Genomic DNA, 121,896 nt, shown 5'->3' on the forward strand with positions numbered 1-121,896 from the left:
ATGAATGTATACTCTTTATAAGTGACACCAGATTCTCATAAGGACGCAAAAAAAGTGAAATTAACATTTGACTGGAAAATCTATGTTAGACAAATAGTTTCTTATTAATTGCACATACAATATTTCTAAAAATTGACGACTCGTATACTGCAGAGCAAATCTTAACAAGTATCAAAAGAATTGATATCATAGAACCGTGTTCTCTGACCATAGTGAAAGTATTTTTTTAGTATTTAAAACATACTCCTGAGTACTTCACGTGTCAAAGAAAAAACAAAGATTGAAATTATAAAATAATTAAAACTAAATCATAAGGAAAATAGGATAAGAACTTACAGGATGCTGATAAAGCAGTAGTTACAGGAAAACTCATAGCCTAACATGTATGTATGATAGTGAAAGATATTCTAAATGTTAATAAGGTAAATAGACAAATAAATAAACAAAATAAAAGCTTGGCCAAAATTGACAATTTTCCAGGAAAATAGGATTTTTAAAAAACTGATTCAAGAAAAAAAGAACATGAATCAACCCGTAGTCATTAAAATTGATTCAGTAGGAAGAAAGAAGGGAGATCGGAAAGGATAAAACAAAACTGCCATTGTTTTCCAGGAGATATAATTGTTTATTTGGAATAGTTGAGCCTACAATCCCAATGTTAGTACTAATGAAAGAATTTTAGAAACATTGTATATAAAATCAATATGTAAAAATCATTACTGTTCTTACTGACCAAAAATTATCAAATGGGAAGTATAATCCTGTAAAGAGATTCCATTTGCAACATCAGCAAAAACTGTCAAGTACCTAGGAATAATTCTAACAATGATGCAAAAGACATTTGTAGAGAAAAGTATATTTAAAATTATTAAAAGGAACTTAAAGAAATTTAAAGAACTTTAACATAACTTTAAATAGACTATATATCTTCCAAATTAAACTTCAATGCAAAAAATAAAATTACCAGTAAGTTTTTTTTTCCCACATGATTTGTCAGGTCATCTAATTCTAAATTTAATATTTAAAAATATCCAAAGCAATTGTATAGATGAAGAGACGATGGAGAAGAATTAATCTTACCAGATAGACTCACTTAGAAAGTAAAGTAATTAAATGAGCACGGGACTGTAACATGGATATGCAAAGAGAAACACAGAGAACAGAGAACCCAGACAGAGATCCAGGTATGTGTATCCCTCAGCTTGGTGTCATGACAAGTCAGTGGAAAATGGCTGCTTAAGGAACGATGCCTATCTGAATGGGAGGAAGGCTGGATCCCTATTCTAAATAATACATAAAAAAGGTATAATCCAGAGGTATTAATTTTTTGAAAAGAAACATGCAAAACTTAGAAGAAAATATAGAGAACATTAGAAACACAAAGTGAAGAGAAAAGCTATTCAGTGGGAAAAGACTTTTGTTAACACATTATAACTAAAAAAGGATTAATATCTATCATACATAAACAACTATGCAAATTAGTAAGAAAAATGAACGAAGGATATTTACAAGCAGTTCACAGAGAAATGAATCTGAACAATAAATATGTGGAACTATGCCCCACCTCACTAATAAATAGAAAAATGCAAATTAAAATGATAATTAAGTATCATTCACAACAATTAGATTGCAAAACAGCAAGTGATTACGCTCCCACTCACTGCTGTCCGTGGGTACACACAGGAGAGCGGTGTGGCAATATCTGCTAATCCGGTGAAGTGCAGTCTAGCAGACTCCGGCAGTTCTAGGTGTCTGTTCTAGAGACACTCGCAAACATGCTCCGGGAAACATACGCAAGCACCTTTCCTGTGTTTTCAACGTTCCAGGCTTTCATGACCGTTGTCTTGATGTGGGTCTTTTTTTCATTCACGTGCTGAGCGTTCGGTAGTCTTTCTTCATCTAGAAATTAATGTACTTAAATTCTTGGAAATATGCCCACATTTATTTCTTTGATAGATTCTTTCACTCCCAACAACATACAAACATAGCTTCCCCCCAGAAGAGTTCAAGTCCATGCCTGGAAACCCCACAGTAAATAAAGCCGACCGGCGACCGGCTGATAACCCTATCCGCAGTTTCCATCAACTACATGATACATTGTTTCCACGGTCAGGCAGGGATTACGGATGCGGATGGTCTCCAACATGAAAGACAGAGACGAAGCAAACGAAGAAAAGAAGGCAGAAGAAAACAGACAATGCAGGGCAGGCAAACGAGCTCTTCCCCTGCAGCGTGTGAACCAGGAGCTGTACTGGGACTTGGCATCAGTGTTGCACGGGGTTCTCCAGATAAACAGAACCAATAGAAGATACAGATGATCCGTGGGTAGCAATGATAGAGAGATGAACTGGTTCGTACAGTCGTGGGGCTGGCAGGTCCTAAATCTGTCAGGCAGGCTGCTGGGCTGGAAGTTCCAGCAGGAGCTGATGCAGTTTGGCGTCTGGAGGAATTTCTTCCCTTTTGGGGGCCTCAGTGTATTTACTTAAAGCCTTCAACTAATTGGATGGAGCCCACCCACATGATGGAGGATAATCCACTTTACTCAAAGTTGGCTACTGATTGAAAATGGGTTTTTTTCCTGTAGTTTTCCTACTTAAGATTTCTTCTTATTGAGATAGAATTGACACGTGACGTTATGTTAGTTTCAGGTGTGCAGCATAATGATCGGATACTTGTATATACTGCAAAATGATCACAGCAGTAAATCTTATTAACCACCATCACCATACATAGGCACAAAATTTTTTTCTTGTGATGGGAACTTTTAAGACTATTTCAGCAACTTTCGAATATGCAATACAGTATTATTAACTGCAGTTACCGTGCTGTACGTCACATCCCCAGGACTTATTTTATAACTGGAAGTTTGTACCTTTTGGCCACCTGCACCCATTTTTACCACTCTTACCCTCCACCTCCAACAACCACCAGTCTGTTCTTTGTAACCATAAGCTGGCTGTTTTTTGTTTTTTGGGGTGGTTATTTTAAATTCCACATATAAGTGAGATCATATGATCTTTGTTCTCCTGTCTGACTTATTTCACTTGGTGGCTGAATTATATTTTAAAATATTTCACATTTTCTTTATTCATCTACCCGTCAGTGGGCACTTAGGTTGCTTCCGTATCTTGGCTAATGTGAATAATCCTGCAGTGACTGTGGGGGTGCAGGTATCTTTTATGAGTTAGTGTTCTTGTTTTCTTCAGATAAATACCCAGAAGTGGAATTTCTGGACCCTTTGGTAGTTCTGTTTTATTTCTTTAAGGAAACTTCATACAGTTTTCCAATGATTGTTAAATGTTAATCACACCTAAATATATTCACAGCAGCAATGACCAACCAACCGAACACCGTAGCTTAGCTAAGTTGACACGTGAAGTACATCATTACAGGGTCTCACTGCTGTTCGTGCTCCACGTATCAGTCACATAGCCCTTACTCTGCACTGCGCACTCGTCCGAGCCCTTTCCACATCCTCATAACAGTCAGCAAGGTATTTACTGTCATTATCCCACTTTTCAGATGTAGAAACTGATGTGCAGAGCGTTAGGTTGTACAGCTGGGTGTGCCAAAGATCCGTCTCCTCCTCCTCCTCTCTTCTTCTCAACCCCTTTAAAACAATAAAGCCATTCTTAGCTTGTGATCTGTACAAAAAAGCAGATGTCCAGGCCTCACCCTCCAAAGATGTTAGTCTTCAGATGTGGGTACCCGACTGTGACATGCGCTTTGCACTTGCTCCCTGGTGACTCTGGACCATGCCGAAAGGTGCGTGGCAGCAGGCTGTCGTTCCTTCCTTCCTTCAGTCATTCAGCATGTGTTTATTGAGCTCCTATTTGGGAGACACAAACGTGGGCAAGGCAGACATGGCCTCTGCCTGGCAGACCGTATAGCCCAGCCGGAGAGACAGACCGACCTGTGCTTTAAGTTCATGGAGGCCTGGAGGGCCTCGGTCAGGGACTAGGCCTGGAGCTTCCGGGGAAGGGAGTCTTGGCCCAAGCAGGCTGCACCTCTAAGGTGTGAAGGTCATCTCTGGGCCAAAGGGATATTCTGTCTTCTTGTTCTCACGTGGACCCTTCCGGCTTTATGCTTGTCTCCCACTGGCTTCACGGCGATTTGAGTCTACTATTTTAATACATTTTCCCTTTTCAGCTCTGCTGTTTAGCCTAATCTCAATTTCAAACCTGCCTTAAGCCTGGAAGTATCATGGCATAATTTTAAAAGAATTCACTAGGGAGGAAAAGTAGTGGAATGGCTGACCTGGGAAAATCATAGAACGTGTAGAACTTAGACTGGGAAAGGGCTCGTGGCTCCTCCTGCCACTGTGTGCACCTCTGCGCCTCTTCGAAAGTCCTTATATTCTCATCCCTTTCCTTTTAGTTCTGAACAAACCAGGTGAAAAGACACACCGTGGAGCTTGGGGCAGATCTCACAGACGGGTGTCCAAGCAGGGTAAAGCAGTTCCCAGGTCTCTGGTTATGAGTTTCCGAAGCTCTGCTTCAGCCAGTCTGATGCTGGGGTCTCTGGAGGCCAGCTCTGAAAATGCCCCGCTCCTCTTTTGTGACGTGTGTGTTAATTACAGTCACGTCTCAGTCTCACAGCTTCTTTCATTTTACTTCTTCACGTTAACACATGTGGAAGGTGAGGCCCCAGAGGGATGAAGGATGCCCTTATGTGGCTGGGTACATTTCCTCAAGGGCTGTGTGCAAATCAGGTTTTTCTCAACGAGGAGTTATTTTTCCCTTGAGTGTTGGGCTTACCTCATCCCTTTACGTTAGTGTAAAATCCGTAAGTGGCAATGACTCAGGACGGCCCAGCGGGTCGTGGTCACCTGGCTCTGTTTGGTTATCTCTGTAACCTGACCCTGTGTGCTTTCATCTGCCGCGTTCTTCTGGCCATTAGTCAGAAAGGACAACCCCGGGGAAGGTAGCCAGCGGCGAACGGGTGACACGCTACACCTCTAGCCTGCCGCTCACCGGACACGCTCTGCCGCCGGCCGTCTGGGCGTGGAAGGAGGAGCCTGGGTTTCCTTCCCCGCAGCCTTGCTGTTTCCACAACAAACAGCAGCAGGCAACTCTGTCCGCCTTTGCTCTCTGCCACCAGTTAGTCTTCCAAGAACTGTTGGCTCTTCTTCCACACGATCTGCTCATTTTAATGTTTTCTCCATCTTTTACCGTGACTGCCATCACCTCCCTTTCTCAGATTCCTTTATAGGTCTCCTCCTGAAGCCACCTTCTCTAGGTTCAAGCAGCGTCTTTCTCTTGCCTTAGCCATCCTCTTACCTTCTGCAGAAAAACATGAAACTTTTATCCATGCATGAGTATCTCCTCTCCTTCTTTATTCTTCTGATTCCCTCGACTTTCTAAGCTGTTCATACCTGAGCCTCATTTATTCCTTCTATGTTTCCGACTCCTCACTACAGAAACACCAACTACGGGAGCTTGAAGAGAGTTAAGGGAATGCCTGTTTCAACCCTTTTCTTTTACAAATGAGGAATCTGAGGCCCCGAAATAGTTCACGACAAGTGTGGTGGTTCGGGGCAGGCGATCGGGGGAAGCAGGACAAAAATTTGATTTGTGCCTGATGGCTCCTCGGCCCCCTGAGGGACTGGGTCTGGAAGGGCAGGATGCACTGAGTAAGAGCAGGACGCTCTCTCCGCACGCTCTTCCCACGCCTCTGCCCAAAATAATTGACCATCTCTCGTTTTACATCAGCACCACTTTTCTCTTTACTGAAAGATGCCACTGTCACCCTGTCGCATTCATTCACTCAACAGACATTTCCAGGTACCAGGATAGGCTCCCGGGAAACAAAGACGAATGTGGAACGTGGCTCCTACCCGTCTCAAGGCTTCATAGTCTTGGTGGGGATGTGGGGTGGGGTGGGCACAGACATGTAAATGAGTAATTAGAAAACATAGTGGAGCCCAGCAGGTGGGCAGGGCAAGCCAGGTATCTTAAGAATCAGAAACCGAGAAGCAACTTAGACCTGAAACTCCAGAGAGGGTTCCGGGAACTGCAGGCATTTTCATGTGGCTGAAGAGTGGGGTTCTTGACGGGTGGGCGAGGTTGGAGAAGAATGTGAACCTGGGACCTGGAAGGAGGGCTCGTGGAGGCCTGGTGGGGCAAGCTAGACATTATCTCTCAGGATATCAGGGGCCTTACAGGCATTTAAGCTCTGGAGTTACATGTCCAGATACGTGTTTTAGAAAGATTACTTTTAGGGCAGAGTAAAGAATGAGTAGGAAGGAAGGAAGACAGGAGGCCAGGAGATAGATTAACAAGCTGCTGCAGCAGTGAAAGATGATAAGGGCCTGGGCCAGGTGGATGTGACAATCAGCAACTGAAGATACATTTAAGAGCGACTGACAGAACTTGGTGGCTATTTGGACGTGGGAGAATAAAGCAGAGAGAGGAGCTGAGGGGAGCTCCCAGGGTTTTGATATGAGTGGTTGTGGTCTGTTTATCAGAAAGCACAGAAAAAAGAACAAGTTCAAATTAGGAGAGAGGAAGGGGAAAAAATTGATGTCAAGTCTGAAATACCGATAGGGCATCTAGCTGATGGCATCCTAATGGCAAGTGGAGGTAGAGGCTCTCAAGAAAATGACCCTGACTGAAGGTGGCGGTTTGAGAAACCCGTAATATAGGTCATAACTGAAGCCATGGAGCAGGATGAGCTTGCCCGGTGCAGACAGGACTGAGGCCAGTCCTGGAGAACGTCAACGTGAGTGCACTGATGGAGGGAGAGAGTGTGAGGAGGAGATGGAGAAGTTGCTCAGGAGTGCAGGGGAGAAGCAGGACGTGGAGACCACAGAGGAGGAGCCTCAGGGGAGAGAGGGTGGCTGATGATGTGGGGCCCGCGGAGAGGCCATCAGAGAGTCACGAGTAGCCAGCAAGAACGGAGGAGTGCCAGCAGAAGCCCACATGTGGTAGGTTTGGGAGTGGATGGGAAGAGACGATGTGGGGACAGTGAGTCTAGACAGCTCAAGAAACCCAACCATGAGAAGAAGAAATGAGAACAGTGGCTGAAGGAGCATCCAGGCTGGGTCAGCAACTGCTTCTTGAGGCAAAACCCATACTCAGTGGCCCAGAGAAATTGCCCTGAGATCTGCAGTCCTCCAGATCACAACTAATGGTAAAGACAACTGTGGTCTCCCAGCACCAGCTGTAATGGGGCATCACAGATCTCTGAAAAGCACTAGTAGTCTCGAAAAGCCTCACAAACGTCCAATGCTTGAAATTCCCCTTTAAAATTTTATCTTTGTCTTCTTTAAAAAAAAAAACTTATTCCAACTTGATTTATAGATTCAATGCAATCCCAATCAAAATCCCAGCAAGTCATTTTCTAACTATCAACAAACTGATTCTGAAGTGTATATGGGAGAGGTGGAAAACCCAGGGTAGCCAAGGCAATGTTGAAAGAGAAGAAAAAAGTCAGAGGACTAATACTGCGTGATTTCAAGACTTATTATGAAGCTTACAGTAATTAAGACAGTATGGTATTGGCAAAAGCACTGACAAATAGATAAATGGAGCAGAATAGGGAGAAACAGTTCCATACAGATATAAGCAACTGATTTTTGGCAAAGGAGCTAAGGCTGTGCAATAGAGAAAAGAAAGTCTTTCTGTCAAGTGGAGCAACTGGGTATCCATGTGCTGGAAAAAAAAAAAAGGCATCTAGAGACAGAACCTTAGCCTTTATAGAAATTAACTCAAAATGGGGCAGAGACCTAAATGTAAAATGCAAAACGGTTAAACTCCTAGAAGGTAACAGGAGAACATCTCGATGACCTTGGGTTTGGTGGTGAATTTTTAGATACAACACTGACGTCATGATCCATGAAAGAAATAATCGATAAGCTGGACTTCATTAAGATCAAAACGTCTTGTTTACAAAAGGCCTGACCAAGAGAATGTGAATACAAGCCACAGGCTATGAGAAAATATTTGTAAAACACGTATCTGATAAGGGATTGCTGTCCAAGATATATAAGAAACGTAGACTGGGGTTTCAAAATTGTAGAATAGATAAACAAGATTACACTGTATAGCACAGGGAAATATACACAAAATGTTATGATAAATCACAGAGAAAAAAATGTGACAATGAGTGTGTATATGTCCATGAATGACTGAAAAATTGTGCTGAACACTGGAATTTGACACAACACTGTAAAATGATTATGAATCAATAAAAAATGTTAAAAAAAAAAACAATAAGAAAACAAACAACTTGATTAAAAATGGGACAGAGGCCTTAACAGACACCTCACCAAAAAAGATACACAGATAGCCAGTTATTACTCTGACCAATACTCGCATTGTCCCACTTTTAGTCAGTGGACACCTCTTCCAGTTGGCTCCTATGTCCCTTACATCCTTTTAACATGGCCTGGTGGTGTTTAATATTTTCACTACCTTCCAATGCAAGCAGACATCCCAAGACAACCTTATGGAATTCCTTCCCCAGACCCGGAATGAGCCATTTCCAAGAGTCCTGGTTTTCTTTTAGTGGGGGAAAAGAAAACGTGGAAGCCATCATCTAGGTGTCCAGAGTTTCCACTGCCACTGGGTTAATCCTTGTTTCTTGGTCTTTTCTGAAGGCAGAGCTAGGAACACTTTTTTTAAAAGATAAAATATGTCATGGGTTCATACTGATGTCAATCTCTTTAATGTGTAGAAACAAAACATCCAATTGGCAAGTGGGAAAAAAGATGAAAGAGAGACCATTTTATAGATATAAAAAGACTTAAGGGACATACCAGCCCTTAAACCTGGACTCAGAGCCTTGGCTCTGGTCAAAAAACAGCTACACTTCCCTAACCCCATCTTCCAGAATTGAGACAGCTGCTTCTTGAAGTCTGGAATGGCAGTAAAAGAAATTAAAAAATCCTTACCAAATCTACTAAATTTCACCCCTTAATTTTATTGACACAAATATGATTCATAAAATATTGAGAATCCTTAATCTGATTGGTTTGAGGAACGTCTGAGGGGTTTAACTGGACAGTGGGTGCAGTGCTAACTCTGGCAAATGGAATTTCTCGTCCAAGACTGAAGAGAGATGTAGACATATTAAGTGTGGCTTGGGAAATATACACACCCAAAACTCCACTTCGGAAGTGAAAAGAAAAGATTTTTACCTTCCTCTAGAATAAAAGAATAGAATGTGGAAAGGAGACTCGGCTTTCACTTTGGGTCAGTCTAGATGGCTGTAAGATAATCAGAGAGGATGGAACGCTTCCGGGCTCTGTCTGTGTGTGCAGCGGCAGGAACCTCGCTTCTGCTGTGAACCTGCTCCGTGTTGTTTCCGCAGCTCTGGTTTGGTGCTGGCTTACTCTGGACAAACGTTTCCATTGATAAGCCTTCCCTGTACTCTTGGAGCTACATTGTTTTCTCTGGGGTTTTGCATTTGACTTGCTGAAAGTAATTGACCTGTGCCAGGGTAATGAGGGGCTGGAAACTACCCCAGACCCAGGCTAATTACTAAATCTTGCTTATGAGCCAAGAAGGTTACAAGCTGGGCATTTCCCTTTACACATTTCGATTCCCCAGAAGAGAGTCAGATTCTTCCAGCTACAAAAATATGGCCCCAAATAACTTTAAATTAGTACTTTTTATTTCAGCATGTGTAAAATAATACATAAAAATTTAAAAGGTCCATTGAGCATTTTTTGTAAATCTTGAAAGAAGTGAAAAATGAGATAAATTCAACATTAGACATTCACCTGAATTGAGCTCACAAAAATTCTCTTATGCTATTTTTGGAAATACTTTTTTTCACCTGTATGCATAAAACTAGCTTTGGAGCACAGTGTGTGTCAGCCAGTGTTTTAAACAGAACTTGACACTCAGTCTAAAACAGGCTTGATTCTGCAAAGTAAGTCTTGTACGGTTGCCGCTGTGTTTACCTTTTTTTTAAAGAAATAGGTTCTCCTCGAATACTTTGATTGCCATGACTGAACACTGTTCCAGGGTCCAGACAGGCACAGTAGCCTTGGTAACAAAAGCAAATATTTGCCATCCTTAGAAAGCGGTACAAAAAATACAGTCAGCTTCAGCACAGCTCAAGCTTTTGGGTGTGTAAGTGAATCCTCCTTCTTGCTCCATATTTGCTTGTTGAACATCTGCTTTGATTTTATGTTGTATCTGTGAACTGTGCTTTGGTTCATAGTGACTTTCTCATATTACAGAATTTACTTGCGCTGAACATATACTGCAAATAAAAAGAAAGAAAGGCTGCAGAAGCAGCCCGGAGTGGAGGACAGGGAGGAGCAGGTAAAGGAAGGCTGGCTCTGGGGGTGGGGGGCTGAGGGGTGATGATCTGGGTCCAGAACTGGAGCTCCCGGGCTGGCCTGGACCTCAGCGGTCACCCAGGACGGCTGAGACGGGGCAGCGCCCGTGTCGGAGCTAGAACGGAGGACTCGGCACTCCAGGCAGCCCTGCCGAGGGTCCGCCAGCTCCTGCCGCGACCCTCCCGCGTTGGGGTGGAGCCGGCGTCCCCAGCACTGCTGCTAGTTCTGTGGTGAGGACGCTGGCTGTTACTCTGCTTCAGACACGACCCCTCCCACCGAGCTTCCTCCAGACACGAGACCCCCTTTCCAGGGCACTGCAGGTGACCACACAGCCCAGCACGAGGACTATTCCCAGCCTCTGGGGGCGCAGTAGAGGGGGTGGGGCAGGACTGCTGCCGGTCCGGGCGGGCGGGTGGAGGGCTTGATGGCTCACACTCGAGGCGCCGACCGAGATCTGCTCTCTGCACCCCACACTGTGAGGGCAGGTGTGAAAGGTGCCCCAGTTACAGCTGCGTGGGAGCAGGGGCCTAGGCCCTGCCGGGGATGCTGAGGGACACAGGGGTCTGCCAGCCTCAGATCAGGCTGTCACCTCCGCTTCCTTAGACGGGAACACAGGCCGGTTTGGGGTCATTAGGGAGCAGCGCCAGTCACTTCGCCGTTGTCTCAGCTTCACCCCCGCTGCGCGGAGATGGTAACAGCGCGGCCGTGTTCGTGGGCTGCCCAGGTGGTTAGATGGGATGATGTAAATGGTCCTGGCATAGGGTCAGGGACGGAGACCCGGGACCAGGGTCTGCTCTCTTGGCAGAGCTACGTGTGGGTGTGGGTAAGGGGCCCCCAGGTGTCTGGGAAGAAATGCCACCTGGAGGAGGGGAGCCCTGGCCGAACCGGGAGGGTTCGGATCACAGCACGTGGACTGAGGACTCGCCTGACAGGCCTTGGGGTTCTGGGCCACCACCTACAGCAGGTGCACACAGCCAGGACAAAGGAGTGAACTCTAGACCCCGCCGTCCTGCAGGTGGGATGACACGTGTCTTGACAGACAGGGTGAACTCAAGGCGGCGCCGAGGCCGTGATGACATTCTTGAGCGGCAGGAGAGGCGGCCCTTGAGTTTCGGTTGTTCCTGGCCCCCTCACTGCCCTGGGCGCTCTTTCCCCGTCCTCTCCTTCCCCCGTCCCTCCCCACCTTCTTCTTAAAAAATGTTTGAAGGGTTTTGTCAGTGAATGATCTTATTCATGAAGCAGGCGTGATGACAGTTTGCAGAGCTAAATGGGCACTTAACTGTGTGTCTAATAAATCTGTAACCAAAATAAACAGAAGGGAAGAGGGTTTGGGAAGGAAAGGAGGTCAGGTATGAAAGGAGCCTGTCACAGAGACTTGCCAGCGCTCTCAGCAGGCAGGGTGGGCCCCGCTCCCTGCTGGCCCCTGCTGACCTGGAGGAAGGACGCACACCCGGCGGCTGCTGCGCGCTGGCCAGGCGAGTGCGGGACGCAGGGAGGCCAAAATAGGCTGCTGCCGAGCCCCATCCTTCCTGGGATCCGCACCTGGATTTCGGGGGCTGTTACCGGGACCTTTCTGCTGCTCTAAATCACCCTCTGCCCAGGATTTGGGCGACGGTCTCGGATTAGAGGTGTACGTGTGTGGAGATGTGTCTTCCACGAGTCACCTTCCCTGCCTTGGAAGAACGCCATCTCACAGGCTAGGGGCAGGTGTACCCACCACGACAGTCGCGCTCGAATCCCTGCCCTTGCTCTGAAACTCACTGAAGTGTAAGTTCAGCAAGATGTCTTATTTGAGGGCAGAGACGTGTCCCCTGCGCCCCGCCCCCAGCCTCCGTGCCCTGAGCACTAGCACGGGGTGGGCACCGGGGAAATGCCTGCCGACTTGAATCTGGGAGGACGCCACTTGGGCCCCTCAAGGCCCTGGGCACCCTGCTTTCTGAGGGCAGAGGACTGCGCTGGCTTCTGACCTGGCTGGGCCCTCTCTTGAGGGGCTGCCGTCTTTCCCAGATGCCCCCTCTGCAGGGGGAAAGGATGTGTCTGGTGCTACCCATCCCAAGATGCTCAGAGCTGGGCCCCAGGGGCAGCTGTCACCTTCCCACCATTGCTGCCCCTCGTCCCCCTCATCCTCCAGAACGCCTCATCCCCCTTCAGCCATCTTTGAACTTTGCCTCGTGAGCCACGTCACACTGTCTCCCAACCCACCACCAGCTACAGATAGGAATTGGGTCTAGACAGGACTTTAATTTTGTTTAAAACAAACATCTTGGTAAGCGTCTTCCTCCCAGGCTGCTGGCTGCAACCCCACCTGTGATCTCCTTGGGGAAAATCTTCCAAGGGCATCCTCCCCAGAGCCCCGTCAACACCTTTTCCCCAGAAGAGTTGGCAAGATGGGGTGTGAACTGACCTCTGGCCTTGCAGGCCGCCAAGTGTGGGCCCCCTGTCGCCCCCCACTCTCTGCCCCTGTGGAAGCAGCCTGGCACTGCTTCCCGTGGGTGGTGGGAATGTTTCTGCAAACGACAGAGATGCTTTGCTGTGCTTTTCCTCTCGTCTCCCAGCCCTGCAGCCAGTGAGCTGGTACCAACAGTGGTCAGTGACAGGAGAGTTGCTTTGTGGCCGGGAGCTGGACCCGCCCTTCTGCTGAGAACTCAAAAGCTCTGGGCCAGGAACCATGTCAGCAGGAGGCCACAAGTCTCCGTGCAGAAAGAGAGACTCAGAACATAGAAACTGAAAAACAGCCTCAAGGAATTTACGCTCTATCAGGGAGACAAAACAAATCCGTGTTCTCTCTGGAACTATGGCAGGACCACAGTGATGATGACAAAGGATGCATTAACAGGAAGCAGCGAGAGAGGAATGAACAGGTTAGGCTGGGGCAGAGGTGAGGTTAATGAAGGGACAGGAAGAGGTAGCTTCAGACTCTTATGCTGAGAAGGGAGAGGGAGAGGGACCGGGGCAGGAAGGGAGAGGACGTTGTCTCCGGGGCACAGGCAAGGCCGGGGAGCAGCCTCCCAGAGCCGGACGGGAAGGTTCAGAAGAGGAGGAAGAAGCCTGGACGAGGCAGCGCTCGGCAAGGGCGGCGGAGGGGAGTTTGTGTGTGCGCGCGTGCGCGCGCGCGCGTGTGTGTGTGTGTGTGTGTGGCAGGCAGGGGTAGGGGGCTATTTAGACACAGCACAGCAGCAGCTCCTTGGTGCTTTAGGCATACAAGCAATTCAGTGCATGGAGATCCTGAGAAACAGGTGTGTGTGTGCGTGTGTGTGCACGTGCGTGTGTGTCCGCACGCAGAGCAGTGCTTCCTGCCCTTCAGCGGATCCGTCACACGTGACATGTGATGGGGGCAAGATTGAGGCGGTGTCTGTGGAAAACGGCCAGGGATCAGGCAGTCGCCCCGCGGCCGACCAGGCAGGAGGGCTGCTGGGGGAACCCGGGGACAGTCTGGCTTGCTCCTGCGAAGTCCCTGGTCATTTGCTGCCGAGTGGACGGCACGTGCCCAGGCTGACGAGCGCGGCTTGTTGAGGAGAGCGCTTCGTGCCCGGCAGTCCAGCGCCAGCCCGGGCCCGGCCCAGGCGTGGGGCGAGGCCGGGTGGATGGGGTGGAAAGGCTCTGAGAAGGGCAGGGGAACCCTCAGGGCAAGTCACCGACGTCCCCAGAGCCCCCTCTCTAAGATGATTCTAGAACTGACCAGTCTCTGAGACAGACTTCCGGTTGGTTCTGAGAGATCTGTTCAGACTAGTTCAGGGCTGGAAGCTCGCAGTGTGACACCCCCCTGGGGACTGAGTCCAGCCAGGTGAGTGTTGTCTCAGCAAACCTTGTTCATGATGGAGACGTAAGTCAGGGGGAGCTGTGCCCCAGATACGCACGCATTGTTGCACCAACACCGAGGACCCAGGACCTGCCCCAGGAATCCAGGCAGTGGGAGCAGAAGCAGCTGTCCCCGGCTGCCGCCCCGTGTCACTGGCAAGGGCCCCCTCTGAACCTGGCATCAGGGCAAAGCTGAGGGCAGGGAGACTGCTGCTAGAAGCCTCCCCCGTCCCCCTGTCCCCCCGTCCCCAGAAAAGGTGCAGACTGGTTTCCAAGGCTAGAGGGAGGCTCCCGGGCTTGGCTCTCAGCCCCGAGGGGGCAGCATCAGCTAGAAGTGCTGGTAAAGAGCCCGCCAGTCCTCACAGGGAGAGACGGTGCAAAAGTCAGGAGGCTGAAGCCTCGTGTGGTCACTTCCTCACATGGTCAGTTTGCCTCGGTGTCTCCCTTCTTCTGGGAAACAGAAAGCAGCAGGTGACCAGACTGCAAAATAAGACTGACCCCTCAGGGATCACCATCCCAGATGCTGGAGAAGGGAGGGAACGTGTTTGCTCAGCAGGGTCCTCAGAGGTAGATGACTTGGGGGGGACTTGGCCCTCAAGAAGGAGGCAGAGAAAGTGAGGAAATGGAGCCCCATAAGAAATCTGTGGGGCTGGTTCTGGGTGCCGGGCACAAGGCTCGGGAACTAGAGGGAGAAGGGAAGGATGGAGGTGGAGGTAGAGCACGGCTCAGCCCCAAATCAGTACCCAGTTGCGTTGGGAAGGCCCAGCCCCGGCCCACTTTTGAGCCCCAGGGCTGAGCTGTGCTGAGCTGAGGCCAGAGGACAATCCCTGGGCCTGTCAGTGGAGGTCACCTTGGGCTCGGGGCTTCCAAAACAGGAGGGGAGATAATCCAAGCTCTTAAGTTCCCCACTGATCCCTTGAACCCTTAGGACCCAGAAACAATACCAGAGATGGCAGGCCAGGAGCTCAGGGCTGGGGTTCAGAAACAGTGCCCAGCACCCAGGCTTGGGAAGGCCAGGTGTGTGTACCTGTGCGATGCCAGTCACGGTACACACGCAGGAGGCGGCCAGTACGAGAGCCCAGGGCCAGAGACCGAGAACCATCATAGGAGAACAGCGTCCGAATGAAGGCCTTCCTGGGGTGGGGAACAGGGCAGAACAGTTCCTCAGGAGGGACCACGCTGGCACAGACTCATCTGCTTACATTGGCCGCTGGGACGCCGCCTGGCAGGCAGACCATAAAGCTGCGTGGGGTGGGCTGGAGCTGAGGGAGGCAGCTTCCCGCGGGCCCAGAGCAAGACACTCTGCAAACGGCTGGGTGCGGTCTGCACAGACTGGTTCTCAGAGGCCAGATCCTTACCTCCTTTGTCTATTCAGAGAGTTTAAGAAAGAGACTTTTCTCTCTGTTGATCCCAACGGCCAAGGGAAGGCAGGCACTGCTTTGGCCAAGTCCAAACTGTCTGCGTTAATGGAGGGAAGCCAGCAGCCAGATTACTGAAAACAAGTAGCTTGTTCCTGCTTAACTGTGAAGAGGGTATGATTTGTTCTGCAGAACAAGGGACAGGTGTGACTTCCCAGGTGAGGCCATTATTAAAGTCAGTTTCTATTTCCCAAGCCCACATTGGGGAGTTCCTGTGTAATTGCTAGTTGGCAGCCCACGAGATGGGCACCTGCCCCGTGGACGTCACAAATGCACATGGCAGGGGAGCCGTGACAAAGAGCCCCCTGTGGGATGGAGCCTCTGGGCCGGTCTGTGGGACAGTGGAACAAGAACAGAGTCAGAGTTCTCACTTTAGAAGTCTGGAAGCTACCTCTTTCCTGGCCTTATTAAAAGTGGGGCATCATTTTAAGTTCAGAATCCTAGAGCACGTGTAGCCAAGTAGTTCTCAAATTCTCCTTTGTTAAGAGTTGCAGCCATCATCCTAATGGCTACTTAATACAGAAAAATCCACAAAACCCAATAAAGGTGGTTCCCTGCAGGGGATGAGGGGATTGGGTACAGGGGGCAGGAGGGAAGCAAGACTTTTTATATAGCCTGATTTTTGAAGCCTATGAATTTATCACCTCTTTGAAGAAGCTTTTAAAGCTGGACGCTCCAGCAGGGCCCCAGCTCCCCTGCCTCTTGGGGCTGCTTTGGTTGCTCTGTATTTGGACGCCAGTGGCCTGGCCCAGTCGTAAGTGTTCTTGCTCGGGAAATTAAAGCCCAGGGGGCTAGGCCATCTCTGGGTCTCTCTTCCCTTAGGACATATTCAAGAAGGGCTAAATACTCTCCCCAGAAGAAACAACACACCCAGTCCTTTTGAAAGATTTATTTTTAATTAAAAAATAAAAGTCATCTTAACATTGCAGGTATCTGCATTGCAGCTTCAGGGATGGCAACTTAATGAAGCAAGAAAAACAAGGTTTATCAAGTTCTTGGGTCACCTGACCATCTTATAATGGGTACAAAGGCACGCGTGTCTTCAAACAAACAAACTTTATTCTATTAACTCAGAACTCCCTTCCCCCAAATCCTATTTCCCCACCCTCACCAACCCCACCCTCCCACTGCCAAAAAAAAGCCAACAACAACCAAAAACATTAAATTCTGTTTGAAAACGACAGAAGTAAGTGCTGAGTCAGCAAGGAACCCGGGCGTGCTGCCCAGGCCTCCGTCTCTTTCCGCTTTGACGACCGGCTGCCCAGAGGCTGGAGGGGGAGAGCAGACAGCACCCTCCACCGCGCCGGGGGGCTTGGACCCCTGCGGCCCCGCGGCGTCCCCCCAACCGGGGCCGGCAGTTCCAAGGCACTGTCTCCCTTAGTCGGGGGCATCCGAGGCTAAAGCGCCTTTCAGGCGAGCAAGTCTTCCCCAGATGCTCATGGAGAGACCTGTGGGGAGGAAGCCGGGAGCCGGCGGTGTCGTCTCCCCCAGGCCACCCAGCTCCCGGAAGCTTTCCTCCCCCCGTTCTCCCTGCCTTCTCTCTTTCCCTTCTTCCCAGTCCCCCTCCCCAAAAGGAGCTTTATCTTAGCTTGATGGTGGGGGTTCTGAAGAGGCTACCAGCAACTCCTGGGGCTGGCTGGGGGGCTCGGCCACTTCTAAGGGGCCACCGCGTGCTTTCGGTTCCTGCGTGTCACAGATGCCCTCCTGGCCCTGGGAGGGCTCCCTGGGCTCCTGGCTCTGGGCCTGGCTGTTCAGCTTCTCCTCAGCTTCGATCTCTTCTGATGTGGGGATGGAGTTCTTTTTGGGACGACCTTTGGGTTTTGTGGGTGCTTCCTGTCCACCTTTAAGAACCTACATGGAGAAAAACAGTCATCAGATCTAAGAAATAACTCCTTCCTGCCACTTTCCCACTCACGGGGCACCTAAACCATCCCTCCCCAGCAGTGAAGTCACAAGGTTTGGCAAAAAGTATTCTCCACAGGTCACCTCCAGTCTGCAAAGTCAGCTTCATCCTTTAAAGGCTCAGTGCACTTTCTAAATCAATACCACATCCATTGGCATTAAATACAGTGATCATAAACACACTGAAAAATCCAACTTCAACAAGAGGGAAAGACATGGAAACTAAAGTAGGAATGTGATAGCAAGTTGACAAGTTTAAAGACAATATTTGTAACAAACAGGAAAACACTCACACGCAAGTGTGAAAGTATAATTAGTTACAGCTTTTCCAAAGACAATCTGAGAATTTAAATCAGGTCTTAAAATGTGCATACTCTTTGGCACAGAAATTGCACTTTTAACAGCTTAGCCTACAGAAGTCATCAAAGATTGAGACAATGATTGACGTACAAAAATGTTCATCACAAAATTGGTTATAATAACACAAATTTGGAGAAACACACATAAGCTCCACCATGTGATTGGGCACATAATTGTAAGGCGGAGAGAGGACACGATAACCACTAGTCATCACATAGGAGAGTGTGAAGTGACACGGGAAATACTAATGTATTTTTGTGCAAAACAGGTTCTGAACCAGCACAATTCAATTTGGAGGCTAGGCAGCTACATACCACCCTGTCTGCAGTCTCAGATCGTGAATAATTAAACAATTTTTAAAATATTTTTTCTAATTTTTCAACAACGATCACGTGTAAGTGTTTCTGTACTCAGAAAAAAGATGGTATAAAACATGGTTTTGTATCGTTCGAAGGAGCAGCGGCGCTTGGGAGAAAGTGTTCTTGCTCTGAAAGTTACTTGTCCTTTAAACGCTGAGCCTCAGTTTCCTAGTCTGTAAAATGGAGATGATCATACTTTATTGCACAGGGCGACGGTGAAGGAGACCAACAAGTAAGGTGCAGGAAAGGGCCAGGGGTGTCTCTGGCAGACTGCCTCTCCTGAGCGTGCCTCCCACCCTGCTCGCCGGGTTCACTCGGCTTAGACGGTGCTTCTCCTGGGGACCTTCCCTGGCCTCCCACGTCTAAGGTAAGTGCCCTCCGCAGTATGCCCTGTGAGCGCCCCGTACCCCCGCCAGCGGAGCATTTTCATCAGCGCCTGTCACTCGTGTTTCCTTGCCTGGCGCTCCCACTCAGTCCCTGCACACAGCAGGCATTCAACAACTGTCACTGAACGAACTAACCTCTCTCAACATGCCTTTCCACAGACTTGAGGAAAGATATAAAGTAAGCAAAATAATAGTAACCCGATGGCTTTCTCTGACTTCAAAGGACTTGCACACTTGCTGTTCCAATGTGTGATGTACACAAGCGCCCCATGAGGTAGGCAGGGGCAGTATTTTAAACATGTACATGTTACTCTGGGTATAACAGACACTCTGTCCTCCACTGGCTCTGAGCTCTAGCCGGCGTCGCTGCTGGTTTTCTGAGCAGCTGGTGAGAAGGGCCTCAGGGGCACGATGAGGGGCACAGGTGGTTACGAGTGGGCTCTGTTTTTGCTACTTACGCACCTGTTGTGATCCTCACTTCTTCATTTGAACAGACGCTCCTTGAAGGTAAATCCTGCATCTGCGCCTTGCTTTGTGCTCCAAGCATCTGACTTCCAACTCACTCTATGCGGCCACGAAGTACTTACTGACTGCAGCTCTCTCCTCTGAGCGGCAGAGGACGGCCAAGTGCTGACTTACAAGAATGAATGTAGTAACTCGATAAACCATAAATTCTCTTTTCAAATAGCCTTATTGAGATACAGTTCACAGACCACGCATCTCACTCATTTATAGTGCACAACTTAGTGGTTTTTAGTAAGTCACAGAATTGTGCAGCTGTCATCAGGATCCAGTTTTAGAACATTTTCATCATTCCCAAAAGAAACCCCGTACTCATTAGTGGCCCCTGCCCACTTCTCCTCTGCCCCTCAACCCGAGGCAACCACAAATCTGCTTTCTCTTTTAACAGATTTGTGTGTCCTGGACATTTCACAGGAAGGGAATCAGACAATATGTCGTCCTTTGGGACTGGCTGCTTTCATTTTTGCATCCAAGGTTCATCTGTGTTGTAGCACATGTAGGTTTTTCATTCCTTTTAAGGCCAAGTGACCTCTATTGTATGCATAAACCGCATTCTGCTTACCCGCTCATTCTCTGATGGCCACCTGGGTTGCTTCTATCTTCGGGTTACGGTATGGTGAGTAATGCTACTGTGAACTTGGGTGTGCAAATATCTTTTTGCTTTCACTCCTTTTGGGTGTATGACCAGAAGGGGAAGTTCGGGGTCATACGGTGACTCTGTGTTGAACATTTTGAGGAATTTCCAGACTGTTTTCCAAAGCAGCTGCACCATGTTCCATTCCACTCAGCAGTATCTAAGGGCCCTTCCAACTCACTCTATGCGGCCTCGCCACACTTGGTATTTCTTTCTCATTCTGGCCATCCTGGTGGGTGTGAAGTGGCATCTCATTGTGTTTCTCACTTGTACGTCCCCGACAACTAATGAAGTTGAGTGTCTCTTCATGTACCTACGGGCCAGCTGTACATCTTCTTTGGCGGTAAGTTTGTTCAAATCACTGGCCAATTTAAAAAGTGGTTGTCTTTTTTAGTATTGAGTTATAAGAGTTCTCTACCTACTTTGGATAAAAGTCCCTTTTCAGGTATAAGACTTGCAAGTATGTTCTCCCATTCTGTGTGTTGCCTCTTCACTCTCTTGATGGTGTCCTTCATAGCACAGAAATTTTTAATTTTGATGAAGTCCAATTTTTTCGTTGTTATGGTTGCTTGTGATTTTGGCGTCATATCTAAGAAGGTTTTGCCTAACCCCAGGTCATAAACATTTACTCTTAGAGTAAATATTTTCTTCTATGAGTTCTATAGTTTCAATGTTTACATTTAGGTGTATGATTCATTTTGAGTTAACTTTTGTAAGTGGTGTAAGAAAAACCATAAGTTCTCAATGAACACCTCCTTTTAGCTGGGAATCTGCTCAGCCACTGTACTTTCAACCCAAACAGCCAACACACAGATGTGAAGGGGACCTCTAACAAGGTATGGATGCTGACAGAATCCACCACCGGGGAGAAGACATCCCTATGTTCCTTTTCATTTAAGTCAGGATCTGATTTTGATTTCAGTCTGAGCACAGGCTGTTGAAAGCACCCATATGTGCCAAGTTGGAACTGACATGTTGAAAGCAACTCTGCTCGGTATGAAAGAGGTTATACAAAACCGAGTTGCCCCATGTAGTAATCAGGTTATAAAAGGGCAGGTCTAAAGAGGCCATCTAATTGGCAAAAGAAAGTCCAGCCCAGCAATTAGAGAACACCACCCACACGGCTTGGACAGACCCCACCTGGCTGTTTTTCTACCCCGTGAAAAAAAATCAAAACAATCAGACCATTTTCTAAATGGAATAAAACATTCCAGCACAAGCAGCAATTAGGAGATAACTACCCTCTTGGATGCTCTCCGCACTCGGCCCCTGGCCCCCTGCCTGCCAGCACACCTGAGACATGCAATTATCTCACGATCACCCCACACCGGGAGCTGTACCCTGTGACCCTTCTCCCGGCACCCCTCCTCCCCAGTTATCCCCAGAGCCAGCGCAGTCCCCTTGGTCCAGAGAGGCCAGACAACCCGTGAAGTCACGTACTTCTTGGAAAGAACACCAAGCACACCGCCTAGTTTTACCAGCCGGGCCCGCTGGCCGCCCTCCTCTGAGCTCCAGAACTAGGAACTCCAGTGTCCTGCAGCTGGGGAGTCAGGGCCAGGCCTCTGCGTCCTTCCCGGGGTGCACAGGTGGGTGGGGGACAGGCAGCCTGACTGGAGAGCCTGGACGTCAGCAGACAGACAAGCCTTCTACCTCCCCGTTTCTCGGGCAGGAAACAGCAGGCAGAAGTGGTCGGTGACGGGGGAAGAGCCAGCCAAGGCAGAGCTGGGATCTGAGCACAGCGCCCCGACCATTCGAATCTAACACTCTCACCGGTGGGTGTTTCATTGTGCGGAACGGGCAGGGGTTACACAAACCCTGCACTGTTACCTCTGACGCTGGTATTTATCTAGTTACCTGACCTCCCAGCAGAGCCTAGACCACAGGCTCATTAACTCAGTGCTTTTTCTGCTCACTTCTTCTCTCTCTGTGCAGCTCCGTGGAAGTGAGAGCCACGCCAATGACAATCTTCCCACGAAGCTGAGAAGCCCGCCGTCCCTAGCACGGGCCTCTCCCCAGCACGCTGTTGAGCAGATTTTCCACCTGAAGGGGGATGTTCCACTCAGCTCATGCCCAAACGCTAAGGTACTGACCCGGGGAGGCTGGCGGGTGGGGAACGAGGAAGCAGAGACACCCAGGGCGGCCTTCTCCCGCCTCCCTGAAACCTGCAGAATTCATTTTTGGGTTCTTTCTCCTGGCCTCCAGAAGTTGAGACTTTTCTGGAGACATCAATTTTGTGGAGAGGTAAATAATGTTAAAATAAAATAATAATGAGAAGAGTAACAGCTAACCTTTCTTGGCCCTGAGTCCTGCAGGGACTGGCTCAGTTACCGCATCCACATCCCTAATCAGGTGTCCATTAGGCACGTACTGACAAGGAAACAGGCACCCAGAGGTTAGGTAACCTGCCCACGATGACACAGAGCAACCGGTAGCAGTTTCACAGAAGCGGGACGAGCGGGAGACTTTCTGTGCAAAGGATGCCGGCGTGCGAGGTGAGTGGCCCACCCAGCTCTGTGACTGGGAGGGGAGGGTGTGGTCCATCTGGACCCTGGTACTTCAGAGCTGAAAAGTAACCCCAAGTGATGGGGAACTTCGGTCCACTGCAAAGCCCTGTGGACCCTACTGGAACCCCAGGCAAGCAGAAACTGAAGGAGGGTTCAAGTCCCATCGAACGCATGCGGTCCCATTTACCCAGCCTGCTGTGGGTCACAGGTGCTGACCGGAAAAGCCCAGTCCGAGGTGCTCTCTAGGTCTGCAGCGCTGTCCCTGGCAGCCGGGTGAATAGCTCCGCGACTCAAGTGCTAATCTTTTTCCAGTTCCAGTGAGGTTACTTGCCTGGAGACCTCTTTATTACCCAATTATCGTCTTCTTTTCCTCCCTACTTCCCCAAAGAGATGGCCCTGAAGGAGCTTTACCAGGGAAAACGTGCAGCAAGCGGGACCCCAACAGGGCCGTGCGGCTCTGGGGAGGTCAGAATGGGACCCCAACCCGAGGCACTTCGCTCTTATTTTCGCTGCAGCCATTCTGAGGTCCTCCCAGAGCCCCACATACTTCTGTACCTTCCTCCTGCCTGTGACACCCTTGCCACCTTCACCTGGCACATGTCTGTTCACCTGCTAAACCCAATTTACATGGCACCTCTTCTGGGAAGCCCTCCCTTCTCTACACTGATCCAGAGCCTCATAAGTCCTTCCACAGTTGCCCTGATCACTGTAGAATTACTGGTTCACAGGTCTGTCTCCACACTGGACTGAGTACTTTGATTTTTATTTTTTAACAGATGGGTTTGTGTCTTATTGTATTGCCATTGCTTGGTGAGAGTGAGTGCTCACCAGACAAGGTGAGGCGGACTCTTGTTTCCCAAAGGGGCCCGCGTGCGGCTGGCCGGTGGAACGCTCTCAGAGTGAAGCCTGCAACGTTACCTCCATTTTGTCTCCCATGACACTGAGAGCCGTGGGTCCCGGCCCTCGGCTGCGCCCGCGGCGCCGAGGCTGGTGGAAAACAAGTGGCGTCAGCGGCAGAGGCGCACGTGCCCCCCGGGGCCCTGGGCGGTGCTGGCAGAGACTGCAGGCTGTCGGCTCGCTCATCACCTGACTCATGAAAAGATCGCTGATAACCAATTTAAACAATGCCTCTGCCGCTCGGGAGACATCGATTTCCACGACGATGAGTGACGAGGAAGGAGGTGGGTGGTGAAAGATGCACAGAAAGCGGTGAAGAGACTTGCCCAAAACCAGCTGGGAGGGGCAGGCCTGGGAACGCTGCCCAGTGCTTCCAGCTCCCGAAGCTGGTTCTTTTCGACATCAGCCCCCCGAAAGGCCCACGGGCGTCTTAGCATTCTAGGCATTTGGGAGCGACGATGCATTGAACTGAATCTTATTTACACTTCAGCTTCTCCCTGCAGCCTTTCCTGATACCTCTCCTCCGAGCTCTCACAGGGTTCCGTCTATAAGCAGAGAACCAGCGCTCAACTACAGTGTGCTCCCCAGCTGCCTCCTGGACCTCGGTTCTCCAACCAGATCCATGGAGACAGGGTTATATGTTGTTCCGTTACTTCCTACGGTGCCCAGGACCATGCATGGTTCTCAGAGACACTGAGTACGTATCTGCTGATGTGTGCGCCGTTTGTGTGTCTGTACATGTGCCGGCACCGCCACCTCACCGGGAGCATGTTCACGGGCCAGGCCGCCTCTCTCCCAAAACCCTTCCATCTCAGGGGCAGGTACCTGCCCCCTCCACCGAGGGAATTAGCAGATTTGCCCAGGAACTTTTTTCTGGGAATGTAATCATTGCCGCCTTGATAGCTTTCTTCTAATCTCCCCATTACTATGCATTTGTAATCTGTTTATTTTTCTCATTCCTAGGAGGCAATATAGCAAGAACTAAAGTTTTCAGGAAAAATTATTGGCCAAAAACACAAAATTGAGAAAACGCCTCAAAATCTGTTATCAAAAAATACTTTTTTTTCCCTGAAAACTAGGTGGTGGAGGGACCTTAGTTTTTTGGTAATTGTGAAAAAAAAAAAAGCCATATTCCAGCCCTTGAGACACTGGGGAACATGGCTTGTGACCAGATGGCTTAGCAGATCAGAAGTCACCCAGGTAGGCCCGCACCGCCCGGTCCTCGTGAGGGGAGGGCGGGCCTGTGGGGCTCCGCGGGGAGGCGGAGAGGCCTGGGTGCCAGCCCACGGTGCACTTGGTCTCCAAAGAATAAGAGCAAGGCTTCTTCCCAGCCTCCTCCCAACCCTCCTTTTTCCTCTGGGCTTTGACCTTATCCCCTGGGGTTTACAAAACTGGAGGTGAAACTCAATTACTTCGAAAAATTTGGATTTAACTGTACTTTTCAAAAAAAGAGGGGTGGTAAACCATTATGAACTAGAGTTCCTCAAAACCTAGAGATGCTTATTTTTTTAGAGCCGTTTACTCTAAAAAGTTCATTAAAAAAGCAAATGTGGAACAATTAATCAACGAGGCACGTGAACAGTATTAGGGAAACCCGTCATTGTACCACGTGCGTCAGAGGAACCTGGGGGCTGGTTAACACGTCCTGTCCTGTGACAGGGAACCAGAATCCTGGGAGAGGCCCGGAGTTCTGCCTTTGTACCTGCTACCCAGGTTACTCTGATGCCCCCTAGTTTGAGAATCACTGCATTAGGGGACACACAGCTGTGCCCGGTATGTCCCACAAACAAAGAGTACTGACTTCTATTCTTAGCTGTGTGTGGGAAGTGGAAGGAAGTTCTTTGAAAGGGCGAGCAGGTGGGGTTAAAACCAGCCACTGAGGAGCCTGGGGGCTCTTTTTCTTTTATTTCTGATGGAACTGTGGAAAAGAACATCCCTCTGGCCAGGAGGAATGGCTTATCCTTTTGTTCAGACAGCTTCTCTCTCAGCATCTTAAAAGGCCCTCCAGTCTCTGGAGCTCAAACCACCAGAGGGTCCTCCCTGCCTTCCCACCAGCTCTGCTGTAAGAATTCTTCCCGTCACACTGGGCCCCTGGGAAGACTTCCTCTCTTTCTTACCATTTTCTTCCACTTCATCCTGCGGTTCTGATACCAGGTCTTCACCTGCAGTTGAGTGAGTCCCAGAGACTGGGCCAAGTCCAACCTGGAAGGCACGAGACGTAGAGGGAGGATGAGGCAGATGGGAAGGGCGGTGGAGACGGGGTCCCGCTGACGAGCCCCAGGCTCCGCTCCAGAGCGAGGGCCTCCCCTTTAAACCCGTTCCTCCCCGGGGAGCTCTGCTTTCCTTCCGAGAATCCTGTGGATGAAACTCTGGGAGGCTAAGAAGCAGGTGCCCACGCCCAAGGGCTGGCCACACTGGACCTGAAAAGGATTTGAGCCTTCACTGCCGAGTCCTCTTCCTGATCCCCAGCCTCTTTACTCTGATCCTATGCATACTGTGACCCAAGATCCAAACTGAGGAGGAAAGGTAAAGCCTTATTTTCCTCATCAGGATCCCACTCATCACTTAGATCTGACTCAAGCACCTGCTTCCTGTGGGCGACCCCCCAATGCAGGTTGCCTCCACCACGCGGGTCAGCGGCTCCATGTTCTCAGGAGCGAGGTCTCTGCTTCACCCCAGTTACTTCTGCCTCCCAGCTCAGCGGCCAGAGCGGGGGGTGCCTTCTGCTTCTGCTGCAATCACGAGAGCGCCTAGCTCAGTCTAAATCCAGAACAAGGGCCCCAAAATACCTCCCGGCAGAGTGATGCGGCCACTGTGGCTGCCCGCACCTGCCATAATGCCAGATTCCGGAAGAAACACTGCATCGTAGCAGCCCCTGCTGCTTCCCAGTGCTGCGTTTCTCCGTAGCCTCCCAACAAGCCCCGAGTGTCGGAGCCGTCCCGGGAAGCGTGCAGCTGGAGCACGGTCCAGCAACGCTGTTTCCCGAGCCCCGCCGCATCCCGGGCTGTGTGCTCTGCCCCTGGCACGCGCCCCCTCACGTGTCCCTTTCTTAGCCATTCCTTCCGGCTGTGAAGGAGGTGCCATCACTCCCGTCTTACAGACGAGAGTCTGGGGCTCAGGCTCCCATCTCCTGGCAACCGTGGCCAAACCCTGTCCACTACCTGCTTCTGTAAATAAAGCTTTACTGGCACACAGACCCGCTCCCGCGTTTCCACACTGTCTCTGGCCGCTTTCACGCTACGGCCTCAGAGTTGAGCGGCGGTGACAGGCCATTTGGCCCCAGACCCTGCGCAGTGACCCTCTGGCCCTGCACAGGAGACTGGCAGGTCGTCCTAGAGGAAGAGGCAGAGGCGGGATTCAGGTCTGCCCGAGCCCCTCCTCCCGCACAGGGGCTCATGCCTCTCACGGTATTTTGTACAAGTTGGAGCTATCGAAGGGACGCCCTTGCTCAGGCTCTTGCGGAGAAAATTTGGGGATGCCACCTCCCGGGGAGCAGCAGACAGCCTGAGCGGAGCACGTGGAGTGGGAGGGGAACCAGGCTTCCCACCTCAGGCCCCGGGGCTGTTGCTCCAGGTGCTGACCTGTGTTCATGGGTAAGCGCTCCAGGTCTACCGAGCGCCAGCTGCACGGACCCCCCCACCCCCGTCGCTGGAAGGAGCCCACACCAGCTGCCTCCTCGCGTCCCAGCCCTGGGCCCTGCAGCAGCGTGGACCTGCCACACAGCAGCTTGGGATGAGCACCCCTGACGCAGCCTGAGCGGCGACTACCACTTCTGGAGGCCCCCAGGCCATCCGAGGAGCAGTGAGCAACCTGTCACGGCCAGGAAGGCCAGCCGGTGCAGGCAGCGAAGGTTCCAGGTGCTGTAACTCTCCGCCCTCCAGCTGCAGCTGCCCAGCCCCCCACCCCCACCCCGCTTTGACTGGAGTGCCCAATTAAAGTCTCCAATAAGAGAAACCGAGTTTTCCTTCAAGGAACTTCGGAACCTGGCTTAAATCTGCATTCACACACACGTGGTCGTCCCAGCAAGAGGGCTACTGGAAGCTGACAGTTTTACTGAAAGTGATGAGCAGGTTGAAGCTAATAAATCCCCAGTGCACGGCCGCTTACTCTCCCCACGAACAGGGGCGCCCACTGCATGGGGGCGGGGAGGGGGCATCCCACGGACTCCTGGTCTCCCAGGCCTCCCTGGACTCGGGCACTCCGCAGGCTCTCCTGTGCCCTCCCGCCCAGTTCACCTGAGGCCATCAGGTGCATTAGTCAGTGGAAGGTTCGGTGCACAACTCTGCACACAGGGTGAGCTCACTTGGGAAAAATGCGCCCCTGACTCACTCTGGCTACAGAAACAGGCCTCCCTGTCATCAGTTTTCTCTCATTACCTGCCACCGTTACAAATTCTCACTTCCCTGCATATTCGCTTAAACAGGGTCACCTAGGAGACCGGGAAACAAACAGAAGGGAAGAGGGAAGGAGCTGTGGGAGGAGGGAGTGCTCATGGCCCCGGTCACGTACAGGGTGAGGAGCAGCTGAGCGCGCCCATGCCAGCCAGATGGTGTCCTCCTCCCCAGGCGAGTGAATCAAGCCTGCGTGGGTCACCTGAGAGGTGCCCGGGCAGGTATTCGGAAGCCCCACGGGGGGTTACTTGGAACGCACGTTTCTGTGAAAGTCTCCGACTCCTAAAGTGAGCCTGCAGTGCCCCCTGAGCATGCCGAAGCCCTCTCCGCACCGCCACCACGCGACTCGTGAACCAGGGTGCCCACTCCACCTGGGCGCCCAGCACGTGGGGCTCTCCGGTACAGGCCGGGCCTTCAGAAGAGCCATCTGATTCCTAAGAGCTCATCAATTGGTCCCCAGTTCACAGACCTGTCTCCACAGGAGGGGCGGAGGGGGCACCCGAGAGCCTGAAGGCACCCCAGATGGCTCACTTCCAAACAGAAGGCACTGTTGCCCCACCAAACCTGCTCTATCCTCAGCCTCTGTTAGTGCTTGTCCCCATTTACCTGGTGGCTCATCCAAGAACCAGAATCCTCAACTCTCGTCTCTTCCTCACGCCGACGTCAGCTCTATTCCGTTTTCAAAACTGTTCTCCCATCTCCTCTCTCCTCTCTGCTCCCATGTCACCATCTTCACTCCGGTCTCCAGAGACGCTGCCTGGACTCTCTCCTACCTGGACTCCCTGCTCCACCTCTCCCCTCTGTGATCAGTCATTTATGGTGCCACCAATGCGAGGATTCTCAAATGTAAATCACGTTGCTTCTGGCTCTTAATGGCTGCTGACCATTTGCTAAACTTCACCTCGCTTGTCGTTAACTTAAAATATGGAGACACAGGAGTACAAATTCAGCAGCGGGCGTGTCCCCGGGGCTAGGCGTGCTGCATTCCCGCAGGTGGGCGGCAAGGCTGAGATGACCTGAGCCAAGGGCGGAGCCAAGGGGTGTTCGCATCTCTAAACCCCTGAAACCCTCCTCGTGGCTCTCTGTCCCACTCCGAGAGCAAAAGGAGCCCCCACCGCACCTGTGGACAGTCCCCTCCCCGCGTCCGCACCTGTCTGGGGTGGACAAGTACTTCTGCTTCTGGAACTTCTTCTCCAGGCCCATGAGCTGCAGCTCGGTGAAGATGGTGCGGCTCCGGCGAGGCTTCTTCTGCCGGGGCGTGGGCTGCTCTGCCTCCGACTCGCTGCTGCCCACATTCTCGCCGGGGGCCTCCGCGGAGGCGGCCTCAGCGGCCGGGTGGCGGGACAGAGCCTGGGCGATTCCGGGGGCGGCGGGGACCAGGTGGGAGATGACTGTGGGCTGCCGGGTGATCACTGACAGCAGAGGGTATGCCCGAAGGGAAGCAGGGCCTGGAAGACAACAAACAGGGAGCAGGTCACCCGGGAGCAGGCGGGCAAGGAGGCCAGGGTGCTAGAGGCCCCGTGCTGAGACCTGCCAGACTGGCGGGGCCTCCTGTTCACAAGGTGTACGTAGAGGAACGGGAAGAAGGAACCCCAGACCCATGACGGCCAGGTGGGCAAGACATGTGCAGATCTGCTCAGCTTGGGGTGCGAGAACATTCAAAATCCCACGGCCAAGAAGAGAGTCCCGCAGTTCTTCTGTTGTTTTGGTTTTTTAAAATTTTTTTAAACACTTTTTTATTGAGTTATAGTCATTTTACAATGTTGTGTCAAATTCCAGTGTAGAGCACAATTTTTCAGTTATACATGAACATACATGTATTCACTGTCACATCTTTAATTTAATTTAATTTAATTTAATTTTTTTCACTGTGCAGTTCCTCTGGTTTTAAGTGAATCTTTCCCCATCTCTCTCTTCCGAATCCCTAAATTCTGGTTTCAGTCAATAGGACTGAGCAGATGGAAAGAAGTAGTCAGATAAAGCTAGAAACACATACTTAAGAAATCCAAAACAGATGTGTAATAGACAAAGTGCCTGCGAACCACCTCGGGTCTTTATCAAAATACGTGGTTGTGACTAAATTCTTCTGAGAAGTCTCTGTACCTTGAATCATCGCATTTTTCATAGCTGGAAGGATGCGCAAGAATCACTTAATTCAACTCCCTCACTTCAGAGACGAGTAAACAATCCCAGAAGGGCTCGGGGACTCAATCATGTCACAGACCCAACAGCAGGTTCTGGAGTCAAACCAAGTTCTTCTGGCTTGAAGTCCACGGCTGTCACCCCATCATGAATCCTATGGATGCATCATTTAGAAGAGGGGGCCCAGAAGATTTTAATTCACATGAAGACCCAGATCCAGTACACCCTGCTGCCCCCAGCACTAAGATCAGGAGGATTCCGAGCCCCGCTGCAGAGAGTGAGCAGCAATTGATTAGCAATGTCTGCCAGGGGCAGGCAGGGGTGGTGGGGTCTGCACTAGGTCTGTGCCTCTTCTGCTTTAGGAATTTCAAGGCAAGAATCTGTTACATTTCTAAAGTTCAAGTGAAAAAGCTCTTCCCCTTCACTGTTCCACAGTATCAGGTTTATTTTTTTGTTTGTATTGCAGTAGAGTTGGTTTACAGTGCCGTGTTAATTTCTGGTGTACAGCACAGTGCTTCAGCTATACATAAACATACTCCTTTTCATAGTCTTTTTAATTACAGGCCATTACAAGATAGTGAATACAGTTCCCTGTGCTCTACAGTAGTACAGTAGGGGGCTTAAAATGCCATGACTGTTACCTTTATAAATCATTGTATCCCTCTGGGCCTCAGTTTTGTCCTTCAGTACAGTGAGTAAGAGGAGGTAATTCTGAAGAAAGTTTCAAACCCCAATATGCTGATGTCATAAAAGCACCTTTCACCCCAAGCCCACCTTGAAGCCTGATGAGCACAGAGAAGATACCGAGTCCTGCCCTCCGGGACCCGGCCCAGCCCTGACAACTCACTGCAGGGCATGGTGAGCGTCTGAGCCAAATAGCACTAGCCTCGTCCTGGGCTAAACCCATCACCATCACAGAAGCGCCCAGGTGACGTGTGTTCTCTCTCTCCTCTGTGTTGGCATTTCTCTTCTTACTCATTTCCATGCTTCTGCCGTGGACCCCAGTCACAGTTATTAAAGCAGAAAACGTCTCTTGTTCTTTGACCACACATCCAGTGAGGCCCAGCAGAAACCACAGATTTGTTAAACAATAAATCACCAAGGGCTTCGACTTCCATTAACTCTCCAGCCAACGCTAACACTTGAGGCTTTGTGCTGTGGATTCTTTCAACAAAGAAAAAACGAATCTGGGAGGGATATTTTAAAGGAAGAAAGTCAGGACGCCTGGGACAGGGGTCTCTGATCTGCGCACGTGACGAAATGCTGCTGCTTCAAAGACGTCTCTAAAAGCTGCTTTTACGGGCATAAGATGCTGCTCATCTCAGATCACTGTACTCCCTTCGTTCTGCCGTTCCTTTCAGAAGGAGTCTGTCTTTACTAAACAGGCTTACGATCTAGACACCTAGGAGCTCATCAGGATAGGAAGTGGCCGGTCGCCTCCCCCTCAGTAAGGCTTTGAATCACCAAAGTTGCAGCTTTCTCTCTTCTGTAAGAGAGTTAACTGTTTTTGTGCCTGACATTAAAAAACACCTCAGAAGGGTGGTAACACCTGGTGTGGGCCAGGATGCAGAGGAGGGGTGCTCATGTGTTGTTGCTGAGAGCATAAAACAGTATGATCTTTTAGAAGCACAAACCAAGCAGCATCAATCAAATTACTGACCAGGCCCTTCCATTATTTGAGTCCTGTCTGCCTGCCGCACCGAGGTCTGTGTGCGGGCGTGTTCAGGGCAGCAGTGTGGATGATGGTGACGCAGGGAAAACACCCCAAGTATCTACGAACAAGAAAATGGCTAAAGAAATTGTGGTACCTCCGATCCACAGTAGGGACTACACTGTGACTGCTAAAAAAGTGTCTATTTTAAAAATATCTAAAAATATATAAACTGACAGGTGAACTACATATAAACTAACATGGGAGAATATCGAAAATATATGTCGATAGTAAATAATCTTATGGTTACCAGGGAAGGGGGGGTGGGAAGGGATAATTTTGGGAGTTTGAAATTTACAAATGTTAGCCACTATATATATAAAAATGGATTTTTAAAAAAAGTTTCTTCTGTAGATAAACAAGATTGTACCGTGTAGCACAGGGAAATATATACAGGCTATTGTGGTGGCTCACAGCGAAAGAGAATGTGACAATGAATGTATGTATGTTCATGTATAACTGAAAAATTGTGCTCTACAATGGAATTTGACACAACATTGTAAAATGACTATAACTCAATAAAATGTTTAAAATAAAATAAAATGCAAAAAAAAGTTTCTTCTGTATAGCACAGGGAACTATGTTCAGTATCTTGTAATAAATTTTAATGAAAAAATATGAAAATGAATATATGTATGTATATGCATGACCAGGACACTGTGCTGTGCACCAGAAATGGACACACTGTAATTGTATTTCAATTAAAAAGAAAAAAGAAAACACGTCGAGAGGAAATTAAGGTATAGACCCATTTGCATTATCATTGAAAAAATCTGTGCATGTGTCTGCATTTACAACTGCATTTTTAAAAGAAGTCCAGGTAGTTAGTCACCAAACTATTAACATTGATGACGTGTGGAGAAGGCGTGGGCCGGGGAGAGGGTGAGATGGAAGGCCCCCGTGTTAGTCCAGCCCTGCGTTCCATCCTGCCATCAGTGTGTACGGAGCACCTACTGTGGGCTGCACTCTGGTCTTGAAGCTGAGGTCAGAGCTTACATTCCTGTCGGGGAGACAGACGGTGAACAAATAAATAAACAAATAATGCCAGGTAGTGATAAAGTCTCTGAAGAAAACGGCAGATTGTGAAGGCGGGGCCGTAAGGAGGAGGGCAGGAATTTTACACAGGGGAGTCAAGGGAAGGCCTCTGTGCCAGAGGTGACATTTCAGCAGGTTAAGTGACTCAAGGGAGAGGAGTGCGCCCGCCGAGAACCAGCTCCTGCAAATCCCAGAAGTGGGAAGGAGCTGCGTTCAAAGAGAGAAGAGGCAGAGCAAACAAGGAGGGAGGCCACAGGAAATAAAACCTTGGAAAATCTGCTGCAGCCAGATCACGCAGGAGCTCGTCAGCCAGAGCAAATAATTTGGATTTTATTCAGAATGTGATACAACCATTGACGAGAGGTGAGCTGGGGAAGGACCTGCTCTGATTTAGGATTCCCCCAGCTGCTGTGGGGGGGACCGACTGCATGAACGGGTGAGCGTGGGAGCAGAGAAGTAGGTTTTGTTCTGCAAAGGATACTGTTAAAACGAAAAGATAAGCTACAGACTGAAAGACAGCGCAGACCTCACACCTGACAAATGATCCGTATCCAGGATACGTGACGAAAGGAAGAACGAAAGGACTCTCAACATTCAACGATTTAAAAATAACCCCATACGTAAAGGAGCAGAAGTTCTGAACAGAATTTCACATTCAAAGATGCTTTTATGATCAGTCATTAGGAAAATGCAACTTAGGGCTGTAATACTCCTCCATGTGTGTCAGGATGGTCTGAAACATTTTATAAGCTGATAGCATCATGTGCTGATGAGGTTGCAGACCAGCTGGAACTCACAGCATCCTGGTGGGAATGCAGAAGGGTGCAGCCTCTTTGTAACAAACTGCCCAGCTGCTTTCCGAAGTTAAACATACAGCTTTCATATAATCCAACAATCCGCCTCCTAGGTGTTAATCCAGGTGAAAAGGACACAAAAACTTCCATGCACATGTTTACAGGAGCAGTGTTAGTGCAGTCCTCCCTCGGTATCTGAAGGCCACTGGTTCCAGGAACGCCCCGCCCCCACCCCACCAAAATCTGAGGATGCCCAGGTCCCTGAGATAAAATGGTGCAGTATTTGCATATAACCTACACATCCTCCTGTACACTTTAAATTGTCTCTAATACTTCTAATACTGGATACAATGTAAACACTCCATGAACAGTCTCCAGTACATGGCAAATTCAAGTTTTCCTTTTTTGGAACTTCTGGAATTTTTCCCCCTCAAATTTTCCATCTATGGTTGTGTTGGTTGCATCCACGGATGCAGAACCTGGGATTATGGAGAGCCGACTGTAATGATCAAAAGCTGGAATCAATCCAAATACCCCTCAACTGAGGATGGGGAAATACACTGTGGCACGTGCATACAAGGGAATACTACTCAGGAGTAAGAGGGGAACAAACTTGAAACACGCAGCGACACGGGTGAACCGCAGATGCATTTTCCTAAGGGAAAGAAGCTGGACTCAAAGGGTTGTGTGATTCCATCTGCATGACATTCTGGGAAAGGCAGAGATAGAGATGGAGAGCAGACGAGTGACTGCCAGAGGTCAAGGGCAGGGGAAGAATGTGGCTACAGAGGAGTAACGTGAGGGAATTGGCGGGGGGGACAGGTAACGTGATGAGACTGTTCTGTATCTTGATTGTGGTAGTGGTTATACAACTTAATGCATTTGTCTAAACTCATAACCGTACACTAAAATAGTGAATTCTTACTGAATACAAATCAAAAACAAATTAAAAACAAGTAACAGTGAATATTTTAACTGCTCTTTTGTTTTTTTGTTAAAAAAAACCCAATTTGTTAAAAAAAGAAATTTAAAACAATTTAGAAATATATAAAATAGAGGTCTCCCCTCAGTTTTCAACCCCAAGTCTTAGAAATAAACTTCGATAATTGTTGCTATGTATCTACAAACATGCCCATGTTCCAGATCTAGCAATATGCACTCTAATCTACTGAAACACATAGTTACAAAGTGTTTTGTAAAATATAAATATGTCATTTTATTTTTTCTAAATGTATAGCCAACAATCCCAAAACCCTACATTGACTAATCTATGACTTAAAATGCCAGCTTTAAGATACATTAAGTTTCCAAAGAGATGACATTGGTCATTTTTGTTTATCAGAATTCTGAGAATTTCCTGCTTTCTAGGAAATCTGTCAAACTGGGACCAGAGCCACCCTTCCTGAGGGCTGTCCTCTGTGGGGATGGTTACAAATGGGGAACACAGTTGTGGTGCAGGTACGTGAGGGTGGGGGGTGTGCGGAAGGAGGGGGGGCGGGGAGGTGAGAGCTGGGAAGCCAGGTGGATCAGAGAGAGGGGCAGAGTTGTTTGAAGCTGCCATGAGTTTGCAACTTTGGGGAGAGGGAAAGCTGCTTTGAGAGGATTTCTGAAACACATTTTGGGGGTGTACTGGGTAAAATCCAGAATACATTCCTTTAAGAAGTAAAGATCTTCCTGTTCAAGGCTTCTGTAATCAGATTTCTGTTGTCTTTGAGTCTAATTCTACAGTTACGCTGGGCCACATGGGGCCCTAGGAATAGCTGGGGTATATTATGTATTCGCACGTCTGTTTTTGGACTCTGAACTAATATATGATCCTATTTTAGGACCGTCCCACTCTTACTACAGTGGGTTTTTAGGGAGTTTAAGTATCTGGTAGAACAAATTTCCCCTTTTGATTCTTTCTACAAAATTCTCTTGGCTATTATCATTGATTTTTCCAGCTGAATTTTAGAAACAACTTGTGTTAGTTTCTAAAAAAGCAAATCCCACTAAAAATTTATTAGACATACACTGACCTCACAGATTCATACAGGGGAAGGTAATTCTTTTGGTGATCCTATTCTCTGATGGTTTGAAAGCAATTGCTGTTACTGCTAAATGGCTTTTATGCAATTTGGTTCCATAAAGTTTAAGACCTAATGAAAACCTTCCTTGGAAAAACAAACACAAAAAAACCTCTGAAGAATGGTAGTGACTGAAGGCAACATCTTAATCACCAAAATCTACAGTTTCAGGAATCCTGACCCAGTGTTCCGGTGCAAATTCAGTGACAAAACTGCACGGTGCCCCAGTGGCCGAGAGCACTGATGTCAGAGATGCGCACACGAGGCCACAGTGATGCTAAAATGTCTGGGGGTTCAGGAGGACCCTCACTGTAAATAAATACACTTTCAGTGAGGCCCTGAGTTTGCTAGGAACAAGGTTAGGGAGGAACGAGCGTGGCTGGAATGGGACGCAGGGTGAGTACTGTGTGTGTAGCAAAGTCCCCTGAGAGGCAAACCCATGGGAGCAGATAAGTGAGACCAGATACACACTGGCCAGCTGCTCGCCGTCTTTCCTTGTTTTAATACATGACCAGATTTCCAACAAAACTGCATTGGCCCAGAGCTTTAATTTCACAAAGGACTCGCACACCCCCATTTCATAGCCTCATGAAAGTACTGTGAGATAGTCTAGCCATCTATTTATATTTTGGCTGAACATCAATTTTGGGTTTTAAAAACAGGGAAAATACGTTGGGGGGGGCACTCTGGTTACTGAGAAGGCAGATGATGTGTAACGCTACGTATGAAGTAGGGCTTTCTCTTTTCCTGAGAATTATCACTATGTGAAGCTGTTGGCTGAAGACAGCTGCCCTGCTACCCTGGCTCATTTACATCCACTTGTGAAATTCAAGCACATTATCTGCTACTGAGAGGGAGGAATGCCTCTAATAAACCAAAGACACTGTTTAAACAAACACATTTCTAGTTGACAAAGGAGTGTAAACACGACCGCAATGAATGCATCTTCAAATAGGTGTTTTCCTTCAACCCCTCCCCCAACCAAGGCTTCGCTGCAGGGTGGGTATCACATAACTGTGTGCCGTACACCTAGACAAATGTTTGAGAATCTGTTCTGGGACTAGAAAACCTGAGTGTATTCGTGGTAGGCTGATGCCAGGGGACGCTCCAGGGAGCCTGGGGAGATGAGGACACTTGGGAGGCTAACAGAGGATGGTCCCTTGCGTTGATTCTGCAAACTGAGTGCAGTCCATGCACGTGAACACGTGTGGGCCAAGCACAGGCTCAGTGCAGGGCAGCTGATTCTAGGCACATCTCCCCTGGCGAAGCCCTCCCTCCCAGCAGAAGCCAGTCCCCTCTGGCTACAGCTGGAATTGAACCCCAGAGCAGAATCCCCAAGGAACAGTGTTTGCTCCTACACATCTCCTGTGGCTCCCCTTCCATTCCTCCAGCATACCAGTCCCCAGACTGGCTCTCCACTCCCACAATTCCGGTTGACACAAGCAAGGGCCAAAGGTCTGAGTGGGTAAGAATCTCTAAGCTGCCTGCTTGACTGATTTATGTCCCGGGAATGTGTGACCTATAGCCGCAGAAGGCTTCAGAGGCGCACAGGCAGCGCACACAGGCCCGGCAGGGACATATCCAGTTAACCTGAAAGGGAGACTCGGTGGAACAATCGGGTAGCTTGGGCTGAGCTTCCTGGGAAAAAAAATCATACAACCACCTACACGGAAATTGTCCCCAGAGGCCACAGCCAGACCAATCGGCTGGCAATTTGGGGCAGTGGGAAGAGCAGGACCTCACTGAGCCGGTTTCAAAACCTCCCTAGTTTCCAGTTCCTCTTCCGTAAAGTAGGGCTACTCACGGTCCCCCTGGTGGATTGCCGTGAAGATGAAATGCACTTGCGTATGTGATGCGACTCGCCCGGAGGGCACCTCATTGCTGTTGGTCCCCTTTCCTCACTTTCCACGTTAGTGGTTGGATGCTCTGTGAAGGAGCCAAATTAAAGTAGATGGATTTTCTTGTCGAGAAAGCAGACCCAGTGGGGGGTGGGAGGGTAGAGCTCAGTGGTAGAGTGTATCCTTAGCATGCACAAGGTCCTGGGTTCAATCCCCAGTACCTCCATTAAGAAATAAATAACTAAACAAACTAATTACCTCTCCCCAACCCCCTCTCAAAAAAAAAAAAAAAAAGAAAGCAGCCACTGGTGAACTACTTGGGTGTATCTTCATAGCCTCTGTGCCACACTGGAATCTGCCTGCTTCCCTTCGCCAAGCGGCGGTCTTTACCGGCGTCCTGAGGCTGACAGCAACCAGGGAGCTGAAGGAAATGAGTGACAGGGCTAACCTGGCCAGCCACCCACCTCAAGTCATCGAGGCTCCAGAAATAACTACGGTGGTTTTGCAGACCTGTGCAGAACAGTCGCAGCCCTCCCCAAGGTTAGTCTTAGGCAAAGAAGGATGAAGTTGGTGGGACACAAGACGGCACCAAAGTCAGTTTCTAAGAACTGCAGGGATAACGGAGACGGGGGTGACAGAGGTGGGGTGGTCGAAATTAACGTGCCTCGTCTACACTGAATGGGACTAAGGAAAGGCTGAGCTGAGGGTAAGTGGCAACCAGACGTGGAAGTTCAGTACTTGTCTGTACAGATAACCTGTGAGCAAGGAGGGGAGGAAAGGAAATATAAAGAAGCTCTGCTTTGCCTTTTAATTTGCGACACACTGAGTTTCTAGCCCAGCGAGAGTTCATGGAACAGATGCTCCCTTTACAAGTTGTGGCTTTGTATGACTAAAGGAAAAAGAAAATGTTTTAAGAGGCCAACTCAAAGGCTGAAAACACATCTTGGCCATTAACTACCTCTTTAAAAAAAAAAAGCTGGTGGGCATTTTGATGAGTTAAGTGTAAATGAATTAGAAACATGTGGAATACATTTATTCCAAAATCCTCATGCACCTGCCAGAATGTAGACTCTGGAAGAAGCATCTCATTAAATCAAAACCTTAAGCAAGTTCACAAAGGTTGAAACATGGAGGGATGGAGTGGGGAGAAAACATTTTAGAGACTTGGGAAAATGAAGATTGGGGAAATAGAGGACACAGCGCAGCCCTGGCTGGCTGGACTGCATCACGCCATCTTTTCAGATCCCTGATTCTGCAGAGAGACAGGCTCAGTCTCATCGCATTCAACCTGTAATGTCATCACAACTACAGATGCCCACAGAGCGCTGGGCTGCACCGGGAGCTGCGTGAAACCAACGAAGCTGGAGGTTTACGGACCTGCCCGTCCTGCCTAAGATGGTCATCGTCCACCCTCTAGCCATCACCACCCCGCATCTCCGTCAGCCGAAGAACACACCGGGAAGGGCACTGTCTTTGCGCTCCTGGTCATTCCGCCGTTACCTTCACCCACCTGCTTTCGGCCGTGCCTCCCAGTCACTCATGGAGCGAAGGCCTCCCTGAGCAGCTGCTGTTTAGCACAAAGTCCGAGTTAATCACTCCTGCCTCCACGCATCCTCAGCTTTTTGTGTGTCCTTTTTCAGCCTTACTTAGTTCATTTGTTTCCCCATCTAATTATTTCTCAGCTAGACTGCAGATTTCCTTCGGACAGAATTAAAAAGTGCCCCTTCTTAGAGTTTAACTCCATACCTTACCTGAACTGATTTTACCCAATCGCAAGACTGGGGCTGGAGACGCGGTGCTGACACCTCTGGGCTCTGCGGCCTTGGTCAGACCACAGTTCCCAAGCTTCCACTTTCTCTTCTATCAAATGGCAATAATAGTACTCCTGCCAAGCTTGCCGAAGGATAACACTGGATCATGAGTATAAAAAACTTCCGTAAACAATGAAGACCCACACCAAAGAAGGCAGCCATTTCTTCCAATGGTCAAAAAGCACGCATTTTCCATGTGTTGGAGATGCCTCGGTTCACTAAGAAGTCTACACTGCTCTCCTGTGCTGACCGAGCCCTCCCCGCCTTTGTCTCGTGGCTTGTACGGCATCATTTCTGGTTGAGGTCCTGCTGTCACAGGGACAGAGCCGCACAGAGCTGACCAGGAGGAGTCCTCTGATTTGCTGTCGCCATCAATGCTGAATTCTACCAAACGGCTGCTCAGCTCTGAGCCAACTGCTAGAGAAGGAGAGACAATTCCCTATCCCTGCCCTCAGAAGCTGATTATCTAACTGGAGAAATGAGACGTTAAAATAAGAGGTAAATAAGAAAACAAAGAACCGCGTGGCAAATGCTGAGTGGCCCAAGAGCCACGGGCCTTCGGAACAGAGCCGACAGTGCTGGTGCTGAGAAGATGGGGAGCCAGCTTACGAGGGGAAAGGGACAGACTCCCGTCACCGCCGAGGCACATCCAACAGGACCTGGAGACCCCCGGGTGGGGAGGGAGAGGAGGGCAGGCATCCAGATGCGGCAGAAGACTCGGACTCCAGCGGTAACTGCTGGAATCGGGGCACCTCGGCCTCTGCCAGGTGAGAACCTTTCGGTAGAAAGGATAAGGCTCGCAGAGGCTTAGTTTGAGGTAAAAGCAGATGCTGAAGTGATGGTTCCTAGATGAGTCCCGAAGGACTCAAGAGATGGGTGTGTGGATTTTACCCAGAACAAGGGTTGAAGGGTTGAAAGTAGAATTCCTCTCCCAAGAAGGAAGACTTAAGACCAACAGAAGATGGAGGACGGGGCCTTGGGTTTGGTACATTTTCATCAATGGAGCCGAAAAGAAAACAGAATCAGCAAACGAGACAGACACTGTAACCTACGAAGCAAGCAGCACCATCAAGAGAACCAGGCCAGTGAAAAGGGCTAGAGGGTTTGAAGAATGAGATGCTTTCAACATGTTTGTTCACTAGAAACTCTTCTGACATAGATTTTGAAAATGACCCCCCTTCTCTGATGCTTCCAGGGCACCAGACAGTTTCGAGGAAAAGCCACAGGAGGTGACTTTCTGCAAGTGGCCCCATGGGTCACAGGATGAGAACTGTCTGCCAAGCTCAGAAAAGCTTACGCAAAAATGTAAATTTCTAAGTCCAATTTAATTTCCCTCTTCTCTCTATGCATTCTAATCCCAGCTTAAATATATTCTCTACAGTTTGCCTTTAGTTGCAAAGAGTTAGAAACAACGTGGGCTACAAGAGAGTGAAATTCAGTTCAATTCAACAAGTTTTGGAATACCTAGTGGAGATACCGTGCCAAGAACTGGGAATAAACAGTACACAAGGCAGATCAGGTCTCTGCCCACCAGCTGATGGTCAGGATGGCAGACAGTTGAGAAGCAAGTAATTCAGGGTGTCTGAGGAGCATTCAGCAAGAGGATTTACCCAGGGTGAGGCAGTCGGCATCTCCCCATAACAGTGTCATTTAAACTGAAGGATGAGGATGGCATTAGCTGAGATTCCATTCAGAGACAAACAGTGGATAAAAAGAACTAGGTAAAGTATACAGATTTGCCAAATATTAACTGTAAAAATTTTTTTTCTTTAAAACAAACCAAAAAAACACAGCCTAAAAAGGCATTTGGACCTTACTGAAGATTACCTAAAGAATTTCTGATATAAAAATTGGTTCTGCTGATTGTGGGCAAGTGGGGAGAGTTCTTTGCTGGAACAGAAAGACGGAACATTAAACTGGAACCTCTCAAATAACCCAGTGTCTGGGAAGGACCCCCCCAGTCCAGTCAGGAACCAGAACCTTTCCCTCTGCTGTGATGATAGGTAGAAAACAGGCATTTCCATCAGGATGCCACGATGTCATGCAGACGGTCATGTGACATCTATGGAAAGCTCTCCTCTTCCTGGTATCCCATTGTTTTCTGATAAAAGTGGACCCCTTAAAACTTATGCAGCTAACGGGGCCCAGGGACACAGAACTACACTGTAAAAAGAACTCAAACTTTGGAGGAGTTTACCCATTGAAGAGAGGAGGAAAAAAGCTCTGTATTTGGTGGAAGGCTCTTGTTGGAGAGAATGAAAAAGTTCCCCTCCGTTTTATTCAAGGTGTTAAGATCAAATGGCAGCCGTGTACCCCCAAAATTAGAGGGAAAATTATACAACAGACACCCATATTTACTCGTGTTTGAGCCTTGCTCTTGTAGGTAACAAGGGAAAACAGTGTAAGGAGTAATAGTGAGGTGTGAAGCCCCATGAAAAAGGCAGGACCCCCAGGCAGGGTCACTACTCTCCTGCTGGCACCATCTGGTTCCCTGGCCCAGTGGCATTATCTTGCTTTTTAAACTCTGAAACAGCTTACTTCTAGGAAAGCGGAACTTACCCCTAAGATTCTATTGGTTCCCTGAGCTAACTCGTGATTGGTCCATTTGTGGTGCTTCATTTGCATGGAGCTCACTCCTGATTGGTCCATTTCTACAAAGCTTGTTCCTAATTAGTCACCTTTGTTATACCTCATTTGCATATGATGTTACAAAATGTTGCAAGGTATAAACTGGTAGCCTATAAAAGCCTGTGTAAACCTACAGACGGGGGTCCAGAGCTCGGAGTGTTAACTCCTCTGGGCCTGCTGGCATAATAAACCTGAGTTCTCCAACCCTCCGAGTGCTGCTTGGTCTCTCACGAAGATCCAGGTTGCTGTCACAACTGAGCTGTAACATTGAACTGTAACATGCTTTTCTGCAATAATAGTAGGAACCACAGCAGTAAGGTTCTGCAACACAATCACGTGGACCACAGTACCCAACTGGCCAACCAGGACCAAAGCTGCTCCCTGTACAGGGCCACATCCTGTCTTTTTAAGATGCAACTCTACCCTCAACAGCGCCATTAAGCTTGCCTGAGCCTCAGACCGCACTGAGGCCTCTCTTTCTCTGAATTCTCATCTGTAAATGGGGGAGTTGGCTGGTTTTTAAGGTCCCTTCTGGTACCAAGATGGAATGACTTTATGAGCACCCTCAGAGCCCGCGAGTGTCTCCTACATTTCTCACCTCAATCATAAAGTCTTTGTTTTATACTTCTGTTTCCCACAATGTACCTCCCATACTTTGCAAAGGATACCCACTAAACAGATGTCAGCTGAATTAAATGACGTGCTAAGAGCGAGAGTATTGATGCATGCAGGAAGCTTCTCCGGCTCTACTAAATCTTGGCAGTTCACGAGGGAGTGGAGTGATAAACTCTTGACTCATCTGAGAGCCTCATAGGTCATACAGGTCATAACTGTAAAAGGCAAAAGACTCGCTTGGCATAAATCTCACCATGCACAATTAAGACTTGGAGGCTATGTGATTTATAGCGAGTGGGACACTGAATAGCAACACACAGAGACTGCTCTTCTCTAACCCAGCCTTTGATGGGATCAGGTGTTAAAGTCGCACAGAAAGTCGATGTCTGAACTGGGACCAGCGCTCAGATCTCCAGGGGAACAGGAACAAATGCTCCGTCCACATCACTGTGTGCCTGTCTAGGCAAGAGCCACCAAAATGCTGAGTATTGTTTGGCCTCAGATATTTCTTTTTCCTCATTCGTGTGATCTATGTTTTTTTATGGTTAACTCTTTTATCCTGCAACCCAGTGTTAAACGCACCACAATTTTAACAGTCTGAGAAGACATGGTAAACATTACCTTGGAAGTTTCTGGGCTTTCGCAATTTCTTCTTTTCTTTTCTTTCCAGCTTTACTAAAGTATGACTGATGAATAAAAACTATATATTAACAGGTGTACAACCTGATGATGTGATCTATGTATACACTGGGAAATGATTACCACAATCCAGCCAATTAACACACCCATTACCTCACATGGTTACCTTCTCGGTGCCTGGTACGAACCCTTAAGACCTACTCTCTTCACAAATTTCAAGTATACAATATATTATTGTTACCTAGAGCCCCCATGCTGTGCATTAGGTCTCCTGAAAATACTCATCTTGTAAGTGAACGTTTGTACCCTTTGACCAACATCTCCCTGTTTTCCCCAGCCATCAGCTCCCCATGACTACTCTTCTATGACTTGTACTATTTTAGACTGCACCCTTAAGGGAGATCATGTAGCATTTGTCTTTCTCTGTCTGACTCAGCACAATGTCCTCCAGGTTTGTCCATGTTGTCACAGAAAAAGTTCATCTTTTTCAAGGCTGAATAATATTCCATTATATATGGAATATGTATGTAGATATTTATCTCACATTTTCTTCATCCATTTATCTATTGGTGAACACTTAGGTTGCTTCCATGTCTTGGCTGTTGTGTATAATGTTGCATTGAACATGAGTGTGCAGCTGTCTCTTCAAGAGAGTGATTTTATTTCCATTGGATACATACCCAGAAGTGGGAATCTTGGATCATAGGGTAGTCCTATTTTTAACCTTTTTAGGAACTTCCATACTGTTTTCTATAATGGCTGTAATCATGTGGTCCATTCTTCCATACTGTTTTCTATAATGGCTGTAATCATGTGGTCCATTTTATAAGGAAGCTTCTGTGTATCAGAGGTGAACAGCTAGTTATACGATACTTCTGCCAGCCAATCAGAAAGGCTTCTGCTTGGAAATTTTCTCCTAAACGGGACTAGTACAAGGTTAGGGAGAAAGGAGGAAGTAAGGGTAGACCTTTGATTATGTTACAACTTTGACTGTATTATATTTGATTATATTATACAACTCGATGTCTTGCAACAAACATTGACTTGTTCATTAAAAAAACAAACAAACAAACAAAAACACCTCCCCTTATGGTAAGGCTCTTGGAAAGGGTCAATCTCTTCAAAAGCAAAGAGACTCAACAAGCTGCTAAATCAATCTCACGTCCCTTCAGTTCCACCCACAATGTCAAGGCAAGGGACGGACGGGCACAAAGGAAGGACAGTGTACTGAGCACCACCCCGGGCCAGACCCTGCACACACCTCTCTCCTACTGCTCACAAAGATTATCTAATAACGACGGCAAGTATCTGGAACCTGAACAGAAACCTGTTTTGCTCATGGCCATGTGCATAGTCATATGCTACCTTCCAAAATTCGAAACTACAACTTCTCAGGGACTTGCCTTTCTGACCGTCTGGTGTTGCAGACAGTGGAGGTCCGTTCGTGCCCCCTGAACACCCTCTGCTTCTTCCAGGGTATGCTCGTGAGTTAGGCACAGGCGTTGGTTCATGCTGCGTAAGAACAGTTAATACTTATCTCAAGGCCTCAGAATTTTTGTGTCACGGGGCCTCCTCCTCCCAAAGAAGACAGGCAGAGGATACAGCATTTTTATTTCTTCTTTAATGACATTAATTTTTTCCCAATAGGGAGCAACATGCTTCAATGTAGAAAATTTAAATCTACAGAGATAAAGACACACAAAAAAGTTGCGTCTACTCCCTCACACAGAGAAAGCAGCGCGGCTCACAGATTTCTGAAAGGTCTAGGTGGTCCTAACTGGGGAGGCTCTGCTCTGCCTGGAAGAAAGATGGCGCCATGGTTTCAGTCCAGGCAAGAACAGAACATAAACAGTTGTGTTTCCTGGGCAACAGCTTGGGTTGAAACAACACAGGACCTTCTGAAACCCATCTAACACAGAAATAACGAGCTGATTACCGAGACCAAAGAACTGCACCACGCCGTACACACGGGCAGAGCACTCGGATCTGTAGCCAGATGCCCAGGTATTTTCTCATTTTCCATGAGCCATGTCCCCACTGACCATGTGAAAAGTAGAGAGGCATTTTTATGGAACCTGCAACCATTATTCCTAGAGATCGATACCCACCCTGCTTTTGGTTTCCCCTAATTAGTCAAATTTATTTCCCCAGCTGGTAACAAGTTAACAAACGCTGCAGAGAAGTTGTGAGGGCACAAATAAATACTCTCTCTCTCGTGGCTAGATTCTGAGTTCAGGACTATTGGTTCAAAAGTTGTCATTCTATTGACAGAAAAAAATGTAAGGTCAATACAACACAGGGTAGAATTTGACCAAGATTACTTAAAAGCACAGATTCTTTATTTTTTAACTGAAGTATATCAATTTATAAAAACACAGGTTTTTAAAGTAAGTATATATTTTTTAAATTTAGGGTTTCTTTTGCCTATTTAATAAGATGAGTATCAGAAAAAGGCTTTGACAAATATATGTATGTATATGCATGACGGAGACATTGTGCTGTGCACCAGAGATGATTGACATATGGTAACTGACTATATATACCTCAATTTAAAAAAAAAGGTTTAGAAATTTAATCAGAAAATGGAAAATCAGACAAGTGTCAGTGTAATAACTGATACATTTCACTTTATGTAAAGTGTTAGGAACTGGAAAGGGCGGTACCAGTGCGGCTGCGGGTCTTACCCGACGGGGGCCCCAGCCGAGCACAGTCCACCGTCCAGAGCATCTCCCCTCTCGCTGTTAACATCAGAGCCCGGTTTCCCCGGGCACAGCTAACCACCAGCACCTGTGATCCTGCACCAGGCCCACCTCCCTCCCACAACTGCAAGGTATTTATCTCTGCTCTTTAGATTTGGCACAAAAAAGAGGATTTTTGATAAAAGCAACGTTCCGGCCTCAGTGAGAAGAGCGCACACACAGCTGGCCCTGCAGGCAGGAGCTCCGCTCACTGGCCTCGGCGCCTGCTGCCCGCCCAGTGCCTTTCAGGCCAGACCCGGCCCTCCCCTCTTGTCACACATCTGAGAGCCCGCGATGAGAGCTGCCCCAGTAGGAGTGTCTCCCCATCACGGGAGCGGGGCCGAGAGGGAGTCTGGGCCCAGCAGGGTCCCTCTCGCATCTGCTGTGTCCTCATTATGGTCCCACGACTCAGCAGAGGACCGGCGGACGGCAGGAGTGTTTAATGTCGTTTCAAGTACAAATAAAGACCTTGGACAGATATACTCCCGGGACACTGCAAAAGCCTCCAAAAATAGCCCCCCAGCAGCGCCCCAGCGGCGAGCGTCCGTTCACGAAGGAGCGGGAGGGCACAGTCGGGCTTTCCCGTTTTCAGGCCCATGGTGACGTTTACTGGACTCAGGGTCAAGCGTCACCTTTCTAAGGAAGTCACTAAATACAAACTAGTGGTGACCACTGGTTAACCCGCTCACTTGCTGATCAGGGCTTCTGGCTGGTCAGAGCTCAAAGGGGGGATAATCAGCCCAAGACACCAGCGCCAGGAGCTGACAGCCCCCTCAAGTTCTCCTTAACCAGCAAGGACCTAGACCATCCTCGGTTTCAAACTCTGTGGGCGTCACAGTCAAAGAAATCGTTCAGAAACACTGAGCCAGCTCACTTCTCCTAAGGAATCTCTTTCTTTTTAAAAATTTTTTATTATTACTTTTTTATGGAGTTACTGGGGATTGAACCCAGGACCTCGTGCGTGCTAACCTTGCGCTCTACCACTGAGCTACACCCACCCCCCCATCCTAAGGAATTTTGTGTAGGAAAAGCCTGTTCTGCCAAACTTCTCCGTCCCCCAGCACTGTTCCTCCTGCTCTGCACACTCACATTTGCTGCTCTTTCTTAACCAATGTTCCCACCTCCACCCCAACCTCACCCTCCTCTCTCCACAACCACCACCAGCGTCACCATCAGTCAAGGACCCAGACACGGCATGACACCCAAGCACTGAGACAAGAGACACAACTCAGAGTCACAGGTTAGGATTTAAGAAGCACCTGCAGCCTTATCCTTCCTCTGTGCCAGCCCCGGCCCGGAACCCGCCTGCAGACCAGATGGGAAGGCCTTACCCTGGGGTGTCCACACAGAGGTCAGCCACCCCGTCTAATCCGATCCTTCCCACAGAAGGTGAAACAAGGGAGCTTTCTAGAAGTCCCACACCCCCGACCCCGGACAGGTCTCTCTGAGTGTGGACTCTCAGAAGCCTAAGAAGGGAGCCCAGGGGATGCTGGAGCTCAGAGGAAGCGGTCTCAAGAAACAGTATCGCTGAAGTTTCAGGGAAAGTGGTGGGACTTCAGCCACACTTTGACTTTAGAAACATCTAGGGTCAGCTACCGCTTCAGAGAAGACCTAAAATGGCATGTTGGTCTCTTTTCTGCAGGAGGAAGAGAACAAAGCAGAGTTGGGGTGAGGGAAGAGGAGTCTATTAAGCCAAGTCTTGATAAATGTCTCATCGAAACATATCTTGCACAATGAAGGACAAGTTTGCTCCTCAGTTTACGACTCAGAACAGTTTCGTTGTAAGAAGGAGCCAGAAGGGTCCAGAACCTGATGCCCTATGATCTGGGACATGGTCTGCCAGCATCTGGTCTTTCCTGATAAGAGAGGAGAGATGCTGAAGGTGATGGGAGAGGCACATAATATACAAGTTGTAACAAATGGGCTCCACAGAGCAACCAGCATCGCTTGCCTGAAATCTCGGGGCAGCTGGAAGAAGGCAGGCTTGCTGCCTGGAATAGTTCTGGGAGGGCATTTCCTAGGACATCCTGGAGGCTCAGCTACAAAAATAAGGTGCAAGGCTTTTCCTGGTGCTTTTGGATCTAAAAGGGGAAAAGGGCCACAAGGGGGAACAACTGGCCGGCCGGCCACACACCATGAAGTCACGGAAGCATCAAAGGGTCTGTCTTACGAGGCGATGCTAGCACTTCAAACATCGTTCTCATCGCCACCATCAAAACGTGTATCAGGAGCGCAGTTACGAGGCCTGTCCCAGGGAAGGAAAGGAGAAAGTCACAAAGCACCAAAACCTCTCCTTCTCCTAAGGTTCATCATGGGGCGGGCGGCGGGGGCAGAATCATCTAACTTTGTAATTAAAATAAAAGGCCTGATATTAAATTAAAATTAAAAGTAAATCAAAAGTAAAATCACTAGAAAATACAGGTATAAAGTAACCAGTAAACACAGGTACACATGAGCAATGCTGCACTAGTCATCGTGAAACGCTGGCGCCCACAGGAACAATGCGTCTGTTCATCAGTTTCTACCTCGTTATTCCAGAGCCTGGTTGACAGCTCTGTTGTTCACGCTAATTATTTTTGGCCCAAACATGTTAGCCCTTATGAAAATCATTAGTAATATGCATTTGAATTTCCCACACCTCGTTCAGGTAGCATTTTCACACACCCAGGATACTCATAATCAAGATGCTGGGTCTTTCTGAAGCCAGTGCCGGACACAGTCACAGGAGAGCCCCAAGCAGACCCCGACCCGTCCCCTGCTTTTCTCTGCGGTCACTCCACCCAGGCCAACACAGGACTCGAAGACACATGTATTGACATGGCACACGGAAGCCCAAGAAACGATCAGAAGTTTCCCATCCAAGACTCGGAGAAGGTCTCATTCAGTAGAGAAAGGTCTTGGGTTTTTAAGGAAAGATCTGGACCCAAGCTAGGAGCTGTAATTAATATTAAAGAAGAGAAAACAGGGAACTTGGGCTTATTGGCAGCTGAGAAATACGACCAGAGTCCTGCTTCAGAATGAAAGGCTGAACTTACATAATTCCTTTATCTCAGAAGCTCTGAGGTGAGCCATGCAAAGGAGCTTAGTCACAGGTCTGAATTAAATACTATCCAGAACTGAACTGAATGAATCGAAGGTCATACAAGCTTCACGGGCCGAGAGCTAGTTTACATAAAAGGTAAACAATTTCAGAAAAATTGCCATTGGCCTTTTTCTTCAAAGGAAGCACATTCTCAGCTCCGAAGCCCCCCCCACCTCAGTGCAGCATAAGGAAATTCAGACTCCGATGAAACCAAAATAGCCGCTGAGGTATTTATTGTCCAGTCCTACAGGCCCTGCCATCCTTGGGCATAAAGCACAGTCCTTCTCAGAAGTGCCTTCCACCCTCCCACCCTTCCCCTCCGTCACCGCCCTTGTGCAGGCAGGCCCCTCCGCCTTCACACCACCGAGACACCTTGTGAACCCGTATCCACGTCTTCAGCTTTTAGGTCTTCCTAAAAAATGCTTTTTATCCTTGCACTCCCTGCCTCCAAAACCTTCAAGGACTTCTCTGGGTCCAGATACAAAGTTAAATTTCACGTAATGGCCATCAAAACCCCTGATCAACTGAACTGGGTGCCCTTTCCCACCGTTCCCATCAAAGATCTACTCGGCCTAACCTGCTACTCACTCAACGTGCTAGAAATAAATACACTTGCCCCATTCTGGCCTCCCTCTGCTCACGCAGGTCCCAAAGATGGTGGGTGTAAGGCCAGCTCGAGAGCCGTGACACCACCCATACAACCACTGCATACCTTGTGTGACCTGTGACAAATGTCTTTAACCTCGATAAGCCTTGGTTTTGCCACCTGCAAAAGACAGAATAATAGCACGTAGCTCAGCAGTCACTGCAGGGACTGAACAAGATAATTCACGTCAAGTGCTGAGCATGGGGCCTGGGGAGAAGCATGTCCTCGTTTGCCTTTTAAATTATAAAACTGAAATTAATTCTCTGCAATTCTCTAAGACAAAACTCAGATTCCACCTGCACCTAGAAACTATTTCCAAATATATGTAAGGATACAGCTCCAGACTCTTAGAAGGGCTTAAATTCCCAATCATAATTTAGCAACCAATAGCTCTCTGGTTTTTTCAGACTTATTTTTTTGTTTTCCTCTGCCTAAAACAGAAGTTTCTGGTGTGTCACTCTCTGTATCTCTTCCAGCAATCTTTCTCTCCCCTCTCCCATTCCGTGATGGTTGGTTAAATGCTCCTCCTTTGTGACTGTGTAACATCCTGCAAGCATTTCCATCACAGCACAATCACACTCTGCTGGTAATTTCTGTTTAATTATGTGTCTTTCCTACTAGACTGAGCTCAATTTCAAAACTGCATCTTAGTCCAGCACGGTATGTGTTAGAAAGCACTCCTAGTAGACTGCTGAAAATTCAAGAGGTACTCACAACTGACTGAGTGACTAAATGACTTCAATACACACAGCACAGAAAACACCTGGCTTAACCGCTGTCTGTGGAGTGAGGATGGGGGAAAGGTGGGATGTGGGTTGATAACAGTTCAAAGAGCCAACGCAAGCGCAGGCTTGGCTCACAGAAGCACAAAGCACAGACTGTGCAGGGAGTGCTGGGACCCGTTGCTGAAACCAGCCTTTAAGTGGGCCTTGACTCTCCAGGAAAGAGTGACAGGGACAGAGTAACCAGAAACAGCCTGACATCAAGAACTGCGGACTGAACTAGGCTATGAACTCCTAGAGGGAAAAAGCCGTGTCTCGCTCACCTTTGTATCCCCAGCAAACAGCATTCTACACAAAAGGTGCTCTGTTTACATTCATAGCTTTGCTCAGTGAAGACACAGAGAGCTGGCCCAGTGTGACTCAGCAGGGGTACAAGAAGGGGCCTTCACCTGGAAAGTTAGGTTTACAACGTGTGGCCCCAGAGAGTGAAATGAGAACCAGGAACGGGCTGCCGGGTTCCTCCTCCCCTGGGCCGTGCGCAGGCAGAGCTGGACCCCCGTGGGGACTCTGCGGAGGAAGGAAGGCCCTACAGCGTGTGTGAGGCTGAACCACGTGGCTCTCAGGTCCCATCCCTCAAGCTCCCGGACTCAGAGAGTCCACCCTCAAACGTGAGAAAGAATGGATCGGTGTGCCCAGAAAATCCTAGAACATCCTTTTGACGGACCACTGTCAATTTTTCTCATTAGAGGCCCACCCAGTGCTTCTTTCGTGTTTCTTGGATACTTGGAAACAACAGAAACTCACAGTCACATTTTTCTACCTGACTTTAACAAATTCCTGCAGACACTACTTCTTTAGTCTCTCCCATGGCCTCCCTGTCTCTCCATCTCCCTCTCATCATCTTTTATGCATTTCACAGACTACCTATAGAAACCACAAGAATCCCAACATGTAGGGGAAATGCCATTGTTTACCACGAAACACAGAAGGCGAACTAACACCTTCAGAAGGGAGAGGCATAGATTCAGTCATGGCTGAGAACCCCGCATCTGCCCGGCTCACAGCCCCCCTTGGACACCGGCCCCGCCAGCCCCCTGCTCCCCAGCCCGGCGGGCACCCCCCCACCCCACCGAGCCCATCTCACCGCAGGGCAGCTGCGCCGACATACTGTCTCTCCTGTGGCCAGCAAGCTCCTGAGAAGCAGAAACAGGTCTTCACTCCCCTTGTCTCTCCAGACAGGACACCCAAGGGACAGCACAGCCCAGAAATACGAATGAGGGGCTTTGGAGTCAGGCTCCACCACTAACCAGTTGAGTGGTCCTGGACGAATTCCTTAATCTCCCTGGGCCCCGTCTCCCTAAACTGTGAAATGAGGACAAAAGTAATGCCACCGCCATAGGATGATTGTGAGAAGTAAGTGACACTTTTGTGATTTTTATTAATGAGGTACTCCTAAAACATAAAATAAATAAGCTTCAAGGATATTATTGCGCAGCACAGGAAAACACAGGCATTGTTAGATAATAACTTTAAATGGAGGATCATCTATAAAAATACTGAATCACTAGGCTGTACACCTACAACTAATATAAAACTATAAATCAATTCTACTTCAATGAAAAAAATAATGGGCACAAAGAGAGAGAAAGACAAATACTGTGTGGTGTCACTTATAGGTGGAATCTAGAAAAAAAAAGTCAGGTTCATAGAAACAGAAAGTAGACTGGTGGTTGCCAGGGGCTGGGAGGTGGGGAAAATGTGGAGACGTTGGCCAAAGGGCACAGACTTTCAGTTATCAGATGAATAAGGTCTGAGGCTGTGACACATAACACGGCGGGTACAACTGCCGATGTCGTATCGTGTAACTGAAACTTGCTGAGAGAGTAGAACATAAATGTTCTTACTGGAAAAAAAAAAAGGTAAATATATGAGGTGATGGATGTGTTCACTAACTGGATGGGCGGAATCCTTTCACAATATATACATGTATCAACTCATCACGCTGTACACTTTAAATCTCTTATGGTCTTATTTGTCAACAATACCCGTCAGTTGGAAAAAGAAAGAGTGGGCACGAGGGATAGATACTGGGTGAATGTGTGGCCACCATGGTTGGTACCAGCCATTTGCTTTATGAAGTATTTATGTAGAAGTTACCTTACGCCAGGCACTATGCTATGCTCTGTAGGTAACAAATACTTTGAAGGGAAAAAAACCCATCAACAGACAACTGGTTTAGGAAGATGTAGAGTGTGTGTGTGTGTATACATATATAGTACATATGTATGTATACGATGGGATACTACTCAGCCATAAAAAGGATGAATTAATGCATTTTCAGCCACACGGACAGACCTAGAGATGATCATACTAAGTGAAGTCAGTCAGGCAGAGAAAGACAAATAGACAGTATCACTTACAGCTGGAACCTAAAAAACAATACAAATGAATCTATATACAAAACAGAAACAGACTCAGAAACAGAAAACAAACTTACGGTTCCCAAAGGGGAAAGGGAGGGGGAGGAAGGACAAACCGGGAGTTTGGGATTAACAGATGCAAACTACTATACATAAGACAGATAACAAGGATTCACTGTGTAGGAAACTATATTCAATATATTGTAATAACTTATAATGGAAAAGAATCGGAATATATACATAACCAAATCACTTTGCTGTCCACCCTAAATGATACAAACACAGTATTGTAAATCAACTTATAAGTCAACAAAAAATATAATAAATAAAATTAAAACCCTTTGTCCTGGAAGTCATAGTCTAGTAGGGAGACAGGGAAGAAATATACAAAGGTACCTGTTAAGCCAGGCACGCAATGAAACGTGGACTAAGGATTCTAAGGATGCTGGAAATTCAGAAAGAGGAGTGAACACTTCTGCCTGGAATGTTCGGGGAAGGAGATGCCATGAGCCGCTCCGATTAAGAGAGAGGATTCTGATGGGCAGGAGGAAGGAACGCAGGCATCCAGGCAGAGGGAGCTGTGTGACAGAGGCATAAAGGCAAAAGCCTACAGGACAGGTCAGGGAGGAAGGGCCACGGAAGGTACCCAGACACTAGCCTTAGACTGTGACACGGTTTCCAAGAGTTGAACCTCCGCTGTCTCGGGAAAGTCACTGTTTCTCCTCTGTTCTCCCAAGAGTCCACAGGGTAACGTGTGTGCTTTCCATCCTGTCGTATTTCGTATTGTCATCCAAACAATTTTATCATCTTTAAACATGAAGTTATAGTAGCAGTTAGGAAACAGTTTCCTTAGCCCTGGTCAGCGGCCTGAACTAAGAGTGTCCATGAAGAGACAGACAAAAGAGAAAGCTGATGGAGACTGGTCAGAGGTCAGGAGACAAAACTCAGGACCCTCCAGAGCTTCGTGCCTGTGAGCTGGCAAATGGTGCACCATTAAATAAATGACAGCTGTCAAAAGAAAGACCTGTTTGGGAGGGAGGGGCACAGGACTTAAGCGTAAAGTCATCACCTCTGCTAGACAATCATCCGTCTCCTACCCACCAGAGGGCGAGGAGCCTACCGCAGGCACACGAAGGAAGGCTGTTTTATTACACTCGGAATTATTAGAGTTGGAATGTCTCAGAACTGCTGTGTGTCCAGGGGAGAGAAATGCTTCTGCCCAAATGCTCTGAGGCCTTAAACCCCTCGAAGCATTAAGGGACTGGCTTTTACTGCATCCGATGGAAATCTCTCTCAGATCAAGCGATGGTCACAGGGATGCAAAATGCAGATCAAGAGGATATACGTACGAATGTATATATAACCCACGGATTTTTTTTTTTTTGCCTACTTCCCAATTGCATTGTTTATGCAGCTGTTCACAAACTCGGCTTCTCTGTTTATTTTTGTCCTTAGAGGAAACAGAGAAGAGGGTTCTGCCTATTAGGCAAGAGAGATCAAAGAGTCCCCTCCCCAGCCTGAGAGGGGAGCACGCTAAAGCCTTCCATCTGAGCAGAGATCAAAACAAGCCTGGTGCCCTCCAAATGCCTCCTCCACCAGAAAGCTCCCAACGGCACCTGTCGGAAGCCTCCTCTCACTGCTCACACCAAATGGACAGGCCTTGTGTGTTCCTGGGGAGGAGACGTGAAATACCAGCGAGGTTCTCCAAAGAGAAAGGCATTTCCCACCAGCTTCATTAAGACAACATCACTCTCACTGAGCAGGTAGCCTCTCTGTTGTTTCTGAACCCAGCGGGAGATGGGCCCCGAAAGGTCAAGCTGATAAGCTAAAGGTGTCTAGCGGTTTACAAGGGGACTCGGGAGCCGGCAAATGGCAAACCCTTGCTTTCTCTCTTGGGCCAAGGGGGGGAAATGGACGCCCTCTGTGTTGTCCTTCCTGGTCTCTGCTGTGCGTCACCCTCTCAACTGGTTCTAATCACCTGGAGCAAGACAAGAGGAGTGACATCTATTCCTGGCACCATCTTGGTTGGCACGAGACAGGCCTGCCCTTGCAGCCCGTGAATGGGGCATTGTTCCCGAGACAGCCTGCGGCCTCCCGTGATGACCTCTCCCAGCTGCCTGCGCTCACTTCAGGACGTGGCGACAGCTCTCAGAACTGTAACAAGCACGGCGCTGTCAGCATGCGTGGCTATGGGTCTCCAGGGTTCTCCTTCTCAAAGACTTCAGGGTGAATGGATACTAGGTGATCTCTCACGGAAGCTTTGATCGAGTCGTTACTGCGAACGGGCATCTGGTCCAGCAGCCCAGCCCTCGCCCTGACGCTGTGCCTTCAGAAAAGCTGAAGTTGCCATGTGATTCCCAAACCTACTTTGCAGGGGAAGCAATCAAGAGTGATCGAGCGAGAAACGGGCGAGGAGGCTACGCTACTGCTCTCACGTTCAGGCCCCCACGGTCCGACACCAGATCCCCAGCAGGAAATGCCAGTCGGTTGTACGGGAAACATGAGAACCAGACGTGGCAGCAGAGACAGGCCTCCCACGTCACCACCAGCTAGGGACAGTCTTGTGCCCGTGAGCACGGTGGCTAAAGGTGGACAGCATGTCAGGAAACGCGGTCCGAGGTGGAGGCTGCCGCTGGAAGGATGAAGGCTGAGACACTAGGAGCCGCCTCATGGGTGAACTGGGTATCACATCCAGAGGCAGATGCAAACGTCACACCACCTTTAAGTACATCCAAGAATTGATGCAGAAAGCCCCCAGCTGCCGTGATACAAATTAAGTTGCAACACTGCCCTGTTACATCCACTTCTGTCTCTCCCACCATCTACTCTGTAGGCAAGAAGTAGTGGAAAGGAAGAGATTTCGAAGTAAGCGACCAATGGTGATGACCACCCCAAACCCGCTCACTCCTGACTAAGAACCGTAAGGAGGCTGAGGAAGCCCCGGGGCTCAGAGCTTGGTGACGCCCGGAGCTGCCAGGGAAGCCGTGGCAGCTCAAGGATGTGGCCAATCCAAGGACCCCGCTGGTCCTGGCTAATGCCAATTTCTCCAAATATGGTGCCTCTACATGAAGAAGTGATTTACAAATGCTCTCCGCCTGCTCTGAACAACTTCTTTACCCTGAACGGTTTGAGCTCCTGACTTGGCCAGAATTACCTTCTCCCTGGACTGTCTTGTCTCTGTCCGACATGAAGCTCTTCATGGATTTTTGTGGTTGTTTGCTTGTTTGTTTTGGGTCTCCCTCAGCATCTAGAATGTTCTCTCACATAGTCTGACATTCAATTAGCAATTGTTGACTGATTGATTGATTTCTCCTTTAGAGGATCTACTGGAAAATTGTCACAAAAGGAGGTAATCAACCGGTTAATCCTCTGACCACTGAACTCTCAGTATTTACAAACATTGTGACATGTTTCCGGTAACGTCTGAAACGTTAAACTTCATAAAAGCGTTTCATAAATAGCTTGTTTTTCTCTTTATAAAATCCTAGAAATGACAGGGCACTACAGACGGCAGCATTCCAGTATCAAACAGCCTGCCGAGCCCGGGCTGATTTTTACCCCAACTCCCTCATTCCTTCAAACAGCTGTTGTATCACGTCTGCTTGGACACCACACCCAGGAGTTTACACACACACTTTCTCATTTTATTGCTGGGTTAAACTGCCATAGTGGGTATTATTAAGCCTTTTCTAGAAATGAGGAAATGAATGCCAAGTGTGTCTGAATAATTTGTCCCAAGTGACACGCTTCATGGTGAGGGACTTGGACTTCAAACCAGATCTGTGCCTTAAAAAGCTGTAGGCTTTTATTAACACACAATGTGTTATTAACACACAAGGTTTCCCAAAGAATCCTTGAAAATCCAGAACTAAACTCCAAGCCTCAGGACCTCAGAGGAGCAACCATTTCACTTCATCCCACACACAATCATTTACATTTGTTCAAACACTTCTATGGAAGGATCTGTCTTTCACATATGTGCTTTTTCTTTATCTACCTCCTTATCATAAACCTCAATCTTCTTACTCTCCTTTAAGCCAAAAAACAGGTGCTTAAGTCTTCACCATGCTAAAGAACAAAAGCGTCTTCCTGACTCATGTCTGTCTCTAACAATGTCTCTTTTCTAGCTTGGCCAAGTTTCTTGCAAGAGGATATTACCTCCACTTCCTCATTTTACGTTAACTCCCAAGTTGTCTGCCATGTTGATTCTGCCCCAGCCATTCCCATGAAAGCCACGTGTCCAGGTCATCAGCGATCGTCTCCACATCCAGACTGTGTCTCTGGCACTGCTGGGCCACAGACCACTGCTCTGGAAACCTTTCAGCCTTTAGTCCATTGGATCCCTCAGCTACATTCAACACTGCTGATCACCCATTCCTTTTGAAATTCTCTCCCTGACACTGATTTTTCTTTTCTCTCTCTGAGTAGGGCTTTGCTTAGATTCCTGACTCTCTCCTGCCCATGAGGTGCTGGGTTCCCCCTGGGCTCCATCCTTGGCCTCTCCTACCACTGCCTGAGTTCATTACCTCATCCCTGCATGATGTCAACAGCTTCCTAACTGGTCCTCCTGCCTTCAGGCTTGTCCCTGTCAAGGTCACCCTCCATAATGATTCTCCCCCAACCCAAATCCAATAGTTATTCCCTTGCCAAGACCCCTGCCATGACTCTTCCCAGCCGATAGAACCAATCTCCCGGCACGGGCCCCTCCTTTCCAACCCCTCCTCTCGGCACCTGCTCTCTGCAGTCACATCCTATTCCTACTGAGCTGCCCACGGTTCCCAGACACATCCCGTGCTGTCTCAAGCCACTTCATCTTTGGGCATATTTCTCCTCACCCCAGGATGCCCCCAGCCTCGCCCCAGGAGTCTCCTTCCCCTGGCAAATTCTTATTCATCCTTTAAGATTCAGCTTGGGTTTTCTCATTTATAAGAACTTCGCCAGCCTCTGCTGCCTCCTATGCAGACTGGGCTGAATCCCTTGCTTCGTGCTCCCGCGGTGCCTCCGCACTGACCATCCACAGCCCTCTCCACAGGGTTTGCACTGACTTGTAATACGTTACTACTCGGTAAGCTCTTTGGGGGGACAACGCATTGTTGCAGCTGCTCCCTCAGCCTGGCGAAGAGTAGGTGCTCGTTGAATGTCTTCTGCCCTGACTCAGACCTCTGTTTCTCCTCTGCTAAATAAAGATGCTTTGGATGACCAGCGTGAGTACATTTCGGCCTATGATTCTAATCCCAGAACCACAGACTCTCCAGATCCAGGAGAAGCGGCAGCTGGCTTAGAGTTGAATTTGTTCTCTTGGCTCCAGAATCACTCGTCCCCTCACTTCACCCCTCCGGTTGATTGGAAAGTCTCTGCGCGAGAACAGAAATCCAAATGACGAGCCGTCTGATTAACTACACTCCCAGAGAGCCTGCAGCGCGGAGGCGCCACGTGTCACAAATGCAGTGCTAATGGGCTCATCTACCAGGTGGGCGTGAGCTGGCCCCGGACCAGCACAGAGGTGGTCTGTACGATGTCCCCTGAACGGCTATCGACAAAAGCAGTTATGCTTTTTGTCTTTCTGAAAACATTCTTGGGGTTGAACTGCAACCCAGAAGGGCAGGTTGTCGGGGGAGGGCACAGTACAGGGGTAGAGCACATGCTTAGCATGCACGAGGTCCTGGGTTCAATCCCCAGTGCCTCCTCTAAAAGTAAATAAATAAATAAGCCTAATTACCTCCCCCCTCCCCAACATTAAAAAAAGAAAAGCTAGGTTAAGGAGTTAAAGTAATCCAGCCTGATTTTATCTGAGCCACTGTGTTTCTTTGAAAACACAGTTATCCTTTCTGAGGACAAGAAAACTCAGAGTTACGCAGCCCCCTTCGCCTACAAACCCTACCACGACCACTTGGCTCTCTTGAGGTTTCACAAGGCAAGTATTTGAAACGAAATCAAACTCAGCTTTTGCAAATGGTGCTGAACTGTGTTCTGTACAAAGCAGACTAGCACATTCCTGATCTCGCATGCAGACTCTGATGAACTTAGCCAACCAAACGATGGCTACACCAGAATCGAACATACTCACGCTTGAAGCTCTGAAATTCCAATGGGAACAGCAGTGCTATATTTTTTCACCTGTTGCAATCAGGATTTCAATATTTTACAATGAACTGTGAATGGTTAAATTCTCAATTAAATTTACCTCAGGAAAACCTTTACTGGGCATCTGCTTGGAGCAGGCAAACATTTGTACATATGTAACCATACTTTGCATTTTCCTCAGTTTGCTATGTTATATTTAAGAAGCTCCAAGTACTTCACCAATGAGCATAGTATCTCTGCTGGAAAGGAAAAGAGTTCAAAAGAGTGAAACAACTCACCCTTGTCCCTCTGGGGGCTCATCACAAAATTAAACGTAGACTCAGTACATCAAATGAACCTCCACTCTTGGTAAAACACAGAGCCCCACCTTCACCAAGAGACATGGATACTATCCTAACCCTCCAAGGCAATAAAGAGGAAAAGGGGAAGAACAAAAGAAAACAGTAATTCGCCCGAATGGTCTGCACTGTCCTTCCACGACACATGTGTGAGGCTGAGTTCATGCAAGTTTATTTTTAAAACACAACTTTCTTCTTAATTGTAGTTGATGAACAACGTTGTGTTAGTTTCAGATGGACAGCAGACTGATTATACATATGTATGTATGTTCTTTTTCATATTCTTCTCCATTATGGTTTATTGCAGGGTGTTACATATAGTTCCCTGTGCTACACAGTCAGACCTTGTTGCTTATCTACTTTCTATACAGCAGTTTGTATCTGCTAATCCCAAACTCCCAGTTTATCCCTCCCCCACCCCTCCCCCTTTGGTGACCATGAGCTTGCTTTCCATAAAGCACAACTTCTAAAGAGGCACTGTAGACAGTGTTGCTGTTAATATTGTACTAACTTGATTTGACATCTACATTTTATACAGACTGGTGATAAAAATATTCACCCTGAAGGTCGTAAGATTTAACCAGCAAAAAAAAATGTGCAGTTATATTCATGACTTCAGGACAATGAACTCCTTTTAGAAACGTGCTGGCTGTGTGAGAACACTGCCCTCAGCCTGCCTCTCCAACCTGCGGTCTGCCCTAATTGCTACCCCTGTCCCGGCCTAAGTTAGGTGCCCCTCGGCACACCCACCTTCCAGCATCATGGAATGTGTTGCGCTGGTCACTTCACAAGTATTTGTCTGCCTCTCCCTCCCACAACCGTGAAGGTAGAACCTTGATGCTCAGTCACCATCATACCTGGGGGTAAGTGCTCAGTAATTTTTTTTATTAATGCACTCTAGTTGAAACAGTAAGTGCTGTTAGATTTTCTTTGTTTTAGTCAGAAAGTTTATAGTGTGACTCACTCCATCATTTAAGGGTTAGATTTAATTCACTAAGGTTTTTAATGCAGGCACTAAGTTTTTGACAAACTTTATTTAGAGTCAGATTTCGTATAAAATCCTCCCCAAATCACAGCCATCTGTACAATTTCCTGTGCACAAAAAGGAAGCGTTTCATTAATAATTTTTATTTCCAAATGGGTCCACACTCTTAAATGATGCTATGAACATTTTTAGGGCATTTTTCGACATCCACTAGCTTCGACCAGATTCGCTCATGAAAAGATGTTCGATACCAGTTACGTGCACCAGGTGACTTACCTTCTTTCAGTTTTTACCACTTTTCATCTCTGAAAGTTTTGAGAGGTTCTGCAGTTATACCGATCATCAACTTTATGGTTCAGGAACGTGGCAAGTGGTGTGACAACGGAGAGCAACGTTCCCCGAGCTGTGCAGGAGCCTTGCTGGTAATCCCACCAGCCTTTCTCCTGGGGCACCGAGGGGCTGAAGGCTTGGGGGCTCCGATCTTTGGAAGCGCAGCCATTGTCTACAACTGCAAGTTCCATCCCGTGTCCTGCAGCGCTCGGCGTCCTCGTCAAATTCCAGCATATTCTATTACTCTGACTTCTTTTTCATGTTCAAGCCGTTGTGAGGAGTTGCTATGCACTGTTTAACAGCTGCCGTTGAACTGCGGTCCGCCACCAACTCGGTTACACTTTAGTCTCATAGATTAACTTGAAATGAACTGTTATCCCTCGTGGTGAAGTACAGCCAGCACAAACTCAGAGAATTTAAAAAAACAGTGGATATTTAATATAGATAAATAAGGCCTTCAATTTAAGGATTCTCCGGTCAGAACAGACCATTCCAGATAATACAGTCTATTAGCTAAGTGTGGCGAGCTGCAGATTATAAATTCTTAGACCCAAAACCACCACCACCACCAAAGTGGGTGTGGGAGGAACAGCAACATCTGGAAACTGCAGGTGTAGCATCGGGGTGGTTCCTGGACAGGAGAAGGTTCAACTGTGTGGAGGAAGTGCGGAAAGCTGAGAAACAGAGAAACACATTCTAACAGTAAGACAAATGAGTAAAGACATGCTGGGCAGGCTGTGACTCCAGCCATCACTGTATCTCCGGCTTTTCACAGATGTGTTCCTGGCTTTCTGATGCAGACATGAGGAAATGTAGGATTCCTTTTCTCTCTCTCTCTCTTTTTTTCAATTTTTTCCCTCCCTTTTTTTTTAATGGAGATATAATTGACATACAGCACTGTATTTGGGGGGAGGGGGTAATTAAGATTGATTGATAGATTTAATGGAGGGACTGGGCCCAGGACCTCGTGTTTGCTAGGCACACACTCCATGGCTGAACTATATACCCTCTTCCTGGATTCTTTTTTCTTTTCTTTTCTTTTTTCTCTTTTTTCTTAAATATATTTCAGAGGTGAAGTCCTGTGCCCATAAAAGATTCAGGAGATCTAGCCCATTCGACCTCCATGGCAAACCCACGAGCTTCGTGTTTTTACACCTACTTCCCCACGGAAAAGGAGAGGCCCAGCAAAGCACAGGGCTGGTCCCAAGTCACCGGGACAGTAGCAGCGCTGCGAACTCAGCCTCCACGACGCGGCCCCACGGCCAGTGCCGTTCCCATCAGGTTTTTCAATCCGACTCCTAAGCTTTCAGAGATTCTCCTTAAAGGCGGAGAGAGTCAGAGCCCACCTCCCACCCCGCAGACGCGGAGCTGGCCCGCTCCCGAGGATGAGGCTGCATTTCTTCTGCGCCCAAGCAGGGCTATTTCAGGCCGGCCGGGCGGCCGGGGAGATTCCAGGGACATGAAAAGCCTCACACCCAGCCCCAAACGCACGGCCTAATCCCGGTGACCTCATTAAGGTCGCCCCTGCAAAGCTGCCGCTTCCTGCGGAGGGAAAGCCCAGGGCCGCCCGGGGCACCAGCCGCCACCGCCCCGCGCGCGCGGCCACCCCAGTCCCCACGACCCACGACAGCAGGGCCCCGAGCAGCGCCGCGGCCGCGGGTCGCGGGCAGGAGGCCTCGTCCCCGCCGGGCAGCAGGCGCTGCGGGCCAGTCCCTGCAGGTCGGCGCAGTGCGCAGGGTGCGGACAAGCCACGGCAGGAAATCAAACCCCAAACTGTCGTGACAGAGTGTATTAGCGGTCTTCTTTAAAGGACGCTAAATAATTGAAGACACTGAAGCCAAAAAAAAAAAGAAAAAGAAATCATTAGGAAAAGTAGCTGTGGCTTCTCATTTGGAAATAAAACTAGACAATCATAGAGCTATTTTAAAGAAGTTGAATTTCAAAGGCATGGCACATGAAAAAGAATAAAATAATGCCATTTGCAGCAACACGGGTGGACCTGGAGGTTGTCAAACTAAGTGATGTAAGCCAGAGAAAGAGAAAAACTATATGATACCACTTAAATGTGGAATCTTAAAAAAAGTGACACAAATGAACTTATTCACAAAACATGAACAGACTCACAGACATGGTTACCGGGGAGAAAAGGGAGTGGGGAGGCGGAAATTAGGAATTTAGGATTAGCAGATACACATTACTGTATATAAAATATACAAACAAGTTTATACTGTAGAGCACAGGGAACTGTATTCAATACCTTATAATGGCCTAGAATGAAAAACAACATGAAAAGGAATATATATGTGTATAACTGAATCACTATGCTGTACATCAGAAATTACCACAACACTGTCAACTGGCTACCCTTCAATAAAAAAAATAAATTAACACATGGAAGGCACGGCAGGTCTCTGTGACTGCGGTTACGTGATTGAATTACTCTGAGCTTTGGTCTTCTTCCCAGGCAAAACCAGCTGAGTGGATCTGGAGCCTTACCCACTTTAAACCTTTGTGCCCTGGCACAACTCTGTAAATGATTTCAAATGCTTTCCAAGGCCTATCTTTTTAAGTTGAAAAAATTTTTTAAATTTATTTTCTAGACTACAAATAATCAGGAGTAGGCAAAGACCATCTTACCTACATAATGCAATACTGCCTGTTGCTCTGGATGACAAAAGCTTACTTAATGTTTAACTTAGAGAAGAAAGTACTTCACATTCAAATGAAAATTAGTCTTTTCAATTTTGTTTATCAAAATATTTACAAAACCTTCATTGTAAAATTGGGCAGAGTTCTTTCCTTTTCCAGTGATTTTTTTTTTATAATAAATGCTTTGATTCACTTAGGAAAAAAAATACATATATCATTGTCAATTCTGGAAAAAAATTTAACCCTAAAAGCAATGAAAAATAAACCCATTTAATAGGTAGTGTGTGCCCCCAAATGAAAACTGTATCTGTGCAAGGAATAGTTATTAATTTTCATTAAGCTCTAAGACTATGCTTTTTCACAGAAGAACTGATTAAATGAGTCCTCCTGATCACTGGTTTTAAAAACGAATTTAACAAGACTGTTGAAGCAGCAAAATCTGTAATAACTGAAAACAACCCAGAAGCCCATCAAAGGAGTGGGTACAGAGACTGAGGAGTATTTATGGCCTGGATGCGATACTGGAGCGAACGTGAGTGAGCTGCGGCCACGCATCCCAGAGAGGACTCTTGAAATCTTTGTGATTCCAGATCTTGGATGCAATGTGAAAAGACAAGTCACAAAAATACATGCAGTGCGGTAACATTCAGATAAAGTTCAAAACCCAGCAAAGCTAAGCAGTCTGTGATTTAGGGATACGAACATGGTAAAACTACAGAGAAAAGCAGGGTGTGGACTGAGAACTGAGATGCTGGTACCTCTAACGGACAAAGAGCCGGGACGGCGCCAGGGAGGGGCACAGGCAGACCAAACGTCCTTTCTCTTAGCCTGAGTGGTGGGCACGCAGGTGTTCATGTACTGTTACTCCTTATAGCTTACACATATTCCATAAATATTTTTATCTACCTAACATCTAATTTTTTAAAAATAGTTTAACAATCAGGTAAAGTTTACTTAAATCATACCTAGCCTGGAACAGTACCTAAGGCAGCGGAGCATGGCAGATAATAAAACAGTGAACTGTGTCCATCCTCAACTCACTTGGCAAATCTGGGCACTGACACACTCCCTAGGGCCTCAGCTCTGCAAGAACTTGACTGTTCCTTGGAAAGAAACATGTCCTCATCATTCTAGGGGTGTTTTTATAGCCTAGAAATAAGGAACTAGGTAAGGAAGGTCAAGTGAGTTGTAATATAAGAAATTTTTTTTAATGTTACTGAAGATCTATTCTGTACCCAGCACCATTCTTTTGAAAATAAGAAGTTCTTCAGGCATCTAAGCTCCAAATGAGGTAACAACATGTCCCCATGTGTGACAAGGTTTGCTTTTCTCCTCTGCTCTTCCTCCCATATTTTTTGAGAAGGGTTTTTGTCTTTCTGTTAACATCACAGAAATCAGAGATTATCCCTTAATGTACTCAGTCTCTATACAACCAAGAATCTTCCTTCCTCTCCTCTTCCTACTGTCCCACCCAAGAAGAGGTCTCTCTCCCTGCTTCTTTCTATCAGCTTCTTCATCTATTAAATGAAAGAATAGCATCTCACATGATCGTGGTGGGAATTAAATACGTTAATTCACGGAAGGCATTCAGAGCAGTGCCTGGTACGTGGTAAGTATCATGTAAGTGTTTGCTGTGACGTTCATTTGTTTTTATATTTATGTTGTTTATCATTATTATTGTCATTTTGTGAACTTCAACTCCGATGTGGAGTAAGGAAATTAGATGCAGCGTGGACCACATGTACACCTCTTCCAGGGAGAATTTTCACCAGCAACATCAATCATCTCCTCCTCTGAAGTGACTCTACCTTCTACTTGTCCTCACCCCTCTCCACTTCATTCCAAAGTCAGGGGCAAAATCCAAGTTGCTGAAGAAACCCAACAATGACTAGGAAGCTAGCACCGAATCAGATTCATTTCAGTGTCCCGCTTGCCAAGGGCTTCAGTACTCGGGGCTGCTCTGGAAAACTGAAGCCTCACCCGGACCCAAGTGCCTTAACCAAAGTGAGGGTGGACTGAGGTCCCGAGAGAACCATGCTTCGTACTTCCTGAAAGGCCTGGCAGCCTCGGACTGAGAGCTGACAGTTCCCAGAGGCACATATAGATGTGCATTTGCACAGCAATTAAGTGCTTTATCCAGCTATGCAAACCCTTCCGGGTGGGGCTGTGTGAACGTGATTGCACAATGTTTGCTATTATCACTATTATTTCAAAAGACTGGCAACAAATTAAAGTCAAACGAGAAGCCTATAAAAGTCACCCAAACCTCAAACTAGAAAACGTCAGGAATTGTGATGCTCCCAGCCTCTCAGAAGCTGTCGTTCTCAAATTTCCTTTGGGAAAACCAGAGAGGCTTAGGACCATGAAGAAAAGTCCCCCAAATTCAGTGGTATCGCAACCACTTTCCTGCAAATATTTCTGACCCCTCTCTCTGTGCGGAAAAATCGAGTGTTGTTTCTAGAAAGGTTTGGAAATGTGTCCGTTTTGCTAAGGGCCTGACCTCAGTCTAAGAGAGTCCTTGCAGAACTCTGCACGACGCTCCCGCGTTCAGGTCTCCCACATCACAGGGTAACACAACCGCGGTCTGGGGTTTTGTGCCCCGGAATGACATCATACTGCGTGGACCAGGAGCAACTTCATTTCACAGCCCAGGAACCCTGCTGCCAATACTCCTGATCAAGAGTTTGCAAACTTGTCCTGTGAAGGGCCTGAGAGAAAATATTTTAGGTTCTGCAGGCCACATTCTCTGGCAAAACGACTCAATATGGACACAAATGGGAGGGACTGTGGGCCAGTAGAACTTTAGGGACACCAATATCTGGACTTCACAGATGTCTCACGTGTCATGAAATGTTATTCTTCTGATTTCTTTCCTCCCAGGCACAGGTGTGAAAACCACTCTTAGCTCATGGCAGAAGGAAGACAGAGGAGGTCCGAATTCGGCCCCCGGTCTGGTTGTCCAGGGAGCGCAGTCATGCCCGGGACGGCCCCGAGACTGCTCAGCTCCCTCCCGTGAAGTCTGCACGTTCACCTCGTTCATCTTTGCAGGGCATTAAGTTGAGACTCCCTAGTTAATCACTCTTCCCCAAAACAACACCGGGGAGGCGGGCGTGTTTTATCAGCAGCAGAAAGTGAGGCCATGAGTGGGAGGAGGGCCGAGAGGGAGGCTTTCTAACAGGATTTCCACCTTGAACTCTGCTCTCACGCTGCCTTCTCCCCTCGAGTGCACGTGACTTCCTGCACGAACACTGTGACTGCATCATAATGAGGTAACCACCGGGATGCTGAAACTCGGGAGTGCATCATTAACATCTATATGATAATTAGGCAGCCTGGGCAGCTGGGCAGGCCGTTGCCCCATCCCACGGCATCAGCCGCTGTCAGTTATGAGGAACGCCTCTGATAATAAGCACGTACTCACGAGGCAATTTCCAAAATGAAGTGTTCCATTCTCATTTTCAAATCTGTTTTCCCACTGTGGACAAGAAATGCTGAGCAAGCATGTCAGGATCCCGTGTTGCAGGACAATGACTTGCTTCCTTCCCCGCCTCCCCTCCCAGATCCCTGCCGGCTCCCCCTCCTGCTGGAATATAAATGCTTTGCCTCTCTGAGTTCACCAGGTGAGCAGGATAGTCTCAGCAAGCTGCCAAACACCCACATCTCCAACTGAGTCCTATTTCCACGATGGTTCTGAGGCGCCTAGGGGACCCCGTCAGTGTTCTCTCCACAAAGCACTGTGATGGCAAGTCCACCTGTCCTGCCCCCACCTGCCCTGAACCTGGATGACGTCACTAGAGACTGCTCGTAGGAACCCTCACTATACACAGGGGATGGGGGTACTGCCCTGGTCCCTGGGGCTTCCTCCACACCATGAGGGGGGCTTCATTCGCCTCATCAAAAGAATTTTTCTAAAGGGGGTGGGAGGAGATAAATTTGGGAGGTTGAGATTTACAAATGTTAGCCACTATACATAAAAATAGATTTTTAAAAAAGTTTCTTTTGTATAGCACAGGGAACTATGCTCAATATCTTGTAATAACCTTTAATGGAAAAAAATGGAAACGAATATACGTATGTATATGCAAGACTGGGACACTGGGCTGTACACCAGAGATTGACACATTGTAACTGACTGTATTTCGATCAAAATTTTAAAAAAATGTATCACTCCTAAAAAATAAAAAGAACTTTTCTCACCCTGTGGAGGGGAGTCACCAGTGCAAGCATTTCATCAGCAGATACTTGGCTTCCTAAGACACTGTGACTATTCAACACAACTCCAGGAAAACAGCCGTGCAGAACCCTGCGCGTGCAGCCCTCTCCGCACGGCGGCCAGAATGCAACCGTAAACAAGCCACGCCAGCACCTGCAACTTGTCATACAGGGGCTTCCTTCGCAGCTCCCTCTGAATCACTGGGCCGCTAACCTACTAGGACGATGGGCACCCCCCCACCCCGCTGCCTCTCTCCACACCGCCCGTTAGAAAAGCAGGTGCCAAGTGAACTCCTTTTCTCTCTCAGCCCTTGAGGTAAGGGGATGAAACTACTCGTATCCTCCCCCCAAAGAAAAGACCGTCCCTCTTGCTACTCTTCAAAGAAAAAGACAAAACTAACCGTGCTGAGACGTTCTGCCACTTTTCTTCGACAGTTCTCGAGATGCACGGCAGCGTGATGACACAGCTCCTGGGGTGCCTGATCCCGGGCTAGTCTTGTGAAAAACAAAGTAACAAAGCACGTTCTGGGATGCCGCAGTGCCTGGCCTGCTTGTGCCCCTCATATGCGAATCTACAACCTTCTGAATTCACATCATAGAATAGAAAGGTGGGGGGAATAAAACATACCTATTCATGAAGACGTGAACGTAAACATCTCACAGACCACCCAGGTTGCAAGAACCCTTAAAAGGCATCCAGTCCAGTGGCAGAACCCACAAGAATGCCCCAGGGTGAAAGGGTTGTTTTTTTTTTAAGGACATTTAATTTTTCTTGAGCTTCATTCACCAAGAATAGTCATCTTTCTCTGAAGGGCTGTGCTTCAGCCAACTGAGATGAGGTTATTATTATAAGGTAATTATTGGTAATACAAGCTACCAATTACTGAGCATTTGCGTGCCAGGAACTAAGCTAAGTGCTTTATACATCATCTCACTTAACCTACATGGCTAACCCTCTTAGGTGGTTATTACCGAGTTCCTTTTATAGATGAGGAAACAGTGTCAGAAAGGTGAAATGACCTGCCTAAGGTCACACGGATAATAAAATACAAACACCACCAGGGTCACCTGACGCGAAGTCCACCCACTAGAACGACTTTACTAATGGCTTCATATGTTTGAGTCACAGGATGTACTCCCTCAATCTTACCTGTGAGCTGTCATCGACACTATAGTGATTCCCAAAGCTGACTTTTCGTTTTCATCTTTTTAAAAACAGAGACTCACAGAACCCACGCCAGCCCAACTAGACACGTGAAAACAGTTAATTCCTTATGCTTTTGCTTTAAGTGATACCCAACTAATGGCCAGACTTTTTTTTCCCCACTGAACCTAATAATGAGTATTTCATGAAAAATATTCCAAGTCTTTTAACTGTCAAAGCAAATGGCAGGTATTTAGTGGTTAAGGGTTTTCTCTCTGTTCACAAGAATGAATGAATGAACGGGAATCCCACTCTTGACTCCCACAGAAAAGCTTTCTTCAGTAACCACAATCCATGGAAGCACCATGACCACAGGAGCCTTGGGACGCCACCCAGCCACGGACACTGACGTCCGGAGGCAATGGGTGAGCTCACGGTCACCCAGGGGATGGCAACAGGTCTCCAATCCTCCAGCCACTCACTTCCTCCAAAGAAAGCACTGCTGCTGGGGGAGGGTAGAGCTCAGTGGCAGAGCGCGTGCTTAGCATGCATGACGTCCTGGGTTCAATCCCCAGTACCTCCATCAAAGTAAATAAACAAGTAAGTAAACCTAATTACCATCCAGACCCCCCGAAAAGACAGCAGTGCTGCTTAGGATTCGTATGGAGTTGCTCAGAGCCCAAATAAACACAGGACATGAAAGACACACTGGCACACAGAAAATGGTCATAAATATGTGTAAAGGAGTTAATATGTTCAACGTGAATCCGTAGGGAGCTGGCATACTCACTGCACCTCTCTTTACATAAAGCAAGGACCCCCCCATGGAAGGAGACGGACTTGACTTCTAATCGACACTCCTCCGTGTGATTATGTAGAGGATGGAGCTTTGTGTGGAAAGAGACAGACCTGAGTTCCAGTGTCAGCACTGCCACCTCCTCACGTGACTGTGTTGCCATTTTCTTAACCTCCCAAGGTTCCCTTTCCTCACCCGAAAAGCAGTGATGATAATAACCATTTCTGACAGGCTTTCCGTTTAGTTTACAAGCCTTCATGCAGACAAGCACCCAGTGCCTGGCACACCGTTACCCTTCGTAACTGTTGTTATTTTTATTTTGCAGTTCCCTAAAAAGTGGCACATGTTCTGTGTATGCAGCTAATTGTGCTAACTACCAAGGCTCAATGTCCCAGTAAAAAAAAAAAACAACAGCCCTCCACCAGGGTATTCCTTTCTGCCTCCTCTGAACTGAGGGCTGAAAGCGTGCTTCCCAGATACACAGCTGTCTCGCGTGCTAAGAGCAATAATGCGTTGCTGAAATATCCAGGAATAACAAAATTAACAACATCCTCCCCAGAAAACCATCCTCTGGGCTGATTCACCAATCATTTCAATAAAATGTTCAGTGGTGAAAAAAGAAAAGACGTGGAACTTTATTAAAATACGTCCCTTTCCCACAGGGAAACGTGTTCAAAGCTGCCCTGAATATCCCACATCCTCATCTGTCCTTTCCCAAGTAGGTCCAAAGACAAGCTCCAAGGTGCACCCGTCAAACGGTCGCCAGTGAGCTGACTGCAGGGCAGCAGGCTTGCGGCCAGATTTTATCTTGGACAGACAGCCGCAGCCCTTTGGAACATGTCTCTCGATGGTGTTCACTCTGTTCACAGCCTTGAGCCTGGCCAGCCCACTTCATGAGGGCTAAGATTTCACTGGAGGGACCCAGGATGGGGACAGAGAAGGACACAAATGAAGTTCCAGTCTGTTCGAGTCACCGTGGCCATCCTGTGTGTCCATCCGGGGAAGATAAAATGCAGAGGGCCTCGCTCCTGCCACCCTTCCTGAAGGTCTGTTCACTGGCAGCAAATCTGATAGGTCCACCAGCCCTTCAGTCACGTCCAAGTCGGCCACCCGCCTCTAGAAGCGATCGTCAGCCCCTGCTGACCACAGCCACCCTGTCCAGTACCCAGGAAAGCACGGCGACCCTGGCCACCGGCGGCTGGGGTGGGACGTGGCCCTGAGCGCTGGGAATCACTTGCTTCCCTGTTCCTGTGTGTACTCAGACAGAGAGAGGTGATCTTTGAGGGGGAAACGCTTTGGCAGCCTCCTGGCTACACACACTGTTTCATTCACACCAAGGAGTCCCTTCCCTATGGAGGGACACAGAAAGTTGGTGCTCCCGAAGGGCCAGACTTTTGTTAAAATATCTTAAAGCAACGTTTCTCAACTGGAAGTATTTTGCAGAGAAAAGACGAATGTCTTGGCTGTTAAGACACGCTGAACAAAGCACCTGCCACCACAGATGTCCCTGGAGAGTAACGTGGTCCAGGTTAACCTCTCCAAAGCACAGGACCACCGCTTACCATCTCTGATAGACAGCACGCTGTGCAGTTACCATGGCAACGGTTCTCCTCCCTTCCTACCAATCCCTGACCCCACACCTCGAAGTTTTAAAGTCAAATCATGGTTACAGAAAATAAAAAGAACTCAGGCAGCTTATATGCCAATATCGACATGATTGGTCCCTGCTAAGAAGCTACATTTTAACATTTTTTGATTCTTCAGTATTCACAGATGTCCCTAGACAATGTTTTAAGTTAAACTGTCAACAGTAATGACCACTGGTCAAAAGCCAAGGCTGGTTTATCACATGAGCAGATAGGTATAAAAGCAAGTGCAACCAAAGGCAATTAATTGTGTAAATGAATATGTGTATGTACACGCATGACTGGGACACTGCTGTACACAGCGATGGGCACACTGTAACTGACCGAACGTCAACTTAAATAAATCAATATTAAAATAAACATACATAGGGTTATACATTTTTGCTATTGTAGCCATTTACTTACTGTTACATATTTATTTTCAATAAAAAGTAAATTCTTTAAAAAAAAAGGCAATTTACTGTGACTTTAAACATTATTAAGAAGAAAGGAAAAAACCTAACAACTCTGTGTGCGTGTGTGTGTTCCAATAAAACTTTACTCACAAAAGCAGGCTGCAGGCAGGATCCGGCCTCTGCTCTGGAACAGGAGCTGGAAAACTGGCCCTTGGGCCACACCTGGTCTGAGGTCTTGTTTTTGTTTCTGTTTTTGTTTTTAAATTGAAGTCTAGTCAGTTTACAATGTTGTATCAATTTCTGGTGCACAGAATAATGTTTCAGTCATACAGGTACATGCATATGTTCCTTTTCATATTCCTTTTCATTACAGGCTACTGCAAGATACTGAATGTAGTTCCCGGTGCTAGACAGAAGAAACTTGTTGTTTATCTCTTTTATATACAGTAGTTAGTATCTGCAAATCTTGAACTCTCAATTTATCCCTCCCTCCCCTCTTCCCCTCTGGTGACTGTAAGTTTGCTTTTTATGTCTGTGAGTCTAAAACCTAACAAGTCTTGCTTGCATGATCATCGATGTGTATTTGGGGAAAACAAACACCACACACACTTCACCAGCAATTCCTTCCAGCCCTAGCGCACAGCTCGGAGCCCGTTTATTCACATGCCAAAGCATTACTTGGGGGAAGAGCGGTTACCGTGGTGATAAATGATGTCCCCGCCCAGTCAGGGGAGGTGAGTGAGATCCAAAGCCAATTTCAGAAGCTGCAGTGGTGGTTTTAGGGTGAGCTGGACACATGTGTCTAATTAAGTTCTTCTTTTGCCACTGTGAGACTGTGTACAGGAATCTCTGGAGCTAAAAGCTTCGGTTTCACGATAGAAAGCTATTAAGCAAGCCCTCAAAAGTCCCCCAAGATCAAGTCTCACAGATGTGTGGGGCCTCCTGTGCCATTGTTTTGATGTTTGTATTCTAGAAAATGTCAAACATACAGAAAAGTACAAAGAATAATGAAATAAACATCTGTGTAACCATGAACAAGCTCTGTCAAATCTTAATTTGACTTACATTAGGCCTTTTCTCTTCCTTAATAAATAAATTATTACACAGAAAAGTAAAAATCTATGTGTAGCCCTCCCAGTCCCATGCCCTGGCCTCTCAAAACAATACACAGCATTAGTCTGCATGTTTTCAAGCATTATGTAAATGGTCTTAGACTGTTAAGTATCAACCTACAACTTTTTTTTTCCCCCTCAGCCTTGTATTCCTTAATCTTACTGGTATTAATACAAGTAGATCTGGTTCATTCGTACTCATCACTGCACGGAATTTCACTGCATGAATTAACACGTACGATTCCACTGTTTCCCCTCCGAAGGGCAGTTAGACAGCCAGAGATCTTCCACTATCATCAGCAGCGCAGAAGCGGGCGTCCCTCCCCCAGGGCCCTTTGCACACGTGCGGGGATGGCCGAGGCACCAGCACGGGCGGGGCTGCTGAGCAGGCAGCACGCGTGTTTCTGCAGCTTCGAGGTGTGGCCAGGCTGCTCCCTGAGCAGCTGTACCAAACCACATTCTGACCGTCAGCGAACGACCAAGTCTGTCAGCCAGACTCTTTCTAGTTTATCTGTCTGATGGTTCTGATGAGATGGTGCCTCATTTTCATTTGTGTTTTCCTGACGACCGGGGAGGCCGAACATCCTTTCACGTTCACGGGACAACTAGGTCTTCTTTTCTATGAACTGCCAACCTGTCTTCTTGCCTTTCTTCACGTGGTTTTGTAAGAGACCTTCATATACGCTATGACTTTGGGCAAGTTACTTAACTTCTCTGCTTTCCACTAATAAAGTGGAGAATTCATAAAAAATAATTGGAAACCGATCATAACACACCTAGTCCAGCGCCTGTTACATGCTGAGCACTCAAAAAAAGTCACTATTTCTATTACTGTGATGAGTATGAAGAAGGTTCGGGGTACAGAGTACATGCTTCTTGCATTTCTCCCCACTTCATAGCTCCCTTTGGGATAAAAGCTCAGGACTCAGGGGCTCTCCGCAACTCTCCTGGCTCCGCTTTCTCCGCCAGACTCAGAGTATCAGGACTCTGCTGTTTATAAGTCACCATCAGGAGAACGTGTGAAGTTGATGCTCCTGGGTATTGCTTCAACTAAACATCGAAGTTTCACGTCCTTCAGTCTAGGCTGTGACCTTGTCTGTGAAGTGACCACGATCCTGAATTTCAACAACGGTCATGTCACTGGGTGAAAAGGATTCTGGGAAGAGGGAAGCCTGGCAGGTAAACCGGTGTTAGGGACCTGCTGGGTATTCCTGGGGTGGAAATACAGCCAGGGCTTGATGAGATGCCACTAGGCCCAAGACCACCGCAGATCCCCACAGGTCATAAGTGACCCTCGAGTAAGTGAAGGGACAACCATCCTGTCACTACTGCACACAGAAGTGTTTTCTAAATAATGACCAAACGCACACTGACATCACCTTGGTGGCAGGCACGCTGTGGAAATACTTATCTATCCCCAATATCCAGAAGACCGTGTTCCCAAGGGCACCGTGGGCAGTAAGCTAGAGAGATGCAATAAACATGAATCACGGAAGCTCTGCCTGGACTCTTAACAGATTCAGTTTCATGCTGAGATCCTCCCAACTTGGCTTCTACTCAGTTGCGTCCTGGCCTCTCCCTGGAGAAAGGCCATGCTCATCTTTATGAACGCCCCCCCGTGCATCAGGAAGCACAGAGCTGACCCCCAGGCCTAGCAGGAGTCCTGACGTTGGCCTCCGTCAGTGGCTGGCAGGGCCCTTTTCAGATGCACCTGCACATCACCTCTCACGCAGATTACCTCCCTCCATATTCAGTTTCAACCAGCACTAAGGAAACCAGAGACTTTCCCTGTTGACTCTCCTCCTGTCTTCCGCGGAGCACTTGTGTGTAAGAGTCAACTCCAGCCCAAATATAATTAGACCATCGTCTGGTATCTATCCAGGTGCACTGCTTTCTTCCTTAAATGTGTGCCAAGTTTCCACTTTCAAGAAGTTAAATTGCCATATAAAAACGTCCTGGTGATGATAAGTAATTAGACGCTGTAATGGAAAATTAACTGTGTTTTTATTTAGAGCATTAATTGTAACAAGACATCTCTTTTTCTAACTGTTATTAAGCTACAATAAAAATAAATTCAATCCTGAGGGTCTGCAAAGGTTTTCCGGTTTGAAAAACAAACAAACAAAACAAAACAAAACCTCCCTTCCTGGAACCAGAGTATCTGTTATTTTGTTAATACCACCGAGCTGGTTCAAGGTCCTTGCCCAAACCTTGTTATTAGTAAGTTCTAGCGCCGATTCTCATTCTGTCATCTGTGCCCTGGAAGGAGGAACAACCGTTCCAAAACTCACAGCAGCTGAAACACTGCCAGGCGGGGCGGAGGGGCCTCGCCACATGTGGGGAGTCTCTGCCCGCATGTTCTCAATCCTTCTCTTTTTCTCTTTGTCATGCTCCTTCCAAGAGAAAAGTACCACCTGCAGCAGGGTGGGTCCCATCAGTCCAGTGAGCACCCATGGGCTTTGGAAAGTTCTGGATTAGAAAGCGACTCATCAGCTGTGAGTGGGGTCCAACAACTTCGTCTGTTACCACCGGCAACTTCTGATACCACAGTAAAAGCCCCGCCTCCACAGGACCCGAATGGAAAACAGCATCTCCAAGAGCAGATGCAAAATGAGGCTTCGATCTGTACCTCTCCTCCAGGGCCCACAGCCCTCTAACCTGGTCCAGCTATGAGCTCATCACTGGGTTAGCCACAGGACCAGTGCAAGCAGGGCCCGGCAGGCCCCGTGACACCCACAGACGATCACAGACTTCATACAAATGGGGGAGCCTCAGGTGGCGTGGACCTGACTTCCACCTCTGTTCCTCTTCCTCCCGACCTCAAAACAAAGTCCAAACAGCACCTGAAAATGCTTCTGCATTAACACTGACTCAGTCCTCTGAGGAGAATGCTAAATGCTGGGCGGGCCTGGCCTCTTCCCTCAAGGGGACCCAGCAGGGGTCCCAGTAAAATCAACTTGAGTCATTCACTATCTGTGCATGAACAGAAGTTTCAGAAGCCACCTTTGGTTTGCCCCTCTGGCCGTTGTGAAGGGCACCACGCTACCTGCAAGGCACAATCTAGTGGTTTCAAGAGTTTCAAAGAAACCCACTCTTTCTTTTCCCTATTCCTTCCCTTTTTTCATTGTAATCTCTCTTTACAATCTAAACAAACTTTAACTGTCCTGTCCTTACTGCTCTTCATACAGATTCCTGGGATGTACACACCCAACACGCTTTTCACTTAGACTCCTGGCGTCTGTTACCACCGGCAACTTCGCACTGTCCCCTGGTATCACAAGTTCTATTTTGGATCCAGAGGCACAACCGACACTAGCCGAGCTGCAGGAGACGGGTTTCACAGAAGATTTACTACGGATCCCATTTCAACTGAGTGGTCCTGAAGGAGGGTAACATGGCAGTTTGGGTGCTGATAATACCTTTAGGTGGAGTTCAAAGAGAAAATTCCAGATTGAAAAGGATTAAACTGTCATGACGCTCCCCATCCGAATTCCATGTTGCCCACATAGACTCTGGAGGACGACAAAGATCTTGGCAATGGTTCTCCAGAAGCGTCAGAGAAAAGTTTCAAATACATTAGTCAAGATTAAGATTAAACTTAAATGTAATGGCAGTGACACCACCAAGCAAGTATAAATATGTGTGGAATTAAATGGTTATTGAATCAAATGGGACTGAAGATCATAGACCTTTGGAAAGGCATTTTAACTTGCCAAATTTCAGCACATTTTCCCATCTGCTACTAGAACAGTCAGAACTCCTGGCAAACTACTCACTAGTTAAAACTGACCGCGAAGGAAGCCCTCAGCGCCTCTACTCAGCAAAGGCGTTAGAAGACGGAAGGAGTAAGGGGGCAACAGCTGAAGATTCCAAAAAAGCTCAGCTCCAAATACATCCTGACCCTGATGAGTCCTATACCCTGTGCACCCCTCAATTTATTTGCCCTCACAATGGGAACAGGAGAAGCAGTTATGAGTAATGGCTAATAAAAGCCTATTTGCCCCTGGCAGAAACCCAAATGCTTGTTGATAATGCTCATTTTCCCAGGCCCCCAGTTTATATTTCTCCATTAACATTCCAGGGCCCACTCTCAGGTTCCCAAAGCCTACGGGGTTTGGTCCCCAACTAAAAGACCGAGCTAAGATTTGGAGAATCACTGGAGTCAACTCGTGAATCAGCAGCCGGCTCCCTAACTCCCATAGAAGTCATCACACACGTCCACACCTCATTTCATGTTTCACCGGAATGACACCCAATTTTTGTGATAAAAATGAACCAAAGGACACCACCCCGAAGAACTTGTTTCGCTTGGACCCACCAAAGAATGAAATGTTCTCAAAGCCACCTCCTTCCCCACATGCCCCTTTTAATTGGCTGGCTGACTGTCCCTTGGGTGTGACTGCACGGATCCATCCCGGGTGTGTAACCGAGTTGGGGCAGCCTTCTTGATTTCTGAGCACCCTAGTAAGAAGGGCAGCGCTGTGCAGTGTGGACTGAAACTGCATTTAAGCGCTGACGTGACCCTAGCACATCACAAAAGAAAGCGTGTTCTACCTGGGGAGGTTGGTCTTGATCTCTATAACCCCTTCCAGCTCCAAAATTCAGCAGTCAGCTCCGTGAGACTGGCCACTGGAGGTCACAGAGAAAGATTCAACAGAATCCTTCTGCCCGAGAAGAGGGAAGGAATCAGACTACAGGTGTTAGTGAAATGACTAAAGTCGTGTACTGGTCACGGGTTGCAAAACGTACAAATATCCATGTTCACCTCCCCCTAAACGTGCATGTTTAAGTCTCGTGTAATTCTAGGTTATAAGGAGAAGAAATTTTAATAAGTTATAAGTAATCATGCACAGCAGGTTGGTTTCTCAGTATCCTCATATGAACACTCTTAGGATCAATGTTTTTGTAAAGCAAGCTACTGGTGTTTTCCAAATGCCCGTCAAATTCAGAAACTCTGGCTGCTTCTAAAGACCAAACTGAAAGAGAGATCCTTCAAAAGTAACCCGTGCAGATACCTCTGCAGTCTATTCCGTCCTGAGAAGCCAGTTCCAGTGACTCTTCCACCAAGAAACATTAATCACAACCAGAAAAATAAAACAGCGCACCCAAGAGTTAAATAGCATTTATGATCTCATAGACTGCACCTCATTTTTGGCCTTCAATCACTGTCAACGTTCCAGTATTTACGAGAGATCGTCACTGCCTTCTGAACGGCAACATGTTTCCATTCTGAAGGAGGACTGCTATTATCAGATTTTAAAATATAATTATAGCCAACACGCTATAAACTAAATTAATTCTAAACGTGTTTCACACCTCGTCAATGGTCTGAATGACAAATTTTTATTTTTCCAAATGGAGGCTCTTTTCAGGCGTAGTTTTTTTTTTTAAAGTTTTATTTAAAATTTAATGACAATTGTTCCTTTAGTTTGGCTTTAAGAAAAGGATCCCCTTTCTCAGTGACGTAGGATATCCACTGGGGAACACATCAATTTAGAGAGAGCTTCTGAAAACTAAAATTACTGTATTTTAATAAGAAAGGGCCTGCTCATATAATAATTTTTTGGAAGATGAGTATTTTGTCAAAGTTAGAGTGTCTAATAACCAATTACTGTCACGTGATCATCTCCCTGATGAAAATGTTTCCATTTCTCAGCTTACTTGAATACATGCTCTTCTGCCCGAGGAGATCAGTATCATAACCTGACATCTGGATTACTAAATCTAAACACGGATTGCTTAATTATGCAGACGCTTTTTAAACACTGGAGCTGTTTTTTCCACCACAGTGTTATGTACTTATTGTGCAGGGGGTTCACTTTTTTATCTTAGTTTTCATTATTTTATCTGATGAAACTCACTTTTGTTAGTTATTTAAATCTTAAAACGGCAAACCAAAGGGTGAGAAAGTTCACTAACTTTAATTCCAGTGTACACCTTTCACTTGATTTGGACATTTTATGCGTTGGTTCCACAGAAAGTGCTAAATATTTATGTCTATCCAGAAAAAAAATTTATATATATATACATACACATATGTAGTTTCGTTATGGATGCCAGCAACATATTGCTGTTTTTTAAATTAATCAAAAAGAGCAAGTTCATCCAATCTAAGATTCTTGATCCTGAACGTAACCGTTGAAAGCAACCAAAATGCTTTGAAAGCATGTTATTTGCAAAACCTCTGAGAAGTCACTAACGGGGCTCCCATGATCTAATACACGTAAGGCTTTAACTGTAATCGTAAACCCACTGCAAGCTTATGATCTGAAAGTGTGGATGATTGTAGCCAGTTTTTACGAGTTTAATTCCACTGGCAAATCCCAGTTTCTATATTTTAAATCTCAACGAGAGCAAAATCCCAACACATTTTCAAAAGAACAATCTAAAGAAATCAAGCTTGGGGTGGTGGGGGGGACAGCGCAAGAGCACCAGGGCTGGCACCGCCCTCGCCCACAAGCCGGCAGAGAACTGCAAAAGCACAGACTTTCAGTTCATGAAGTACACGCAGCTCACTTTCAACACTCACAAAAGTACATTTGAATCATTTTATTTTCCTCTGATTAATGTCCCACACAAGGTTCAATAAAACACAGAACCTACTCAGCCTCAACTGATGACTGGATCATTGTCTTCTGAGGCTATTTATTACTCTTTCTCTGGCATGATTTCTTCTCTGATCCAATTCTGTGACTGCTAAAAGCCAGGAAAAGCTGCCTGCAAGTCGATGTGTGGCACAAAGTCACTACAAAGTTTGCCGGCATCAGGTGAGGTGTTTAGAAGAAGGTGTTCTGCTTTGTCTAGGAGCCCCCTTCGCGGGGTGCACAGAGGCTTTCTGACTAAAGCAGATCCTCCCTTCTTCCTTTAAGGGACTTGAGTTCTTGTCGCAAATGATTATTTATGCTCAAAACAAGATTCAGCCTATCTCCCCTCTCCAAGATCTATGTAGACGACTCACCCCAGGCTTAACACGTGGCAGACACACACATATAAAGGCATCAACATCAAGAACATCCTTCTGGTTTCTTGTTTTGCATACTCCTTGGCTTTGAAATTACAAGTCTTACTGTGGGCAATCAGGCCTAACGCCACGTTACAGTCAAAATCCAGTTCAAAAAGGAGCAACTGGATATAATACTCATTTCATTACCAAATACATGTAGGAACAACGTGGTTGTAAAAGAACTTTACTGAATGTACTTCCACACATATTTACTGATTGTCCAAGAGAGACTAACAGTGGAACCAACGGAACACACAGTATCGCAAGCTCTGGGCCCGAACGGTCCCCAAACATCTTCCAGAAACACTGCCAGCTCTTCACTGTACTTTTTCAACCTAAGTCAAATCAAATTAATTTACTTCATGCCACCCATGCAACAAACATAACCCCAAAGGGTCTTTTGGTTTGGAAATCCTTAATTTTTACCTTTAGTTGAAAGTACAATCAATAACTTTTTAAATAAAAATTGCTTTTTTTTTTGGCTATACCCACATTTGGATCACCTAAATCCTAATAATGCCAGGACACTATGAAACTGGGAGTTTCTCTTAATGCATTCACAGGTTTCAAAAAATACCTTTGGATTTATTTTCTACATAAACCCACGGCTTTCTTATATTTATTCAGCGCTCTTTAACTTTACTACGGGTCGTAGCTCTGGTGGTGCAGGGAAACCAGACTTGAGGAATGTTTTTATTGTGAGCCCTGTTTTTCAGTTACTTAAAACTAACAGGGCTGACCTCTGGGCTTGCGCCGCGACGCGAGACATTCCAGGACTGCTTCCCCAGAAAGAGATTCTTTTAATAAAGTTCAGTGAATTCAGGGTTTTGCTGGGAACCTCAGGACACTGACTGACTTGTAAAATTCCCAGTGGAGACACGAGGAGGCTGGACGAGGCACCTCAAAGTGGCGAAGCAACGCCACTTCCTGAAACAATGATTTAGGTGCCGAATCAGGTCAAGGGTTTGAACTTTCTGACTGAAAACCACAGCGGCGCTGGGGAGGAGGAAGGCTCTCCCGCCCGCGGAGCACGGGCGCTGCGGGGCGGCCGGCCGGCCGCGGGGCGCCAATCCCTCGGCATCGCCCTGCCCTCGACATCGCCCACCGCGCCGTCCGCACCCGGCCGGCCTCCCCGCGCTGCAGACGCCGCCGCAACGCCGGCCGCGGACGGGCCTGGACCCCTTGCAGGGCACAGGCGAGGCCCCGGGGCCCTTCCTCGCGCCCTCGGGTGGGAGCACAGAGGCGGCAGCGCGCCCGACACCCCCGCCAAAGCTACAGCACCCATCCGCCCCCGGCGGGCTGTCTTACCGGTACAGGAGTGCAGGGGCTTGGGTCGCACGACCAGCGACGGGCACACGGAGTAGAGGGAAAGTTTCTCAAAGTAGTCGCAGGTCTCCTTGGAGAGGATCTCGTCGATCATGAAAGTCTTGTAGCGCCGCCTGGCTGCTTTGAGCTGGCCGGGCGAGCTCAGCCTCAGCTCCGCGTGGCAGTGCATGGTGAGCCGGGGCGAGCGCCCGCCGGCCCGGGCCTCAGCCCGGCTCCTCCGCAGCCGGGAGGCGGTGGGGCTCGGGAGGCGCGCGGCGGGGAGCGGGCACCGGGCGCGCCGGTCGCGCGTCTAGACCCACCCGCGGATCCGCATCTTCGCCGAGCCTTTTGGGGCCGGCGCAGCTGTCAATCAGCGCGCGCTTCCTGCACGGCCGGCGGCGGAGCCGCGCGGAGAGCCGGCCGCCGAGGGGCGTCGGCGCCCACCCCGCCTAGCCCGCCTGTGCCACCCCGGCGCGGACCTGCGCGCCTCGTGCCCGCCGCTCTCGCTCGCCTCCTCCCGCCTCTCAGTGGCTCGCGCTCCTCTGCCTGCCTATTTTAAGACTCTCGCTTTGGCTCTCCTCCCCGCCCCCCTCCTGGGACGAGCTCCAGGTGTGTGTGCTGAGTGTGCGCGCCCGTGTGTGCGCGCCGTGCGGGGAGCGCGCGCGCCGCCCCCGCCAATTAGGCCCTCCCGGGCCGCTGCCCCCGGGGGAGCCCCCGCATCGCCCTGACGCCGGGCAGGCCGCGCTCCCGGGCCGGCTCCCATCGCCGGCACCTGGCGGGCGGGCACGTCCAGGTCTCTTGCTAGAAAGAAGTCAAGTCCTGCGGCCTCCCGGGCCGGCGCCCTCAGAGGACACGGCTGCCTTCCTCCCTCCCCGCGTCGACCCCTGCGGGCTGTTTCCCGAGGACGGCGGCCTCGCTCGCAGCCCGCGCGCTCCGGCACCCGGCGTGTGCGCGGAGGTCGAGAACTTGACGGCCCCCGGGAGATCACAGACTGTCGACCCTTGCCCAGGCCTTTATTCCAAAAGTAAGCGGGGATTTATTTTTAAAAAGGAATCAACAAAAGCATGTGTTCTTTTTTATTCTTGAAGTCTGTCTATAAACTTGTTTTCATCGCTGAAAGGGCCGGCGCGGCGCGGCGCGACTGCTGGGTTCGGCCGGCCCTCGGGCAGTCACCCCTGTCGCGATTTCTGGCGCCGGATACTGGGGCACCGCGACTTTCGTGCCCCAGGCCCCTGACGACGCATAGGGGTCCAGGGGCCGCGAAGACACTTTTTTTTTTTAGGTGGTTTAATTTTCTGCTTCCTAGACATGTAGCCTCCGAGTCTGATCCAGTCAGTATCTGAACGACCTTTCGTTTTCAGTCGGAATTTTTGGTTGAGGAGACCCCCACCCAGCCTCGGCGCCGGCACCGTCCCGCAGCGCGCGTCCTGCCCCGCGCCCCGGGTCGGCGGAAACTGCCAGGTGCGGCTGGTTTCGCGCGACTTGGTCTGGGAACCCGTGTGCGCGGGACGGGAAGGGAAACGCACGATATGGAGACTGAGAACTGCAGACGCGATGGCCTTCTCCAAGACCGAGTCTGGGGCTGGTGACATCCTTCCGCCCCAGGTCGCCGCAGGCTTGCTGCGGAGCTGCTCGCCCTGGAGCCCGAGTCGCCGCGGACACAAGTGGACGCGCGCGCCTGGGCCCGTGTTTCAACTCAGAGAGAAGGGACCCACCTGGAGAACTAATAATTGGGCACTTAGAGAAAATAGTAATAAACCGAATCAGAGCCAAGCATTAGACGTGGTCTGCGACGCGCCTTTGAGGAACTTCGTTCCCGAGGTGTTTGCGTGCGCCCTGGCTCCTCGCCTCTCCTCCTCTCCATTTAGAATAGTTTTAGAATAGTTTTCGTTTACCATTTAGAGCGGTTTTAATTTATTCTCATTTTATCTCCTTGGGCTGATTCTTCTCCCGCGAGAGCTGCGGCCAGGTGTCCCGGTGGTGGCGCGCATCCCGCCGCAGGGCCCGGAGGTCGCCGCGCTGGGCCTGGGCGCGGCCCCCGCCGTGGCGGCGGCTCCCACGGCCTGTTCGCCGCCCGGCGCCGGGCCGAGGAAGCTCCGGGCTCAGCCCAGGGAGCGCAGCCCGGCGCCACGAACGAGAGGTCCTCCTGGGTGAGAGAAGAGCAAGGACCCGCTGCGCCACGAGCGGGGACCGTCCCAGGGACGCGGCGTTCGCGCGGAGGACGTGGTCGGTTGGGGAGTTACATTTCCCTCTGGAAAGTGCAGCGCCCTAGGCATAGCTGGGAAACTTAAGTGTTGGGAGGTGTGGATTGCAGGGCGCGGCGTGGGAGCGACCCCTGGGCCTCTGCGTCGCATCCGGCGACCCTGGGGAGGGACTGAGCGTTAGCCGTTTGGACACTGTCGGGCCCTCACGGAATGCGCGCACGCCGGTTGCTGTTAAGGCCTGGCGTTGCCCCACCTGCCTCTTCCTCCTCTAGATTTCCTCTTGCTCTTCCTCCTCTAGATGTATCCCCCACCCCAGGCTCTTCCCGTTCCTTTTTCACCGCCACTAGCCCTTCCCCTCCTCTTTCGCCGGTTTCTCCTTCCCCAGCACAATTGGCGGCCTCCTCTGCTCGGTCGAACTGCCCCATCTCTCCTCCTCATCTTCCATCCTGGTTTCTCTTTTTCTTTCTTTCCTCTCTTCCTTCCCTCTCTTCAGACCCGGATCTAGAGCCGCACTCCTGCGCCCCGGAGTCGCGGCGCTGCCACCCGGACGGCCGCAGGCAGCTCGCAGGCGGGGACCGCGCCGAAGCCCCAGCCACCGGCCGGCGGGAACCGGCCTCGCCTACACCCGCCGCGCCCTCCAGCCATCTCTTCTCCTCGCGTCCACGCAACCACAGGCACAGCAGTCGCTCAGACTCCCCCGCAACTGGCCCTTTGATTTGAAATCTGCGGTGTTTTAAATATCTAAATAGCAAGTTAAACAATAGCTTCTTGGATTTTGCATCTGTCCTAGCTCCTACCATAGAGGCAAGAAATCTCAGAGGGTCAAGTCCCCCAGCAACAGCGGAGGGAGATCCCGATCTTGGAGCCTGCAGCCACCGGTTCTCTGTCGCTTATGATCAAAGCTGAGCCTCAGTTTTTTTCTTTGCAAAAGATAATCATAAAACCTACTTCACAAGTTTGGTCTTTCACAATGCATGCCTTTACACAGCTCTTTCCTTCAGTGGGAAGGCCCACTGCACTCCATCCTCTCCCTCCTTTGCTGCCTGAAAAACTAATTCAAGGCCCATCTCAAATGTCACCTCCTCTGGGAGAAATGTCCCCATTCCCCAACTCTGTCAATGCTGTCCGTACCTCTATCTTAGCGGCCCCTTTACTGTATTGTTTCTTTCACCCTCTGGGCAATGCCTGCTGAATCTGCATAGCGCCTGTCATAGTAGGTTCTCAGTAAGTGTGTCATGAAGGAATTAATGCATGAAAGCTGGGATACCTGTGTCGTGTGTGTGAATGACCCAGGCCCATGGTAGGAATCCAGATCTTCCCTAGCTGTGCTGAGTTTGTCTCTCTACTTAAATGAATCTCTCCTTCCTTTATACTTTTGGTTTTTCAGCATCTAGCCCAATTCCCATTTTGCTCCCATGTCTCTCTCTTTTCACACCCTCTCTCCTGATCTCAGACTGCACAGGGCGTCTGTGGGAGGAAGCACACCCCAGCTGTCAATCATGAAGCGGGGCTTTGGTGAGGAATAGTCAGGGGTTTAGTTTCCAACATTAATGAAGTGCCTGGAACAGCAAACATCTGCCAAAGAGCCTCAAACCTTATCCAGCTGCTGGAGACCCACAGACACTTCCCAGTCTCCTGTGACTGTACCAGGCAGCGTCTGCCCCTCTACTGGGAGGAACACACACGGAGAGCAACAGACCCGGCTGCACCCAGCCGCGCTTGCTGGGGCAGGCATGGAAGGGGATGAAAATTCACAGCCCCTGGAGGCTTCAGGAGATCAGTCCCCCACACCCCAATCTGGCAGCTGATTCCTGGGGGTAGCGCCCAGCCAGAAAGAAGGGGGCATGGACACCTGGGCAAAGTTAAAAGGTTCTGACAACGAGAAACCAGAGAATCCTCTTCCCCTTCCAGCTCACACCCAGTATCTCCACACGACTGAAACGCATGACACGTAATCAAACAGAATGGTACTTAAATGTCCTAGGGTGGCATTTAAATGGCATTCAGGATCTAACCCCAGATGAGTGAACTCAGCTTCATTTTAACTCTCCTTTTATTGTCTTGGGCTACGTGTCATTGCAGATGCCCTAGGCAGAACAGGGTGTAAGTCTTAAAAGCACACAAATTCATTCCCAAACATCTTTTCTCCAAGTGGGGGGGAGGGGAGCGAAGGCGCTCCTTACACTCCAGTAGAGTGTGTTTAATAACTTGTATTTCAGTCGCTAAGTTCTGAAATAGTTTCAGACATGTAAAAGCAAAATAGGGAAAGCCCTGTAAGTTAATATTCCCCTGGGCCCCAGGGCCAGACCAAAACTGCTGCCCTCGGAGCCCAGCCTGGCTGCCTTGCACAAGAAGTCAGAGGAGGGGGACAAGGAAACCGGCTTCTTTTTAATGATGATATTAATTTACAAAAACTGCTCTTATCCACTGTAGAGTATGTTTTTAAAGAGAGGGCACAAATGTAGTCCACTTGACAGATGGGCTTGGAAATGTCTGAATAGGTCCTGCTTTCTCAAAATATCTTTCTGGAGGAAAAGTTTAAACTGGGGGGGAAAAAAAAGAAAGATAATGGCTGTACCTACAGAGCTCTCAGCCTTTACGTGAAGAGTGACACTGCGGTGAATCATCCGAATGTTTGCAAATTTTGAGAAGCTTGGTACACAGATTAAAACCATGTGTTAAAAAAATGAAACGATTTGCTGTGCTGATTACCTCCCTTTTTAAATTGTGCCATCCTGACATTAAACAGCCTGATTTCTGCCCATGTGCCTCAGTTATCCCACCTGATACAGACAGGAAAATAAAATGAGATCACACCCATCTTTTTCATAATATTATAGAAATAGATATGCATGTTTGGAGCATCACTGCTTTAGGCTTTTTTTTTTTGTATATGATACCCCTTACTAATGAGAAAGCTGTCATAAGACAGGAGAATCACTTTTTTTTTTAGAGAACGGCTTTGTTTTTTATCTGTTTTTTTTATATAGTGGTTAACATTTGCAAATCTCAAACCCCCAAATTTATACAGAATGGGTTTTTTAAAATTCTTTTTAAAATAACTTTAACCTCTTTTATTTTTTGTTTTTGTTTTTTTTTGTTTGTTTTGGAAGGGGGAAATTAGTTTTGTTTGTTTGTTTTTATTTATTTGATGGAGGTACTGGGGGTTGAACCCAGGACCTTGTGCATGCCAAGCAACCACTGAGCTCTACACCCCCTACTTTTAAATTTGTATTGGAGTGATGGCCTGGTTGTCTGGGGTAAGTGGAAAGAACTTTTGAGTCAGGCAAACCTGTTTTCCATTCCCAGCCCAATCACTTAGTAACTTCCCTGCCCTCTGGTCCTCAGCCATAACCCGGCGTGAGGATGGCCAGCTCAGGTTTGCTGGAGGACTCCACGGAGAATGGTGCGCCCCACACTAACTCATGAAATGCCGGTCTTCTCGCTGCCTTTATTTTGAGCTCAATAAATTATGCAATTTGCTATCAAAAGCCATTACAAAATGAAACTGCATTAAAAAAAAAAGCATCAGAGCCCTACTGTTTCATACACGTTTGGGGTTGGGTTTTGCTCCACGTTCAGAACCCAGAAACCACCGAGATACAAAGAGTGGGAGGAGCTAGCAGCAGAGTGAGGGACTGTTGTTAACTTAAGGAAACAGTCCTGGCCACCAAGAGTCCCTAAGTGCTCCTTAACATCTGGCACCTGCGGCCACGGACTCAGCGCATCTGCAGGCGTCAATCATCCCAACAGCACTTCACAAGAGACGGGTGCGTTTATGGTCGTTATGTGGTGGTGTCTGCAGGAAAAAAGTGCCTGATCCTGCCCCCACTGGGCGACATCACAGCCAACTCATCTCATGAAGTATTTTTATTCTGTCCTCGGCCTCAAGCAGGCCTCGGTTAGGTTTCATGTGAGTTCTCAGTAACCTTCCCTAACGCAGGGCCGGCCAGCAACCTACCCAGCGAGGCAGGATTTCAAAAGAACAAGCGGTCGGTTGGCCATTATCAAGGACGAGAAGGTTCCTGTGTCAGCCGGCGAAGGGAGAGACTCGTGGAGCCAGCCTGCCTTCTGCCCACGTGAAGGGGCACAGGGCTGGCTCGCGGGGAGCTCTGAATGACTAACCTGCCGACCTGACTGTTGTTAGATGCTTGCACAGAACCTCATTTACCAAGAACACTGGGTGCAGAGTGCCGGTCAGAGGACGCAATGGTCTCTGCTCTCCAAGTCCCTAAGGTAGAGGAAGTCTGCACAAACTCCTGGATCCAAGTGCTCATCACCTGCCTGGGTCTAAAGGAGCTGTTGTGTGTTTGCACGCCTGCCTGTGCCCAGATTCTGTAAACTTATTTTTTCAGTATTGGAATGAAGAGATGGGTAGGAAAGGAGAATGAAAAAAAGGAGGGGAAATAAAAGAAGAGACATTTGAAAACCTGTTTACTGAACAAATTCAAGAGGAATCCTCAACCTTAGAAGAGGGGAGAAAAACGAAGCTGAGTCTTCCAGCTCGAAGCCTGACATTTGTTGTATCTTTGTGCCCTGTGCTCAGCCCAGGTTAGCAGGCTTTTAGGCGTGGAAAGACATGGAGCCTGTTTCCTTTTCTAAGGAATAAACCATAATTTGAAACATTTCTTCTGGTGATAGGCTTATTAAAGGAAAGTTGACCTCTGTGACTTATTTATAATGAATATTTTCATCATCATTAGCAATTAGAACACAGCAAATGTTTGCTCAAGGCAAAAAAAAAAAAAAAAGAGAGAGAGAGAAAACCAAAAAATAACATGGAAAACTCTGGTATTAAGCATTCCCATAGAAAACACTCAAAAACTTAAGAAAAATGCCAAGGTATCATTTTCTAGATAATCTGAATCAAATGAAATTTTGCTCCAATCTTTTCATCTGGGGGCTTTTATGCAGAGAGTGATTTCATTGCACTTTCAGCAGATAGCCTCACAGAGCATTTTCATAGATCTCTGATGCTGAAGCTTTTCCTTCAGAATTACAGGGATGCTCAGATCAAAACAGGCTATAAATTACCAAAGTAAATGAATGAGATGGTGCCAGAATCTATGCATTTCAATTACACAAGCAGCCTGCCTTTTAAAAAGGGATTTGAAGTCATCACAGAACAGAGAATCCCCAGTTCTATTGCCAGTCCACATCCTGATACGTTTACTTAAGTCAATTATTGAGTCTCTTGGATTATGTCTACATAAGCCGCCAAAACATCTGGTCATTTCAATCAGTTCAATAAAAGATTCTGCCAAGCCAGGGGGAAAAAATTAGTCAAATTAGTCATTTGTGCAGCAGAACAATGGGTTGTTTTCTCAGGGTAGACAGTAAGTGGATATAGCTCAAAAGGTTTTGGTTTTCTCCTCTGAAACCAGTTCCTGAAAGAGGCTGTGATTTTTATCAGTTAATGTTTGGAAGGTGTTCTGACAGATCTTCAGTCCAAAATGTCACGGGGATGGAGATGGCTTAGCCGTGTTTCTGAGGCAATTCTGTGCTCACTTGAATTCCACGTTTGCAAGGTTGGGACTATGCCAGAATTAAGCCAGACTGGTGTTTGCTAAATGTTGAAAAATAAAAGCAGCAGTGCTAGAAATTGCCGAGCAGTGTTTATTCCCCAGGAATTTACTAGCATTCCTGTTGGTCTGTGTCCTCACTTTAAGGAAATCTGATACATTACTTGAAAGACCAAATGTAGGTGAATACAGCTTTTTCCTCTGAATCGCTGTTGCACAGAATGCTTCTCTATAAAATCAAAGCAATACAATCCTTTCATTTTTTCAGTCTAATATGAAATCATCAATGAATATTTGAAATTTCAAATCACTGTCTTTCTGGATCGCATAGAGACAACCCCAGGGAGAAAGAAACGCTCAGAGAAGGGAAGAGAAAATTTCAGATCCCAGACCAACATGCTGCTCATATTAACCTGTTTTCCTTTCGCATTCATGTTCTCACTTATGGACTAAAAATCCTCTGATCCAAAACAATTTATAAAATGATTTGGTTCAGAAAACTGTATTAGATCGCAAGCTCTCACTTGCATAGATGCGATGGAAAGAGAAAACACTTTCATATTCTTTTAGGCGACATGAAATACAGATAATCTACCTCTGTCTAACTTTACATCACTCTATTCTCTGCACAGAGATTTGCAAGGTTTTTTTAAAAAGACACAGACAATTAGAAATAATTGTTGTCATAACTGAATAATGTAAACTTTATATCAAGTCTGCGATGACTCACCCTCCTACTGGATATTTCAGAGTACGTGATCTCTCAGGCTGATGTCTGTGTATAACTTGTGAAATGTCTGTAGCTCAACTGCTAAAGGTTTGTTGTTGAAGAATTGGTTTTTTTCAAAAAAGTGTGTCTCCTTTAGGAGAGAAAATAGCTCTTTACTTCAAGGATGAAGGAATTCAAAGAAATCCAGCTTGCTACGTAGGAGGAAGATGGTTTTCGAAAAAGAGTTTTATTTAGAACTTTAGTAGGAGGAGAATCTTGTTTTATAAAATTTGGGGTCCAGGGAAGGAAAGATGTTCACGCAGTCAAGAGGGAGGATTTTCGTTTTGACATGGGGAGACTGGAAGTTGGTAGGATGGAGACTTTTGGGGGAATTCAGCCGGACTCTGGCTTAAGACTAGAATAAATTAGGGAGATCAGACAGTGAGTGGAGGGTGGGTTATAGCTGACTTCTTGTGGAAAGAACCAGAGTTTGTTTTCTACCTAGAAGTACTAATTATGCAGTTTATACCATTTGTCCACTATAATTTTAGAAAAGTAGGTTTTACAGCCCTGAAGATAGTGGCTTGGAGACCAGAAAGGGAATGGCACATGAGGGAAGGTGCTAAAGAGATGGGAGAGAAAGAGAGGGTGGCACTGAGCAGAATGCACAGACAGGGGCCTGAACCTCAGAGTAATGAACACACTTGAGGAAAAGTGCTCAACCTCAGATTCAAACTTGAGCTCACACGCCCGCGCACGCTAAATAGCCTATGAGTAGATTGCTGTCCCGATGACAAACTAGGAAGCCACCTACAAGGTAATATTGTGGAATACAGAGAGATCCAAACCAAAGAGCCTAAATTAGTCACACGCGATTTGTAGGAATGTAAACTGGTTGACATTTCTGGAGTGTAGTTTGGCCTTATGTCTCAAATTCAACATCGACCCAGCAATCCCAACCTAAGAATTTAAACCAGGGTTGTGGTTCTTAAACACGATCGTGCACATAACAACCTCCAGGAAGAGCTTGTTTAAAAATTTCCAGCTCCTAAGTCTCTTCCCCAGAGACCTGTAGGTGTGAGAACTGACATTTTAAAACAAGCAGCCCTCTTGCTTTGGCTACTAACAAGCAGGGTGCTAAAGAGATTGTAACAGAAGTAGGAAAAGCCATAAGCAGAAGCAAATATGTTAGTTGTTAGATTTCTTAAAGTTGCAGGAAATTGTAAAGCCTGTTATTTTAGCTTTCTGAACCTCCGTTCCCTGTCTTTACAATAAAAGTACATACCCAAGGGGGGAGGGTACACCTCAGTGGTAGACTGCCTGCTCAGCATGCGCAGCGTCCTGGGTTCAGTCCCCAGGACCTCCATTCAAACAAGTAAATAATTACCTCCCCCCTAAAAAAGAAACTTTTTTTAAAAGTACATACTGGATGCCACTGCTGTGATATTAAAGAAGGATTCACTTTTTAAAAGGCTTAGACAATGCCTGACACATTGTTAAAGACCAGTAAATGTTAGCTATCATGCAATGTCGAGCGGGAGGAAAAAGGCATTTAAATAATAGACTGTATCATATAATTTAATTTTTGAAACATTATTTATGCACGTATGCTAGTTACTAGTGGACATGCGCATACAGAGTTGTGTGAAGCCATGTTCAAATAGTAACAGTGACACTTTCTTGATAGCAGAATCTTGAAGGACTCACTTTCCTTTCTGTCCTTTTGAGTATTGTTTGCAGTGCCTTACAATGAACATTTATCATTTTCCCTCAAAAACATTGCATTTAAGTTCAAAACTATAAAGTGCATTTCAATAATATCTTACATGCGCAAAACACTTCCATTTACAGAAAATGTCCAAGGGCCTGATGTTACGGGAGGCTGACAAAAGTCCTGTGAGTGATAAAGGGCGTCTCATCACTTCTGTTTCACAGAGGAGGAAACAGGGTAAGTGGTCCACAGCCCATGAGGTTTCGGATCCTAGTCTCAGACCCAGGTCTTCTGAGTCCAAGTTTGCCATACCCTCTGCTGGACAATGATTCCTCCCTGACCCCAGTTATAGTTTTCAAGAAACAAAAGGGAGGGGGTGTTACAGCTTTATGAGGGTCTGTTTTTCATTTCTCCCCCACATTTAAAAAAATGCTCAGCACTTGATGCAACCGAGATAAATCAACATGAAGAAGGCTGATACGAAAACATATTAAAGTCAGGAAATATCTAAGGTCCGGGAGGGTAACCCTAACCATCTCATGTGTCCTGCAGCTTTGGTTACTCTAAATATAGACAGTCCCAATCACCTGTCAAAAGTTAACAGAAGTTTCATGAGCAAGGGAAGTGAGTCGATAATCATGTAGAGTGTAGATGGCCAACGGGCCTTCTCTGCGTTCTCCCGAGTTTTTCACCTCCCAGCCGTCGAGCCCGGCGCCTGACGGAGCTTTAGGGCCAAGCCGGCTTGGCTTTGGAGCGACCCTGCCCGGAATCGGGAGCAGATTCTCTGGGAGCCGCGCTGTCTCGGGCCGGCGGTGTGGCCGGCACTGCCCCCTGCCGGACCAAAGGCAGAGCTGCGTCTGCGCTGTGGAGTCACGTCTCCCCCTAGTGGCAAGAGAAAGTCCGCGCGGTCTCAGAGCATCGCCCGGGCACAGACGGGCTTCCGCCGCTGTTCAATGCACGCATTTAAGGAATTCCCCCCAATAGCTAACAAGTTCCCCTCTTCTCCGCGCCGGGGGCTCCTTGACCCCAATTCTGTGTCAGAAGTGTCTCTAGTTGCTATTCTTTCCTGAAATAGTAAAGCAGATAGAGGGACACCTTTTTTCTTTGCTGATCCTAAACTCTAGTTTTAGTCCTAATAGTCTCTCCAGGATTTGAATTCTCCATCTAAAATAATTTTAGAATAGATAAACAACAAGTTTATACTGTGCAACACAGGGAACCATATTCGGTATCTTGTAGCAACCTATGGTGAAGAGTATGAGAACGAATGTATGTATGTTACTATATGACTGACGTGCTGTGCACCAGAATTGACACAACATTGTAAACTGACTGTACTTCAATAAAAATATATTTAAAAAATAAAGTAATTTTAGACACCTTAATTCCACTTCTAGTTAATCAGGGCATTCAGCAAAGGAGGATATAAAAATAGCTCTTATTACAAGCAGAAAGTCCATGCACGATTCCAAGATCCAGGACTGAGCTGCACACGGTGGGTTAAGAGAGAGTGCAGCTCTGTCCAGCCTCAGACTGGGGACCTCAGCCATAGGTAAACCGCCCACTTTCCCAAGTTAGTTTGTCTCAGAGATCAATTAGCTTACGGTGGTAGACGTGTCGTATATTCAGCAATGTGTATTGCTGGTACTTTTACATTTTAATTACCTGTATTTGTCTATGTTAGACCATATTTTAAAATATCCAGCTTTTACGGGTGGGGCGCACTTACAGTACTCAGAATTTATAAATGACGCCCGGTCTTCTTTAACTGAGGTTGTAAACATTCTTTTAAAAAAAAGATTAGAGGGTCTGACTGAACAAGGAATACGTAAGAGGTAAAATATTAATCACAGGATGAACGTAATGGAAGAGAAGTACTTTATTCATCTGCGGTGTCTGGCTTCTGTCACTGGAGATTTTGTCTGTGGAATTCACGCATGTTGCCTACCTGGCAGTTGTTACTGGTCTGTTGCTGTGTTGTATGAATGTAACCTTTTATTTATCCATTCTCTAGCTGATGACTATTTTGGGCTGTTTCCAGTTTTTGATTATCACATATAAGGCTGCTAGGTTACATTCACATGTAAGATTTTGTATGATCGTGTATTTTCAGTTCTCCTGGGTGTATTCTTAGATGTAGAATTTCTGATTCCATTCCTACTGTTTTTGAGAAGAGGCTAAACTAACCTATAGTGACATAAATCAGAATACTATCTAACGTCGGCACATGGTGCTGCCTGGGCAGTGGAGGAGGGAGCGTTCTGAGGTGCTGGACGTGTTCTCTGCCTGACCTGGGGGCAGTTGCACGGGTTTGCAGCTTTATAAACGTCCAGGGAGCCTCACACGTAAGATCTGTGTACTCTGTGTGTGTGGTAGCTCGATTTTCAAAAATGTTTTTAATGTGTGGCATCTAAAAATCATACAAACAAATGTATATGCGAATGAGAAACAGAGCCACAGATACAGAGAACAATCTAGTGGTTACCAAAGGGGAGGGGGAAGTGTGTGGGGGGAACCAGGGATATGAAATTAAGAGATATAAACTATTATGTATAGAATAAATAAGCAACAAGGATATATTGTAGCACAGGGAATCATAGCCACTATCTTTTTATAACTTTTAATGGAGGATAATCTGTAAAACTATTGAATCACTATGCTGCACACCTGAAACTAACATAGTACTGTAAACCAACTATACTTCAATATTAAAAATAAATAAATAAAATGTTTTCAGATGCCCTGAGAAGTTAACAACTGGCTTATTTAGGCAAATTACAGAATGAGCAAAATACCCTAGGGGATTTTGGGGAGCCAGCTTCAGTTTTGTCCACTGTGGACCGCACAGATGCTCACTGTAAATTGTTGTCTTTGCTCAGGCATCCATGACATTATGCCATAACCTGGGTAGACTGCACAATGGGAATTTGTTTCTCACAGTTCTGGAGCCTAGAAGTCCAAGATCAAGGTACCAGCAGGGTCCATGCCTGGTGACGGCTCTCGCCTTGGGTTGCAGATGGCTTCCTTCTCGCTGTGTCCTTACATGGCCTTTCCTTGGTGTGTGAGGATGGAGAGAGAGCAAGAAAGCTCTTTGGTGCTTCTTCTTATAAGGGTATTAATTCCATCATGAGGGGCCCATCCTCAAGACTTGCAGAGGCCCCATCTCCAAATACTATCATATTAGGTGTTAGGGCTTCAATGTAAGAATGGGGGGGGGCGCGCACAACTCAGTCCACAGCAACAGTGCCAACACTGCTCCCAAAACAGAGGAGTCTAAAAACAGCCTGGGAAAAAAAATGAAAGAAACAGATAATCTTCATCATATAAATTCAGGGATATTTACCAAAGGACACAAAAATGTAAAATAATCTTTGGCAAGTGTGATAGAATTCTAAGATGTCCCCAAGATTGCTGCCCCCTGGTATACACACCCTGAACAGTGCCTGGCACTGTGATTATGATGGTATATCAACTCTGGGATTACATGGCAAGAGCAATTTTGCAGATGTAATTAAGTTCCTAAATCAACTGACCTTAAGATAAGGAGATAATCTGGTGGGTCTGGCCTGATCACATGAAGCTTTAAATTGGGGCCAAAAGTCAGAGTCAGAGACTTGAAACAAAAGAAGAGTTCAGTGCACTCTTGCTGGCTTGATGACTGAGAGGGCTCTGCAGCCAGGAGCATGGGCAGCCTGCACAGCTGAGATCAGCCCTTGCATGGTTGCCAGCAGGGATTCCGGGACCTCAGATCTACAGCTGCAAGGAACAGAATTCTGGAAACCACAAGACTGAGCGCAGAAGCAAATTTTCCACCAGAGCCTCCAGATAAGAATGCATTGCCACCTTGATGTCAGCTTTCTGATACCTTGAATGGCGCCTACAGCCTTGGCGTGCTGGACTTCTGACCTACAGAACCACAAGCTGAGACACAGATGCTGTTCTAAGCAGCTGTGTTTGTGGAACTGTGGTACACAGCCAAAGAAGATGAATCCAGCAAAGTCGTCAGAGGTTTAGAAAATGCATACGTCAAGCACCAGTACAGTGATGGCACCCCAAGGTGGTGGCTGTGATCACCAGGAAAACTGACGATTCCAAGGCAGGACAAAGACTGTCAGGGAGGCGGGCTTCCACAAGGTGCGCTGGGGGGAGGAGGGGTCCTAAATCCTCCTGGGGAATTCGTGAGATGTTCCCTTGAGAAAGTCGAGTTGAGATTGATGAAGGAGTCAATGTGTGTAAGTCATCTCGGCCTGAGTTGTCAGGAAGACACAAAGAACTGGAAGCTCTGTATTTGTGGGGCATCAGGTGAAAAGTGTTCCTAAGGAAGAAAAAGCAGGAGACGTAGATGATCAGGTGTTCAGGGTCCGGCTCTTCCCTGCTTCAAGCCCTCCCCTGGAATAAAATGCAGACCCCTCGGGCACTACCAGAGCTGATTAGTGCTCCCATCTCCCACCTCACCATCTGCCCCGTTCTCTTCAAGTGCTGTTGTAGATTGCATGATTGGCCCCCAAGCTTTCTTTTTATTAAAGTATAGTTGATTTACAGTGTTGTGTTAGTCCCAGGTGTACAGCAAAATGATTCACTTATGCATATGTATGTATATATTCTTTTCCAGTATGGTTTATTACAAGATACTGAATATAGTTCCCTGTGCTATACAGTAGGACTTTGTCATTTATCTATTTTATATATAGTAGTTTGTATCTGCTAATTTTAAACTCCTGATTTATCCCTCCCCCACCCCCTTTCCCCTTTGGTAACCGTAAGTTTGTTTTCTGTGTCTGAGAGTCTGTTTCTGTTTTGCAAATAAGATCATTTATATCATGTTTAAGATTCCGCATATCAGTGATACCATATGATATTTGTCTTTCTCTGTCTGACTTACTTAGTATGACAATCTCCAGGTCCATCCATGTTGCAAATGGCATTATTTTATTATTTTTTATGACTGAGTAGTATTCCACGGTGTACATATGCCACATCTTCTCTATCCAGTCATCTGTCGACGGACATTGAGGTTGCTTCCATGTCTTGGCTACTGTAAATAGTGCTGCTGTGAATATTGGGGTGTGTGTGTCTTTTTGAATTAGAGTTTTTTTCCAGATATATGATTGGCCCCCAATCTTGACCTTCCCTGTATCCCTGCCACTTGTCACGTACTTTTTCAGCATCTTTCCTGTCAGTGATGTGACTTGTTTGGCCAACAGTATGACGCAGAAGCAACGGGTCTGTCTGGACTCGAGACTGTTCCCGTTTCTACTTGTGCTCCTTCGCCTCTGGTCTCGCCTGAGAAGAGCAGGCCTGTCTGGGGCACTGCTCCCAGCAGGACGGTGGGGGCCGTGCAGGGGAGAACCAACTACCCAGCCACGTTCAGCCAGGATCCGCCAACCTGCCAATCCACGTGCACGGCTGATTGCTGTTTTCAGCCACTGAGTTTTGGGGTGCCACCTGTGACAACAGCTGGTGAGAAAAGGAACAGGGAACTCTGAGACTTATGAGCCATAGGATTTCCTAGGTGCAGTGGCCACAGATTCTTTGCTGTTTCTCTCGTCAAGAAGCTGAGTCTATTTCCTTTCTCCCATGAACCGACTTGCCTTTGACCCACTGTGACAGAGCGCAGCGGCAGAAGTGCCCCTGTGGCAGCACTGGGCTGGCACTCGAGAACTGGCAAGTCCACTGTTTCTCTCTGGAAGCCCCTCACCACGTAAGAAGTCCGGCCACCCTGACAGACCCCAGGGCCATGAGGAAACCCAGATCAGCCGTGTGGCGGGAGAGTGGCCGCCGGGAGGGGCCGCAAGGAGCCGCGGACGTGAAGGAAACCCCTGTGAATTATCGGCCCAGCCCCGCCAGTGACCTCCCAGCATGGAGACGCCCGCGGAGCGGCTGAACCGCCGGCCAGGCCCTGCTGCGCTCGCAGCCCGCAGGAACTGGGCAGAGCAGGGCACGGTTGTGAACCGCACAGCGGCAGGTGGCCTGGGACACGCGGTTCCCGTCCTGCGCGGGCAGCCGCGCTGCGGGCCCGGGTTACACTTCAGTCGCGCAGCTGAGACTGCGTTCAAGGCGCGTAGCTCAGGGTGTGTCATCGCCTGGCGTCCCGCAGTCGGACACCCGTCTCTGCCCAGGCCCAGCAGCAAGCTGGCCGTATTCTCAGAAAGAGAATGCTTGCTGGCAGCGGAGAGCGTGGCGCTGCCCCGGGCTGCCCTGCGGGAGCCGGCCGGGGGTTGCGCACGGCATCCCGCCTGCCAGAGACACCACGGATTGAGGTCGGCTGGATCTTGCAGTGACACTGGTGGGACAGTTGGAAACGAAGCCGGCGCCTCCGCCAGGACGCCTCGTTCGGGCCCGTGCACGCGCCGGGGCCGCGCAGGAGGCGCCAGCTGTGACCGCAGGACCCAGAGGCCCGCAGACGGGCGCGCTTCCTTTGAGGAGAGCAGCGCCAGGCGCCTCGCTTAACAGGGACGCTCCATCGGGCCCGGGCCACAGAGCCCCGAGGACTCGGTGCAACAGGCGCTTTTGCGAGCCCAGCCTCCAGCGCGCACGCGTCTTACCAGAGCGCTTTCTAATGCTTGCTTCCAGGTGCGACTAGAAAAATACCATCGATGTCAAGGGCCAGCGTGCTGTCCTGCGGGAGAGCAGGATGCTGGAGCTCTTCTAGGCTACATCGTGCCAGAGAACAGGAGACTGGACATGGCCCCGAGACAGGACCATAAGGTAACCCTTTATTGCTCCCTCTCGAGGACAAACTGCTTCTGCTTACTTTTCTGACAGGAGTGGAGGTGCGGGGCGGGGGGGGGGGTGCTTAGTCAGTGGTTGCCAACCAGCAACCAAGAAGCCGCGCTGACTTGCTCCGGGAAGGACGCTGTGTCCAGAAGCGCAGCTCTGACCAGCCCCACTACTTGACTAAGTTTGCCTCATTTATAATCATTCTCAACGATTCATTTGGCTCTTGTACAAACTAAACATGCAAGTTGGACAAGGACATGGAAACGGGAAAGGTTATGTAATGACAGCCTAGTGTTTCACTCTGAGTCCCCACATGAAAGCAGAAAGAGTAACCAATAGGAAGACCAAACCGACAGACAGCATTTGCAGGGAAACTAAGTGACAAGGTAGCCCCATGAACTCCCGAGCGCAAGCACTGAGGGCGGCCCAGCCACAGCACAAGACCTGCAGGGCACTGGCTTGTATGCAGGGGGAAGCAAGGGGCCATCTGACGAGTTGGCCAAAGGTGAACCCCCAAACAGCAGTTGGTACTCCCTGACAAGTGCGATGGTCTAACTGAAGAACAGCACCCAAACCTGAGAAGTTTTAACCCCAAGGTGGTGCCGTTTACATGGATAATAGTTTAGCCCAACAGTAGGTGAGGGAAAGGAGTCCAAGGGAGAAATGGCAAGGTCTGGGGAGCCCAGCCTCTGGAGCCCTCAGAACTGACCCTCCAAGACTCCCAGAATAGGACCCACACTAAGGAGACAGTCTCAAGAGTGAAATCAAAATTTCACAGGACAGGGACAATAAAGACAGAGGAAGAGAAGGCCAAGATAAAGTAGAGGGGAAGGGAGACAGAAAGGAAACCTCAGAAAGCAAGCCCCCACACTTGCTAACACCGCTGCGAAGCCAGAAAGCCACTCTCAACTGAGCCTCCTTCTGCAAACTTAGGAGAACTAACTTCTCATTAAAAAATAGCAACAGAAAAGCATCAAGGTCAAATCCCATGGAAATTCTTACAAGATTAAAAAAAAAAGAATAAGGAACAAAGTAACATCCCTACAGATAAGAAAGCACAGCAAAATCTTATCCACGAAGAGAACTGTGAATTTCTATTTCAAAATAAGTTTAAATACACGTTTTAAATAATATAAGCTTACTTCCTTCTTAAATAACGCAATAGAAGAGCTACCAGGCAGGCCCAAGCAAAGGAGGAGGTTGGGCAGAGAGGTGGTGTAGCAGGTGGTTGAGGACAGAGTGAGGAAGGTGGCCAAGTGGGACCCAGGGGGTGAAAAGATTGGTTGCACAGGATGTTTGAGCAAATAAGCGAAAATATTGAGGATACTGGGAATCACAGTTTTCATTGTCAGAGAAGGGAATCTTAAATTTTAAAAAAGGGAAAGCTCCAAGGGATACCCTGTTGTTGGATTGGAATTGGGGGTTTATTTCCCACAGTTCTAGAGACTGGGAAGTCCAAGATCAGGGTGCTGGGCTATTCAGTTCCTGGTGAGAGCTATCCTCCTGGCTTGCAGAAAATCACCTTCTTACTGTGGGGGAGAGAGTGAGAGGGAGAGACAGATGTCTTCCTCTTTTTAAAGCCACTAATCTCATCACAAGGTCCCCACCAGCATGACCTCATCTAACTACTTTCCAAGGCCCCATCTCCAAATACCATCACACTTGGGGTTAGTTCAACATATGAATTCAACTCAACACATGAATTTAGGATGGACTCAATTTGTTGCAGGAAAATGAGGTTCGAGATGATGGTCATGTCCTAGGTCTTGGGCAAGTCCCTGGGATGCACTCTGACAATTGAGGGTCCTTGGCTTTGTGCAGAAAAAATTCAAGAGCCAGCCACAGTAAAATGAAAGTAGATTTATCCGGGGACGTACACACTCCATAGAGTGCAGACCATCTCAGAAGGCCAGAGAGGCAACAAGGCGTGGGGCTGTTTCGTTTCAATGGGCTCAGTAACTTCAGATGCTAACACATGGGAGGACTACTCCAACTGTTTTGGGGAAGGGACAGGGGTTTCCAGGAATTGGGCCACTGCCCACCTTATGGCCCTTCATGGCCAGCGTTGGAACTTTTGTGGCAGCTGTGGGAGTGCCATTCAGCAGCTACTGTATGACGGTGAGTGTGTAATGAGGCTCAGGGTTCACTGGGAGTCCAGTCCTCTGCCATCTTGGGCCTGGTTGGTTCTAACCAGTTTAAGTCCCATCCTCAATTGCTGTGTCATTCTTTTAATGGTTGTGCTCTGCCCCTTTCCCTCCTGTCTCAAATTCAGTCCATAGCAGTATGTGTGTGTGGATATACATGTAACTTCTAGCTTTGTCTACTAAGACTGCTTTAGGGAAGCAAGACCTCAAAAGCACTGAGCCCGCTTAACATACCCAGACCTTGGCTTCCAAATACCATTCCCCATGTAAAGAAGTGGCTAATTCTAGGGCTGGGGCAGACAAAGTACAAGATGAGCCTGGAGCATCCTGCAGCAACTAAAACACCCATGGGGGCGTGTCAAAGGGCACAGGGGCCAGCAGGGAGGGGCTTCTGCTAGACGACAGTGGGACAAATTGAAAGCCAAAATAAACAGTAAAAACTTACATCCCACTGCACAGAATGAAACTGGATGTCTACCTTATTCCCTACACAAAAATCAACCCAAAATGGATTAAAGGCTTGATTATAAGACCTGAAGCCATAAAACTCCTGGAGGGAAACTTAAGGGGCAAGCTTCTGGACACGTCTCAGCAAAGATTTTCTGGCTTTGACACCAAAAGCAAAGGCAACCAAAGAAACATAAATGAGTGGGGACTGCACCAGACTAAAGAGCTTCTGCACAGCACAGGACACCATCCACACAGTTAAGAGACAGGCTACAGAATGGGAGAGAATGCCTGCCAATCATATGTCTGACAAGGGTTAATATCCAAAATACATAAAGGACTTATGTACCTCAACGGCAAAAACCAGTCTGATTTAAAAAATGGATGGAAGAACCGAATAGACATTTTTCATAAGTAAATCAATCTAACAATCACTAAAAAAAATAAAAATAAAAGTAGAACTGCCATGCGATCCAGCAATCCCACTTCTGGGTAAATACCGGCAGGAATGAAAGCAGAGCACGGAAGGGGCAGCTGCACCTCCCCGGGGTTTATTATTCACAACAATGATCATTCAAAATAGCAGAGACATAGAAGCAACCGAAGTGTCCATCCATGGGCGGGTGGATAAAGAAGTCGTGAGATATGTAATACATATGTAGATATATATATATATATATATATATATATATATAATTTAGCCATGAGAAAGAAGGAAACTGTGCCATTTGCTGCGAAATGAGGGCATTGAGTCTGACGGAAAAAGACAAATACTGCATGGTATCACTTATATGTGGAATCTAAAAAAAAAAAAAAGTCAATCTCATTCTTACAGAAACAGAGAGTAGAAAGAGGCTGCCCAGGGTCAGGGCTGGGGAAACAGGGCGACATTGTTAATAGGTACCTCTTCCTGTTGCTGTCATTTGCATAGCTGTCTGTCTAATTTCATTCCTGTCTTGTTCAGGGTTGCATCATGATTGTTGTGGCTCCTAGGCAATTTTACTTTCACAGACGTCTTCCTCCATAAAAATACCAAAAAGTCTGCTTTTAAAATATTAAAATTGTATTAAAAATTTGCATTGGCATAAAGCTGAATCTATTAATTTTACAGAGTAAACATTTTCTTCCACCTAACAGTTCATTTTTTGTTCTGATTTTCAAAGAAATTAAAACATTTTCATGGGTCCCTAGAAGTACCGTGGCCTCCAGGCCTCCAGGCACCCCTGGATTAAGCCAGCCCCAGTCTTTCCGTCTCTGTACTCAGTTCCCGGTATTGAGCACAATCAATAATCAATAACTTTTTGTTGGTGAGGTTAACAGTGTAGACCAGGCTACTCCAAAATCTTGCGTGAGAATCCAATGAGAAAGTAGTTTCAGCAGATATTTCTAAACCATGAGTTCTGTGCAAATAAAGGGAACTTGGCAAAGGGAGAGGGAAGTTAATTGGATGAATGGAATTCAAGTTTTCGTCCAGAAGAGGGGACACCAAGCTGCTGGCACCGTTGAAAGGCAAAGCAGGAGAAAATCGAAGACAATTTTCTGCCTCCCGCAGTATTTTGCAAAGGCCTGGGCCTGCATGGATCTCGCCCCTGGATTTGGACAGCTGTCAGGAAAATCAGCGGGAGTCGGGAGCAAACATATGTCAAGACACGGGCAACATCAGAGGATGAAAGCCGGCCCACGGGCCCCGCTCCACCAGATGGCAGTGTGTCAACGGGGAATCGGGGCAAGCGCTTCTCAGAGGCCCCGTGAAACGCCCCTGTGTTGATGCCAAAGTAGGGGTGCTGTTTGCTTGGATTATGATTGATAATTTTCCTCTTTACTATCTCATGAGGATTTCTTTAATCAACATCAAAGAATACATAAAGGAGTACATGGTAGTCCTTGCCAACCATAAGACTACTATCAAGATAGTTAGAGACATAACATTGTAAAATGACTATAACTCAATAAAAAATGTTTTAAAAAAAAAGATAGTGAAAGACATGCAAATAAACCAGCAATATTTATCAAGAATCCGCGTACACAGATTAAATCCCCATTATGATCCATTACAAAATACTGTTGGTATCAGCTTTTCATTGGGCTGACATCGGTGAAACTCTCTGCGAGCCTTGTGGATGGAAACTGATTTGTGGGGGCGAGGCTGTCCACTGTGTGGGCACAGCCCAGGATGATACTCATTCCAAGAGTGGTCCAGGGCTGGAGGAGGGCCGTGGGGTCAGAGGCCTCTCCCTGTGCCAAGCTCAGGCCCCAGCCTTTCCTCCACAGCTGAGGACTCGCAGAGAACTCCTCCCTGGCATCCTGGCCTCATCCTACTAACCTGCAGGGGCAGTTCTGAGAGCACGGGCCTCACGGCTGGGACATCTGTGTTCATTTGCTGGGGCGGCCATAACAACCTCCCACAGCCTGGGCGACTCACACAACAGAAATTTATTATCTCACTGTTCTGGAAGCTACAAGTCCAAGAGCAAGGTGTCAACAGGTTGCTACCTCTCTGCTTGGCTTAGAGATGGCCGTCTTCTCCCTGTGTCTTCACATGGCCTTCCCTCCGCAGGTATCTGTGTCCAGTATCCTCTTCTTACACAGAGGCCAGTGAGATGGGATTAGGGCCCACACCACTGACTTCCTTTTAACTTAATCACCTCTTTAAAGAGCCGAATACAGACACATTCTAAGGTCTTGGGGGCTAGGATTTCAACTTACGAATTTGGGGGTATAAAACTCAGCCTGTCCTCATCCTGGCCCTTCCACTAACTAACTGGGTGATGTAGTAAAGCGAGTCACTCTCTGGGCCGCAGGCTTTTGGCTATAAAGTGAGGTTCTGGGATTATGTCATCTCTGTGGTCAGAAAGTCTGTGATCACTACAATCAATACAAGTCTGAACTTTGCAAGACCAGGATCGGGATGATTTCCAAACCGACCACAAAGGACAATTGTTCCTTTGCATGGAAATTGGCATGTGCGTGCACACAGACGTTTCTGTATACTCCTGTGGGTAGAAAGACAGCTTTCATCAACTTACAGAGGCCACCTTCCACATACACACATGCCCTTCAGGACAACATCAGAGCAAAACACAGGAAGAATATGTTTTCTCCAATAAGTTGCTAATTTTCCCTTTTTGCATCTTTGAAAGACAAAAATGCATTTAAGGATCCTACAAGTAATCAGTTGACTGTTAGTTTCCCAGTCACCCCATCCTGTTTCAAGAGCCTTTATTTATGCATGTGGTGTCTCTCTGCATGGATTACCCTCCCCCGTACCTACCCCTGCCCTGTTTCTGCCAGGCAAACAACTATATCAAGACTCAGCTCAAATGTCACCTCCATAAAACCTTCCAGACCTCCTCAGGATCACCCACTCTGTCTTCTTTGCCCATAAAGCACATGGTATATTCATCTGTAATAACAACAGTTATTAATAACAACGTATATAGCACTTACTCTGTGCCAGGCAGAGGGCTCCACGCTCCATGCATAACCCACGCAGTCCTTGCACCTGCCCTATGAGGAAGAATGATACCATTATTATACCTGTGTGACAGATGAGGAAACTGAGGCACAAGGAGGTTAATGAACATCCTCTCCAGGTTTTCTCAGAAAGTGATGGAACTAGGATCTGAGGCCACACAGCCCACTTCTAGAGGCTGAGCAAGCCTTTTAATACTAGATTCTACACCACGTTGTTCTGTAATTAGTATGTATTTACCTTTCTGTCTCTCGTTAGACAAAAAGTTTCTGGGGACAAGGACCATTTCTTATTCATCTTCTTTCTTACAGCCTAGCACAGGACCTGGCCCATGGTAGATAGTTTAATAGAGAATCGTGTATTTGTCACTCAGTCACTCTGCCCTTTACTGAGCACGTGGTCCCTGGCACCTGCCCTCCTTGCTATGTCACCCCAGTTCCCACTCTCATCCTCACACTGCATCCACTATTGCCTCTTTTCTCCAGAGTCCTCAACTCGAAACATACAGTCAAGTGCATCTATCTACCGCTGGGGTCGTCCACAGGATGAGGGATGGGTCCAGGTGACTTCTAATAAATACAGTACCTAATTCGCATGTCTCAGCTTCAGGTTTAGAAATGACCCCTCCTTTCCCTGTTCTTTTTGGTCCTCCATCTGCTCACTGTCACCATCACCACAAGCCGTTTTCCGAAAATTATCAGAATAGAGGAGGGGAACAAATAGGTAAGTGAGACACTTATCCAAGGGGCCATTCATACCAAAGGCACCCCACCCAACTGGAAAGTCTTGTCCCACAGCCCTAAAAAGACACATTTCAAACATGTGGTTTTGTTAAAGAGTTAAATGCCCTAAGCTTTACACACAGAAAATGCCAACATGGCTTTGGCAACACATATCCTGTTTCTCTTACTGTAATAAGCAGCCCCATTTAACTGATGTCCAACCACTGCATTAAGGCCTCTACGTGCATTATCTTCTCTAATTTTCATGAAAATGAATAAGGAAGCCTCTCTGTTTATCTTCGTTTACCAATAAGAAGCCACACGCTCAGAGAGCTTAAGTAATTTGCTGGGGATTCCACAGCTAGCAAAGGTCAGGCCCAGGGTCTGAGCCCCCAGTCCAGAGCCCAGGTGCGCAGCACGCCTCTCTGCAGCCTCCTCGGTCACTCTCGGTTTGCTCCGAATTCTCCTGTCTGTATTTCATCTGCATGAGAGAGAAACACAGGGAAAGAGCAAAGAGTGATGGACAGGAGGAATAGGAACCAAAGGAGGGGGAGCAGATGAAGATGGAAAGGAGAGAAAGGGAGATAAGAGAGAAGACATGGGAAGGAAAAGAGGAAACAGAAAGTGGCTATGGCGGCACCTCTGACTTGCAGTAAAGTCCACTGTTGAATGTGGGGGCAGGTGTGGCTGAAGTGGTGGAGCGCGTGCTCAGCATCCACAAGGTCCTGGGTTCAATCCCCAGCACCTCCTCTAAAAATAGATAAGTAAGTAAACCTAATTATCTCCACCCCCCACCCCAAAAAAGAATGGCAATGTCAAGTATGAAACCACTGGGCAAGTCTTTTTCCTTTTTTTTTTTTTAGGGGGAGGTAATTAGGTTTACTTATTTAGTTTTTTTTAGAAGAGGTGCTGGGGATTGAACCCAGGACCTTGTATGTGCTAAGCATGTGCTCTACCACTTGAGCTATACCCTCCCCTCCACTGATTTTAAATCACAAAATTCTGTGACTGCACCGCTGTGAGGCTGTGACCGGCAGGAGCCAAGGCTGTCCCTGCAGACATGCCCCGTGGGCAGGAGGGAGTCCGAGACTCAGGGAACCAGAGACACTAACCAGCAAGGTGGTTGAGGTCATTCCTCCTAGATTTCCTTCCCCTCTATTCTCTCTTTTAATGTGACTGCATAGAAGTGTAAACTTGAGTCATTAGTTATCAAAATTAGAATTAATTTATCTTATCTTCTGTGTAGCCCTGCAGGGTTAGATCAATAAATGTATACTGGTATCAAAAACAAAAAACAAAAAAACCTGCAGTCACTACACTAGTGTTTAGGGCAACACAATATATCCAGTCAGAACCTGGCCCCAGTAGCAAAGCACCAGAAATGACCACTCAGGGCTGCACGCTTCCATTCTGTCCCTGAGGCTGGCCTTGTTTCATTTCAGAATATGCCAAGGAAGTTACTTTAAAGGTAGGTCAGCGCCCTACCTTCTCTAGGGGGTACATGAAACCAGCACTGCATTCATTCGTCCAGGGGAATCAAATTAAAAACACGACGGTCTCATTCCGCACTCTCCTTGCTCTCCCCTACCCCGAGAACATCAGACAGACGTCCCAGGGAACAGCCGGACAGAAAGCATAACCAGATGCAAACCAGCCTGCTCTGCACCCATCTTGTGCTTTTCTCCCGGGCACCCTCCGCGCCAGTATCCCCCAGCTGACGGGGATGCTGTGGCAGAGAAAGGCCCTGAAGTCCAGGCTCTGTGCGGTCTTCACAGTCGTCATGGAAGAGGCAGAGCTGCTGTTCATTCAAAGTGTGTACATCCGTGACACTCAGGGCAGGCCACCCTGGAGCTCTGAGGAGAGACGAAGGACTGGGAGTTCTGGCACCGAAGACAAATTACACAAACAAACGTCGAAAGTCCATGACAAGGCAATGCGACATTCTCTAGCGGACCAGCAGCTGCCCAGCAATTAGCTGTGTGACTGCAAGCAAGTCAGCAACCGCTCTGGTCCTTTCATCTGCCATAAAATAAAGGTTGCACTCCATGACCACCAAGATATTCATCTAGCCTGGAAGCCTGGTTCTGCTAATCCATCCCAAGGAAGTTTTTCTGAAGAAAGAGAAATTTTCAAGACAAAGGAGTGGAAAGAGGGAACTGAAGCCTAACTGCTTTCTCTTGATGGAAAGAGTCCAGATTCACAGCAAATTATCCTACCAGCTGACCAGGAAGAGAAATATAGATATAAGCCAGTTATGTATAGCTCAGCCTTTTGCTAGTGAAAATACTTGCTTGTTTTAATTGAATTGAAGACTGAATTTGCTTAATAGGCTGGCATTATAGTAAAAGATCTAACATGCATCTTTGTAATTTATCGTTTTTTATTCTGAATTCAATCATACATTTTGTGTAAGTGCAAATGTAAAACATTTTGAGGCAAAATTCATAGAACAGAAGCCTGTTAAAATCAAATTAAAATGGAATCTTTTTCTTTGACAGCTACACTCAATAACTTTAGCCTCAAATTTAGTTCAGAAGCTGCTATTTGAAAGAATTTTAAGCACTGGGCTATGGGTCAATTGAGGAAGAACTGTGAGCAAGGGAAAGATGATCTTCTGCACCCCTCCCTTCCCTGCCACACCCCACGCCTTCCCTCTTAGACACCCGGCTTGAATGACGTCTCCAGGCACCCCTTGCTCCTATTTTGTCCTTGTTTGGGGGATCCCTTCCATTTCCCCGTTTCTCCACCTAGGATAACTCCCAGCTTGGCTTTGCCTTTCCCCTTAAACCTCCAGTTCCCCTGAGAGTTCTCCATCTTGCTTTCATCAAAACTCGGCCACCCGGTCCTCCATCACCCGAGGGCTGCATTCCTGAGAATCCGCAGTCTGCTGTGGCGGCCTCCCCAAGGTCTGAGTACCCTGCAGGTGCGTCAGTAGAAAACAAGAAAGCAGGAGGCAAAGGAAGTGATTACCCCTGCTAGTCTGTCCAGGCCAACCTGCCCTCAAGCCCGAGGCCAATTCCTAGTGCTCACCTTAAAGGGGTTATCAATAAACAGGAGGGGTTTCAGGGCAGAGTGCTCAGACATTAATACAAACAAATAATCAAAGAGAGAACACTAAGAAAGCTTGTCACCTAAGAGAAAATCCAAGGAATTAGGAGTGTTTCTCATGGGAAAGAAGAAACTTGGAAAACCAAATATGACACAGGAAGAGGTATTTGATTCGCAGTGTTAACCCCCGTGGGTGAAGTTGGGGGAACATCTGAAAGTCATAGAAAGGCAGATTTCGATCCCGTGTAAGAAGAATCTCCAAAGGAACTGGAAGTGTCTGTTAGTGGAAAAGGCTAGTCTGCGAGGTCAGACACTTGCCCGGTGCTGCCGAAAATCAGGTTGGGTGAGCCAGTCACACCGACGAATTATTTCTGAAGATGGAAACTTGTTAATTCATTGAATATTTTCTATGGTCAAGCACCGGGCTACCTTCTAGGGAGGTAAAGCTAAATGTGCTATGGTCTTAGTGGGACAGAAAAGAGGTATCAACAAGTAACAGCAAGACAAGTAGCTCACGCTTTCCTGGCCTCACTGGCCTGGGACAGCAGAGTGAGACGCCGCTTCCTTTTTATATACTAAACTTGTTTCAGCACCAAACCCCCACCTGCTTAAATTCCAGAAATAAGCTCCCTTTAAAGTGTCTCTCCAGCTATTTCTCAGTCTCCCAGGATAAAGCCGTCTTATCTGGCCAACCAGGAAAAGGAGGCTCAAGGACAGAAAACCGTGGCCATCATTACAGAGCAAGCTAGGGAACTACAACCACAGCAGGAGAGGGAGCTTGTTTGGGAAGTTGGTGTGGAATCGGAGGCCACTGGGGGAGGCCAAGCAGGATACTTGGAGGGTGGGGAAAAAAGCTTCAGAATTGAGTGGCTGAATGGATGCAGTTTTACCTGAATCCCAACCCTAAAGGACCTGGTTTACCCAGAAAACTGGGCCCAGAATGTTGGAAGCACAGGGGAGGAGGGTGGGCGGGAGGAAGGCACCCGGGTGTGGTAAGCTTTGTGTAGCAGACCGCTTCCAAGTCAAGGGCGGCCACTCATCTGTCGGTTCGACCTGCAGATTTCTCCCTTTCTTGTGCACTTTTCATGGCCAATGGAGCAGAAATGTGTTGAAGACACCATCCTGCTGTGGAAGGAGAAGAGAGCAGACCAGGTCAGAAGGCTGGAGACTAATGAGGACCAAACCCTGACCGTAGAGGGTGGAACTGCCCAGAGCCCGGGCCAGGGAGCCTGCCCCCACGGGTCGCCCCTCGCTGCTCCGCCACGTGCGTCAACAACTGAATTTTCTGCAGAATCGCCTGGAGGCCTTCCTTGCGGCATGAGAGTGACTTGCCCAGACTCAGGGGAGGGAGACCGGCCAGGGCCGTCCACTCCAAGCTCTCGAATCTCGGCGGTTAACGGGATTTTCTCACCTCGGGCCCTCCCCGCGTCGCTCTTCCTGGCATTTACCCACATCACAACTCAAACGTGAAGCTGCAGAGTCAGCAAGGCCTCTGCCGGTCCAGTTTCCCTTCCCAGTCCCGACGCGTCTCCTGGGTCAGGATGCCGACTGGGACAGACGGGATTCCTTCAGCAGAAGTGACCCCGAGGCTCCGTTGTGATCCTGAGGGGGGCTTTCGTTTTACTGTTTGCAGAGCAAACAGGATGCCACCTTCTTCAAGGACAACAGAATAATAAACCTCACGGAAATGCCAAGAAGGCCTCGAGGCGGGGAAATAGCCTTGATTCTGGAGAAAAGGAAAAATTGTAATAAAAATCATATACTACCCCCAGAGAAACCACTTAGAGAAGTCAGATGATTTTCTAACGCAGAGAAGCTGAAGTAAAACAGCACGAACTAGAAGGGATGCCAAAAAGGAGGTCTCTTGAAAGAGTCAATATTGCAACATTAATATCCAGATGGCTCCCTCTGGGGCACGCAAGTTCTGCCGGAGAAGGAAGTGGGTAGGAGGGAGGGTGAGAAAGGCAGTGTTCACACCAGGCACGGAAAGGGAAATATGAGTTCAATTTTGATCCATCCTCCCAGGTTCCCCACTGCTTGAGCCTCCCAGAGAACAGAGCAGGGGGAAAGAGCAACTTCGTGGGCTGGTGTGTGTCCGAGGATCACTGTTTACACGGTTCCCACGTGTTACCAGGGCGGTGGATTCCAGAGGGGTCCTGGGGAACACCAGCTCTTCTTCTTTGAGATGTTAATCTGTGTTATCACTGGGGGATGAAGGGGAGGGATGTCCTGTGATCAAACCATTTCGGAAATACTGGATTTATCAGCATTTTAAGTGTTTGTTTACTGCAGGGTTCGTGGACTGATTTAACCAGTTAATGGACATCATGATTTTCTGAATGGGAAATGTGTGGCATTTCTCAAATATAGAGGATGAATGGATACTTCTCGAGGAGCGCTTCCTGGACCTAGTGTTCTAGAAAATGCTGCCTTGGAGCATTTCAAAAGCAATCTCTTACCCCTGTCTCTGATCTGTCATTCAGTCCTGAGAGCTGTCTCATGCCCCTGCCCACCCCCTCCCCCATCCCAGCAGCAGCTTCTGGGCTGGGCTCCCTGGGCCAGGTTCTTCAACTCGAATTCTACCCTGTCCACTACCCACCACCTCATCTGACCAGTCTAACTCCCCCATCTGCCTTTGAGATCCCACAAAATCGGCAGCAATTTGCCTTTGTCTCACCCGAAATAAGAATGAACATTTCCTGAGAGCTTTGTGCACAGAACTGTTCTCACTTTACTTCCATTAGCTCATTCAATCCTCCCACGGCCTCCTTTGAAACCTGACAAGTGGGAAAACCCAGATATAGAGAAGTTCAGTAACGAGCCCAAGGTCACGCGGCTCGGCGGCGGCAGAGCCCAGAAGGAACTTCTGCAGTCCAGCTGCAGAACCAAGACCTGTTCGCTGCCTCCGCCACGCCTCCCTCTGCACCCACCGGCCTGGTCTCTGTTATCCCAGGAAGCCTCCCCTGCCTGGAGGGCCCTCGCTCCGGCCTCCTTCCTCATTCCACTGCAGATGGGGGATGAGACTGGCTCAGACCTCCAGGCTCTCCTAAGCCCTGCTGAGGGGTTTGGACTCTGTCCTGAGGGCAGCAGGAAGCCACCTGAGGATTTGGGAAGGAAAAAGACAGGCTCTTGCTCTCCAGAGAGAGAGGGCAGAGTAGACTGGGCAGACTGACGAAGTCCGAAAAGGGGAGAGAGTAAGCCTAATTAATACACTTGGCCCATAAATGAATGAATTGATTCAATTCTCACAGCCTTACAAGGCCAGGGTGCTGTCCTCATCACCCCCATTTTATAAATGAAGGCATCAAGGTACAGACAGATCAAGGAACTTCCCCAATATCACCTAGTTACCGAGCCAAAAAGTGCGAGAACTAGGATTTGCGCTGAAACTGATTCTTCCTAAAGTGATACTCAAAATTTCCACAGTGAGCCTTACTGCCTCTCCTGAGAGTTTTTACACTATTCTTAAAACTTTTCTCTGGGCTCAAAATATTCCGTAACTGTTTATAAGTGGATCAGAAGAGGGCAGGTTGGCTGCGGAGAATCTGGGAGGATCTGTCGCTGGTGAGTCCCCTAGGGGCATCCTCATGGGGTCCTCAGCTCAGGCAGAGGCTGGGAAGACGCGGACAAGTGAACAGACTTGAGAACAAACCAGGAGGGAGACCCCACAGGCACTGGGGTTGAATGAGGTATGAGGAATAAGGGAGAAGGAGGAAAGACTCAAGCCCCGTGTTCAGGTTGGAAAATTGGGGGCCACTCAGTTCTCGTTGCCCCGTGCAGAGATTCGTACAGTGACCTGCCGGCTGGGCCTCCTGGCTCCCGCTTCTTCAACAGAAATTCTCTTCTGCGCACAACTGACAGCCTTTTCTTTACCAAATGATGAGTCAACTGGGAGTATTTACAAAGCACCCCCTATTATTTTTAACAGAAAGGAGGCTAATATTGTCTGCCATGCACAATACTGGGGACTAGAGTGGGTGGATGGAGAAGTAGATAAAAGTACTCAAAAAAAAAAATTCTGCTCTATTGATAGCCTGGAAGGTCAACGGGAGACATGGCTGCTACCATGGAGTTTTCTCTGTCGCCAAATATCCCCTACTGATGCCTGAAACCCCCCATTTGAGTCCACAGAACCTCCAAACAGGAGACCTTGCAGCTCACATAGTCAAAAGTTCTAATTCTTCATCTGAGGAAACTGGACCCAGAGAGAGTACGTGATTTGTCCAGCATCCCCCAGATTGGTACTGGACCCAGATTACCTGAATGCCCTTGTAGTTCTCTTTCTAGAATTTTCTTTGGTAATGGGAATCCTTGGAGGGAAGGAGAGGCAATATTCTGACATTCCGGGGACCTTGGAGTGAATGAATCCCTGAAGGGCTTTCCTCTGCTCCCAGAAGAAAGATTGCACAGGAAACCGCTTAAGAGGCCACTGATATTTCACCAGAAGAATCCCCTTCTCCACTGCAGGCGGCCGGGCAGCTGCTCTCAGTCCTTCTGCAGGTTGCAAGGGGAAGCCACTGAGCCCTACGCCCAGCTACGTGGGGGGCAGTCTGCACACGTCCTTCAAACACCTGGAAGGCTGGCTATGCCTTTGCCCAAGCAGTTGGGCCCCAGTCATGAATCATAAATCTCCAGCCCAGCTCCCTGCCTTGAGATATTTTATTAGCCCTAATTTTACAGATCAGGGCCTGAATCCCAGAGACGTTAACCGACTTGCCCAAGGTCATATCTCTGGTAATTAGAACAGTCACTTAGGCTATTACCTACTTAGAATCCTAGTGGCAGAGAATATCCGTGCTGAAAGCGATCTTCTAAGTACGGTGACCATATTTTCAGAGCCCAAAACTAGGACATTTAGTCTGACAAACCCAAGTGCACTTACGGAGACAGCGAGCAGATTGCTTGAGTTGGTGATGACCCAGAAAAGGGGGATTTATGGCTGTGGTTCTTAGACACCATCCAGTCAATCCCCCTCATTTCACAGTGGAGGCAACCGAAGCCCAGAGAGGCTCAATGACTCCTGGAGGTCGTAGGCAGAAATGTTTTCTGTTTTCTCAACTCTGAAGGTCGAGGCAACAGGGTGTGGGTGGGGAGGAGAAGAAGGGGCCATTGTTCCGGGCGGCTTGCCCTCCAGGGGACTGCCCTGACCCCGCAGGGCCTGCTGTAACCCGGAGTGGGTGCGGCCGTCCCCTAGACACCAGAGAAGTAACAGTCGAAGCCACATAGACCTCGATGTCTGGAGCCCCTTCGGACCTGGGCAGCGAGGCCGGAGAGGAATCTGGAAACTGAATGTGTTTTTCCTGCGGGGGTAGCATTTCCCCACCCGGGTGGCTTCCTGTGCAAATGAGAGGTGATTTTTCTGGGGCTTTCTTTTTTTTTCTTTTCTCCCAGAAACAAGATGTTAAAATGACAAGTACAAGCGAGTAATTCTTCTGACTTTCGAAATTCTAGTGTAAATCAAAGAACCAAGTCAAGTTGACAGGGATTTAATAAGGATCTGCATCAGCCCTGAAATGAGCTAGGGACTATAAATATTTATTAGTAAATCTTCAGTTTGCCCCTAACCCTTGCTTCACGCACTGTGTGGCCTCATTTTATATTTAGTAGGAGAAAGGGAGACAAAAGAACCAGCTGGAGGGCTCAGGGTGAGTCCACTCCGAGCCAGCTCCTTTGGCCTGGAGGTCCCCAGTCGCTTGATCAACACTCCTTCCCGTATTAAAAAGTGCATTTCATAGTGTCCTTCTAACACTGCGGCTCTCCAAATGAGGACTCCAAGCACAGATGGACGCCTTCCAACACTCTGCCTAACCGCTCCTCTATGCAAATGCAGGACTACTCTGCCGATGGAGACACTGCTTCTCGGAAGACCGATTTCCTCCAGATTGTCCTGCAGGCTGCTGGGAGACACCCCGCGGTGTAGGGTGGGCTCCCAGGCTGCTTATTCCCCCCAGAAAGAGGAGTTGCTGAGAACAAGTGGCCCAGACCGAGATTCAGCAGGCGCGTCTGAGTGGGAGCTCTGGTACCACCCCTCGGTTTAGAAGTTGTTTTCCTGACGCTTAGTTTCCGTTGGGCTAGTTGCTTTGCATCCTCTGGGGCCTGGAGCTGTGTTCTCAAAGCGTTGTCGCCCACGATACACCCGCTATTGTCAGGGCTCAACAAGTATTTCATTCATTACTTCGTTCATTCATTTCCTCCGAATTTGTTTCCAAAGAACCGTAACCTGCCATTCAAGCCCACCCTCTATTCCACTGGCAGAGAATCAAGACAGAAGGTGAATGGCCAGACTCACAATGTGCTCCCCAGCTCCGTCCAAAGGAGAGCACGTTTCTATGCCCACCGTTCACCCTACCCTTCAGCCCTGCCTTGGGTGCCGGCAAATGACAGCGAACTTGAGAAGAGCTGGTAAAAACCTGATCTCCCAGATAGCGTCTTCTTGAATTATTCAGAGAAAGGGACAGTCTGTTTAAAAACCCTTCCTGTTCCAGTTCTTTTGTTAAAACTCTCTGAGAGTCAGTGACAGGTGGGGAGCTGATCGCAGGAAGGGGCTGGCGCTGTCGAGGGGGTGCCGCTGGAAGGATGCTTTCTGGATGTGAAAGGAAGGGTGATGCAAAAGCCCCTTTGTTGCCAGGACAGTTATGCACACAGTTTCTTTGCCAACCAAAAATGTCAGCAGAGACACTTTACGTATTTTAAAGAGCCGGTCAGAGAAGGCCAAGAGAACGGCCAAGTGTAACTTCTATGGGAACTCGCTGGTGCCTGTGAATGCAGTAGAGAGAGCATGACCCTGGGAAGCAGGTTGAAGGACTAGTTCTGCCACTGACTAGCTGTGTGACTTGGGATGGGTTACTTAACTTCTCTGACCCTCAGTTTCCTCACCTGTCAAATAGAGTTCATAATAGCCACTCTATAGGGGTGATTTGAGGGTAAGATAGAAACGGCTTAGGGAGTACCTGATACATGGTAAAGACAAAATAAATGTTAAAAACATGAGTAGGGCCCTCACTGAGTTGGGAAGAAAATCAGCAGAGTGACCAAACGGACTGGTCTAACACTGTTTCTGGTGGATTTGTTTCCTTACTGGACTTTACACCCTGGAATATGCATTTGAATTCCTCACACAAATTTAATAAATCTGAACTTAATGAGGATTAGACACTGCATTCAGTGGAAGCTCTGTCTTCTGATTTGAAGTCAGGGAAGGAAATTCGGCTGGAAGCTGGACTCAAGGAGAGAGACAAAGGCTGGGGGGCAGAGCAGCGCTGTCTGCTTACACATCTCAGCAGATGCGGGAAGTTTGGAATCAACTCCTGTTCCTTCCTTGAAAGACGAAGTTCTGGGGAAAAGGAGGAGGAGACGGCTGATGGGAGGGTGCAGACTGAGGCTCAGTAGCTGGAGAATAAACAAGGAGAAGGGAAAAAAGACAGAAGCACGCTCCCCAGTCGGATTGACAGCCGCCTCCCTGCCCTTTCCTGACCCTGGTGGGTGCAGCAGCCTGATGCCGGCAGTACTCATGTACGCCCCGCTGGGGCAGGGCGGCGTCCGGTCCTGTGGGAAGTGATGGAAGATGGATTTCACTCACTAACCCCTGGACAGGGCTCACCACGTGTGAGGCACCTTCCTAAGAACTCTATAAATATCAATCCGGTTAACCTTCAAAACAGCTCCCTAAGATGGGCGTTTTATTGTCCATGTTTGACAGCTGAAGAAACAGAAGCCTGGCCGTAATAACTGCGTTTTATTAACTATCTGCAATGTGGCAGGTTTTGATGTATCTTACAGGCCTCAGAACTCTATAAAATGGAGTGATTATTACTCGCCTTTTACAGACGACGAGCTGAAGTTCATGGAGGCCCAGTGACTTGTTTGGGGTCATGCAGGCACTGGGTGGTCTGGTTCCACAGCTCTGCCCACCCCCTGCACCTCCAGGACATGCGCGCTACACTCAGGAGGCTCCGATGAGACCAGGGACAACGGCCTAAGAGACCCAAGAATGTCCTAAGTCTCAGCCTTCTCTCCCTTTCCCGTCACCCCCGGCTCGGAGGATTGAAGCCCTCATCTTGCTGTGGGTGGGATGGAAACAATCAGACTTACAGAAAATCTTGAAGTGAGATCCTGTCTCCTCCGCCCAGAATTGCCGTCTGTCTTGAAGGTTAGTGACAGGCCTTCCATTCCATTGCTGTCATCGTGGTGACCCAGCCCCTCGCTCCCCAGCCCAGGCTTCCTCTGCCCTTTCTCTTCTTTTACCTCTAAGTGCACGGAATTAAAGAATAATCACCTCTGGGGAGGGGAAGGACCTCAGTGAGGCAAGCGAGGAAGAGGATGGGTGAGAAGGGTGGGGAACCAGGGCCCCGAGGTGGGGCTCCCAGTCATGTTCCCTGGGGGACTGGGGGACCGCCTATCTCCCGGGGTTTGGCCACAGCTCACGCGCTGTGACAAACTGTGGCTTCCAGAGTTTCCAGGGAAGCTGGGGGCTCGCCCTGGCAGGCGCCTCCTCCAGGGCAGGACACCGGGCAGTTATGGGGCAGGAAGGGCGGGAGGACGGCCAGCGTCTCTGAACTGGGCAGCGGTGCCACTCCCGCGCCCTTCCCCTCCGTGTTTGGCCCGCGCTGCTTTGAAGACTCGCCCTTTGTCCGTTCCCCAGGGGCTGAGGCAAACCTGGGCGAGCAGGTTAGTGCCGGGGCGGAGCCCTGCGCCTGCCCTGACCCAGGGCAGCTGTTACCTGAACCGGCCGGAGTGCAATCAGAATCCCGTCCCACCTGCTCTTTACACTCCCTTCCCCCAGCACAGGGGCTGGGGTCCTCCTGGGCGGGGCTGGGAGGGGAGCCTCTTAGCCAACGCTTGGGGATGATGAGTTCAGCCAGTGGGAAGAGGGGCAGTGCGCAGCAGCAGGTGGAGTTAGCAGGGAGTAACCAGTCTGGGACAATTGCCTGGAATAAACACCATTGTCTGCCACGGGCTTTTCTGTGCCAGCCCGGGCCTGCTGGGCTGACCGTGTTTAAAGGGCCAGTTGCCGGAGGCAAGCTGAGATCAGTCCTGGAGGAGCTGATGGTAGCCAGCCATGAACCTGAGGGCAGGAGCCTGTGGGAGCAGGAGGCATCAGGAGAAGGGAAATAAGTCAGAAGGCAGAGCGTGGTCCGGGAGGAAGGCTTGGTGGCAGGTCATTCTGACCAACGCCTGGCTGCCCAGAGTCCTCTCTGATGGTTCAGTTTAAAAGAACAAGACCTGACCAGAAACCCAGCAGCCTCTCCGGATATTTGGGGCTGGACTTGCCAGGCACCCACTGCTTTCTCAGGCTCCGCAATTCCCGCGCTGCCTGTGGCCGCCCTGCCCAGCTTGCCCCTGTGATTCCTGCCAGTTTTTTTCTACCTCCCAATGGCTGTTCGTCTCTGTCACAGGAGACTTACATCCTTCTATTCTTATCTTCACGACTGTGAAGATGAGACATTTAACCGTATTAAAATCCACACTCTTCCCTCCTTTTACCCATAGTGATGGAATCCATCTCCTACTTCCCAAGGGGAGGTTCATGGCCTCCTCCCTCTCCCTGAGTGTTGGAGATCTGTTACCTGGATTCAAGGCCCATTGATGAGGGTGCTGTTACCTGGAAACAGGTTTGCAGGAAATGTGCTGTCTGGATCCGAATAGAGACTGGTTGGTCTCCAGGGAAACTGGTCGCCCCTCCTTGCAGCCCCCCAGCCCCGCCCTGAGGATGTTTTAATTCAGGGACGGTAACACGGGATGTCCTCCAGCGCAGCGCTTTCTTGACCACCGTCAGTCAGGTGGGAGTCCATCTGGAGGAAGGAGGGTGTCCTGTGAGGGAGAACCAAGGAGAGCCACTTGTATTGTCGGAAAGAGAGAGGCAGGGAGACAGAGACAGGAGGGAAGGTAGAAAGAAAGAGGAGGAGAGAAAAGGAGGAAGGGAGGAAGAAAGAGGGGGAAGGGGGGAAGAATCAAGGAAAAGTGTAAGAACACGGGGGTGGCGGCAGTGCCACTGGCTCTAACCGTCTGCCTCCTCGCAAGCTGCAGTTTTCACCTGAGGGTTGTTACTGAAGAACAGGAGCCAAATGAGGCGGAAGGCAATCACGGGAGCCGGGCCAGTGGGGAACGTGGCTGGAACAGTGGGGTTATGCCCCCTTTTACTTATTTCCCAGCCAAAGCCCCATTGGTAAAACCCTTTATGGTTCCTTTAAGGAAATGTGTACAACTTGCTCTGTTTCAGCTTCTTTTCGTCTTTTGGGAGAAAGGCAGCCCGAATGCATGCCGTGTTTTCCTTGAAGGTGAGGGCCCGCCTGCCCGGCCTAATACATTGCATACAAGCAATTAATGAAAGTTTCTAACATGAGGACTTTGTGCTGATCTCCAGGCTCCTTTAATTTGGTTTCGCAGTAGCCTCTGTTATGACATTCCTTGGCTGGTGCTCACAGTCACCATTGCCACGTCTAATCTGGAAGCTAGTGACAGCGTAGCAAGTCTCCCCATTAAACTTTTTCGCAGTTTCTCACCTGCCAGGCAGGGTAGGTACTGCCAGTCCAGAGGCTGGCACCAAGGCACTCAGTGAAAAGCAACTTCAAGGGTTTTTTTTGGGTTTTTTTTTGCCATATATTCTGGCAGAAGCAGCTTCCTAAAGGACCCATGTGCTGGTTATCGTACTAAAGTTTTGTGCTAAAAGGAGAAAACTAAATATGGTGTCTGAAGCCCCAAAAGGCTTTTGGAAAAGTTTTTGCTGCCAGAAGTGGGTCTTTCCCTGAGGATAGACTCGGCCAATCAGACTTTTTTCTGATGATGTAATGCTCTGCCAACAAGTTTTATTGGTGGGGAAGCTCTTAGGTGCTGTGAGGGTTTAGATTTTCCACTGCAGCTCGGGGAAAATGGTCTGTGGCTTCATTTAAGGCTCCGCAGAATTCCATTGTGCTTATATTTCCAACCAATCTGAGCTTATATTTGGCACTTGTTAGAAATTTGGGAAATCAAGACACTTTCTTTCCCTCTGTTGTCAAAGCTGCTGATCCCTCCCTGGCTGTAATCTACCTGTGCATACATTCAGCAGAGGCCTTGGGAAGCTGACCAGCGGGGCATCAGAACTTGACAGTGGGCAGGAAATGATGCCATCACAGGTCAGGTTGTAGAAAGGAACCTTCTGGGTGGAAAGGACGTTCGAGAGCAGGCTATGCGCACATAGATTTCCATCTGATGAATTCGCAGGCGTGCACATGCCTGAAGTCCGCGCTGCACGGAGAGGCAGCACTAAAAATAGCTCCAAGCTGATTTCCCTCCTTTCGAATGTGTCGTCCCAGCTCCCCTAGACAGAGCCCTGCTGTCTGCCAGGCTGGGCTGGAATTAGCACACTGGTGTCTGCTGCTGGGGGCTGACGCTGGTACCCTTCACCTTGAGCTGCAGTGGGATCCCTTGGTTACTGCATCCAGGAGGCTGGGGGCGCCACCCTTAACCACGTGTTAAAAGGATGTCACCGACTGACTCAGGCTCTCTGTTATTTGAAACAGCAGGCTGTTGCTGTCCCCACCACCGCTTCACCAAATGGCAGCCTTTCCCTCGGGATAATCGGCTCCACCCTCACCTCATCCAGGAAACCTCAGAGGAGCTCCACCTGCCTTCAGCCCTCCCAACCTTCCAGTCAGTTCCTTTCTCCCAGCTTTTATTGTTGCCACACTTCTTTCCAAAATGTGACAATTACGCTGTCTCTGACACAGTGACTCACGAGCATGTTTATGTGTTTCAGCTTCACTGTGCTAACTGTGTTTACTCCGCCTCCCCATCCCGCAGCGTATTAGACACAGTGCTAGGCTTGGACTTGGGTACCCTGGGATAATAGTACTTATATTGGAGGGATTTTGTGAGATTAAATGAGATGATATATACGTGACACATCGTAGGAGCTTGGTGAATGTTAGCTGAATCTGAATCCTAGAGTGTCAACTCTTTATAAGTTCTCCTCCTATATATATTTTTTCTATTTCCCTCAGTGCCTAGTCCCTATGAGAATAAAGACATTTAATAAATGCCAGCTGACATGCCTTGATTTTTCGGGTACCTGTTTGGATCAGGCATCCTCTGCAAATGGGTAGTTTGGGGCATCAACAAATTCCAAAGACAATGAGTTAAGGCCATTTGAAAATTAATGACAATGAGTTAAAGACCATCTGAATATGACACTGAAAGTGCCATATTCAGGACCAAGGCGAGGCGAATTAGAACGAGCGCGAGCATGTTTGTGATGCACTCACTTGTCACTACAAAGGCCCCTTCCCTGGCTACTTCCTCCTACCCTTCTGACCTGTTCTTACTTTTAGCTGACACTCAGCTAATTAAGAGATAAGGTATGACTGATAAGCATTAGGTGATAAAGACTTGAGGACCCAGCCTGGCTCGTTTTGCCAGGCCTCCTGTCACATCTGCAAACTGGCTTCTAAAACCCTTTGCAGTCTCACAGGAAACATTTTACCTAGAGAAGGGCGGGGGAGGAGAGGTGCTGATCATCCCTAAGGCTGGCTTGGCAGCTCAGAGGTGGAAGGAGGTTTTCTTGGCCAGGAATGGTAGACAAGACTTCTCCCAGCCTGCCCTTCTGGTCCTGATGGGCCTCTCTTCACCTGCTGCCAGGAAGCCAGACCACATGAGCACGGTCTGTTGGGCTTCCCTCAGCCCCTCCATCACCTCACTTCTCAGCAGCTTCTAGAAAGGTTGCTTTCAGAGATCTGACCGTTCTAGACAATCCTTGCCCACTTCTCTTCCCAGCCGGGACGTCTTTTCTGAAAGGCGCACTGGACTTGCACATGGTTCTCTTAGCAGGGTCCTCACATGACCCTGGACTGAGCCCCCCTTTAAATTCTATGCCCTTGGCACCTCCTGTGTGTCGCCCTAATCCGAGCTCTGCAAAGTTACCAGGTGGGTAGATACCCACACACTCCTCATTTTCCAATTACGTTGGAACATTTAAAGCACATCCCTAACCATTACTTCATTTGGTCCTCACATTCAGAACCGTATTAGAATTTGGAATCTTTGGTTCCTAATACAGGGCTTTCCCTCCACACCATGCTGTCCTGGCCACTGAAACCCAGGCATCTGTGCACAATGGATACATTTAGCTAAAGAGGTAAAAAGTTCCAACTTTTCTTTAAAATATTCTCTGTGTTTTAAAATATCTTTCAAGGAGACAAAACATGGGGTTTGGGGTTTCCAGCCAAGGTATTCAACAGACCAGGAGCAGTAGCTGGGTGGATGATAACTTGGCCAGCATAGGTGTTTCCTCCTGCCCTAGGTTTCTGTGTCAGTAACTAATGGTCCCCAGCCACCAGGACACCGTGCTGAGTAGGGAAGGGTGAGCGGAAGAGCCTGTTTATAAGGCGGATAAGCTACTTACAAGACTATCTTAGAAAAATCTCTCTGAACTGATGGACAAGTTCTGATAGTAGATCAGAGTCCAGCCTCACTACACCTGCTTGGCTTCAGACACTGATGCCTTCTGTCCATGGGCCCAGCTCGAGTCCATCCCCAAGCCAATGCGGACCAAATTTGGCCAGAGAGAGGCTGCCTCCCCTGCGGATCTGTCTGTCCTACTCCAGGTACTCGCTTTATCAGAGATGAGCCCCTGGGCAACCATATGCCTGCAAAGGTGCGATCTCCCTTCCTCCTTCCTCGTCGACCCCGATGACTGTTTCCTTGTTTTCCTCATAGGTATTTCAGTTCTCCTTCTGGGGTGGTACCTGTTGTGAAGCCCTGCCCCTTAGTAGGACCCCAGTCACAGTATCTCTTGCTAGAAACTTATAACAATTTTCTTCTTTGTTTTCATTATTTTGAGAGGGGCAGTAATTAGGTTTATTTATGTTTGGAGAGAGTACTGGGAATTGAACCCCGGACCTCATGCATGCTAAGCATGAGCTCTACCACTTAAGCTACATCCTCCCCCATCTCTTGCTAGAAACTTTTGAGGAGCTAGACCCTGCTCTCCCGATTCGCAGCCACTTGCTGGGGTCCCGATCCAACCATTCAGCTCACCTGGAGTAACTTTTGCCTTCCTGATGCCAACCATCCTTCCTCACTGTCTCCACAGTCTGCCCTAGTCTGTGTCCGGTACGATGTCCGATTCAGCCTTATGTTTTGCATAAGCTCTAGTCCCTGATGTAGACTGTGGGCTCTTCTTGTGGGCCATGGTACTGCTGAGCTGGTTTCCGCATTTCCCAACATTTCCCAGCCTCCCTTGCAGGGAGGTGAAGGCTATGTGCAAATTCTGACCAGCAAACTAGAAAGGAAAGTGTGCTCTCTACCCTTCTTCTCCCTGGCGTTGACCTTGATAGCTGCATGTTGAGATGGATCCCTGAACCATCTGACTGACAGGGTCCCCACTGACCCACATTGGATTTTGCATGAATAAGAAATATACCTCTGGTGTTTTCAGGTGCTGTGATTTTAGGATTTTGTTTGTCATCACAGCACAGCTTAATAGGAACCAATGCAAGTGGGGGGGTTACTCCTGCCACCACTCAAGAGTTGCTTTTTAAATAACTTAAAATTTATATCAATCATATATGTTGATCATGGAAAATTATAAAATACAAATAAACAAAATAGCAGAAAATAGAAGTCATTTATAACCCTATTAACCAGAGAGAAATACTGCTAACATTTTGGTGTGTGTACTTCATGTTTTTCTAAGTCTATATATAAATGTATGTTTACTTATTGTTCTGGAATCTACTTTTTTATTTGACGAAGTATCCTATACATATTCCCAAAGCAACAAATATTATTCTAGATCACAGTCTTTAATCATTGCATAGCATTGCATTATGGCTGCATCATAATTTGTCTACTGTTGGAGTCTGTCTTCCTCT

The 121,896-nt window shown here is 48.0% G+C and overlaps 1 protein-coding gene and 4 long non-coding RNA genes across 6 annotated transcripts; 2 read left to right on the forward strand and 3 right to left on the reverse strand.

Annotated features, from left to right (window-relative positions):
• Positions 1-16,381: 16,381 nt before the first annotated feature.
• On the reverse strand, positions 16,382-80,878 carry BARX2 (BARX homeobox 2). 2 transcript variants are annotated; one of them, XM_072954009.1, is made up of 4 exons: positions 80,352-80,878; positions 28,613-28,910; positions 25,189-25,273; positions 16,382-17,358 (listed from the first exon to the last, which is right to left on the reverse strand). In XM_072954009.1, exons 1-4 carry the CDS (start codon positions 80,536-80,538, stop codon positions 17,092-17,094), a joined length of 837 nt encoding a protein of 278 aa, XP_072810110.1. In that variant the 5' UTR covers positions 80,539-80,878; the 3' UTR covers positions 16,382-17,091. The 2 variants fall into 2 exon arrangements, with proteins under 2 accessions (XP_072810110.1, XP_072810111.1); XM_072954010.1 differs by lacking the exon at positions 80,352-80,878 and adding an exon at positions 67,349-67,526.
• LOC140691155 (uncharacterized) lies at positions 44,395-49,181 on the forward strand. Its single transcript, XR_012066662.1, has 2 exons — positions 44,395-44,745; positions 47,122-49,181. It is a non-coding gene; the product is annotated as an uncharacterized lncRNA (long non-coding RNA).
• On the reverse strand, positions 49,229-51,501 carry LOC140691158 (uncharacterized). Its single transcript, XR_012066664.1, has 3 exons — positions 51,074-51,501; positions 50,253-50,378; positions 49,229-49,327 (listed from the first exon to the last, which is right to left on the reverse strand). It is a non-coding gene; the product is annotated as an uncharacterized lncRNA (long non-coding RNA).
• A 155-nt stretch (positions 80,879-81,033) lies between the features above and the next one.
• LOC140691154 (uncharacterized) lies at positions 81,034-119,072 on the forward strand. Its single transcript, XR_012066661.1, has 3 exons — positions 81,034-81,372; positions 97,068-97,202; positions 118,549-119,072. It is a non-coding gene; the product is annotated as an uncharacterized lncRNA (long non-coding RNA).
• LOC140691156 (uncharacterized) lies at positions 93,374-101,934 on the reverse strand. The gene is made up of 3 exons (XR_012066663.1): positions 100,710-101,934; positions 94,028-94,809; positions 93,374-93,778 (listed from the first exon to the last, which is right to left on the reverse strand). It is a non-coding gene; the product is annotated as an uncharacterized lncRNA (long non-coding RNA).
• Positions 119,073-121,896: the final 2,824 nt, after the last annotated feature.

This window comes from Vicugna pacos, chromosome 33 (genome assembly GCF_048564905.1).
Source record: "Vicugna pacos chromosome 33, VicPac4, whole genome shotgun sequence".
Taxonomy (NCBI): domain Eukaryota; kingdom Metazoa; phylum Chordata; class Mammalia; order Artiodactyla; family Camelidae; genus Vicugna; species Vicugna pacos.

Coding starts and splice junctions, on each gene's coding strand:
- BARX2 (XM_072954009.1), bottom strand. CDS start 80,538: ATGCACTGCCACGCGGAGCTGAGGCTGAGCTCGCCCGGCCAGCTCAAA. Junction 28,911..80,351: donor GCCCCTGCACTCCTGTACCG/GTAAGACAGCCC, acceptor GTTGTCTTCCAG/GCCCTGCTTCCCTTCGGGCA. Junction 25,274..28,612: donor TACTTGTCCACCCCAGACAG/GTGCGGACGCGG, acceptor CGTGCCTTCCAG/GTTGGACTTGGCCCAGTCTC.